Source organism: Schistocerca americana, chromosome 5 (assembly GCF_021461395.2).
Source record: "Schistocerca americana isolate TAMUIC-IGC-003095 chromosome 5, iqSchAmer2.1, whole genome shotgun sequence".
NCBI classification, from domain to species: Eukaryota; Metazoa; Arthropoda; class Insecta; order Orthoptera; family Acrididae; genus Schistocerca; species Schistocerca americana.
Genome location: NC_060123.1, coordinates 177304624 through 177447120, shown reverse-complemented (window position 1 = coordinate 177447120; position 142497 = coordinate 177304624). Strand labels below are relative to the sequence as shown.

Genomic DNA, 142497 nt, shown 5'->3' with positions numbered 1-142497 from the left:
CTGCACCAGACATGGGGGCGCTGGCCTCCACTTGGCAACAAGGAGAGGTGAGCTGGAGTGGGCTCATTCCTGGAGCCTAGAGGTAAGTGGGGCAAGGAGAGAGGGATCCTCAGTCGACCGATGTGACCACTGCTGGGCCAAGTCACTCCCACCATTGTTAAGAGGTTGGGCAGACTGTAGTCCAGTATAGGCCCTGCCAGAAAGTATGCCATCGTGCCATGCCATTGTAGCTGGGCTGTGCCAACACCCAGGGTCAACACGTCTTCTGTGGGCAAGTAGCTGATACAAGCCATTGGGTCGCACCATGGACAAGGCCACCAGCAACTGCTGAGATTTCAGGACTGCCCTTATGCATGCTAGCCTACAGGTAGAGCATGAGGAGTCTTTCAACCCGTCCACCTGCTGTAGGTCATTTTTCATACATGAGGCAAGTGGAAAAACTGAGCATCTACAAGGATGAACACCTGCAGTACACTTCATCTGTCTTGATGTGCCCTTTACTGCTGGACAGCCATGATGATTTAGGTCTGCCCACTTGCTGTGCAGGCATGAAGTAACTTCAGAATGGTGAGGCATCTGGCTCCTGCACTGAGTTTCCTCTGACAGACTGGTGCATGAGAGTCCACACACCCACAATGGCTGCAACACACCCATGTGCTTCCTCATTGGCAGGGTGCATGTGACTACCTGTACAGATTAATTTTTTTCCAAATGTAAGGTTAGTGACACAACTCATTTTGGCAGAAAATATATATTTTGTGTTTTCATTCTTGTAAAACGTATTACATGTACACCATTTTCATTTTTTTGTAATTTCTTTTGTTAATTTTTGACAAAATACCATATGTCATGTGTAATTTCTGCTTTCACACGTCATCGCTCATTTTCCTGTATTTTAGTTAATTTCAATGTCTGATTCATAATTATTTATTTGTGGGAACATATTAATATCTAAATATTGATTTTACTTTAGACCAAGTTTGTTTACAAGTATCACTCTTATAGCATTTTCAAATACATTCAAGTAAATGCCTACATAAGATTACAATATTCACTTCATAACGTCATTACTGCATTTATTTTCGCATTTTTATGGACATCTTATTTATGAGACTCTTATTTATTACCAACATTCAGTTGTTCTAGTACTTACTGATATTTTTTGAAATGTAATTTCATATTAGGGTTCACACCCCTCAGGACAGAATGACTGTATGTGTGTGGGTGTCCCTAATCGACATGCAAATTAGTACCAGAGTGAAACTTTGGTGCATACCACACTCATGAGAGCACCATCAAATATATGCAAGGAAAGACCCTGAATTACTTTGGCCCTGAATTATTTGAGCCAGTTAAACGTCACATAAATTTAGTTAAGAGACTGATTGTTATTTCCCCCCCCAAAATAATCACAGGTAGGAATGCAGGGAATTGTGTAACTCAACAGATAAATCCTGACCTATAGTATTAAAATGAGATTTACTGACTAAAAGACAAACATATGTATGGAATTCAAATACGAGCTGTATGAGAATCATAAGCACCTAGAATTATTGACAAATTTGCGGACAAAAATAGAGGCACTGTCAAAATCCAATAGGGGAACTATCTGACCAACTGATGTGAGGCACCTACGTGTGACTGGAGCCACAATGAGATACAAATTAATTGTAATCACAGCTAACATATCAGTAATCAAACACTTTGCCAATCTATTTGCAATGAAAGGAAATTGATTCTAAGTGCTTTTGTTGTGAAGGCAAGGCTACTATGTTGGCGCTTGAAATCGATTGACGGATTCCCTGTTAACTGCAGCAGCATATATTATCAAAAACAGCCTATCTCTCTGCGTAGACAGTGGCTGCAATTGATGGCCAGGTAAGCTGTGATGAGACTGATGTCATCTGAGGTAGAGGGCTCCAAACTAGACTGTGTATTCTATTTGTCCAAGTTGTTGCACAGGTAAGACACTAACAAACTATTCTCTAACCAAATACAGAAAAATATGTGATGACTGGCTCCTGTGACCCTTTTTTTTTTTGCCGCAACTCTGCCAAAGCTTCTGGTCAATTGCACTAGCGACCAGCCTTTCGCGGCCCAACAACCATTTTTCCACCAATCATAGCTATCAACCAAATATGACAGATCTCTCACTACAGAATTACGTCTCCATAGCCGCCAATGACACCTCTTCCTGCCACCCTTATAAGAGCCAGACCTTTCAAACACAGCCTCCATGACATATCTGCGCAGGAAGCCCTTCAGGCGTGAAACATCAACAGACTACGCCAATTACAGGGCCTACTAGAGGTTCCGTGGTGGCGCATCCTCCCCTCCCCTCCCACACAACCCCATCAGAATGGACTCCACTTCCGTGAATCCCCAGCAGACAATGCCAGAGGCAGTAGCGTCTGTGCACCGTCCTCTCTCTCAAATCACGCTGCTATGGACAACAGCATACAATGATGTCTGAGGTGTCCACTAGCCGTCGATTGCTAAAGCTAGAAGGCAGCTGTGGTCGATGTCTTACACGCCTTCCTACAGCCAGTAACTCGCCCGTGTCAGCCTATTCATCGCTGGCCCGACACAACTATTGTGTGTGCCACCTGCATTTCTGGGAATCCATCAGCTTTTTCCCCTCGCCGACCACACTCAAAGCTGACAACTGAAACCTCCACACTAGTCATAAGGTGGAAGAAGAAATGATTAAAAAAATTATATCGATCACCCATGTAAATTATTTCCCTTGCATGCCAGTACATCGCACATTAAAGGCAGATTGCATGTACAAGTATGCAGAATCAAACATAATAATGGAGAAGGTCTGGCTTGATGGGTGTTGCTGCTATGTGTGGGTGAAGGGGGGCAGAAGGCCTGCCATCTTACAATGAATAGGAATAAAGGACATATGAACACATGACAAACTGTGTATGCAATGTCATAGCCATGGAATAAAGAAAAAAGTGACGTGAAATGTGATGCCATAATACCAACTGAACCGGCTCTCTAACAATAATAACTAATAGTTATGTGCTTTTATTCCACAACAAGGTAACATCTGTATTTACCCCAAATTTGATACTGGTGTGTGAAGGCAGGTTCATGTACACATTGGGAGAACCTGTCCTGCTAAGCAAAACACAGTCGAGGGAGAGGACGACTGCATGACAATGCTTATCAGCAACCCAGTCAAGCAGCTACAAGACTGAGGGTCCTGATATCACTGTCTGACACTGTATTGAAGTTGGACATATCTTGACTGTATGATGATGTGAACAAACCAGCAGCAGATGGTGATAAAGAATTGTTGTATACTCCAACAAAAGCCATTTGTAAAATACACATGTTAGACTTATACTCATTTTGTTTTGTAAATGATCGAAGATCAAATTTGTTCCCAATGAGAAAAACTGAAAATATGACATGAAATATTGATTCAAAGATTTGTCACTCTTTTTGAGAAAACTTTGGTAAACATATCTACGTGAACAACTAATGTAATATAAGAGCTAGGCTCCTACCAAGACTGAACACTAAAGCAGCAAAACTGCTAAAAATGTGTTTCTTCAGAATCACTGATTGCAGTCGCTGTATCAGCTATTTACAAATTCAAAATATGTTACAAAATTTTACATATTTCTGAGTTTTTTATTATTTGAAATATATGAAGCATGAAAATTAAATTGGGATAATCTATTGCTTTGTTTTGGGATTTTTCCTTGGGTTTTTCAGTGACCTAGCCCAAATGGGAGAGCATAAAGTCAATATTAACCCCAAGGAAATGTATAATGATACAGACTATACCCACAGTTGCAATAAACAAAAGATAAACTGCAAATAAAAGCTACCCTTGTGAAGTCACATTGTCGATAAAATATGATGCAAAGACTTATGAATGTACATTTTCGTAATGACACCATTACCTGTGTGTAAACTAACGATATGTGAATGAACACCCTAAAATGTGAACTCTAGTACTGAAATGAACAATAAATCAAAATATAATGGGTAGCATAGTATGAAACGGTAACGGCCTTGTGTAGTGGTTACACTGGTTCCTGTGAGGTCACCAAAGTTAAGCGCTGTCAGGCGTGGTCGGCACTTGGATGGGTGACCATCCAGGCCACCATGTGCTGTTGCCATTTTTTAGGGTGCACTCAGCCTCGTGATGCCAATTGAGGAGCTACTCGACTGAATAGTAGCGGCTTCGGTCAAGAATACCATCATAACGACCAGGAGAGAGATGTGCTGACCCCATGCCCCTCCTATGCACATCCTCCATGGAGGATGACATGGCGATTGGATGGTCCCGGTAGGCCCCTCGTGGCCTGACGACGGAGTGCTCAATGCTCACCATAGTATGAAATACCTGTCACAAACATTGTAAACATATGATCCTAGCATTCCAGGGGGCTTTCTAGTGTCCTTGTGTATAGACACATTAAATAACGTGATATGATAAACAAATCACAGTGAAGAACAGTACATTTGCATATGATTATTATTTTTAATATTTATTATGATAAAAATGACATAAATGCTGTCTATGTGAGAATAATTATAAAAGAATTTTAAGTATGTAAACAAGGAATAAAAAATGTGCCATAGTGTCTGTGAATAGTACATTGTGTAATGAACTCTGAGGTATTCTTGGTAAAATGATAAACGAAATCAGACATTAGGGTACTTCTTTCCTGGCTGTAGCCAAAGGTAGATGATTATTATTTACACTTTTGTATACATGTCTGTATTGTGAGAAATAAGAATATTGTATGTATTAAGTATTAATTCTGTGGTTTTCTATATAATACTAGCACCCTCCATGTCAAATATTTAGGCACTTTCAGATTTTACTTAAGACTGCACCTTCGAGATATAATATTGCTGGCATGCAACAATATACGGCCATTAAACAGCAGATTCAAATTTCTCTAAGTTGTGAGACAGGCATGAGGTTCCACATAAAGTAAATTATGTATTCTGATTTACAGCATATTAATGAATGTGAGTAACATACATTAAAGTCAACTTTCAATTTCTTGGTCAGTATTTTTGTAATAGGTTGTGACCTGTACCTACAAAATGATAGAAATATTTCCACTAAGGGTTTTATCCATTGACCTTACTCAAGGACTTGAAAAACTAAAAACAAGATAGTAAAAATTTAAATTTTAATTCAGGGATTAACAGAAAGAACAAATAAATACTTTTTATCGTTTTTTTCTATTTGTTAGATATATGTTTGTGAATATATATATATATTCATTACTAAAACAAAAGAGATAAATATTTTGTAGTAGAGAGACAGTATAATGACTGTTGCACATTTACATACAACGAAGAATATTCGTAGTTCAAACTGTTCAATGTTTTCTCACACTTTTTGAGTTTTTGCATCTTTTCACGGTACAAAAACACTCTACTATCCTTAAAATCAGTTTACTGTACTAAAACAGGACCACTTTTGTGCTGTCATACACATTGTGATTCGTGATATCAACAAAAAATACTCTAGACATAATTTTTTGTATAATACTTATCCACTGCCTACGCAATTACATAAGCTCGTTAAATTTCCAACAAAAAGACAATGAGAACAACAGTAAGGGGTACGTTAATCCACATTTGGAGAGCATCAGACAGCTTTGTCTTAAATCTTTAAAACAGATTTGACCTGTTGCCTCATCAGAATCGGATGAGCCTCATGTAGCTGAAGCTGTAGAAAAGGCACAAGAAGCTTTCAAGGACTTGAAAAAGGTAGGGAAATTTGTAAAGCGAGAGAAAGTTCTGTTGCTAGGTAGTTCCCATGGTAGAGGTATTGGCCAACTACTGCAGGAAAATCTAGGTCCAGAGCACCAGGTCACAAACTTTTTCAAGCCTAGTGCAGATCTGGGTCAGGTAACAGAGGATGTAGATTCTTTATGCAAGGATTTCACAAAGGAGGATGCCGTGGTTATAGTGGGTGGTCCAGGAAATAGCATTAACAGAGACTCTGAATATTCCATAGAGAGTGACCTGGTGAAGATAGCATCAGCAACGAAACATACGAGTGTGGGATTGTGTTTGTGTTGAGAAGCCATGATCGGCCTTATTTGAACTCTTCCGTAGGGAGAGTGAACTTGGAGTTGGAGTGGCTGCTTAGGACAGGTATAGGTTCCCATATTGGTTTGATTCCTGTGGATGCTATCGATAGGTGGGACTACACTAGGCATGGCCTTCACCTCAATAAGAAAGGGAAGGGAAAACTGTCTGGGTTGATTGCAGAAAAATTAAGGAGGGACACTGTCACAAGTGGCAAAATACCAGTGATCACAGGTGTCAGAGGAATGCCTTTTTTAGGATAGGGAAGGGGGAAAGAAAACGGGTTTTAAGAGAGATTGGCAGACACACTCAGTTTGAGAAAACAGATGAACAGGAGTAAGATTTTAGCATACAGCCTCCATTTAAACAATGTTTAATAGAAAGTAATCAGAAACTGCGAGTTCATCTTCACCAAAGCAGTTATAATCCCATTAGTATGCAGTATCAGTTATCGTTATTACATGAGAACATTCCAGGACTCAGAAATAAAGTTGATGAACTGTTCATTTGTATCGATGAAATGAATTCACCTAACCAAATTGACATAATCTGCCTCTCTGAACATCAAGTGACCACTGGTATTGATATGTTAGACATTTCAGGATTTAAGCTAGCTTCCTACTTCTGCAGAGTAGACATGGATGGAGGAGGAGTTGCCACATTTATTAAAAACTGCCATAAATTCAAGAACATTGACGTTAATTAATTCTGTTTAGAGCAGCATCTAGAAGCGTGTGCAACAGAAGTAGAGTTCCATAACAGATCCTATATCATAGTAACTATTTACTGAGCACCTGCAGGAAATTATAATCTATTCATAAATCACCTAGAAGCTCTTTTGGGTTCTTTAACAGGAAGAAACAAAGAAATTTTGATTGCTGGTGACTTTAATACCGATTTTCTAATGTAATCTTCCAGTAAACATTTACTGTAGTTAGTAATGTTGTCTTTCAGTCTTACTCACACTGTAAACTTTCCAACTAGGATCACTAAATCCTCAAGGACAGCCATTGATAACATTTTTATAGACAAATCAAAGGAACAAAATCATATCATAAAACCTGTTATAAATGGACTATCAGATCATGACATGCAGCTCCTTGTTTTAGATGTAAATTCTAAGCTGATTATCAAGACTGCTAAATCTGAGTACAGGAGAGTAGTCAATCAACCAAAAATTGAGTATTTTAGAAAACTGCTCAAAGATATGAACTGGAAAGATGCCTATAGTGCTCATGACGTGAATGAAAAATATAACACATTCATGAACAATGTCAGTACCATGATAAAAAAAAATTTTCCTCTAAAAGTTACTCAAATTAAACTGAAGTCTATAATAAAACCATGGATTACACAAGAAATAAAGATTTCCTGTAAGACAAGAATAGCTCCAATGCTGATTATTTAGCTAAATACAAGGAACACTGTAAAATATTTAAAAGAGTAGTTCAGACATCTGAACAAATGCACTACGAGAAGAAGATAGCAATGTCAGGGAACAAAATAAAAACAATATGGGATATAGTGAAAGAGGAGACTGGTACAACCAGAAAGGAAGAGGAGCAAATAGCACTAAGGGTAGATGACACATCAGTAACCGATGGGCATAGTATGGCAAATCAATTAAACAAGTACTTTATATCTGTTACTGATAGAATGGGATTGTCAGGATCAATAAATAATGCCCTTGAATATCTGAAACTAGCCTTTACAAATAGCTTCAGGTACATGAACATGTCACTCACTTCACCAAAAGAAATAACTTCCACAATAAAATGTTTAAAAACAAAGCATTCTAGTGGTTACGATGAAATATCAACAAAGTTAATTAAGGCACGTTCTTGTGAGTTTAGTACAATTCTAAGTTACTTGTGTAACCAGTCAATTATAACTGGGACATTTCCTGACTGGCTAAAATAGGCAGATGTTAAGCCTCTATTCAAGAAAGGGGATAAAGAGATACCATCAAACTACAGGCCGATTTCACTTATGCCAGCATTCTAAAAATTTTTAGAAAAAGTAATGTACAGGCAGCTTCTCAACCATCTGACCACAAATAACATATTATCAAGAACACAGATTGGATTTCTGAAGGGTTCTGATATTGAGAAGGCTATTTACACCTACAGTAAAAATGTACTTAATTCATTAAATAAGAAGTTACAAGCAGCAGATATTTTCTGTGATTTGTCAAAGGCATTCGATTGTGTGAACCACAACATCCTTTTAAATAAATTAGAATTCTATGGTGTCACGGGCAGTGCTGCAAAATGGTTCAAGTCATACCTCGCTAACAGGAAACGAAGGATGTCAGTGCAAGGGACTAGTGAATTAAGTCAACTGTTATCATCAGAATGGGAAGAAATTACATGTGGTGTCCCACAAGGATCCATCTTAGGGCCATTGCTTTTTCTTGTGTACACTAATGATCTCTCATCAGTTACACTGCCAGAAGCAGAGTTTGTTTTGTTTGCAGATGACACAAGTATTGCAATAAATAGTATGCTGAGTGTAGTTCTAGAAAGATCTGCTAATAATATTTTTATGGATATTAATAAATGGTTTAAAGCCAACTCACTGACATTAAACTTTGAAAAGACTCACTATATGCAATTCAGAACCTGTAAGAGGTTTCCACCCAGCATATGCATAAAGTATGAAGAAGAGCAGATAGAAGAAGTTGACAGTCTTAAATTCCTGGGATTACAACTTGATAATAAATTCAATTGGGAGGAGCACACCACAGAACTGCAGAAACGCCTTAACAAATCTGTATTTGCAATTCGAGTGTTAACAGACATAGGCGACATAAAAATGAAAAAGCTTGCATACTTTGCCTACTTTCATTCCATAATGTCATGTGGTATAATATTTTGGGGCAACTTTTCAAGTCAAATAATAGTTTTCAGAGTCCAAAAGCGTGTAATACATGTTATTTGTGGAGTAAATTCACAGATGTCCTGTAGAAACCTCTTCAAAGAACTGGGTATACTAACTACTGCCTCTCAGTATATTTACTCCTTAATGAAATTTTCCCTAAATAATATATCTCTTTTTCCAAGAAACAGCTCGGTTCATACATACAATACCAGGAACAAAAATGATCTGCATAAGGACTTAAAAGCACTTACTTTAGTTAAAAAAGGGGTCCAATACTCAGGAACACTCATCTTCAATAATTTGCCAGCTCACATAAAAAATTTAGTTACAAATAAAGATCAGTTTAAAAGGAGCCTGAAAGACTTACTAGTGGCCAACTCCTTCTACTCCATTGACGAATTTTTTAATAGAAACAAATGATGTATTGTATATATTCATACTATTAGTATTGTTATTTCAGCTGTAAAAAAAATTTACATGTTCCACATCCATGAGGGTCTCCTCAGCATGGATCCATAGAACAAAAAACTAATCTAATCAATCTAATCTAAACAATCTGTTACATGGATGCTAGTGATCTCAAATTACAGTATACAAGTTACACTGAATTCACATGTTACAAAACTATGATCTACATTTTTTCTGGTATTTGCATTATTTACAATCAGTCATCATTTCTAGTGCACTAATGTTCCCAGGCCAGTGTATTTACTTTATCTGGAAACATATGATGCTTATCATACTTTGGAGATAAAGAGTAATTACCTTAACCAACAAATTCTGCAGTAGGTTTACTGTTCAGTTCGTCTTTCGTTAACCCAACCTCTTTTTTATTCACCAGTGGAATATAATATTTGTTATTTTCTGGGAAACCCAAACTGTGGAGCATTATATGCACGTCATTTCTGATACACTCAAAGATATTCGGAGGTGTAATGATATGTATGAGGGTATCTGTGTCTGCATAGCACAGTTTTACATGATATGGAGGAAATTTTTTGTTATATATCCATAGTGGAGATCGAAAAGAAGCATCTCGGAAATATACAAAATGTGCATTCCATCTGCAACAGGTTTATCAAAGACCACACTAAGCCTGCACAGTTCAATGGCAATTTGTTAAAATAACTATCCTTTGGAAATGTTGTTTAGCAATTAATACAGCTGCCCCAAATCTGCCTTCCCACCACCTTGCTAGTCTTTTGTCTCACATCTGTTGCCAATTTTGCGTGGTTTTTCCGAACATTCATCAGTTTGAAAAAGTCCTTCTCCTACTCAGTGATTACACTCATGCGATTTTGTGCATAGATATCAATGTATGGTAATCCAGGGAGCTTATCTAAACGATAAAATGCGATGAATCTTTTCAAAAATTAATTTATTCTGTAAATATTGTTTCAAATTTCTAAAGTGAATGACATAGTTTTTCTTATCATTCTACGTTGAAACAGTTCCTTTGGTTTTTATGGTCTGATGATTGCGTCATTTTTACCAGACAAAAGGGCAGATCCGAAAGTAAACCGTGAATATTTTCAGGGTATTTGGGATCTACTTCCAGTATGTACACTATGTTCTAAAATCTGATACGCTTCCCACATCAAAAACTTCCACGCTGTCTGGAGGAAGCTATTCAAAATTGGACATCGGAAGATACTGCAACAGCCCAGCTGTATATGTTATTCAAGTCAAGATAAATGATGCAAGATTCAGCAGTTTTGTCATAATAATCGAGCATGTATTTGTTGCTGGTAATTGCTTGTCTGCAAGAACAATGGGAAATTCGATCTCTAATGCCAAGCTCAACAAACTGAAGTTATTCAATATCGATTATTTTGATTCAGCAAAGGAACAGATGATTTTTCCAAGGAACAGTCAAATCCGAACGGTGACAGTAGCGATTATTCAATATCGATTATTTTGATTCAGCAAAGGAACAGATGATTTTTCCAAGGAACAGTCAAATCCGAACGGTGACAGTAGTGAAGGCAGCGTGATGGTAGCACATGGGTAGGAGATGTGGAAAATAAAGTGAGCTGCAGTAATAATCAAGGGAAAGAAGAGGCCACACCACGACATGTGGACGAGGTGGATGGTCAAACACGCCAGTGAGAACTGATAATCCATTGGGTTCCGCATCTTCACCAGATAGACATGGTGAGACAGGAGATGATAGTTCTGGCATCACAGAATTTCTTTAAAAACGACACTAGAAGACAATATGAGGGGACAAGAAATAAAGGATATGAGAGAAAAAATACGAAACAAAATTAAGGCAGTAAAATGAGAGAAGAAAGAAACTAGGAAACTGGCAGAAGAAACTAAGAAACTAGTTCAGGAGGCAAAGACGGAAGCATATGAAGCCAAGATGGTAGCAATGGAAGCGAAAAATGATTGCAGGGAAACTAGAAAGGGAAGTCGTTAGGAAATAAAGAATATATCCAGAGGAGTTGAAAAAGTGTATCATGAACTGGGGCAGCTTTCAGTGTGCAGTTGAGTCATTCGAAATTTCAGGAGTGGCAAGGAAAGACAGAGAAGCAGATTGGTAAGATGGAGGTAAATACCTAGAACATGTAGTACTAGTTGGAGGTGACTTTAACCTGCCGAGTATACACTAGGATGTCTATGGATTTATTATGGGGAATACAAACAGATAATCACGTGAAATACTTTTGAACACGTTTTCTGAAAATTGTCTTGAGCAGCTAGCTCGGCAGTCCACACGCAATGGAAATATCTTAGACCTTGTACCTACAAATAGGCTGGACCTTATCGACAATGTCAGTATAGAAATGTGGATTAGCGATCATGATGTCATTGTAGCAATTATGGATATGGAAGTTAATAAATCAGTCAAAAAGGCTAGGAGAGTGTTCCTGCTAGATGGAGCAGATAACCAATTATTAGCATCTCACTTAGTGATTCGGCATCACTTTGGATATGGAGGAATTATGGGCGAAGTTCCAGTAGACTGTAAATCGTGGTCTGGAGAGTTATGTGCGTAGTAAGTGGATAAAGGATGGGAAAGACACACCATGGTTTAACAACGAAATTCGGTGGATGCTGAGGAAGCAGAGGCTGTTGCACTCTCTGTTCAAAAGGGGACGCACAAATGGTGGCAAGCGCAGGTTAGTAGAAATTCGTGCGTCTGTTAAAAGGTGTATGGCGAAGCATACAACTACCACCGTCACACCTTAGCAAAAGATCTGGCGCAGAACCCTAGAAAATTCTGGGCTTACATAAAATCCCTAAGCAGGTCTAGAACGTCCATTCAGTCCCTTGTTGACCTGTCTGATGTGGCAAATAAAGACAGCAAAACGAAAGCCGAAGTTTTAAACTTCCCATTCAAGATATCGTTCACAGAGGAGATCATAGAAACGTACTATCACTTGACCATCGGACAGACTCCCGTATGGGTGACATAATAATAAGCATACCTGGTGTAGAGAAACAACTGAAAGATTTGAAAGCAAATAAATCACTAGGTACGAATGGAATCCCAGTTCGATTTAACAAAGAGTACTCTATGGCATTGGCGCCTTACCTAGCTTGCATTTGTCGTGAATCTCTCGCCCAGTACAAACTCCCAAGTGAGTGGAAAAAAGCACAGGTGACTCCAGTATATTAGAAAGGTGAAAGAATGGACCTGCAAAATTACAGACCAATATCCCTAATTTCTGTTTGCTGCAAAATCCTTGAACATATTCTTAGTTCGAATATAATCAACTTTCTTGAGACAGAGGCTTGTGGCCACGAATCGTCATGGTGTTAGAAGGCATCGCTCGTGCAAAACTCAGATTTTCCCTTTTCTCATTTGATACACTAAAAACTGTTGATGAAGGACAACAGGCACTTTCCATATTTCTAGATTTGAGGGAAGGATTTGACGCGGTGCCTTATTGCAGACTGTTAACGAAGGTACGAGCATATGGAATAAGTTCACAGATATCCGAGTGGCTCAAAGACTTTTTAAATAACAGAACCCAGTACGTTGTCCTCGATGGCGAGTGTCAATCAGAGATAATGATATCGTCAGGAGCGGCCCAGGTAAGTGTGATAGGATCACTGTTGTTCTCTATATACATAAGTCATTTGGTGGATAGGGTGGGCAGCAATCTGCAGTTGTTTGGTGATGATGCCATAGTGTACGGTGAGGTATCGAAGTTGAGTGACTGTGGAAAGATACAAGACGACATAGACAAACTTTTTAGTATGTGTGATGACCAGCAGTTAGTCCTTTATATAGAAAAATTTAAGTTAATGAGGATGAGTAGGAACTGCAAACCTGTAATGTTCTGGTACAGTATTCCTACTGTCCTGCTTGATACATCCAAGTCACTTAAATATCTGGGCGTAACGTTGCTAAGCAACATGAGGTGGAACGAGCGTGTGAGAACTGTGGTAGGGAAGACGGGTTATAGGGAGAATTTTAGCAAAGTATGGTTCACCTATAAAGGAGACCACATATAGGACGCTGGTGCGACCTATTCTTGAGTACTGCCCGAGTGTTTAGGATCTGTACCAGGTCGGATTGAAGGAAGACATCGAAGTAATTCAGAGGCGGCTTGCTAGATTTGATACCGGCAAGTTCAAACAACACGCAAGTGTTGCGAAGATGCTTCGGGAACTCACATGGAAATCCCTAGAGGAAAAGCGACGTTCTTTTCGAGAAACACTATTGAGAAAATTTAGAGAATCGGCATTTGAAGCTGACTGCCGAACGATTCTACTGCCGCCAATATACAATGCGCGTAAGTATCACGAAGAAATTAGGACTCATATGGAGGCATATAGAAAGTCGTTTTTCCCTTGCTCTGTCTGCGAGTGGAACAGGAAAGAAAATCACAGGTAGTGGTACAGGGTACCATCTGGCATGCACTCTAAGTGCCTTGCGAAGTATCGATGTAGATGTAAATGTAGCTGAGGAGCACACTGGCAAGGTTGAAGAGCCTATCAATAAATGGTTAGAAGAAGCACAAATCTGTTAGAAATCCAGAATAGGAAGAAAATAGAAGATGAAATTTGGGAAGTTGGAGTGGACTCCGATATTACAAACCTGATGTCAATAGCAGAAACTGAAGAGTTACAGATACTTCTTCCATTCAAGAAGCAACAAGGAAGCATCACTGCATGGCAGGGAAAAAGAAACGAAGAGGCAGACAAGAATTACAGAAATCTGCAACGGGAAATCTGAGTTTTTTTCAGGCTAGGAATCAGGTTGAGTGAAACATACAGTTGTGTGCCACAAAGCAGCAGTGGAAGTGAATGCAGGGGAAGATAAGATGAAGAATGGAAATGACAGTCAGGGCATGGATTAGTGAAGTGGAGGCATTTAATTTTAAGCACATTATCCAATTATGGATTTTTCAAATTTTTAAAGACAATGGAACCACGCTCCACCTGACACTTGGATTTCATAGTTTTATTTGCCGATGCCACTATCTCTTGCCAATGGGCACTGGTATACAAATAAGAGTTAATGAATGGACACCTCGAAGCAACTCTAGCAGATAAGATGAAAGGGATCGCTGCCACTTGCATATCTTACAAGGAGCTCAGAGAGGCTTTGTTGTCCAGTTATAGCTCACAAGAGACACAATAAAGAATGAAATATGAGATGATGATATGCAAAGATTATGCTGGATTCGGTTTCAAAAGCACAGAGAAATTCTAGATGCAATGGTGAAGAAGAATCAACTCCTAGATGTGCAATGCACTCCCAGGGATACTGTTCGATATTGCTGTCAAATTACCAACAGATACTGCCAGGGACTATGCAACAAGCATATAGAAACATTTTGAAACACACTTGGTGAATTGGAGTTTGTGTTCAACGAGCAGAGTAGTAACAAAAGAAGGTGAAACCATTACAGCAACTTCAATGGACCTCCACATCATCACAACGACAGTAGGTGAAACAATAGATACACGTCTTTGGATGGAGGTAATTATTTCCATGCAGTATCAGGAGGAGTCTTTAGATAGAGGTAATTATTTCCATGCTGTGTTAGGAGGAGAAAATTATGCACACATTTATGGAGTGCAGAGAGGAGACTGGAACAACCAGTAGAACAATAATAATGGTCAGTGGTTCCTGCAAAATGGAGCAGCAGGCGACAGAAACAGAGAATGGGCGGAAATTACAGAAATGAGGGCGCCAAATCCACAAACTAACTAGCGCATGAGTAGCCCGTCAGGGTACTGACACATATATTTGACGCTGTAGCGGCCTGCAAGGTAACGTCCAGAGGTCCAGACAGGCGACCTGCTTACACAGTGGTACACTGTCACGGAGCACTGATTCAGTGAAGGTGCAGAGACTACACGCGGCTTGGCTGCAGCACAATGCAGCAGCGGGTATGTCAGCCGGCATAGCGGAAGGCCACAGTGCTACCCAACATCTGATGCTGAACTATTGGTTGTGCTCTGTTTTTGACGAGCAATCCCAAGGGAGTAGTGGCTGGAGTGGTGGTGGCTGCCCAGGCTGGGCAGATAGGAACAGGTCCGTCCTTGATGGCCAGGAGACGCCAGAGTTACAACGATGGCACAGACAGACACAGACTGAGCGTGACTTACCGCCCAGCTGGCTGAACACACTGATGGGCTGGTATGGCCATGGTTAAATGCTACTTACACGCACTGACAATAGCGGAAGGTGAGACGTTTTAGTGTCATTTGGAACCATCTGGAACAGGGCAATGGGTGGTCTCTGGCTTAATCGGCAGTGTGCATCAATAACGTGGAAGTGAGTCAAGCCACACAGGCTTCTCAAAGGCTGGCCCCAGGGCATTGACACATGGAACAGTGTCACAGATGTTTTGCTGCTGCTGAAGGCTGCTAATAAAGCTTAGGTGACGGGCAGCTATGGCTGTGCCCATGGCTTGTGGCCTGATTTTGGCACTTGTGCTCTGACGACACAGGAGCTAATCACTCAGTCCAGTGACCAGCACCTGCTGCCTGGCTGTGACGTCCTGGCAATCCTGGGCTATGACTTTTGTTTCGGGATCTATAGTTTTACCTGTTACAATCTCCTCCCTTCTGTGAAGAAAAATAGCCCTCGAATTTTGGCCGATACTTAGCCACTGGAAATATGTAGTGCATTTTTTTGGCACAAACGTAAGTCATGGATGAAGTCATCGATGAGTCATGGGCTTCCCTGCCCCCACCCCTTTCCCCATGGTCACCCTCACCCCCACCTTCACACCCAACCTCACCCCATCTCCACCCTACTCGCAATCTGCCTCCATCCTCACTCCCACCCCATCCGTCAAAACCCGACTGTCCTAGTAGATAATGGTGGGAATTCAAATTTTAGTGAGAAATTAAAAAATATCCCAATTGTATCATGTGTGTCATTGGGAGTATGGTTGTAAGTAAACGTCGTTCAAAATGTTGGATTGTCTCGCTGGAATACTGGCCCTTGCTCTATGACTTCACAATCTGAGACTTGGAATATGAGCACCTGCCTTATTATGACACCCAAATCCTAGATGTCTACCTGGAATACAAGTTGGTGACTGCAGCATACTGGCTCATCTCTGCCATGCCACAATCCAGCTCATTCCCTTCAGGCCATTTATAACAGTCAGGAATTTCGGCATGCTGTCCCAGACGTTAAATACCGGCACAAGTTCTATAATGTTAGCATCCAAGTTCCAGAATACTGGAATGTTTGTGCAGATCCAGCCCAGGTTTTCCCCAGTTGCTATCCACTCAGAAGTCACTGAGTATTGCTTCTCCTAACACTAAGTTTGGATCTGTAAACAATGGGAGGGATTTAAACAAATACCTTACCAGGGAGCACAGGGGATGTGGGAGGAACACTGGAATTGGGAAGCACCAGAGAGCTGCCCCAGCTATGTCTACTCAGTAGGGAATGTGCTGGCATCGTTACTACTGACAAGCACCAGAGAGTTGCCCCAAGCAAGACCACTCAATAGGGAATGAGAGAGGAAAGCTGGGACAGCTAGTGCAGGTGCTGATAATCTTCAGCCTACAGATATACAGATACATTCTGGATGGAAATTGAAAAATTAAGAGATGCACATATGTCCTCCTGTTAGTGCTGGTAGTGCACAGGCTCTGAAGCAGAAAAAAAATAAATTTGAGAACTATGCTTGTAAATTTCAACACAAAGAACAAAAATATGTGTGGAGCATATGACGTTTGTACCGTAACCAAACACCACAGAGCTGTATTTTTTCCTTTATTGTTCTTTCATCCCCACACCTGGCCTGCATGAGCGGGTGGTGGGCTTTCAGCTGCACAATACTCCACTCCAGCCGAAAGCACTCTTAAAAAAATAAAAAAGATGAGAGAAAAAAGAATATGGGGACTATTTTGTTTTAATTTAAAAAGATTAATGAAAAACAATTTAAAGCATGAGAAATATATACAATTTAAAAAGCACAATTGCAATATAATCTTCTTCCATAAAAAAAAAACACTGGAGCACTGCGCTTTCACTTAACATCTGAAGGACCTGCAATGGGTAAGAGGTATTGTGGGGGGAGAGAATATGTTTCCTAGACCTTGAGGGGTGTGGGTAACGAGATGGGGATCTGTTAGTTGAGGAAACTATGAAGGTGATAATTAGGAGGTGAAGAGGATTGTGGGAATATAAACGATGGGAAGACAGAGTATGAACAAGAGAATGGCGTGTGGGGAGTGTACTGCTTCAAGAGGAAAGGGATAAGGGTGGTTCGAGAGATAAAAGGAAAGAGGAGCCCTGTTGTAGAGTGGGATAGGTGGAGAAGGATTAAAGGCAGCAGGAGATACAAACATTGGGACAGATCTCATTGTCTGGGACACAGAGTTGGTTAAAGTTACATTAAGATAGGATATGGAGTGTGTGTAGGGTAGGGATGGAGGGATCTGTTTGTGAAGCTGCAGCAGCGTATCAGGCTTGGTGATCGATGGCAAAACAAAGAGATTATTGGAATCTAGTTTGCGGTAATACATGAGATGTGGAGGTGTTCGATGTGGGTGAGAACAGGTGCGAATTTGATGAGATCATAGAAATTCTCATGGGGGGATGGTAGATGGATGTTAAAAGTGACGTGGTGTGCATTGCATTGGAGGATTTGGAGGGACTTACATTTGTTTTTGCTGTGGTCATCAGTCCAGAGACTGATTTGATGCAGCTCTCCATGTTACTCTAGCCTGTGCAAGCCTCTTCATCCCCGAATAACTACTGCAATCCTTCAGAATTTGCTTACTGTGTTCATCTCTTAGTCTACCTCTATAATTTTTACCATCCACACTTAGCTCCAATAACAAATTGATGATTCCTTGATGTCTCAGAATGTGTCCTATCAACTGATCCCTTCTTTTAGTCAAGTAGAGACACAAATTTCGTTTTACTCCAGTTCTTTTCAGTACCTCCTCATTAGTTATGTGATTTACCCATCTTATCTTCAACATTCCTCTGTAGCAGCACATTTCAAAAGCTTGTATTCTGCTGTTGTCTAAACTATTTATTACCCATGTTTCACTTCCATACACTGCTACACTCCACACAAATACTTTCAGAAAAGATTTCCTAACCCTTGAATCTATATTCAAAGTTAACAAATTTCTCTTCTTCAGAAATGCTTTTCTTGCCACTTCTAGTTTATATTTTATTTCCTCTCTACTTTGGCCATCATTAGTTATTTTGCTGCTCAAATAGCAAAACTCATCTACTACTTTAAGTGTCTCATTTCCTAATCTAATTCCCCTAGGAGTACCTGATCTATTTGACTAAATTCCATTATCCTTGCTTTGCTTTTATTGATGTTCATCTTATATCCTCCTTACAAGACACTGTGCATTCCGTTCTTCCAAGTCTTTTGCTGTTTCAGAAGAATTACAATGCCATCACCAAACCTCAACGTTTTTATTTCTTCTCCCTGAACTTTAATTCCCATCCAAATCTTTCTTTGCTTTCCTGTACCGCTTGTTCAATGTACCGATTGAATAACATTGGGGTAGGCCACAAAACCTGCTCACTCCCTTCTCATCACTGTTTCCCTTTCGTGCCCCTCGACTCATAACTACCATCTGGTTTCTGTACAAACTGTAAATAGCTTTTCGCTCCCCATATTTTACCCATGCAATCTTCAGAATCTGAAAGAGAATATTCCAGTCAACATTTTCAAAAACTTTCTCTAAATTCTAGAAACGTAGGTTTGTCTTTCCTTAACCATCTTCTAAGAAGGGTTGTAGGGTCAGTATTGCCTCACGTGTTCCCATATTTCTATGGAATCCAAACTGATCTTCCCCGAGGTCGGCTTCTACCAGTTTTTCCATTCGTCTGTAAAGAATTCGTGTTAGTATTTTTCAGCCGTGACTTATTAAACTGATAGTTCGTTAATTTTCACATTTGTCAACACCTGCTTTCTTTGGGATTTGAATTGTTACATTCTTCTTGAAGTCTGATTATATTTCGGCTCTTCATAGACCTTTGGCACTGCAACGGCGAAAGGATTCTGTGATCTTAATCATTTGACTGGAGGTGAAACCAGCCATTCCCACTGGATTTTTAAGACAGACTTCGAATACCATACGCAAAGCGATATCGTTATCACAGAGGCAGAAAACATATCAGATTTACTGTCAGTTCTTGAAAATGGGAAAGGCTGTACAAAATAATCAGTTTTCCACGTAAATTGAGGAAGTTCCGCATCAAAATAGTTAACATCAGTCATCTCCATAGGATTTCTAAATGGTGTCAGGTGACATACATACAGTTAATCACTGAATTTTCATGTCAACTTGAACGAGTGCAAAATAGAATCCAAATGTCACAAATCTACTAGAGAAGTGCAGAGGTACTGTATGTAGTGTTACAGCAACATATGTAGTTCCTGGGGCTCGTAATATAGGAAGAATAGCTACAAATCTGAAATCAACACTGTAAATGCAGCGTCAGATATATTGGAATAGTACCTACTTTGGTCACCGAATACAACATCAATTCTGCCTGACACAACTCGTTTATAGTTTTCCAGAGGATTATAACGTCAATTATTAGCAAATTCACTTCCGATACCGTTTCAAAATTATAGTAGGTTTACATCATTCCTATAAAATGATCGTCAGTAATGTATGTGACGAAACAGCGACTTGTTAAGGGAGTAATATCTCCTGTAGATCGAAAAACGCGACGACTTGGAAACTGAGAACACTGCGCACATTTTCAACGAATAGTTTTCTATAAGATACACAAAACTCCAGCCTGCTCATATGTAGGAGTTGATGCAGCTTTTCACAGTAGAGCATTCCCTGCAATTTGCAGAACACACCTCGTTATGAAAGACTGCAAAAGCCTCACACCTCAGTATACAGAAAAGACAGACATTTACATCAAACGTTTCCAGGAGATTTATTAACGTTTATGATTAATTTTTATGTGTAGGAAAATGTACCATAATAGTTCATACAGATATGTGGGTCGCTTTGGCTCAATCTGTTTAGTACCATACTAGTGGCTGTAGTCATTCAGTAGATTCAAACAGTAGCCCCTTGGCGAATTCGATAATGTATATTCATACTATAGAGTGCAATATGTTCACAACTATCTGTACTAATAGATACATAAGTAAAGATTCTCAGCCAACTGTACCATAATGTCACACACTCTTTTGATGGGTTGCTGTATAATTTTTAAGTAAAATAAAGATTTCCATTGTAGTTACAACATGGCATGATGGACATTTGATGTCAGTGTATACGAAGCTGCAACCAACTTTCCTACAAATAGAACATGATCTAATATCAGGGATACTAGTGCATCTTTAAGTGTCTCATCCCGTAAATAATAAATACTTCGTGTTGTAGACAGAACATCTAATATTTTCAGCACATATCAATCCACCATAGGGTATTTTTTTGGATGTAGGATGTTTGTAGGTGATTAAGTTGTCCACAAGAAGCCAGTAGCGAACTGGAGGGAAACCTGAAGGTAAGTAAATTTAACCACTACACATAAACTGAACTAGAAATTCTATACACATGGCAGGAAACATTAACTACGGTGAAAATACGTAGCAGTAAACAGCTGGAACTAGTATATGTCAGATTCAGATTCAACTGCATATATCTCAAGGGAAGCAATGGATGACCTCAGCTTGACCCCCATGATATGAGACGTATTTGCACTGGTGGAACTCACAGACTGGTAAATAGTGTGGAACAGTGTTGTGGTGGTGAGAGTGGGGATAATAATGATGGAAGCTGTAGTTCAGTATTCATTTTGTTACAGCTGGCGTGTACTGTGATGGAAATTTTGGTACAGTTTGGAGACATTATGAAACAATGTAGGGGAGTTGAAGTGTTATGTAGCCTTCACTGAGCAATTTTCTGCTACCTAAAATTCCGAGTTCTATCTGAAGTATTTCAGATTTATCAGAACACTTCAGAAGGAGTCTCTGCTATGAATTTCTGCCATGTTATTCGTATATGACATTCCAACACAGCAAACTACAGAGCAGGATTCCAACACATACTTGACAACATAATCAGAGAATAGTTTTAAGATATGAGTGTCCACAGATTGAGTCTCTCCATTGCGATCCATACCACAGAGTGCAAGTCATGCAGGTTCATTACAACTGAAGTTACTTGACATAGAGACCTATTCGTTCTCACATTCTCCATATGCGGGTGGAATAGCATAAACCACTCCTCTCTCTCTCTCTCAATTCACATGTCAAGAAAATCTAGAGGTGCACATTCACCCTCCTAATGGTGGCCCGTACCATTCTTGCACGTAACATTTCAACATGAGGAACAATCACGAGTGCCTGTTGCTGGATCACAGTACTTCCTGTGTTTAACACCGACCAGAAGTCAGAAATGCTAACTTTGTATTCCAACAAGCACTTGACCACACAACTGAAGAGCAGTTAAGATATGTCCACCATAGGAAGTCCCTCCATAGCAATCAGTATTTCAGGGTACAAGTTGCCCAGGTTCACCACACTCTAAAGCTTAAAGTTACATGACAGAGAGAAATATTAGTTCCATATGTAAGTGAAATAGCAAAAGGGGTCAACTACCAGTGATATAAGATATTCTTCTCAATCCACTGTATGCAAGTTTTGTAGAGTATACACAGTCGTCTTTCTAAGGTTTGAGATTTAGCAGAAGTAGCATCAAAGTCTGTAACACCTCACACAACATACACCTCTCATTTCTAATAAACTGTAAGGGTATCTGTACAAGAAAATCTGTTATAATAGTACATACAAACGTGTGAGTTACTTTGGCTCAGTTGGTATAGCACTATATTAGCATTTGTAGCAGTAGATTTATTAGATACAAACAGTAGGCCTCATGACCAATTCAGATAGCAGTAGGTTCCCAACTAACTGCAGGGTTCTCAGTCAGCTGTACCATAGCAACCCACACACTCTTTTGATGGGTAGTGGCATAACTTTTTCAACTAACACCGATTTTCGCTGTAGACATGCCTTGGTGCGATGGGAATTAGATATCGATGCAGACAAGATGTTAAACTTTACCCATCCTTCCTATAAACAGAATATGATGAAATGTCAGGTTTGATATAGAATTAATAAGTGATCCCTCACATAAATTATTAGTCTCCATTGGTCCATCATGGACAGGGGACTCATCTGGTTAAATAATTGTCAATGTCAGTGAAACTCACCAACAGCCATGTAAATTAAGATGTTATTTTATTTTATAGGCTACCTGCTTTATGGTAGCTACAGATATGATGAAGTGGATAGAGGGGTTTTTAGTAGCTTTGCACCAACATGGTCTCACTAGGGTGTTATGGTTAGGCTGAGGTGTTGTGCTTATTTCATTGTTGTATACATCCTGACACAGAAAGGATACCTTCATGAAATGTCACTTTATGTAGCCTTTTGTAGAATGGTTACTGTATTTTTACTGGCTCAGTTCTCTACCGATTTTATTATAAGATGTGTGATGTAGTAGTTACATTGTGGTTGTGCACTTCCTTTTCATAGTGATGACTCCATCTAGATGTGATATGTGTTAATAGTGCTGTTTTAACTCCTGTTAAATGGGATAGGGCGACAGCTGAGGAGTTAATGTTAGTTCTTACTGATCTTCCTTCATGTTTTACAGTATCAACGGTGAGTGTTTCCATAGTCTGATGATCATAATTTTCATGGTTCGATTTCAGTAACTGTGGAGCACTTTTGTGTTTCTTTATTGCATAACTGAATGGGTGAAAATCATAATAGTATCCGTAGCCCCATTTATTGTGAGAAAATCGACCTTAAACATTTCAGTGTTTATATAAAGTCACAGGTTATGTAAAATCCAACAAAAGATTTTACAAAGTTTTACGCTTGAGGGACACATATATGATAAGTATCTGAAAGTCCTTCGTGTAAGGCATCATAGTTTAAAATATCCATAAAGTTCACTTGTAGCATTATGGTTTCAAAATGTCTTCATAAAACTTGTATCTCTATGCCTTTAAAGAATAAACTCTTTCCTCTTACTCGCTTTCATTCACTTCATTACTATCACAGTTGTCAGGGTAGCATTCTTCTGGCTGTGCAGTGTACTGTGAAAAGTGTGAAAGATGATGCTGACCTCTGCCACGCCATGAGGACGACCGCAAGGGTGACCGTGACGTCCTGGTTGATTTTCTGGTGAGCTCTCAATCGGTGTTAGACTGTTATAGCAGTTGTGCTACACTGGAGGAATAAACTGTAACAACGACGCCAAGCCATCAATTTTTGCATGCTTTAAACATACTGGTCCATGTCGAAATAGTGAAAGTTGTTCAGGTATTGTTCCAGACCTACATGGACGTGCAAGATTTATTTTCCGAAGTTGTATGTCTCCATTCAATGTCTCCTTGATGAAGAAAGCTTTTGATTCAGCTTTTCTGTATTGCATCCATCTCAGTGTCAACCAGTTAACCTATTGCTTCTCAGTATCTATTTTTCTGTTGATGAGAAGTTCTGCAATTGGTTCTGTAGATAGGAAATCATCTTGATTTATTTCTTTCACATGAAATGTCAACCTGGCATTTTCTACAAGCTTCATCCAATTCTTTGGCACAAATATAAACTGGGTTTGCTTTTTCTTCCTCTCAATGTGAGAAAAATCAGCATCATTTTCAAGGTAACTATGTCCAGGCACGAGGAACTTTTAATCAACAGTTTCAATAGAAGTATGAGGAACAATATCGAACCAAAATCGGGCGATTATTTGATTTCTGTTTTGCCCACCGCAACTGTCACTGTTGGCAATCACATGTTTAATATCAGATGGCATCATTACGAAATATCGTATTCATGATCCATGGAACTAGTATTAATCTAATCTAATCTAATCTAATCTTACATACTCCAGTAAGTAAGAACCAATTCCTGAAGGTCCATATGAGGTGGTATTTTCAGATCACATATACACTAAAGCATGATTTGTTCTACAGTCATGTATTCCAAGATTAAATGTCAAAAGCTTTCTATTGTGTTTGTTAGCATTGGAGTGGGCAATGTTTTTTCAAAGTCGAAAGTAAGTACATGTGTTGAGCCTTCTTTTGACTTCTTAGCGGCTCTTGCTTGCTCAACTTTCCTTAGAGGAAGCTCTTTCTCAAGCTTTAGATTGTTAATTTTACTGGTATCTACCTCTGCTTTGATTAAATTTTATAATGGGTCACAAGTATTGTAGGTGACACTCATTAGCTTATAAAATGATAGATTAAATTCTGAATTGAACACTTTATGGTAAATGCAGGCCTTCACTGGCAAAATGTTTTCTTCCTCACACTTCCTAGTACAAAGCATATACATTTTTGAGACAGATAACTCTGGCGACAGGAATTTCCTGTGAGGATTATGTTTACAAGAATAGTGACATGTATAATGAGGACAGCTTTTTATGTGGTTCCTTGCGGTAGTGAGATGATCTTCTGGTACTTTATTTCCAGGAGCATGTTTACCACATCAATCAACTGGAGATTGGCCTTCCACTCTTGGTTTGTATAATGCAGCTGTGGTAAACTGGCGATTGCTTATAGCTAATGTCTTCAGGAAGAACTCTGTGCACACTCGATTACAATCCAAGAAAATGTTTATGTTTTTGACTTCTTACAGTTTTGTTTTGGATGTCTTGGTTTGGTAGCTGAAACACATTTTACTATGAAGGACGTTTCTTGTTGCCAATAACCAATTTTCCAAAACTCTTCATCGACAGTTCTTCGCCTTTCTTCTGTGAAAGTCTTGCATTCATATCGGCAGATATGTCGAAATGGCTGAATGACTCTTTGTAATGTCTCTTGCAGCGGTCTCTCCGCGATATTTTCAGAAATTTTATAAATTATATAACTCAGTACATATCTCGAAATATCTCTTCTTATCTTACCGATTCCTAAGCTTTAATATACGATTATTATCAATGCAAAGTAGTTTCAAGCCCTATTATTCCTTGGAGCGTCCATTTACTCAATGGAATAGCTTCTCTGCTATCCTTGTTTTCTCTTATGAAAAGAATGAAGGATGTTGGCCGATTAGCCGTGAAAGAAGGAGGATGTATATGTATGTATTGTTGAGCTAGTCGCCATCTTGATGAGATTCTGTATGAGAAGGAATTTAATACATGAACTAAACTAAAGTAAGTGTGTTTGCGTATTATTTAACTGATTATTATTGACAGTGTCTGCTTACTACGTTGTGTTGCATGGGATCAGTGGGGAACATCTGATTTACACTGGACAAACCTGCCGTTTTGTATGCTCAAGATATCCAGTTACTTCAAATAAATAGGCTAACACGGTCTTACCAGCAGATCTCCGATCTTCCCCATGTGATCACTGAAAGCTAATAATTATTACAAATGTTTTCAGGAGATCCACTGACAATTTTCGTCGCACCGAGACTTCGAAATTGCTTCACTGCCTTATGGAATTTAAGTTAAGCTCAATTTAATCAGGATAGAATAGTATTGAACTATGTGAATGTGATAAGCCTGCTTTGTGAATGAAAATTCCCTTAAGATACGCATGTTTTTACTATCCTGATCAGTGAAGCTAAATCAGGCCGGTGTGAGAGAGGTTTTTAAATTTTTTGAATACCACAAAAAAATATTAAATCTTGCATGCATAATTTTTTCTTTTGTAGATGTATATTCTTGTCCCAGGTTTCTTAGGCGTTTTCTTTTATTCACTTTCCATGACTCCTCATTCCATTTTCTCTTTTTTGAAACAATATTGTCTTGAGTTTCTTCATGAGCGGCTTCTACACACAACTTTTCAACTGTGTTATGAATTTTTTTATTGTCAGGCTTTTTTTCTGGCTTGCTATGATGTTCGTTTTCATCGGAAGATAATGCATCTGGATAGAAAAGGAAATATACCATTGAAGCATCGATATAAAGTAAATATCTATATAAATATCAGTTTCATATGTAAAATTTCCAGAATAATCTCGTCGTTTTGGTGAATGCAATTGTGTTAAAGGAATGGTAACGTACCTCAAATATGTTAAGCATTTCAGTGACATATCGGTACAAGTGACAATATTATCGTGACAGTATTTTTCACATGGAACATAATTTTTATTGACAGTAAGGAGAAGTTGTTATGCTAGTTTGATGTGTGCTTATGTACTAAAGACAGTTTGAGACATTTCTAATGGCCACAAAAAGCATTGAAAATTTCAAAACAAAACCTTACACAGTCACTAAAATGCTACACAAAATGCTTGAACTTTGGTTTCCTTGAGCAGGAACGTAGTCTTTGTCTGCGGCTAAATCATCATCTGATAAATCTTCATCAGTCGTTTCTGAACGACAATGAATACCTTGAAAGGTAGAAATACTCATTTCTGATCGAGATTTCGTCAGCAATTGATAGCCTAAATTGCGATTCTTTGGAGAGTCCGCCACGTTGTTGCTTGTAACGTCCTGTCACTGCCTATCGATTGTGATTCGATAAATGTAGCTATACCACGTGCCGACAAATGGTAGACATTAACAGTAGACACCTGGCTCTTTGTGCAACTGAAAAGTATCCCTTGTTTCGTTGCTGAAAGTACACTTAACTCAGTTTTGCAAAAAAATGTAACTTACAATATTATGGTTTTCATCCATTCAATTGGATCAACACACTTGTGTTCAGTTAGAAACATTGGATTTCCTGTATTGAAGTAGTTTTGACTTGAGGTCGAATAGGTTTTTGCATTGCATTTTACAATTATTGGTCAACATATGACGTCTGTTTTAAGAACAGATCAGTTTGTCCCTCACATGATAGTCTTTGTCAGTGGGTGCTCATATCATTAATGCAACAGGACTTTTTTGTTGAAGTGGTTGTCATATGAGAGATCGATTTGACCCACAATAGGACTCCGTGGTTTTATGGTTTTGGTTGTGAATACCTAGCTGGCTGACACAGTTTAGGCTTCCATCATTTGTTTGACAATGCATATTACCTGATACTAGGCTTTAGAGGAGTTTCGCCATGGTATAGTCGATTCTGTGAACGAGACATATAGTTTGTTAGCGACTAATTTTATTCTGCCGTAACTATATGGCCATTTTAATTTAGCTAGCATATCCCATGACGAATTGGGCACGTCAGTGTCTAGTCATATGTCACTTCTGGGACTTATTTTAGTAACTTTCATATTGCTACTCTGGGGTTTTTCTTTCGATGATAGGTGTTACTTTTATTCATCCATGTTTATACACATCTATATTAATTTAAGCCTTCATATGTTTGACCATTATATTTCTGACAATATATATATTTCTTCACCTATAATTTTGCTGCATGAGAATCTTAGTATGAATGTACTTTTTTACCATTACAGTAATCCATTGATTTATTTGGTTAAGGCATACAACATGTCTCCTACATGTGAGATCGTAGATCTTGGTTGTTTCTGCAGCTCTTTGTATCCCACTTTATAGCAGTCTTCCCTTTTGGTAGGCAGCATGTTTTCATTAGTGACCATGTTTTCAGTTTCTTATCTTATGCACTATTTTTATACTTAACACAATGAAGTGTTTTACTGCTTACTTACGGTGGAAATGGTATTATCTATTGTCAGCTACCACTTTTTAGCCAGTTGCATTTCTAGACCCAAACTGACACATTCTCCAGTTCACTTGTGGGAATTCGATATGTCTTGACTGCATCTTATGAGCATAATTTGGACCCTGATAGTTTATCAGCGTGTCAACCTTGTCCTTACTTCTGTACATAGTAGGCAGACAGCTGTGATGTTCTTTCTAGAGACACGTTTTGGTGTTCACGGGGTCTGATGTTGACCTGCCATTAGTTATAAAATTTGTGCGTTTATAGGCTACCACTGTGGGATATAATCTATACATATTCGGATATACACTAACACTTTCTTTCATTGCCTTGGGCTACTCCTTTACTGGCCATGCTTTGAGTACTTCTTAATATGGTTCCTGCTAACAAACTCTTTTTCACCCACAATTGGTACCCTTTTGGAGTGCAACTACGTTACTCACTTTGTGGGCTTTAACTATGATGATATGATGGTCTTTGCACACTCATTTCCTTTTTTTCCATACCCACGTTACCTATAGGCACATAACTTGCTATATCTTATTATTTTAGATGGGTTCATCATCTATAGATAGGTCGTTAGGGTATTGCCTTACACTTCCAGGGAAATACATTATGTGACCAAAAGTATCAAGACACCGCCAAAAATATCCGTTTTTTTATATTAGATGCATTGTACTGCCACCTACTGCCAGGTACTCCATATCAGCGACCTCCGTAGTCATTAGACATTGTGAGAGACCAGAATGGGACTTGGGGCACTCCATGGAACTCATGGACTTCGAGCGTGGTGAGATGATCGGGTGTCACTTGTGTCATACGTCTGTACACTAGACTTCCACACTCCCAAACATCGCTAGGTCCACTTTTTCAGATGCGATAGTGAAGTGGAAACCTGAAGGGACATGTACAGCACAAAAGCGTACAGGTCGACCTCGTCTGTTGACTGACAGAAACCACTGATAGTTTAAGTGGGTCATAATGTGTAATAGGCAGACATCTATCCAGACCAAGACACAGGAATTACAACTGCATCATAATCCACTGCAAGAACTATGGTAGTTATGTGGGAGGTGAGAAAACGTGGATATCATAGTCGAGTGGGTGCTAATAAGCCAACATCACGGTCGTAAATGCCAAAGACACCTCGCTTGGTGTAAACATTGGACGAATGAACAGTGGAAAAACGTTGTCTGGAGTGACGAATCATCTTACCAATGTGGCGATCTGATGTCAGGGTGTGGGTATGGCTAACGCCTGCGGAACATCATCTGCCAGCATGTATAGCGCCAATGGTAAAATTCGGAGGCGGTGGTGTTATGGTGTGGTCGTGTTTTTCATGAAGTCGATACCTCTCTTCAGTGCAGCACTCCGTGAAGAATGGGCTGGTATTCACCAAGAAACCTTCCAGCACCTGACTGAATGTATGCCTGCGACAGTGGAAGCTGCCATCAAGGCTAAGGGTGGGCCAACGCCATATTGAATTCCAGCATTACTGATGGATGGCGCCATGAACTTGTAAGTCATTTTCAGCCATGTGTTTGGATACTTTTGATCACACAGGGTAGTATGACATTGTCGACTGAGAACTTGGAGGACTCCCCATGATTAAGTAGGACTTGAGATCCTTGTTGGTTTGTTTCACTGTGGTAATGCCGACCTGTTAAGTAATGTAAAGGAAACCAAATTATACCTTTTTACTTCGATTTGCTGCATAATCTAGGCCCGCAAGGTATTTGTGAATATTCATAGCATGGTCTTTGCTTCCTATATTTCTCTTAATACGTCGACTGCCGTTGGGTTTTGCATCAATCTTTTTTTTATGTTGTGACAACTACAGTTCAAGTCTTTTATCTTGGCGGCTCGCGCATGCTCGCCCAGACGCGGGAGATTGCTGCATTGCCAAACGACGCACGCGCCAAGAGAAGCAGCGCCATAGTATAGTATAGTTCGCAAACTTACGTTTAGGGGGGAGCGCGCAGTTTATGAAGTAAAGCCACCACGGTGAATTAACCCTTTCGCTGCTACAGAGACGTGCTCCCCGCATTTCGCGCTGTGCGCGATTTTGTCATCACTGCACTGCTCGCCTCTACTGACACATGGTGTTCTGACCGCTTTGACACACGTATCATTCGTTTTCACAAAAACTATTTGGACCAAAAATTTGTTTTTTACACATCTTCTTGACTGATACCTTCCCCCCATAAATTACTTAATTTTGTTTCGATGTTCAACGCAATTATTGTACAGCATTAAATGAAGTAAACCATGGCACGAAATTTTGAAGAGTTTGCAGAGGTAAAAGTCCATAGAGTATACTTTCCGTATGGTCGATTTTCGTTGCCACAATGTTGAGAATGAAATGTGGACAAGATACCTAAATTTCATATAAAATTTACTGTATAACAATATCTCATTTAATTTAAGTACCAGCTAGGTGTCGTATGTAATACTGAGAAATATTCCGTCTTTGTACCAGAATCATTTCGCTTTTTTCTGAAAAGTTGTGATTAAAACAATATTGGCAAAGTACACAAAACTGAATTGTGGACGTAATAAAACACAGAAACTAAAATATATTGTCAGTGAGGCGCAGTGCGCAAACAGTTTCTGTTTGTCACAACGGACAGCAAATACTTGCCAAAACATAGATCAGTTGACGAAAACAAGAATTGCGTCAGACAATCAAGTAGCTCAGAGATGTACGAGCCGAAATTCTGCTCTAAATAATACTTCTAATACGGTCGCAAAGAATATATCTCAATATGAATAGTAAAACAGCGACTGCGGAAGAGAAGATATACAAATAAAACAGATAACATGAATATTCTATGTGTGCCTTTTCATTGTTTTTAATTGCTGAGAAAAGAAATATTGGAGGACAAAATTAGAAAAACCAAAAACTTATTACGATTATAATGAAGAGACAAAGCACTAGAAATTTCAAAAAATTACATTCAAATGAATAATATTCATGAAGTAAGACACTTCGATATTTTTTTTAAATAAAGAAAATATTAAGCACTAAACAAGGTTTGAACTCAGAGCCTTTCGCTTAGAAACCAAACACTGCAACCACTACACTAATGCATCTTGTCCCTCAAAATAAGACCTGAAGGACTCTAACATATCATGCAAAATATCAACAAACACTGTTGCTATGACTATGAATTATTCACGTTTCGACGAAGTACAATAGGAAATACACAATTACCACTGTTCTTTATTGTGAAGAAGCTGTTCGTGAGAATGATACAAACACCTTTCCATGCTATCGACTGAATTAGGAGGCTCATTGCTTGTTTGGTTTAATTAATTAATAGAATATGAAGTAATTGGTATAAAGAATGCTTTTTCCAAACTTTCTATAAAAGAAAGTCTGCTATCAACACATTGCTTTTGTTCAATTACCTTATTTATGACTGAACATTTCTAAAACTGAAGTCACTCGTCCGTCCGTGCTCTGCACTGCAGGCGAGAGCTCTGGCAACGTCGTTCTCTGCTCATTGGCTGACTGTGTTTTGTGATATCAGATGCGCAGAACGAACCTAAACTCGGCCACTGTCATAAATGGTGCGCACTATAATTATATCATCAGTTGTGATAGTACCTTGGCCATAAATATGTATAATATTAGACTTCATAGATAACTGTGTGACTTTCCTTTAAAGGAAGATAGGTCCTCATATATACTAAGAGTTTCCTCATCTTTAAGAATTTTATAAGATATATATATATATATATATATATATATATATAGGGTGGTCCATTGATAGTGACCAGGCCAAATATCTCACGAACTAAGCATCAAACGAAAAAACTACAAAGAACGAAACTCATCTACCTTGAAGGGTGAAACCAGATGGCACTACGGTTGGCCCGCTAGATGGCGCTGCCATAGGTCAAACGGATATCAACTGCGTTTTTTTAATGTAGGAACCCCCATTTTTATTACATATTCGTGTAGTACGTAAAGAAATATGAATGTTTTAGTTGGACCACTGTTTTCACTTTGTGATAGATGGCACTGTAATAGTCACAAACGTATAAGTACATAGTATCACGTAAAATTCCGCCAGTGCGGACAGTTCTTGCTTCGTGATACATTACCCGTGTTAAAATGGACCATTTATCAATTGCGGAAAAGGTCGATATCGTGTTGATGTATGGCTATTGTGATCAAAATGCCCAATGGGCGTGTGATATGTATGCTGCTCGGTATCCTGGACGACATCATCCAAGTGTCCGGACCGTTCGCCGGATAGTTACGTTATTTAAGGAAACAGGAAGTGTTCAGCCACATGCAAAACGTCAACCAAGACCTGCAACAAATGATGATGCCCAAGTAGGCTAATCCGCATATCAGTAGCAGACAAATTGCGCGAGAATACGGGATCTCAAAAACGTCGGTGTTAAGAATGCTACATCAACATCGATTGCACCCGTACCATATTTCTACGCACCAGGAATTGCATTGCGACGACTTTGAACGTCGTGTACAGTTCTGCCACTGGTCGCAAGAGAAATTAGGGGACGATGACGGATTTTTTGCACGCATTCTATTTAGCGATGAAGCGTCATTCACCAACAGCGGTAACGTAAACTGGCATAATATGCACTATTAGGCAACGGAAAATCCATGATGGCTGCAACAAGTGGAACATCAGCGACCTTGGGTGCAGCATTATGGGAGGAAGGATGATTGACCCTCATATTTTATCGATGGCAATCTAAATGGTGCAATGTATGATTTCCTACGTAATGTTCTACTGATGTTACTACAAAATGTTTCACTGCATGACAGAATGGCGATGTACTTCCAACATGATGGATGTCCGGCACATAGCTCATGTGCGTTTGAAGTGGTATTGAATAGCATATTTCATGACAGGTGGATTGGTCGTTGAAGCATGACCCACACATTCACCGGATCTGATGTCCCTGGATTTATTTCTGTGGGGAAAGTTGAAGGATATTTGCTATCATGATCCACCTACAATGCCTGACAACATGCGATAGCACATTGTCAATGCATGTGCGAACATTGCAGAAGGCGAACTACTCACTGTTGAGAGGAATATCGTTACACATATTGCTAAATGCATTGCAGTTCATGGAATCATTTTGAGCATTTATTGAATTAATGTGGTATTTGCAGGTAATCATGCTGTAACAGCATGCGTTCTCAGAAATGATAAGTGCACAAAGGTACATGTATCACATTGGAACAACCGAAATAAAACGTTCAAACGTTCCTATGTACAGTATTTTAATTTAAAAATCTACCTGTTACCAACTGTTCATCTAAAATTGTGAGCCATCTGTTTGTGACTATTACAGCACCATCTATCACAAAGCGAAAAAAGTGGTTCAACCAAAACATTCATAGTTCTTTATGTACTACACGAATATGTAATAAAAAATAGGGGTTCCTATTTAAAAATGCGCAGTTGGTATCTGTTTGATCTATGGCAGCGCCATCTTGCGGGCGAACCATAGCACCATCTGGTTTCCCCTTTCAAGCTATACATGTTTCTGTCTTTGCAGTTTTGTCCTTTGATGCTTATTTCGTGAGATATTTGGTCCGGTCACGATCAATGGACCACCCTGTATACGTGTAACGACAACAGCGAGTAGTTCGCCTTCCGTAATGTTCGTACATGCATTGACAATGCGCTGACGCATGTTGTCATGCATTGTCGGTGGATCACGATAATATCCTTCAACTTTCCCCACAGAAAGAAATCCGGGGACGTCAGATCTGGTGAACGTGCAGGCTGTGGTATGGTGCTTCGACGACCAGTCCATCTGTCATGAAATAAGCTATTCAATACCGCTTCAACTGTATGTGAGCTATGTGCTGGACATCCATCATGTTGGAAGTACATCGCCATTCTGTCATGCAGTGAAACATCTTGTAGTAACATTATTCATTTCTTGGAAATGGTGTGTGTGCTTGCGGTTATTTCGATGCTGTGTCAGAAGACCTCCAATATTACAGTCTCGGACCCGTTGTTTACCCGTCATAACAGGCTTATTCAGCAGAGAGGAAATCCATCTATCAGTACCTGCTGATAAGGTAAGTTCATTATAAAACACTTCTCCATTTATTCAGAGCTGAGTGTAGTTTAGTGAAAATTTTTGTATGTTTACACATGTGTACTAAGCATCAACAAACTTCACTTTTGAAAAAAAAATCTCTTTTACACAGGTTTCTTGACTAATTGAGTCCAACTCCATTAATGACTTATTTCTCATAAAGTGCCTGCTTTCGTATGCTGTTACTCTCTAAACAAATCGTTATTTACATAGTTACAATTTTAATATGTTCATGTATTACATATTATTGAAGATATTCCACTCACACTTACTTCATATTGAGTTTCATTTTGGGAATATTTAACACTCTGCATTGGCTTTGATTATTTTCATAAACAGTCATATCAGTTGAGACGTAACAGTCTAATTGGACCCATTTAAACACGTAAATTTTAACGATAGACAGTAATTGCAGACATAGAGGTGTATCCAAATATGTACTTGTGAAAAAGTTACGAAGAAAATAATTACAGAATCTTAATTACACTAATTTGTAGAAGTCTGTTAATGGGTAGGAACATTTTATATGGAATGAATCTTCTGTAATCAGTAAGTATAACAAGTGTATTGTTAACATTTGATACATAAGCGTTTATACAAGCTTCAATTAATGTATGGACTAGAATTCATTCGTGTTCAATATATAAGAGTCAAGGTAATTATTGGAATGTGTCATTTGTTTTAGGATGAGAGTTTTAATTGTAATGTACTCGGAAAATTATTTTAAACAATACTGAGGATTGTTCGGTATTGTTAAGAAAGTATAACTAGTTACAGCCATGTTAGCAGGGGGATTAGTCTGGTTTTGGTTTTTGAGCAGTAAGCATGTAGCTGCTTAATTTGTATTGTAAGTATGTTACCAATTGTTTTCATTATACAAAGATGCTTTGATTTTGAAATTACTACAAATATCTTCTAGAAATCAAATACAGGTTTAAATATTCATTTAACTTTATAGTTATATTTGCAGTAACTGAAAGAAACCAGAACTATGACTGTGACAGATCGTCTGCAACGATAAGTATATGATATTAAATTAAACTTATGCTTAGTAACGTGTTATGTGGTGGAGGAGCTGGGATACAGTGTAATTCTGTAAACTAATCTTGTATTTTGTTTCAGAGTTAATTTGTTTGTCGAAGTATTCTGGATATTTCTTTTCTGACGGCGGCACAATAAAGAAAATGAGCAACTCTACAAAGAAGTACTTAATAATGTTTATGTAAAACGCAAAGTGGAAAAACTAACTGTGAGTACAAAATTTATTTAATAATTTACTTGTGAAAAATTTCAGCTGCATTATCAGTATGGAAAACAATAGGGAAGTTGACAATAATGGGGAGGTTAATAGAAACATGCAAAATAGCGTAGATATTACTGATAGTTATGTAGTTAATAGGGACTATGAATTCGTAGTGGATAGTGATCACAGTAGCGTATGTTCACCGTTTTGTGGATTTGAATCAAATGTATCTACCTTAGATAGGTTAGTTCAGTTAATGGAAGAAAGATCAATGATGAACAATAAAGATCATTGGATGCACAAAAAAGGTCAATCGAAAAACCGTTTGATGAACAAAAAAGATCAATTGATGAACAGAAAACATTTCTTGATTCAATAGATAAAAAATTAGACAAGCATGGTACCCAAATTCGTTAGACAAAGGAGTGTTTAGAAAGATGCTGGGAAAAGGTAGACGTGAATACCAGACATGTGTCGAATATAGAAGGGAAAATTAGTATCTTAAAACAGGAACACAAAAAATTTGAAGAGAGGTTAGATTCTGGGGATAATTTAGAATAAATGCAAGTGCATAAGTGCAACAATTAAAATAATTTAGTAAAGAGGTCGTAAAGTAATTTTCAGAAACTGGAAATAGCATACAAAATTCCACAAAAATCGCAAATGGCAATTTTGCAGAATTTAAGGAAGATGTAGGTACTTGTTTAGGTCAAATTTCAAACTTCAAATCAAAATTCCAAGAAATCAAAGATTCGGTTGTTACGAAATCTTTCAGTAATTACAATCCATAGTGGAACAATTTCAATGTTAAAACTTTTTCAGGGGAAGGGAATATATATCCAGTTGATTTCGTGTGCCAGATAAAGGATAATTTTGATTATAAAATGAGTGACAATTTGAAAGTATAATTTTTTAAAAGATTTTTAGATGGGGAGGCTTTGTCATGGGCGAAACAAGCAATCAAACCTGAAATGTCGTTTAATTAGGTAGAATGTGCTTTCATGAACAAATTTTGGTCAGAGATCAGACAAGCCAGAATTACGTCAGAATTTTTGAATGGCCCATACTTCAAGCAGGGTAGTGGTCGCATGAAAACCTTTTGTGAACAACACCTACGAACTTTAGTACATCTTAATAAACGACTCGATGAAATGATCCAAATTGATGCATTGAAACGTAGACTGCCAAATAGAGTTCAGTGGAGTCTTGCCTATGGATCTGACAACACTATTGAACAGTTTCTTAGATATGTAGACAAATTGGACTTAGCATGGGAAAGAAATGACAGATTAAATGACAGATGATAGCAGGAATAACAATAACAGAGCTTTCAATGATCATTTTAACACTAGATTCAGAAATGATGACAGAAGAAATGGGGAGAGAAATGATAGGCTGAAACCAGAGAATAGAAATTTTTAACCAGGAAATAGGCAATGGGGACAAAATCAAGGAAACAATAGTAACAATTTCGAAAATAGAAGAAATGGTCTGGTAAACTAAGACCTGCCCCTTTTGGAGCCTGCTGAAATGGGACAAATAGACACAGGGATTATAATCAGGCACAGTGTTGTAAATTCAGAAGGGGAAGAGGAAGAACAAGTAGGATGTACCAAAATTTTGTACCCAGTACACAATCTGAAGTGAATAAAATAATGTTTGTTAGGGCATTTTGAGAAATTTTTTAAACTAAAATCAAAGAATAACAAAAGAGTAGAAAATCTGAATTTTATTTAGAAGAAAACACATTGGCAATTTATTTAACTGCGGTAATGCAGTAGTTGTTGCTGATAGTAATGAGAACAGATCTGATGAGTATGGTTTAGTGAGAATGTTGAGAGACTGTGAAATGAGTGAAAAAGCTGATACTGGTGCTGTACGTGTGGAAGCTGATGTTCATGTGCTTGGCAATGAAAATGAGAATGACAGTATAATTCCAGGTGAAATTCCAGTCGACAATAGACAGAAAAATGAGGATGTCATAGAACAGAGTGGTCACAGTGTTGAGGTTGTTGAAGAAGGGTGTGAAGAGATAAATGAGCTTTGTGTTGAAAATAATATTAAGTGTGATGATAATGTTTCTGACGAGAATGTGTCAGATGATGGAGATAATGATGTTGATGATGATATGTTACTTACAGAATTAGATGGCATGGTATATGTAGGAGTTAGAGTTGATGATTTGATGCTGAATGATTCTGGAAATTCTGATATGTGTTCGAGTAATAATTTAGAAACCAGAAGATCAGTGCCAGATAGATTAATATTGCCAGTTGATGTTAGTGATGTTGTGTCTGAATGTGTTTGTAAAATCGGAAAAGAAGATCTAATTAGTGATAGAGTTCTAAGTGTAGTTAGTGACTATAGTAGCAAATGTCAGTATGGTGATCAAAAGTGTAGTCTGATTACAGGGATGCAAGAGACTAACACTGATGGTTATTGTAAGGAAGGGGAAGAATTTGATATTAATTAGGATAGTGTTGATTATTACAGTGAACTGGTAGTGAAAAAAGTGTCGGAAACTGAATGCCTTAACGCAGAGAACAGGCGAGAGCTTGAAGATTTTTTGTGGGATTATAATGCTATATTTGATGTAAAAACTGGAAGAATAAAAGGGTATCAATGCAGGCTAAAATAGAAAGCTCATGACCCATTTTTCATAAAACTGTATGCTATCCCTATCTGTAAAAGAAAGGGGGAAGAAAGAGAACTTCAAAAAATGGAAAGGTGGAAAATAATAGAAAGAAGTTGTAGTCCTTACAATAACCCATTAGTGGTAGTTTCGAAATGAGATGGGGGTATGCGTTTAGTGCTTGACTCTAGACATCTGAATAAATATTTGGAGAGAGAAACTGACCACTGTGAAAGTATAGATGAACTACTAAACATGTAAAATGTATGACTAGCCAAGAATTAACTTCATGCTTTCATCAGATTGAACTAGAAAGTGATTCTAGAAAGTACACTGCATTCTTGTTTTACGGGAAATGTTTTCAATATTGTGTTATACCATTCGGTTTAAGTGTATCTGTGGCAGAATTTAATAGGGGATTGGAAATTTGTTTTGGGTAAAGAACTCTTGGAAAAGTTAATTATTTATGTGGATGACATTTTGGAATCAAGTAAGACCTAGGAGGAACATACTCAAATTTTAATGGAAATTGGAGAGAAAATGAGGCAGGGGGTATGACTCTGAAATTAGAAAAATGTAAATTTGCAATGAATCAATTAAAATTTCTTGGCCATTGCATTGATGAAAAAGGGATTTTGCTTCATGGAGAAAAGATAGAAACCATCACAAAATTCCAAAAACCTAGAAATAAAAAAAGATTTAAAGTCTTATTTTAGATTAGTAAACTTCTATCAAAAATATGTGAAAACATAGGCACTTACTGCACCATGTTTGAACAAACTGCGAAGAAAAAATGGAGTGTGGGATTGCTCTGATGAATGCCAGTTAGCTTTTGATAGAAGTAAGAAAGAATTGTCAGAAAGTGAAATCCTTCATAGACCTGATTTACCTTTAACATTTTATCTGATGACCAACAGTTGTGATTATGGACTGGGAACACATTTATTCCAAGACAAAGAAATTAACAGGAAAATTGAACATCACTCTATAGCATTTGTAAGCAGAACCTTACAAAAACGTGAGAAACATTGCATGATAACAGAAAAGGAACTTTTGGCACTTGTATGGGATTCAAAAAAATTAAAAATTATTTGTTTTGGCATGAAGTGAAAGTTTATACAGATCATAAAGCGTTAACTTACTTACAAGAGTGTAAATTGTATCATGGGAGAATTATCAGGTTGTCAATGTACTTACAGAAGTTCAAATACACAGTTCATTTTTTAAAGGAAAGAAAAATGTCATCGCTGATGCCCTGTCAAGAATGCCAGTGGGGAATGGGAATGATAATGAAAACAACTGTCAGGAGAAAAAATTAAAATAATTTATTTTAAAGCTGACAGAGAGGAAAGTGAAATTAGGAAACTCTGTAATAAGTTGAGAAGATATCAAAATGATGATCATTGGAAGCTTGTTAAAAGTTATTTAGGGAAGAAAGGTCATGAGAAAGTGCAAATGTATTATCAGGTCTTCAAAGGTATTCTATTTTATAGACACAGCACAGATAGTGATGCCTGGAGAGTTTGCTGGCCAGATTCTCACATAAATACTTTGATAAAATACACACATGAAAGCTTCAGACACTGTGGTATTCAAAAGACACAAGAATGTATATATTTTCATACCATATCTAGGAGAGTTAGGACCATACTTGCCTGGTGTGACAGATGCCAAAGAACAAAAGTTAGTAATAAAACCAATAAGGGACTTTTACAGAATGTGGTACCAAATAAACAGTTGGATTTGGTAGGAATAGATTTGTATGGTGAACTTCCAAGAGTTAAAGGAGGTTTCAACATATTTTTGTTATTGTAGATTTATTTTCTAAGTATGTGAAATTTTATCCTTTAAAGAAAGCAACTAGTAAGAAAATAGCTACTAAATTTGTAAAAGACTACTTCATTAAAGTGGGTATACCAAAAGCAATTTTATCTGACAATGGGAGCCAATTTACTTCGAAATTTTGGAAGGAATTTTTAGAAGAACATAACATCACACCCATCTTAATATCATCCTATTCACCTAACTGCAACCCAACTGAATGGTAAATGGGGGAAATTGGTAGATTATGTAGAACTTACTGTCAGAAATATCACGCAAATTGCTTATGTTATATTAATGAATTTGAAGATGTTATGAATAGCCTACAACATACCACCGTAGGGTACTCTGCTTATGAGATCATGTTTTACCAAAAACCACCTTACCTAATCCAAGAACTTATAGAGTTTCCAGTTTGTAAAAGCATTACAGCAGCTGAAAGAGAGGAGGTAGTTAGAAGAACTATGAAAGATTATTATGAAAAAAGAAAGAAATGGCATGATGAACAAATAAAAAACACAGAATTCAAAGTTGGAGGTCTAGTTCTGACAAAAAGTTACACAAAATCTAAAGCACTAAACAGAAAAATAGAGAAATTTTTTTATATTTATTGTTTTTCCTCAGGAGGTTGCAAGCTCTTTTTGAAATTTGGGGGGGGTAGCGAACCCAAGGCTCTGTGCTGGTGTGACTCTTTCCTTTTCAAGTCACATCCTCTCCTACTTTTCTGTACAAACTGACCCTCTTCCACATTCTGTTTTGGACCAACAGTTAGAGACTGAATGCCAAAAGGAATTGGTGCACATATCTCATACTAAGCCAGCTGCCTTTTCCTGGTTATCTGAATTCATGTACAACCTCTAGGCGAGTTTAATAATGTGTGGTTTAATAATGCAACATATGTATGAATTTTGAGGATAGTTGGCGTGATATTTACTTATTATGTCTGTGCAATTAAAATGAAGCTCTGTTACTTTATATTTTGGCTATAATACTCTCATTGTGCTGATAATGTTATACTCTGATTCTCCTGATAATATTATACTCTCATTGTGCTGATAATGTTATACTTTCATTATGCTTATAACTTGGTAAAAGGTTGACACATGTACGAATTTTGAGGAAATTGAGTGAAATTCAGTGTTGGTGTCTGCATAGTTATAGTGAAATTTTTGTCACTTTGCAACTGGGATGTTATTACAATTAGGTTAGACTGTTGTAGTCTTATATATGTGTTCTCATTTGGCTTGTGCGGTTACTGTACATAGCAATTATGTGAAAGTCACTGGACAGATGTTGATTTACTATCAGGTATGAAAATATTCTATGTCATGATCTTGTTCTTAATATGCATTGGATTTACTGTGTAATTGGCAAAGGAACATTTCTCAGAAAGAAATATATTGTTTTTATATTACTATAATGGCTCCATCTGTGGAGCATGAGGAAGATGGAAAGTTTTCTTGGAGATAGTTATTGGGACAGAAATGTTTCTTATTCCCAAGTTTTGATATTCACACAGTTTTATTTTCATGTTTTTTCTACCGCTTCAGTGAGCATTATGATCAACCATTGGTGGTCTTATTTAACTGTTCTTTTGCCACCTTACTACTATAAGATAGGGATGATGTTTGCTACATGTCTGGTATCTGTTTATGTCTTGCTATCTCCTTGGTATAGATACGAGGTGTTCTTTGTCACAATGTCTACACAAATCTGAAAAATCGATTAGGTTTCTAAGCATTGTAATTTGAGATTTCCATAGACAAGTGTTAGCTTACAATCTGATTTCTAATGAAAACTGGTTAAATTTCCCCATTATCTTATTGAAAATACTCTTATGTAATAAGTAGCATAGGAAAAACCAAAGATGGGGGTTTTGTATTCATGGTATAGTTATTATTCTTGCAGACATCTACTATCAACTGAAATCTAGTTGATTCATTATTACATAACTGATGAGAAAATATATACACATATACAATAACCTTAGAATGGGCGAACTAACCATTTTTCTCCTAATTTTGTTGTGGCCCATTCATATGTAACTAGTGGTACTTTACCCTTTGCCTTAAACTATGTGGGAATTTACCTTACCTATGCCCAATCTTCTGAGCTGTCGGATCTGATGATCATGCATTATATCAAATGTGGTGATGATCAACGAGAAATCTGCCAGCTAGTTGTTGAGCAATATGTGCTCTGGAAGGAACCTACTGATACTCAATTCACTAATGTAAATTGAACTCTACAGCATCATCCGCAAAAAGCCTCAGTGAACTTCCGATGTTATCCACAAGGTCGTTTATATATATTGTGAATAGAAACGGTCCTATGACACTCCCCTGCAGCACACCTGAAATTACTCTTACTTCAGAAGACTTCTCTCCACTGAGAATGACATGCTGCGTTCTGTTATCTAGGAACTCTTCAATCCAATCACACAATTGGTCTGGTACTCCATATGCTCTTGCTTTGTTCATTAAACGACTGTGGGGAAATGTATCAAACGCCTTGCGGAAGTCAAGGAACACAGCATCTACCTGGGAACCCGTGTCTATGGCCCTCTGAGTCTCGTGGACGAATAGCGCGAGCTGGGTTTCACACGACCGTCTTTTTCGAAACCCATGCTGATTCCTATAGAGTAGATTTCTAGTCTCCAGAAAAGTCATCATACTCGAACATAATACGTGTTCCAAAATTCTACAACTGATCGACGTTAGGGATATAGGTCTATAGTTCTGCATATCTGTTCGACATCCCTTCTTGAAAACGGGGATGACCTGTGCCCTTTTCCAATCCTTTGGAACGCTACGCTCTTCTAGAGACCTACGGTACACCACTGCAAGAAGGGGGGCAAGTTGCTTCGCGTACTCTGTGTAAAATCGAACTGGTATCCCATCAGGTCCAGCGGCCTTTCCTCTTTTGAGGAATTTTAATTGTTTCTCTATCCCTCTGTCGTCTATTTCGATATCTACCATTTTGTCATCTGTGCGACAATCTAGAGAAGGAACTACAGTGCAGTCTTCCTCAGTGAAACAGCTTTGGAAAAAGACATTTAGTATTTCGGCCTTTAGTCTGTCATCCTCTATTTCAGTACCATTTTGGTCACAGAGTGTCTGGACATTTTTTTTGATCCACCTACCGCTTTGACAAAAGACCAAAATTACTTAGGATTTCCTGTCAAAGTCAGTACACAGAACTTTACTTTCGAATTCGTTGAACGCCTCTCACATAGCCCTCCTCACACTACATTTCGCTTCATGTAATTTTTGATTGTCTGCAAGGCTTTCGCTATGGTTATATTTGCTGTGAAGTTCCCTTTGCTTCCGTAGCAGTATTCTAACTTGGTTGTTGTACAACAGTGGCTCTTTTCCATCTCTTACGATTTTGATTGGTACATACTCTGCTAATGCATATTGTACGATGGTTTTGAGCTTTGTCCACTGATCCTCAACACTATCCATACTTGAGATAAAACTTTTGTGTTGAGCCGTCAAGTACTCTGAAATCTGCCTGCCGCGGTGGCCGCTACGGTCGCGGGTTCGAACCTTTCCTCGGGCATGGATGTGTGTGATGTCCTTAGGTTAGTTAGGTTTAAGTAGTTCTAAGTTCTAGGGGACTGATGACCTCAGAAGTTAAGTCCCATAGTGCTCAGAGCCATTTGAGCCAACTCTGAAATCTAATTTTTGTCACTTTTGCTAAACAGAAAAATCTTCCTACCTTTTTTAATATTTCTGTTTTCGGATGAAAACGCCGATGCTGTGACCGCTTTATGATCGCTGATTCCCTGTTCTGCGTTAACTGTTTCAAATAGTTCCGGTCTGTTTGTCATCAGAAGGTCTAATATGTTATCGCCACGAGTCGGTTCTCTGTTTAACTGCTCAAGGTAGTTTTCAGATAAAGCACTTTAAAAAATTTCACTAGATTCTTTGTGCCTGCCACCCGTTATGAACGTTTGAGTGTCCCAGTCTATATCTGGCAAGTTAAAATCTCCACTTAGAACTATAACATGGTGGGGAAATCTACTCGAAATATTTTCCAAATTATCCTTCAGGTGCTTAGTCACAACAGCTGCTGAGCCAGGGGGCCTATAGAGACATCCAATTACCATGTCTGAGTCTGCTTTATACCATGACCTTCACCCAAATTATTTCACATTTCGGAGCTCCGTCAATTTACTTCCATACTATTGCACTTTTTATCGCTATAAAACACGCCTCCCCCTTCACTGTCCAGCTTGTCTCTACGGTATACATTCAATCTGAGTTTAGAATTTCATTACTGTTTACATATGGTTTCAGCCAACTTTCCCTCCCTAGTACTATGTGGGCATTCTGACCATTTATTAATGAGAGCACTTCTGGGACCTTTCTATAGACGCTCCTGCAGTTTACTATTACCACATTAATAGTCATTCCCTGTTGCGTTTTCCCTCCTGCTACCTTGTCGCGTCTCAGGAGGCGTCTTGTCGGCCTAGGGAGGGAATTCTCTAACCTTAAAAACCCACATGTGCACTCCACACGTACTCCGCTACCCTTGTGACCGCTTCCTGCGTGTAGTGCACGCCTGACCTATTCAGGGGGACCCTACATTTCTCCACCTGATAGCAGAACCGTCTGAGCTTCTGGTTTAAGCCTTCCACTCGGCTCCAAACCAGAGGACCGCGATCTGTTCTGGGAACGACACTACAAATAGTTAGCTCAGATTCCACCCCGCCAATGAGGCTTTCCGCCTTCACCATCTCCTCCAACCATCTGTATGAACTGATGATGACCTCTGAACCCATATGGCAGGAGTCATTGGTGCAACAATTTGCAGTGCTCTCTATCGCCGCCGGCAGGGCTTCCTCCACATCTCGGATGAGACCCCCCAGCAAGCAGACGGAGTGAACACTGGCCTTCTTCCTCAACCTTTATGCTATATCGCTAAGGGGCTCCATCACCCACCTAACATTGCAGCTCCCAATCACTAATAAACCCCTCCCCCCATGTACCTGTTCTGACCTTGCTGAAGGAGCGCTGTGCTGGATTAGCTGAGCGGTCTGAGGTGCTGCAGTCATGGACTGTGCGGCTAGTTCCGGTGGAGGTTCGAGTCCTCCCTCGGGCATGGGTGTGTGTGTTTGTCCTGAGGGTAATTTAGGTTAATTAGCGTGTAAGCTTAGGGACAGATGACCTTAGCAGTTAAGTCCCATAAGATTTCACACACATTTGGACATTTTTGGCTGAAGGAGCAGCCACATGTCCACTCGCAGGCAGAGTGGGCGATGCCACATGGCCAGCCTCTACATTGACCCTCTGCCTCGTGCAATGCGAACGCTGTTGAACCCGTCACTCCCCTTGTGGAGAGGGTGGCCCAACCACGCCTGGTACCTGCGAAGATGTCTCGACAGCAGGGACCGTGGGTGAAGCATGTAACACCTGGGGTGTACCATGCGACGCACCAGACTCCCCACTCCCGCTAAACCCCGAGACAGCAGCCTGAAGGCGGCTGACCGCGGCCATCAACGAGTTCAGCCGTTCGCGAACAGTGGCCAGCTTCTCCTACATCCGTACACAGCAGTCACACATCCTATTCATCCTAAGAAATCAACAATTTACTGTAGCGCTACGTGGTGTTAACAATATAAAAAAACTAAACAGCCTACTTACATAGCCCCCATATTCCCCACAAAAAAATTTTACAAATTGTTTTGGGCAGTGGCCAATAATGATTTGATAAAATTTTTCGTAATTGCAATAACAAATATATCAAATGCACACACTTATTGATACAATGTTGGTCAAAAGCTAAAATTTCCTCACAGTCCATAAAGACAGTCCTGATCATTCATCACAGTAAAATTGCAGTGTTTTTCTCACAGTCTGAGCAGTAAAAGAAAATGCACATGGAAGTAGTGGATTTCCATGCAGTCTTGAAGAAGTAGTGTTGTCCTTCCGATAGCCGGCCGAAGTGGCCGTGCGGTTAAAGGCGCTGCAGTCTGGAACCGCAAGACCGCTACGGTCGCAGGTTCGAATCCTGCCTCGGGCATGGATGTTTGTGATGTCCTTAGGTTAGTTAGGTTTAACTAGTTCTAAGTTCTAGGGGACTAATGACCTCAGCAGTTGAGTCCCATAGTGCTCAGAGCCATTTGAACCATTTTTTTGTCCTTCCGATAGAAAGACATTGCTGACTCTCGACATGCAGACAGGTAATCAAGTTTTAACTAGACTGCTAATTTACTAAATGCGGCTGATAGCTGACTAAACTGTGGTTACTAGACACTTCTTGTTGGAAACAATTAAAATAAGCACTAACTGTCTCTGGACTGTATTCAAAACAAACACGAAATCTATGGAACAGTATTACTAGTACTCGAAAATTAAAGCTTCCTAGAAGTAAAAACACACGGAAAGAGAAGTTACAAGTAAGAAAAACATAGTTAACACTTACATTTACATAGCTTGCTGCACAGGAGATGTGAAGCCGACTGCAGTTACGACGCACTACAGTTGACTAAAGGGGTCAGTTGAGAAGAGACCATATATGAATGAGAATCCAGAAAATTAAATTTTATATTTCAGACCTGCCCCCTGCTTAATTTTGATAATGTGACATAATTTTTTTTTTGTCATTTTCACACTTGACTTTATGCTGTTTAGCAAATTACTGATGCACAATAAAGTACTTCTCATAATATAAGCATTATAACACTTGGATGATCCGCCCAAAGAGGCATCTCACTCTGTTTATATATCGACATGGGATATGCAATAATTCAATATGATATTTGTGTACCTTATTTCTATATTTTCATGTTTATGTACTAATTTATGTTTGAGCTGCAACAGATATCAGAGGAACACAGTAGCTCTGTTCCTTGCTTTAGTTTTCCCATGTTTATGTATCAGATATATCACAGGTTTCAATATGTTCATGTTTACTTAATTAATTATATTTGATCAAACCCAGATATTAGAGGAACTGCTTGTAAGTCAGCTGGTTGTATCTAGCATTTGTTACATGAATTAACCAACACAGCGTTATATATATGTCATTTACTCCATCTTGCAGAATGCTAATTGTTCACACTTCGTTGATCAGTCAATAGGGAGTGTTGGAGTTAATTTTTGGGGACTGGGAAGGTGAAGCTGTGTCAAGTCCGTTCTGTAGGGAATGCTGAACACACTTCTCCCTCCAGCACCACAGTGAAGTACTGGAACAGCCGGGGTCCTGGGTAGGCGGGCCTCCTGACTTTTGGGTTTGTCATCTTTTCTTCTTCAGCTCCAACACTCCGAATCTTTTATTTCATTTCTTACTTCTCATCCGAGTACCAACCTATCCTTCCCTCTGTCCACATGCATATGTCTCTATTGCTGAGATCCTTCTCATTTACTGTGTCAGCTTTATTAAGTAACTAAAGCCTATTTTATAGGAAGATCTGGGGAACAAGCTAGCATTTCTGTGTTAATTAATGCAAGTATACTCTATCACATAAATATGCATCATGTATGATGCTTTAAGTTTTAAACATTTTGAAACATCCCCTTTAAACAATTATACATGACTGTCCTTAAACTGACACACAATATTTTTAGCGCGACTTTCAATAATCCCTACAAAAGAATGGCCCTGACTAACATTAACCTATACCTTTCACAAATCACTTACCTCACAAAAATCCTCGTTACTCGAACTACTGCAATACAGCGAGTGCCACTACTGCCAGCTAAATAAAAGATTCAAACTGCGGAAGGCACTAACTACTGATAGGCATAGTTAGCAAATGAAAGATTTTAATAGAGAACAAACAATGTATTTACCTTAATAGTGTTGAAAAATCATAATATACATAGCAGTTCATGACATCCAGTCTTACAAATTTCAAAACTCCGCCATTTCTCTCCCCACATCCACCACTGCTGGCGGCTCACCTCCAACTGCCCAATGCTACGTGCTGTTAACATCCAGCTGCCCAACACTACAATGGCGAGTATTACAACAATGCGAACCAGCCACTGACTGCACACAGTACACCCAGTGATTTTCATACAGAGCGCTACGTGGCGTTAACAATACAAAAAACTAAACAGCCTACTTACATAGCCCCCATATTCCCCACAAAAAAATTTTACAAATTGTTTTGGGCAGTGGCCAATAATGATTTGATAAAATTTTTCATAATTGCAATAACAAATATATCAAATGCACACACTTATTGATACAATGTTGGTCAAAAGCTAAAATTTCCTCACAGTCCATAAAGACAGTCCTGATCATTCATCACAGTAAAATTGCAGTGTTTTTCTCACAGTCTGAGCAGTAAAAGAAAATGCACATGGAAGTAGTGGATTTCCATGCAGTCTTGAAGAAGTAGTGTCGTCCTTCCGATAGCCGGCCGAAGTGGCCGTGCGGTTAAAGGCGCTGCAGTCTGGAACCGCAAGACCGCTACGGTCGCAGGTTCGAATCCTGCCTCGGGCATGGATGTTTGTGATGTCCTTAGGTTAGTTAGGTTTAACTAGTTCTAAGTTCTAGGGGACTAATGACCTCAGCAGTTGAGTCCCATAGTGCTCAGAGCCATTTCAACCATTTTTTTGTCCTTCCGATAGAAAGACATTGCTGACTCTCGACATGCAGACAGGTAATGGGCCACAACAGAGGAAACCCACAGCAGAGTCATTCGACGTTTTGAAGAATATTGGTAGGTAGGTCATCACAGAGCAGACCCAGTATAGTCTTGGTAGAGAGTATGGTATTGGTGGGCCACCAAAGGTGCAGACCCACTGCAGTCCTTGTAGAAATAATGGTATTGATGAATCATCAAAGGTGTAGACCCACTGTAGTCCTTGTACAGATGGCCAGCAGCCATCTGCTGTGACTGTGCAGGTGCACAATCACCATCAAAGAATCTTGCTGACAATATAGCAAGTCCATAACCACCACTTGTGCTCTCACAAAGTTTTTGGAATTGTCCTTAGAACCAGCAATGCTGTTACCCAGTCCCTTGCTGAATTATTAACACATGTGCAAACACTAACAGTCCCTATGTCTCACATATTGGCCATATACTATGACCAACAGAAATGTGTGCAGTGAAATGGAACTTACAAGTTAATAATATGATGACCTGGTGTCAATTGCAATTTTATAACATAAGAATACAATTACAAATGTACAAAATACATCATTAAAGAACATAACAATACAGATAACATTTGTAGTACAGGCTTTACAAAAGAATCGAAATAACATATACATCAGTGTTGCAGGAATTATGACATGAGTACATGCATAAAAAAACAGAATAACTTTCGAAACATCAACTTCACACATGAGCATTAAAACAGAACAGCATAAATAATGTCTAAACATCTGTACAAAGAAAATAACGTATTATCAGAAAAATTCTTCAGCATAACTCTTATTAGCTAAACACATTAAGACAGGAAAAACACAAATTCATATAGTGTAATAACACAAAAATACAGGACAGGGTTTGTTTTCAGTGTGACATTTGGACCCCAAAACTTCATTCCATATATCTTTCCTCTTATTTCAACATTTGTTTCCACCAAAAAAATTCTATCCAAGCATGCTTTCTGTATTTATATGTTCACACATTTCAAACCTCATTATTTATTTTCCATTATCTTACCTCATCATTTATTTCCAAGAAAATCCTACCTAAACCTGTTGTCCCTAAACCCTACTTTCTTTTGTTCATATCCTCTTTCAAAACACTTTTTTGGCCAAACCATTTTCTTATAGCTTCTCAATGCATTTCTTCTAATTCATCACAACTCGTTCTCACATATAGCCTACCCCATCTTAAGCTAACTTAAGTCTACTGAGCTCAGATGCTAAACTAAGCAACGAGGCAATGCAGCAGCGCAAAACAATTAATACAAACAACAATGACAAAAAATGGAAATTGGCAAAGCAATCAGCAATAAATATAAATTAGACAAGCAATTGCAATATTAAAACTAATATAAGGCAATGAGCAGCAACGAGAAAAATATATCCGTAGTAAAACTGGCTTAACAGAGTAATATAAAGTGAACTTCAGTAGCACTATGCCTGGCAAACAGCAGCAGCAAATGCAATAACTTATATTTAAACACGACATAGCTCAAGCAGAAAAAATATTACAGTAAAAATGGCCATGTTTAATACCTATATCACATCTTAACACTAGAGTGATGCATCACAAAAACGTACTCTGCAAGAAAGTTACCAAGTCATTAAAAAATTATTTATGCAATTCCTGTGAAGGGAAATGTCTATTTGTGCTCTCTTTTCTAAGAAAGTACATCATAAACGTATTCTTTACTGGATCTGTAGACAGAAAATAGTGATATTAGTACATCTATTAAATTTTATAATAACCAATGCTGCAGTGCAGCTAGAAACTAGATATTAAAGATAATGAGCAAATATGTACAAAAGAAGGCATGAAACATCATTCATTAGCCATATGGCATTTCATAAGGTAGTAAAAAAATTCTCTCAACTAGAAAGACTGTAGTCATAATCAGGTGTATAGACATAAAAATATTTCTCGTCATTTCATTAGGCATTTCAGTAAATATCATAAATTAAGAGCTCCACAGTGTTATCATATGTTTTCAAGTTTGAGCGTGTCGTATTTGCGATGCTTTCTACAAAGGAATGTCAATAGTGAGGATAATGGCCCCTTTTTTTTCTCCACCTGTGCCTCTGAAAGGCACACACTAATGGCTTTTTTCCAGGCGACTGTTGCGCAGCTGGGTGCCCACGACTCATTACGTGAAGGTGGTCACTTAACTTTTTTACCTAAATATTTATGACACCAGTTTGCACTACAGTGACAGTCTCATATAAAATTTCACAGGTCGAGAATTTGCGTTACAAATGTGTAGAAACAAAATCGTTTGAAAATAATAGAGTCCAAATAATTTTCGTCAGCATTGTGATACATTCACGCATTTACACACATTTCATAACTTTAAAGTACGATTCTTGGTTTCCATCATCCTTTTTCACAAGTCAGAGTCCCTAACCACTACTCCTTATTCCTTACCTTATTACACATATACACATTCATCAACATGTCTTCAATATTTCATCATAATAAATACATAGCATAATCAGATTCCTCATATAGCATCATCTCATTGATCATAAACATACCTCAACAGCATAATACACATCGTTGTCGTAAAAATAACATCATAACACCTCAGTCAAATCTCAAAAACGTCGTAGCTTTCTGCAATAATGTCAAAACCTAAAAAAATTCTCTGCTCATTTCAATAGTGTCGTCTACCTCAAACGAGCTTTAAAATCATGCTCCCTTACCAAATACATCATTCAAAGCCCTCATTGTATCACAATGGTTCCGAAAAAATATGAACAGTTCACAAAGTACAAACAAAATACAATTTCATAAGTGTGAAGGTACCCAACTGTGTAATTGCGTAAACATGTGTCACTGATGTAGTAAAAAAAAATGTTTATCTCTCAGTTAAATGATCAGATAGCTGTGTAATTTGTGTGTTAGAGATATGTGGTACCGATGTGTAAAGTTGTATAAGCAAATACCATATTAGCTAGGGCTCCTTGCACTTGCCAAACACATGGTACACAAAGTAAGCGTGTACCCCCCCGAGGATTAATGTAATTATACCCTCAGGTGTTACAGATTACAGTAATGGAATGAAATGTATCACGGAAAACCTTTGTATCATTGTACTTCAAATATCTTTAAAAATAAATGATTTAAGTGCAAGATTAATCACTCAAATACGTGTCCTGTAGCGCTAAATGTGCGTCTTGCTGTAAGATAATCTCTGTGGAAGTGTCGTAGTTATTGTCCTCCGAAAGCTAAGTTCTGCAGAAGCCAATGTACTTACCTCATGATAAACAAAAGTGAAATGCTTTGCGTATAGATATCGTAGTTATTACGTACAGTACCATGATCAAGAAAGTACTACACTGTAACGTATTGTTGTGCTACAAAAAAAAAGGCTGTCTTATTGTAGCTATACCACAAAGTTACTATTAAACATGTTTTACTTTCCAGAAGAATTCAGAAAAACTGTGCAGATATAAAGCAGATATAGCACAAAAGCAACAATGTAAATTGTGTCACACATTGGTAGCATCATGATATAATTGTGTAGCTGTCAAAGAAACCAAATGCTAAGTCATCTTTAATACCACAGAAAGTATTTCAAATAAAGAATGTCTTTTCAAGTAAACCAAAATGTTGCATTAAAATCTCATTAGCAGTGCGTGTTTATGTTCTAAGTATGTGAGCCTTATAGTCGTTACGTGATCGTGCAACTAACAAGCAAGAATGTACAAATACCAACACTGTGTCATCTGTTCACTATAACAATACATTCGTAATTTCTGTTTAAATAAGTTCTCTTGGTTCTTGATTGGATATTTAACTTCAAACATTGTTGCATGGTAACAGTTTCTAAGTCTGACAATGCATACTGGTAATGTAAAGTGAAAAGTTATATGGCAAAGGCAAAGCTAAAAAGCAGATTATCTTTCAATAAACGGTTTTACATGTGAAATGTGGTGTAAACCTTTGCTCTTCCTAGTACTCAGAGTTTTAGCTTCAGTGGAGTTATCATGTGGTATATCATACATCGCTAAAGAATGCTAAAATTTTTCTCAAGGTTAGCGTCTATTTAATTTTTCCCTGAGCCAGCCGGTGGACGTGGCAGCCTGCAGTGCGAGTCATTGTCTGTCTCTTTGTTGTCGTGCGTCGTTATTGGGATTAGGAGACCTAACTTCTACAAATTCACCTTGTCGAGAGTGCCCTGCTCTGTTTGAATCCCGCCAGTTCTGATGGAATTCAGGTCTGTCGTTTTGTCGGTAGTTTACATAGTTTCTTGTTTGTCGGTCATGTGGTGGAGAATTTCTCCCAGAATCGTAACTGCGCGCTGAACTGTTGCGTCTGAAGTTATTCTGTCTCCCTTGATAATAATTGTTGTTGTTCGCATATTGTCTGTTTCTATGGTAATCTCTGTCATATTCATTACTACGGAAATGCGATCTTTCTCTGTAACTATTATTACTCTGCCAGTGGTTGTCATATGGGTGGTGTCTGTTTTGGTCACGATTTGCGTTGTAAGAATAGACTTGTCGTGTCCAGTTATTGTTTCTGTCGTCACGGAATTGTGACGGATGTGACCTGTACTGATTGTTTTCCTGTTTTCGCATCCCGCGACTGTCTGTGTCAATTTCTAATTCTTGTAAGAGTCCCTGAATAGCTTCAATGTCGTCTTTGCAACGTCCTGCCAAAATAATATTTCTTAAATGTTCAGGCAATTTCATTAAGCAAATGCGGATGAGTTCTGAAGGGCAGTATGGGTTTGAAAGATATTGATTCTTATGCAACATGTCTTCAAAATATTTGATAAGACTGGAAAATTCAGATTGTTCAAAGTGTTTCATCATCATGATGCTATGTTTTAATCGGTCTTGTGTAGCTTGAGACCAATATGCTGAGAGGAAGGCATGGTAAAATTCTCCTTCACTGTGACAATCGTGAATGACCGATCGCATTCTCTCAGCTGGTGCATTCTCTAAGTAGCCACACATAAATTCTAATCTGTGCTCTAATGACCAGTTGGTAGGAAAACAATGAGAGAATTGATGGAGCCACGCTTGTGGATGAATGTCGTTGCCAGAATTCTTAAATGTTTTAAATTTACGTGTAGTAATGAACAGCTTATAGTCAAAATCATCATGTCGGCGAGTCGCATATCGGTCATTGTTACGTCGTTTCGGCGGTTCCATTTCAAAATTCGGTGCACCTTGCCAATTTCTTTCAAAATTTCCGAAATGCGCTGTGTTATTATTTTGTGGCTGTTCCGTATTTCTATGTCCCTCTTCCCATATGTCCCTCTGAAATACGTAATTCTTGTATTACCTGTGTCAGCTGATCTTGTACTTCCTGGATTTCTCTTTGGTGCTGCGTATTAATTTGATTCTGATTTTGTTTGAATTTCCTAATTTGTTTGCACTCTTCTGTGTCATTAAAGACTACCGGTTTTGTGTCATTCAGATTATCATCTACCTTCGTAGATAAATTATTTAGCTGATCCGAAAGTTCAACTACTTTCTCTGATAATGAACTAATTTCCTCCATGTGTCTTTCTGAACCAATTTTCAGAGTATCTACTGTGTCCTTTAAGTAAATGCAACTGAGTCAATTTTAGCTTGCAAGGTCTCATCATTTTCATGAACAATAGTTTGCAGTTCTTTTATGGCTGCTTCGTGATTCTGTAATGCATTTTCATGCCGCGAAAAAATAGGTTGGAAATGCTCACAAATTTATGTTTTTACGTCATTACAGACTTTTTGACATTTTGATTCGATTTTATGTAACTCAGTAGTTAAATCTTCACGTGTTTGTTCAAGCGTGGTGTGAAGATTTTGTTCCATTGCGTCTAACTGTTGCTGTGTTTGTCTCTGGTGTTGTTCCATTGTGTCTAACTTTTGAAGATTTTGTTCCATTGTGTCTAACTTTTGAAGCTTCTGCTGTGTTTGTCCCATTTGTTGTATTAATTGTAATAACAATGCACTGGTGTCTGAAACATGTTCCTCAGTGCTTTTCGGCAGTGAATTTGCACCGGCAACATTCACATTTTGACAAGCAGAAAATGTGTCTTGACTTATTTGAGAAAACGGTGAGGACCCAAAACCTGAATCTACAGTATTTTGCGAGATTGTGTCCCGCCATTTCGGATTGCTGAGGCAAGCTGTTGCCGACCGATCGATCGATAATGCTTCCCTGTTCACTAATTGTTTCACTGTCTACGCCATTATTTGCCGCTCGCTCTATTTCCCTATGCACAATTTCCAAATTACTACTTTGAATGTCTGTTAATTCATTACACAGAGGTGCTGATAAACTACACTTGTCGTCACTATTATTTCTCAGTTTACTTTGGAGCCTAGTATTACGTTTTTCACATGCCATTATTGTCACAATATTTCACACGACAACACAGAAAAGCACAATTTGAAGAGCAAAATAAGAAAACACCTTAACATAGCACTGAAAATAATATCTAGTTAATTGCAAGCGCAGTTGCGAAATACTTGGTGCAAATCTACATGCATGCCACAACAACAATGAAAGACTGCAACTACAAAGGAGATTCTCTCTACAATCACGCGCTAGCAATAAACAATAGCTACACTAATTACACAAAGTACAAGAAAAAAATCAGAAGATTCCAGTGAGGTATCCTCGGCTAAGGTTCAAATGGCTCTGAGCGCTATGGAACTCAACTGCTGTGGTCATCAGTCCCCTAGAACTTAGAACTAATTAAACCTATCTAACCTAAGGACATCACACTCATCCATGCCCGAGGCAGGATTCGAACCTGCGACCGTAGCAGCAGCGCGGCTCCGGACTGGAGCGCCTAGAACCGCACGACCACCGCGGCCGGCCCTCGGCTAAGGGTCGACATATGAAACGCCCCCTTACAAAAATTGTACAAGACTGTGCTTAAACTGACACACAATATTTTTAGCGCAAAGCAATCTGACTTTCAATAATCCCTACAAAAGAATGGCCCTGACTAACATTAACCTATACCTTTCACAAATCACTTACCTCACAAAAATCCTCGTTACTCGAACTACTGCAATACAGTGAGCGCCACTACTACCAGCTAAATAAAAGATTCAAACTACGGAAGGCACTAACTACTGATAGGCATAGTTAGCAAATGAAAGATTTTAATAGAGAACAAACAATGTATTTACCTTAATAGTGTTGAAAAATCGTAATATACATCGCAGTTCATGACATCCAGTCTTCAAATTTCAAAACTCCGCCATTTCTCTCCCCACATCCACCACTGCTGGCGGCTCACCTCCAACTGCCCAACGCTACGCGCTGTTAACATCCAGCTGCCCAACACTACAATGGCGAGTATTACAACACTGCCAACCAGCCACTGACTGCACACAGCACAACCAGTGATTTTCATACAGAGCGCTACGTGGCGTTACCAATATAAAAAACCTAAACAGCCTACTTACAATTTACTTATGTATTTTTTCTGCCATGTACCAGCACTCGATGTCACTAGATTGTCATGAGGAAAGACTCACTTATACTAATCTCTGTCACATAAACATGTTTTATATATAATGCTCAAACCAACTTACCAATGTATAAAACCTATTCTCATTTTTGTCATGATGTACCAGTCATTTATGATTCATTAATTGTGTATTCACTCATAAGTGGTGAACACTTACCAATGTATAATGCCTAACCATGTTTTGTCGTGATGTACCAGTAATGTATGATTCATTTATTGTGTAGTCACATCCAAATGGTGAACACTTACCTATGTATAAGGCTCAACCACGTAACTGTTGCTGATGTTTCAGTTATTTATAAAACACAACCAATATAATGTATTAGTCACTTACTTTCAGTTGCACAAATACTTTTGGGGGTTGTTGAGATGTAACAGTGTAATTGGACCCATTTAACCACGTAAATTTTAACCATAAACAATAATTTCTGACATAGAGGTGTATGCAAATATAACGAGTGTATTGTTAACATTTGTTACCTAATCGTTTATCTGTGCTGTAATCAATGTATGCACTAGAATTCACTCACGTGTTTAATATGTAAGAGTCAAGGTAATTATTGAAATGTGTCATTTGTTTTAGAATGAGTTTTAATTCTTCTTCTTCTTCTTCTTCTTCTTCTTCTTCTTGCGTTACGGCCTCTGTAGAATCCACAGGGAGCCCCTTCGTGGACTGCATTTTCTTCTTCTTCTCCCAGAACCTCTTTATTCTTTCTCTTCTCCTCTCCCGCTCTTTTAATTAAAATTTAATCAAAAAATCATTTTAAGCAATACCGAGGATTGTGCAGGATTGTTGAGAAAGAATAAATAGTTACAGCCATGTTGGCTGGGGGTGTCAGTCTGGTTTCGGTTTCTGAGCAGTAAGCATGCAGCTGTTTAATTGGATTGTAAGTATGTTACCAATTGTTTCCATTATGCAAAGATGCTTCGATTTTGAAATTGCTATAAATAACTTCTAGAAATTAAATACAGAATTAAATATTCATTTAAATTTATAGTTAATATTTACAGTAACTGAAAGAAACCAGGACTACGGCTATGACAGATCGCCTGCAACGATGAGTATACGATATCAAATTAATCTTATTGATAGTAACGTTTTACAGTTTAATTTGTAAATAACAGATTCATTTACATTCATATTATAGAATAAACATGCCTAACCTCAGTTACATTAATCATCCTTATGTATATGTACAAATCTGTATGTTTGGTTATGAGAAATCTTTACATAAGAAAGATTATGCATAATTCCTTTCACATTATTCATGGGAGCTTGTTATTTATATATGGAGTAAGCATCGGCATCTACTGCAAACACACTACATTCTGCTTGCCTAAATATGCTTAGCACCATGTCTTGGAATGAGGTAAGGAATCTGACTACAGGCGCTTCGGATTAGTAAGGAAAGGACATATAGCTCATATATCACGGTACAAAAAGACTCTCAATCAGCGTTGTTTGTGGTAGATTCTTGTCATGTTCCTACTACATGAAATAGACATTGTTTACGCCAGACGATGTGCAACTTAAGTATTCATGACATTTGTTTAGCTGCCATAAACGTTGTTGTCATTCGACATGTAGAAAGAGGGAGTTATTTCTTCTCTTCACACATGACGAATAATTTTTGGAAATTTGTGATAAGTTCCCATGGAACCAAACTGATGAGGTCATCTGTCTCTGAGCTTAGAAACTACTTAATCTAACTTAAACTAACGTAAGACTAAGGGCAACACACAGACACACCAACGCCCGAGGGAGAACTCGAACCTCCGATGGGGGGGGGAGCAGCGCAAACCGTGGCAAAGTGTCTCGGACCAAGCTGCTATCCTACACAGCGCAAATAATAATACTGTTTATAATGGACACATACATATACATATATACATATTGTGAAGAGGAAAATGGATGTTGGGAGTTTCTGAAGCAGTGACTGTACCCTGTGTGTAGGTCAGCCCCTTACTTGTTCAGTAGCATCAAACCTATATCATTACGACATCACTTACCAGATTGCTACTGCATATACTTTCAATCGTTCATTCATATCATATATATATATATATATATATATATATATATATATATATATATATATATATATATATATATTACAACTAAATTCTATTTGCCTTGGGTGCAGCCCACTAAACTTATATGGTACCATGCCACTCTCAAAGCTTATCATTTCTTCTTTCACGCCGTGTCGATACACTGGTCACTGAAAAGAAAAAACTTAAAAAACTAACCTAAAACTAAATGTGTAGTAGTTCAGTGGTCACTTTTACGTCGGTGTGCAGCCGTTTTATTCGCCTATTCTGCCCAGTACATCACCAGCTTCACTTGCCCTTACCCTGTAAGGAGAAGTATCTACAAAATTCTATAAAGCGTGAGATATTTATGCTCCTCATCTCTGTATCCTGCTTTCATCTTAGCTGTCACTGTTCATATCCTTAAATGTATCTTACACGTCCTGTAGTTCACTTCTGTAAACACCTATACATATCTGTATGTAGTTGGTTAATATTATTATTTTATGTAGATATTACTCATAGTCTCTTGTACATTTCCTCAGTTCAGCATTATATATATACCAGGTGATCAAAAAATCAGTATAAATTTGAAAACTTCATAAACCACGGAAAAATGTAGATAGAGAGGTAAAAATTGACACACATGCTTGGCATGACATGGGGTTTTATTAGAACCAAAAAAAAAAGAAAGTTCACAAAATGTCCGACAGATGGCGCTGGACAGCAAAACGTCAGTGACCGCGCATGACAATCATGTATAAGAGGAGCTGTAATGAGAGACAGAATCAGATGCGCCAGCAGTCGCAGCATGTTGACGTTACCTGTAAAGGCGCTTTTAGTGAAGCTGTATTATCAGAAAGGGGAATGTGCTAGTTAAGCGTTACGATCCTATCGCCATAGGAAGAGGATTGGAATGGGTAAAGGTCCGTTGACAAATGCAGCTGTGGCGAGAATGATTTCGAAGTTCGAAGCCACAGGTTGTTTAGACGATAGACCCCGTAGTGGCCGACTGAGCACAAGGCATAATGCTGCTGAGACAGTTCAGGAAGAAATGGAGACTGTAGCGGGTTCCTCTATGCACGGGGAAGTCAGCACTCGTGCAGTCGCACGTCGCACCAGCATTCCATACACTACTGTTTGGATGGCACTGAGGCGTACACTCCGATGCTATCCGTACAAAATCCATTGGCATCATGAACTGATACCTCGCGATTTAGTGAAGCGGAGGGCATTTGCAGTGTGGGCGTTTCAAAAGATGGCGGAAGATGACCATTGGTTGACTACCGTGTTGTGGACCGACGAAGCTCATTTCACGCTCCGAGGGTCTGTCAACGCCCACAACTGCAGAATTTGGGCTACCGAAAATCCTATAACTGTCGTGGAAACTCCATTGTACGACGAAAAAGTCACGGTATGCGTTGGATTTATCATATCTACCGTTATCGGGCTTTTTTTCTTCGAGGAAATGGATGATCCTGGTTTTGTAACTGCTACCGTGACGGGTGAGAGGTACGCCGATATGTTACAGAATCGCATCACCCCCAGCCTGGATGATAAACACCTGCTGGAATGTACGATGTTTATGCAGGATGGAGCTCCACCCCATATTGCTAGACGCATGAATAATCTCTTGCACCCATCGTTTGGCGATGATCGTGTGCTCAGCTGCCACTTTCGTCATGCTTGGCCTCCCAGGTCCCCAGACCTCAGTCTATGCGATTATTGGCTTTCGGGTTACCTGATGTTGCAAGTGTATCGTGATCGACCGACATCTCTAGGGATGCTGAAAGACAACATCCGACGCCTATGCCTCGCCATAACTATGGACATGCTTCACAGTGCTGTTCACAATATTATTGCTCGACTACAGCTATTGTTGAGGAATGATGCTGGACATATTGACCATTTCCTGTAAAGAACATCATCTTTGCTTTGTCTTACTTTGTTATGCTAATTATTACTATTCTGATCAGATGAAGCTCCTTTCGTCGGATATTTTGTGAACTTTTGTATTTTTTTTTTTTGTTCTAATAAAATCCCATGTCATTCCAAGGATGTGTGTCAATTTGTAATTCTCTGTCTGCATTATTCGGTGATTTATTCAGTTTTCAAATTTATACTGACTTTTTGACCACTACAGGGTGGTCCATTGGTAGTGACTGGGCCAAATATCTCACGAAATAAGCATAAAAACGAAAAAACTACGAAGAACGAAACTCGTCTAGCTTGAAGGGGGAAACCAGATGGCGCTATGGTTAGCCCTCTAGATGGCGCTGCCATAAATCAAACGGATATCAACAGCTTTTTTTTAAATAGGAACCCCCATTTTTATTACATATTCGTGTAGTACATAAAGAATATGAATGTTTTAGATGGACCACGTTTTTGGCTTTCTGATAGATGGTGCTGTAATAGTCACAAACGTATGAGTACGTGGTATCACGTAACATTCCGCCAGTGCGAACGGTATTTGTTAAAATTGACCGTTTACCAATTGCGGGAAAGGTCGATATCGTGTTGATGTATGGCTAATGTGATCAAAATGCAAAACGGGAATTCGCCGGATAGTTACGTTATTTACGGGAACAGGAAGTTTTCAGCCACATGTGAAACGTCAGCCACGACCTGCAACAGATGATGATGCCCAATTAAGTGTTTTAGCTGCTGTCGCGGCTTATCCGAACATCAGTAACAGACAAACTGCGCGAGAATCGGGAATCTCGAAAACGACGGTATTGAGAATGCTACATCAACATCGATTGCACCCGTACCATATTTCTATGCACCAGGAATTTCATGGCGATGATTTTGAATGTCGTGTACAGTTCTGCCACTGGGCACAAGAGAAATAACGGGACGGTGACAGATTTTTTGCACGCGTTCTATTTAGCGACGAAGCGTCATTCACCAACAGCAGTAAATAAACCGGCATAATATGCACTATTGGGCAACGGAAAATCCACGATGGCAGCGACAAGTGGAACATCAGCGACCTTGGCAGGTTAATGTATGGTGCGGCATTATGGGAGGAAGAATAATTGGTCCCCATTTCATCGATGGCAATCTAAATCGTGCAATGTGTGCTGATTTCCTATGTAATGTTCTACTGATGCTACTGCAAGATGTTTCACTGCATGACAGAATGGCGATGTACTTCCAACATGATGGATGTCCAGCACATAGCTTGCATGCGGTTGAAGTGGTATTGACTAGCATATTTCATGACAGGTGGATTGGTCGTTGAAGCACCATACCATGGCCTGCACGTTCAACTGATCTGACGTCCCTGGGTTTCTTTTTGTGGGGGAGGTTGAAGGATATTTACTATCGTGATCCACTGACAACGCCTGACAACATGTGTCAGTGCATTGTCAATGCATGTGCGAACATTACGGAAGGTGAACTACTCGCTGTTGAGAGGAATGTCGTACAATCAACCGCTTGAATAGCATCGACGTCTCGAAAAGTGACGACTCCGCGAAAATGCTGACCTCTGAAAAAATATCGACCTCTCGAATAATATAAAACACACCAAAACGAGAGACCTCGAGTGGTCCACATTTCTCGAGTGGTCCACCTTTTTCGAGATGACACTTTTCGAAATGTCATCATTTTTCGAGTGAACGATATTATTCCCGTGGACTGTATGTTTCGAGCAGGCGATATTTACCAAGTTGTCGATACTTTTCAAGATTTTGGCGTTCTTCGGGTTGTTGTTGCATATCGGTAGGTCGATATTATTCAGTACATCGAGATTTATCGAGAGGTCGATAGTACTCCTTGCTTCAATATATATCTAAATTTCGATTTTTACAGTATGTTGATATTAGTCGAGTGGTCTGCATACATGAGTGGTCCACGCTTATCTATAGGTCGACGTTTATGAGATACCGAGATTTTTAAAGATGGCAACATCTACAATGATATCGACGTTTTGCGGTAGGTCAATGTTATTCGAGTGGTCGATATTTCTCGAGAGTTCGCCATTCCTATTGAGGTTGATATTTTCTGCGATGTCTGTATTTTATAAGAGGTTGACATTTCTCGAGAGGCGATATTTTTTGAGAGGTTTACTTTTTGAGAGGTCAATGTCTTTAGAGACGTAGATTATTTTTGTTATGTTGATACATCTAGAGAGGTCGATATTTCACGATATGTTGAAATTTCTCGAGTGTTCCACATTTTTCGAGACGTCAATATGCTCGATTCGTCGCCTTTTTCGATACCTCAATAGTATTCGATATGCTGCTGTGGTTTGATTGGTCACAAATTTTCGAGGCGTCTGGAAAGTCATCGGACTCTCGGTAAATATCGACTTCTCGAAGTTCTCGGCATCCTGAATAACCAAAGGGATTTTGTGCTGACATGGTCGAAAATTGCGACTGTCGATATACAATTGACAAAGAAGCTTTTTCGTAACGTTTTATTACAAATTAACACTTTTAGTGTTTTGTCGTAATTATTACTGTTAATCCTGCCTCCTGCCAAATATTAAGCTCCTGGGTGAGTAAGGGGTGTTATTGTAAACCAAATAATGTACTAGTAATATCAGTAACTGTCGATTGCAATGACTGAAAAGCTTCTATTCTGTACAGAACGACAGGACAAAACACCTTAGTACATGACATACATTACCACACCATAGCTTCCCCCAGACCTATTGCAATAGATATCGAACTCGCAAAATATATTGACCTTCTGAAAAATACGTAATTTCGTATATCAGTGCCAGATTGCTGCGCCAAACTGATTGTTCAAAATCTATTGCATTTGTGATCCTTTATATCTGAGAGAGAGAGAGCATCCACTGGTACATTTTGTTTTCCCTCATTTGGCGTGGTGGCGCTTTGTCTGGTCGCTGACAGAAAGTGTACATCAGTGGCTTGTGGTCTATTATTAGTGCAAAATGTTGTCCCTCAAGCATGTGGTGGAACTTCTTGCTGTATACAATTCCCGATCTTAGGTTTCCCAGCTCTTTTGTGATGTGATCTAGGCGCCCCAGTGGTCCCGGTTGCCTATGGTGGACTGGAGGCCGAGCGGTGACCTCTCCAGTTGTCAGGAAGCTAGGAAATGACTGTGGATGCGTCAGAAACGCCTAAGAAATATTATTAATTCATAACACCTTTATTCCTGCTGAGTACAATGTGGACCGCATACACAGGCTGGCTGAGCTTGGTGATATCAACGACCTTCCCTGAGTCCTCACTGACTCGTAGCGATGACTCCAGCTCTGGGCCGATAAGTCCAGCTAGCGCAGCACCGCGTGCCGTGACGTAGTGGGGGAGTGCCCTTACTTCGTCTGCGTGTGGCTGGCGGCGTCCGGCTGGCCGGTCTGCTTGGCGGCGGAAAACAGGAGGCTCTGGGTTGGAGTCCCGGCTCTGTCGGCACGAGAGGCGTTCTCGTAGTGCGGAGTGTACTGTATCCCACCCTGTCTTCTTCCCTGCTCCTCCTGGTGGCTCGTCCGCGGTGGACGGGCGGAACAGGCTGCAGTCCCCCAGCGTCGTCGGCTCACCCGGTTGTGATGGCGGATGCACAGGGCCTAGGCCCCACTCGATCTCGACGACGGCTCACTGACGTGGTCAGCATTGGCGGCGAGCGAGTCTGCCGCGATGTCTGCTAATCCTGGGTTGATGATTGACAGTGGCAGCAAAGAGGACCAGAGATGGTACTGTCCCCTCACGTCTGCTGCTGGATGGGCCGCCCTTACTGCAACATCTCATTAATAAAGATTAACTTGTTAATCACCGAGCTGAGCGCTACGCAGCGACCCAGTGCACATCTAACTGCAAGTCTAACTGTGAGTCTAACTGTGAGTGCCTTGTTGCTATCAAAGCTGTCGTATTTAAAGGAAGCACGAGCGACGTCCTGACGTCATGCTCGTTTGTAATGAACGCATTCGTTCCACTTATACTGCTGATTCATCTGTCGTACTCGCCCCTTAGGTGTTCTTGTGACAGAGTTACGTGTTGTTACGACAGACTTGCGCGAAGTTGTGAAATGCAGCACAGCTGACGCTATACCTCTGTCTTGCACTCTACAGAAGTCTCCATCTAACACAAACCCACATGCTAAGCAATTCTCTCTCGCGTGTTGTGTGTAACCGGGCCATTGCCCCTGCGTGACGACACATTCCGATGTATGTGCAATCCTCTTACTTCTTTGCCAACCTGCTGCCTGTGACTCTCGACATAGCCAACGAAACTTTGACAATATTCCATGTTTCCAACTCTTTACTATTCCACGACACTACAGTGATAACTTCTAGCCGAAAAACGTCAATGGCTTCCAGTGGTCGTCGACTCGTTGTTGCAATATACAAAACTAATTGCAGTGTCAGACGTGTAGACTTTTTTTTTTTTGTATGTGAACTGCCAGGCGACGCTCTCTCATCAGGACAAGAGGCGCATGCTCAACTGTGTTTGCTAACAGAGTAGCCTTTATGATGGTGGTCCTCACTTAGGTAAATGTCAACTCGGCCTCACATGTCATTGCAGTTTATCGTTCGGTTTTGGTGAATCTCACAGCAAATTGTTCAATGGAGTGGTTGAGATGCATCGTGGCGCACAAAACGGCGGTAAAAATTGATGGTGCCGGGAAATCGTCGCAACTCTCGAGCTGTTGAAGACTCTGGAAAGTATGACGGCCATATAGCTTAGGCGTTGATGGTGTAATTCAGGAATTGGACCTCAGCTGCTCTATGTAGGCACATCGACGGGTAGGTAAGTAATCCATGTGAACATAAGCGAGTAAAAGCTTGATGTTAGGAGTTTCGCCCTCGAACTTGACTTCACCAAGACATCATCCATGTAAACATAGCAAAAGTCAAGCTTGTGCGTGGCATTGTCCATGAACCACTGAAATGCACTGTCCAAAAGGCATAGTCCAAAAGCTGCAGTCAGGAACCGAGCGACTGCTACAGTCGCAGGTTCGAATCCTGCCTCGGGCATGGATGTGTGTGATGTCCTTATGTTAGTTAGGTTTAACTAGTTCTAAGTTCTAGGCGACTGATGACCTCAGAAATTAAGTCGGATAGTGCTCAGAGCCATTTGAACCATAGTCCAAAAGGTATTCTGATAAATTAAAAGAGTCTGAACAGGATACAGACATCAGATTTATCTATATCCACTGGAGCAACAGGTATCTGATACGAGGGTTATTCCAAAAGTAAGGTCCGATTCGTCGTAACTATTGAAATTTGGCGCCAATGACAAAACACACATGCGCGCCGACTCCCGGCAAGCCTTGCGCGTCAAACGCCGCCATTCGCTTTGTTACTGTTGCTGAGTGTAGTTCACAGTGTCACTTTACAATGTTTAAGACAATTGATCAGCCCGCCGATTGTGAAGTAAGGGCAGTGATACTGTTTTTGTCTGCAAGAAACAATTCAGCGGCGGAAATCCATCGGCAGATTACTGAAGTGTACGGTCCTAACATAATGAGCGACAGTAAAGTGCGCAAGTGGGTGCGAGCTTTTAATGAAGGACGGGATAATGTGCACGATGAACCACGGTGTGGCCGACCATCAGTGATTTCAGACGATTTGGTCAATGCGGTTGACAAAAAAATTCGTGAAGATCGCCGATTCACTATTACAGACGTAGACATGCATTTTCCGAATGTGAGTAGAACAACTTTGTACAGAATTGTGTCTGAACATTTGAAGTTTCACAAATTGTGTGCCCGTTGGGTTCCCAGGCTGCTTACTGAGCCCCAACGAATGAAAAGAATGGCTTTTGCTCTTGATTTTTTGGAGCGATATCATAAGGAAGGTGACAGTCTTTTAGACAATGTTGTCACAGGGGATGAGACATGGGTTTCTCACATCACTCCAGAGTCTAAACGTCAGTCAATGCAATGGCGTCACACGTCATCGCCAGTCAAGGTCAAGGCAAAGCAGACAATCTCAACACGTAAGGTTATGGCGACTGTGTTCTGGGATAGACGTGGAGTATTGTTAGTCGACTTTATGGACAGAGGAACAACGATTAATAAAGCCGCCTACTGCGCTACCCTGACTAAACTTCGACGTGCAATCCAGAATAAGCGACGTGGTCTTTTGTCGTCTGGAATCTTGTTGTTGCATGACAATGCCAGACCCCACACTGCAAATGAAACGCAAGCTCTGATCAAGAAATTTGGGTGGGAACAGATGGACCATCCTCCTTACAGTCCGGACCTGGCGCCAAGTGATTTCCACCTGTTCCGTTACTTAAAGGAGTTTCTCGGCGGCAAGCGCTTCGACACAGATGATGAAGTGAATGAAGCAGTTAAGGACTGGTTATCGTCACAGGCGGCCGATTTCTATAACATGGGCATTCAAAAGCTTGTTGAACGATGTGACAAATGTTTAAATAAGTATGGAAGTTATGTAGAAAAATAGATAAAGATGTAAGGAATGCAAATAAAACAATTGTTTTGAAAAAACATTTTAGTTTTGATTTTTTTTTTATAACCGGACCTTACTTTTGGAATAACCCTCGTAGAATGTGCATACCAAGTCTAACATGGAGAAGAGGCTTTTTCCATGGATGATGAATGCAAAGTGTTTGATGTGCAGTATCAGATAACAGTCAGGGATAGTCCTGGTGTTGAGCTGTCTATAACCCCCACAAGGGCGCCATCCATTATTCTTCTTCAAGTCGATGTGGACTGGAGTTGCCCAATTACTACTCAACACAGGGCAGATGACTTGTATGAGATTAAAGGGGAACTTCGGCTTTGCTACATTCAGAGTCTCTGGTGTTAAATGACAGGGTCCAAATGTGGTCAGTATACAGGGTTTTTATGTTGACCACCCTAAATAACTGTTTCTCAAGATGCAAATTTCAAAATGTTTCAAACAAATGTTCTTTAGCTGTCAAGGGGGCATCAATTATCATGATTGCCTTCGTTGTAGCTTTGTTTTTTACAAAGATATGAACAGCGGTATGACCTTCTTAAATGGCACCCTGTATTTTTTATTCAGTAATTCATTTCCTCTCCTGAAGATCTATTCAAAAATGTATCACAGTGTACCATTCACTGAAACACAACGTTATTAATTAAATAACCCAACAGAGACTTTGAACCTGGCGTCATAAACTCGTCCAATTACTGGAGTTGTCAGAAAACAAATGAAATCCCAGTAAAAACATAACACAAAATTGACTTTGTCTCACCTGTACCATTGCCCAGGAGTAGAACATTCAAAGGTGCTCAAAGTGGTGACCCTGGACACCGATACATTGGTGCACTCGTTGAATGAAAGAATTATTTACTGCTTCTAGTGTTGCCTGCTGAGGAGAATCACAAGCAAGCACAATATGTTCCTGCATGTCCTCTGGAGTTTGAATATCGCGATAGACAACGTCTTCAATGCAGTCCAGAGGATTTAAATCAGGAGACCTAGCAGGCCAAGTAATAGTTCTTCCTCGACCAATCCATCTGGCAGGATACCTTTGGTTCAGAATATGATGTGCATGCAAGGCATTACGAGCTGGACATTCATTGTGTTGATACCACATAAGCATTCTGGTTCTTAGCGGCACTTCATCCAGAAGAGGAAAAAGCATTCATCTGAGGAAGTTGGCACACACTGTGCCGTTTAGACTACCATTGATGAAATAAGGGCCAATAAGGCATCCCACACCAGACGTTAACTCTCCATTGACACTGATGTTCCACCTGTCTAAGGCATCGTGGGTTGTTGCTGGACCAATAATGCTTGTTCCTTGCATTTACGTGTCCTTTGTTTGAGAAGGAACATTTATTGGTAAATAGAACATTGGAGAAGAAGTTCAGGCTGGCGAGGATTTGCTGCTGAGCCCACTGACAGAACTGCACACGATTCTGGCAATCATTCCCTTGCAATTCTTGATGTAGGTGTACATGGTAAGTATGGAACTGGTGATGTGTGCGAATACGATGTACACTGGTTTTAGGAATGCCAATCTTGTGTTCAAGCTGTCGTGTGCTCACATGTGGATTCATAGCAACGGAAGCGAGAACAGCAACTTCAGGAGCTTCGTCTGTGCGAGTGCTACGACGATTGCGTTGTTGTGGGTTGAAACTTCCCGTTTCGTGAAGCGTCGCAACAGGACGAGAAAGCATCCGTCGGGAAGGTGGGCTCTTGTCAGGATATCGCTCTCTGTACAATTCCGCTGCCTGCATAGCATTTCGCCCACCTTCAACAACAAAACAATAAAGCAAACGTTATGTCGATGCAGTTTGTAGGAAGGATAGCCTTTACTGTATGGCTACTCTACACAATAGGATTTAAAAGGGCTAAACTATTTTACTAAACGTACCTGTACATAAGAAAACAGTGTTGCAATTACTGTTCTGCTAACTTACATTCCCCACAGATGAGTAGCATTTCTACCTCCTCTTCATTGGTATATCTTCTACTCACACAACTCTTCAATTGACAAAGGTTGAAGGAATGACAAGTGTGCATTTTTCTTATGTTTACATTTGTTATCTGTCAACATCAGCACTTGGATATGTTCTATTACCCCAAGTACCTGCACTAAGCACTGGGAGCATCAACATCAATGTTGTGTTATGTAGTGAATAATGTGTTGTTTCATTGAATGGTACACTGTGATACATTTTTGAATAAGCCTTCAGGAGAGGGAATGAATTACCAAACAAAAAATACAGGGTGCCATTTAAAAAAGTCATACTGCTGTTCATATCTTCTTAAAAAACAAAGCCACAACGAAATCAATCATGCTGACTGATGTCCCCCTGACGGCTAAAGAACATCTGCTTGAAACATTTTGTAATTTGCATCTGGACAAATAGTTATTTAGGGTGGTCAAGATAAATGGGACACTTTGTATAATGCAACTTCCAATGCTGAAACATTGCTAGTAGACGTGTAGTTGCTGAGTGGTTTCGGGGAACTGCTTCAGTAGTTCTAAAAATAGAGAATCACCTGCAGTCGTCCACACTGAATATCAACTACACAGTGTTTACATCCATGACTAACTACCGAGCGAGGTGGCGCAGTGGTTAGCACACTGGACTCGCATTCGGGAGGACGACGGTTCAATCCCGTCTCTGGCCATCCTGATTTAGGTTTTCCGTGATTTCCCTAAATCACTTCTGGCAAATGCCAGGATGATTCCTTTGAAAGGGCACGGCCGATTTCCTTCCCCATCCTTCCCTCACCCAAGCTTGCACTCCGTCTCTAATGACATCGTTGTCGACGGGATGTTAAACACTAATATCCTCCTCCTCCATGACTAACTAAGATGGTAGCAGTGTCAAGGAGGCAATGATGACAGGTTGGGTAGGAATTGATAGAATGACAAAAAGTCTGCCCCGAGAATAGCTTGAACTAAATCTGCCACAATAAATTGCCACTCGAACTTTCGACAGAGGCCTCGATTCAGTATCAATCTGGCACACCATATGTCAGAATGATGGAACTACTGGTGGCCAAAAGGCAGCAGCAATCACTATAATTACGATATAGCTGGGCAAATGGATATACTGACATATCAGCACCTGAGTCCACTAAGAATTGGAGCTTTGTGTAATGTTCTGTGATGAATAGTCAATGGCTACCAACTGGGGAGCCAACCGCCATCATCACTGACTGTCAGATGCATTTGCCATACCACTTGGGAGACTGCATTTCCACGCCTATGAACCGAACCATCTGTGGTACCAACAGACTCTCACAGTGGAAGGCAAGTGGCTGCGCTTCTTGATAATTGGTGACGATATGACTGGCGACTGGAACACTATGTCTGCAAGCAGCAGCTTATGCAATAAGATTGGCAAGTTGTGCCTTGCTTCAGGCTGTGGGCAAATAGCTGAAACATGTCTGGATGGGTACATTTCCGCAGTGCGATCTGCTGTTAGTGCGAACATGTCGAGATCACCAGTGTACAACATCAGTATCTTCTGTACATTGGGTGGAAGGTGCGACACCAGATATTCCATAAGCTGTGCTCATCAACGGTGTTACTTGCTTTAGTCCACAGGCGGCACAATAACTACGGAGGAGTGTGATCGCCAAGACCCTCAGTACAGAGTAACTTCTCTAACCAATTCGTCTCAGACTGTTATAGGCGGATGATCAAGACATTCCTTATGGTCCTGTAACGATCAGTGCTTGGCAGCGAAAATATAGCTGGGCTTTGTGTCGTCAGTACAGGAAGCACAGACTGACTCTCTAGTTGCGCAAACCACAAAACCAGTTTCTGTTGCGAGAGTGGTGGTGGCTTAGCCATAACACGGTTGTTAACTGCACTCATAGGCAGGTCAGCATTTGGTGATGATGTTGCATTGCAAAGTTATGGTGGTGATATTTGCCGAAGATACTTGGTATGGTTGATGCAGATGTTTTGCATGTAGCGTGCAACATGGTATTGTATGGGCCATTGGTTAACATCGGATATCACATCGGGGTCACCATAATGTTGTGGGTTTAAACAGATTAAGTTTATTTTCAACATAAAACACCATAACTACATCTTGACATTTTTCAGTCCAAGCAAATTACATATAAACAACAACAGAATAAATTTCCTTTACTTTATGTCTATGGTCACAAATTTTTTGTCTTCAGACCATCGGTTTTGGTCTATAATGACGATATTCAGATTTGTTTTACAAAAACATGTTCTAATATAATGGACTACAGTAGTGCTGTTGACAAGATGACTCTTGCATATGCTGTTATTTATATATATTTGACGATGCTGGTGCTGATTTTGTGTTTAACATTTGACGATGCCACTATGACTACAGTATATTAGGACATGTTTTTATAAAAAGATCTGCAGATTGTCATTATAGACCGAAACCAGTAGCCTGAAGACAAAAGATTTGTGACCATAGATGTAAAGTAAAGGAAATTTACTCTGGCTATAACCGGATCACTGTTTTATTCGCGACCATGTCGCAGCTTGTAGAACAACAGAATACTTCTGAAAAGCAAGTAATAAATGTATGTCAGAGTTTATATGATATGAAGTGTACGCTTTGTGTTTGGCTCACGTTTGTCACTATGTTACATGATTGATCACTTCAGACTATAATCAGAACTCTGAGTGCACCTGTAAACGAAGCAATAAAATGACGCAATCTGGGGTTTATTTACTGAAACACTTTCACCAGAAGCTAATGATTGTCGCAATTGACATGGCCAACGACAGCTTCAAGTTTCTGAAGCCTTGTCAATTCCCCTTATCGTACATCCAGATTACCAAGGTGGTTATAGGTTTTTGTAGATAAAATGATCGTCTAAATGTACACTTCAGCAATTCTTTTTAGAGATTTCATAGGTGACTACATGAGTACCTACAAATATTAAGTAAAATATACTGATATGTGCATTCCTGAGAACGCAAAATTAAAGTTGAAAGGGGAGTAAAGTAGTTTATTTCTGCATTAGTACTCCAAATTCAATGTTTAAAGATATCATAGCTGAATATACATGCAGTGGTAGGTGTAAAGTTCAATTAAAATTGTAACTGAAATTCTTGTTCTGATTATGCAAAATGGAAAAAAAACATGGCCTAAACATTTGTAGTTCTAGGGAAAAATTAAGCAAAAACAAAGAAAAAGGCTTTATGTGATATTGCTAAAAATTTATGTTAGAAAGAATGCTTCTAGGTATGGAAGGTAAACCGATAAATTTCATACAATTTAGCCTTGTGTCTCCCCGAAAACGTCACCTCAGTGGCGAAATTCTTAATATATCTTACAGTGAAATGATTAAAAAGGTTTGTTTTACGTATACTGTGAGCTATTATAGTTGACTCTTCGATTTTACCTAAAACAGGAACAAAGCGATCGGCTGTTTTGCCGTGATGCATACCATGCTCGAAGAACGACAACTGACGTTAATTTTTTTTTTAACTGTCTGATGTGAGTATTCATACACGCAAGTATACCATTCCAAAGTACATACTCAGAACTGTCAATTCAAATGCTTCTCCGGCTGGAGTCTGCACCAATAATTTTCATACAATATTGCTCTGTTCCTCGTAAAAACTGTGACCTCGGTGCCGAAACACCTAATATAAGTAGTATATCTGGAAGTGAGGTGTTACATAGGTCTTATTGAGTGTCTACTCAGAGTTACTACTACTGACACTGCGATCTAATCTGAAACAGGAATAAAACGATCGGCTGTTTTGCCACGATGTACATCTGGCTTGAAGAGTGAGAGCTGGCGATAAAAAAATATTTATCAACTGTCTGATTATCGATGTACGTTCACAAAGGCTTACTATTTCAAAGCACATACTCAGAACTGTCACTTAACGCAGTAACAATATGAGGGTACGTTTAACACAGGGCCTTTTTGGAGAAATCGACTTCGAGGACTCCCGAGCTAGCGATCTGGTATGCCCACTGGCTTCAACTGACGTCTGTGCTCGGCATAGATAACCCCACTTCCCCCGTATTCTAACCTCCTTGATGAGTACTTTCGCTTGCAATACAAATTCTGTGTTGTTATTGTTGATGAATATAACATCTTTGACCGTTGGTAGTCGTCGGGTATCTGTGGTCGCCGTTCTCGTTTGTCAACATCTATGATGTGTATGGTCTCTTCTGCTGGAATTGTCGATGAGAAGATGGCGGATGAAATGCGGTGTGATTGTATTGCTAGCATATGCAGTAGATATTGTTTGTTTATTGTGACGAGTATGCGCTGTTTTAAATAACTGTTAGCATAGAAGCTTTCTTAAGAGTAAGCAGCTCTTATTGTATTCGCTTCGAGGAAATATATAAATTATACGTCGGCATTGCCATCTAGAATTTCCTGGATAGTGAAGCATTGCAAGTTCACGTGAATTCTCAACATGGATGAAGAGTGGGGTACGTAACATTAGCTGTCGCTGTGTCTTTACTTAAGGAAAGAATTTTTTTTGAAAGATTTTATTTAAATTCTAGAAGCCGAGAACTTCGATGTGAAACAGATTAGGCCGACGACAACTGTGAAACTCAATAAGTGGGAAGGCGAGGATGAAGATGAAGATGTGAAGGTGCGTAATTAATTCACAGTGTGGATCTTCTTGTCGTTTTGCGTCCACATTTATATACTTGTACTCGTCCATATGGTAGCGGAGATCTGAATATTTCGTGCGCGCTCAAGAACATGAAATGTGCCAGCTGTGTGGTTGACCCAATTGGCAGCGCCGAATACATCTGCGTTTATTTTTCGGTATAGATTTTTAAGATATGTAATGCTAAATGCCCAGAAGAATTACTGGAGTTTAGTTAACCAACTTCGTGTTGGAGAAAGCCTCCTGACTGTCAGTTTTTGTTTTCTATTCCGTATATAGTTATTAGATGCCTTCATTGTGATGGTGATAATGCAGAGTTTGTTCGTGAACATTATTTGCTATTTTTCACAATTGTATTCCGTGCAGTTGAGTGGGGAACCCAGTATTTTCACATTGAGTTAGTGAGTGTAACCTCGGATAGACCTTTTGTAGGCATGTGCAAATACACTTCTTCTATTCATGTGATTAGGAATTTTAGTTAACGTATTTCATCACAAATTGAGTTTATAAGTGTGTGGGTGTGCAGTCAGCTCATCCTTTGAAAGAATTAATAAAGAGTGGAAGGATTTGTGAATCATATAGTATGTCTTTTGTAGTGAACCTCTTTGCAGTACACTTGAATGTCGTGTTTGTGCCCATTACATTTTGTAGCCTTTTTGTGGTGAGGAGATAGATATATTTTTTCCATTCTATAAACTGGTGCTATTGCATTGCAGACAACCCATTTTTACATCAATTTTGAGTGATATCAGTTTGTCATTTTTTTATTCATCTAGTGTACTATGTTTCCTCAAGTAATGCTGTTAATGTCTCCGTCTAATATGTTTCAGCTTGTTTCTCACAGACAACATTTTCCGTACGCTCAGTGTTTTCATACAACAGGATGACAAGAAGATAGTTTAAATAGTTTGTACCTTTTGGCACATATGTGCTTTTAGGGTTTCTGATTCCTTGTAAGTTCCGATCTGCTGATTTTACATTTTGTATGTTTCTTTTCCAGAATTTGTGAATGAAATATACTTTCCCTAGATATGTTTCTGCCAACTTTGTGCACACAATTGCCACACAGTCTTGTCCTAACTTGCCACAGTAGGGGAATAAAAGCACTTAGAAATGTTCAGAATCCAATCGTATGTAGAAATTAATTTGCGATGTGAGTGTAAAATGACTCGTTCCACATCATTAAGGTCTATTGTGCAAAAGTATCCATGGAACATGAAACCAACCAACCTAATTGGTTTCTGCCTTTTTTTTTGTGGGAAGTCCTCTAAAAAAAAAATACAGCAACAGATGGGCTAAGATTGAGCATGAGAAGCACTGTTTGCATACTAGTGGCAGAAGATAGGAAATCATTAGTCCCACTTTTTCTTGTAACTGCCAGCAGTTGGGTTTGTACTGGTATTTAGGAAGAAATAATGATGACATAGAAATGGGCATGAACTCAGTGAAGCTTACAATAATTTCTTTCATTGTTGACATTTCTCTATGAAAAACAAATGTGTAGCCCTCTTTAATAGACCTGGAACTGATTTTGGGTGATGGTAGATTGCTTGTAACTTGGTGAATTCAGCAATGTGGAGTTGCTGAATGGGGCTGATCTTTATTACCTATCTATTAAGATCTAGCTGTCCGCAGCCCGTGGTCTTGCGGTAGCATTCTCGCTTCCTGTGCATGGGGTCCCGGGTTCGATTCCTGGCAGGGTCAGGGATTTTCTCTGCCTCATGGTGACTGGGTGTTGTGTGTTCTTCATCATCATCATTGACGCACGCAAGTCGCCAAAGTGGCATCAACTAAAAAGAACTTGCAATACGGCTGCCGAACTTCCCCGCATGGGGCCTCCCGGCCAACAATGCCATATGATCATTTCATTTCAAGATCTAGCTCAGCCGAAATAGTGTAACTTCATTTTGAATATCACCCTAATGATGTTAGATTGTCAACTCTGCACTCACGATAAAAAACCTTTGGCTACCTGGCATGAATTAGTTGCACTAAGATTAAACAGGCTCGTGGTCTGTTCTGTAACTTATACATCTCTAATTGTACTCTTGGGCAAATGTTACTACTCCCACAGTTATTCTGTAGAGTAGCAGTTGCTTATTAATCCAGCTGACAATGGGTTTGAGTGGTGTTTCTGTAAGTGACAGAACACACATCTTTCCAAATATGGTTCTAATTGTGGCAAGGGAAGAGATACGTGTATAAAAGTTTAAAAAGGAAGGTGAAGGAATACTTGACAGGCTGCAAACACCGAGGAGGTACATTGCTCCAGAAAACATTTAGTACAGTCTGCACAGTCATTTAGTAAACACACTAAGAGTTTACCAAGTATTGGATGAGATTTGTGATTGGATTTAAGATGTCCTTGTGGATAGAACATAACATATTCTTAGCAGAAGAAAATCAGTGTTTATGGTAATTTTGGGACTGTTACGGGACTGCCACTGTGTTCAATTTATATTAATGATCAAGAGGGCAACATTGGAGGCTTTATGAAGTTGCTCAGACAATGCTGATGTTTGTAATGCCACAGGAATAGTGAAATGTAGGGCGACTTGTAGACGATTGATGTTTGGACAGGGGGCAGCAGTTGACCCTGAGGCAGATAGATCCACTTGTGTTCGATTACACTATTGGCGGCAGATCACTGGGAAGCAGTGACTACCAGAAAATGTGTGGAAATAACCATCTGGAATGACCACGTAAGACAAATAATGGGAAAAGCATATACCAGGCTGAAATTTATTGGCTGAATCATAAGAAAATGGATAAACAGCTATATTAGATACTGGTCTTCGGATTTGACTTGTGCCAAAGGAAATGAGACAAATGTCATAAACATATGGCAACTGTAATGTGCCATCAGTGGCAGTTTTTTCAGATGGGCTTAGGTACAGATCTGGATGGGTGACCATCTGGGCCACCATGAGCTGTTGCAGTTTTTTGGGGTGCACTCAGCCTCGTGTTGCCAACTGAGGAGCTACTCGACCGAATAGTTGCGGCTCCGGTCAAAGAAAACAATCATAATGACTGGGAGAGCGGTGTGCTGACTACACCCTCTCCTATCCGCATCCTCAACGGAGGATGACACAGCAGTCGGATGGTCCCTATGGGCCACTTGTAGTATGAAGACGGAGTGCTTTAGGTACAGATCAATCTCTGACCAGTAACGGGTTTTTTGCCGGCTGACAACCAGACTTGGAAAATGTGCACCATAAGCTATCACAGCAGCCATTAACATAAGGTCATTTGTCAAAGCCGGCGACAATTATTGAATGTTCCTTTGACTTACAAAACACGTGGTTAAATTGCTCTTGAGCATTGTTCATTAGTCTGGAATGCTTACCAAGTTGGAAGTGATAAGAAAGATCCAATGAAGAGGGGTTTGTTTTGCCACAGGATTTGTTCATCTGTGAGATAGCAGTAGATGTTCAATGGACAGCACTAACAGACACAAGAGACAGGGTATGCATCATGGGGATGTTTACTGTTGAAATTTCAAGAGCATATGTCCCAGGAAGATTTAGGTAATATATTACTTTCTCCCCTGTGTGTCTCATGAATGGCCAGAGAAATTACAGCTCATACATAGGTTTATTGTCCATCATCCTTCCACCCAACTATTCACAAATGAAATGGGGAAGGGGAGACAAGGTTGTTGAACCAGAAGTTCCTTCCACAAGAAGCTGTAAGGTGCTTGTTGACTGTAAAAGAAAAGAAAATAGTGTATCAGGGTCTGTGCTGTGAGTGTAGGGATGACCATTAGGTGTATAGTGAGGAATTTCTTCTCAAAGTATCAGATAATGTGCATTTTTGTCAGTTTGTGATCAGTGCAGTAAATACAGTAAGAGTTTACCAAGTATTGGATAAGATTTTTGATTGGATTCAGTGACCATATCATGGTAGAATGTGAACCTTACAGATGTTGCAAATCAAGTTGTGCGTTGTGACCTGTGCCAGTTATTCTTTGAAATTTTGTTGGAAGTGGCTATAAATATTATTCTCACAAAATATCTCTGATGTGTGACAATGTATCACCAAGATGTCATATATCTTCCCTGAGATGAATTTTTGGAATGATCTATAATGTGTGCAATGACTACAGTATCCTCTGTCTAATTTGAGGCTTGAAGGCCCAACAAAAAATTCAGATAATGAGATTTCAGTTCAGTGTCTGACGTTCAAGCTAGAACCATGAAAAAGTTGAACTAAAATTCTAAGTTAAAGAATGGTAGTTCTATTTCAGTAACACAAGTGTTTCTGTACAAGTGGAAGTATAAAGTAACCATTCAAAATAAACTTCAATTTTTGTACTGGTCTAATTTTTTAAATCCATTTTAACATTTCAAATGGAAGGCACACACAAATTTCTATGAACACATTTTTCCATGCTGAAGAATTAGTACATCAGTGCTTGCATTTTCACCACAGATCTCAAAAATGGAGGTATGTCTCTTTTTTAAGGTAAGTTCAACACCCAGGTGAATAGTGAATGGCTCAGGCTTTTTGAAGCACATAACCCCCAGTGGGTATGTTTTTGTCTTCTGTGTTGACTAAGTCATTTCAGTAAACATCCTGCAAGAAGTGTAAACTCATGTTCCTGGGTCTGCTTCCTCTCTCCTTATGGTGCTTTTTCAGGGATCTTTTCTTTTCCACTTTAGAGTGGTGGACAGTGCGGGTGACAGAGTAGACACCTTCCAATACATGCTCCCCCCCCCCCCCCCCTTACACACACACACTCACACTTAGTAGCCCACTTCATTTTTGCAAAGACAGAATACTTCTTTGCGGTAATTTTCCAATGTGCTGTGGTAAGTGATGTATTTGCTTACAAAGCAAAGGTGTGTCAAGAGGAGATGAATGATGAAACAATTCAAACTACCAAGTATTACATAGCTGCTGCAATCGGATATGGAGTTTCTTGTGGCGTGATCTTGAATTATCAAGTGTACCAAAACACCCAAGATTTCTTTGGTTTATTGAGGTTTTTTCAAATGAATTTACAAGTAGTTTGATGTATCATGATTCAGCAAACCACTATGAAGTGCATGACAGAGGATACTGCGCATTGTACCACCCAGTAATTCCACATCAAGTGGACTAGAGGTTCCCACTAAACCATTTCTGAATCTAATAAAATTTTATGGAAGTTTCCACAATGTCTAGGATGAATATGTTCAAAGTTTCAGGTCAAGGTCTCCTTTTTGATTCCATTTCTACAGCCTTTCATAGATTGTCGGGGTTAGCAGCACCGGCGTGTGTGCTGAAGTACCAACTTTGGGTAAATTTTAAGAAACATACTCCTAACTTTCAAGCCAATGCTTTTGTATACTTAAACAATGTTTCGTGCTGAATAAGAATATATTAATGAGGGTCGACAGAAGCGTCCGATTCAACGCGTCGGCTTTGACCCGTGACGTAAGGGTTTGGTTTGAGTGTGGCTGTCTCCAGTTCTGTTTTATCTTATTTTATTTATCTTTCTGATCTGTTCGTTCTATCCCGTGAGATTTTTTTTTTTTTTTTTTAAAGACAAAAAACACTAATCAGCTACTGAAGCATCTTTATCTTCTATGGGTTGCAGGGGTTACGACCCCTGGGGAGGTGGGTGAGTATTCATGCATGGCTGTCTTCACTTACACGTTGTAGCTACGCAAGGCGTCTAAATTTGTTTATATTTAGTTTGCCCCCCACCCAAAACACCCCATTTCCCGTGCTTGTCCCGTTAGTGTCATTAGGCTTCTTGTGGAAAGTGTGTGTGTTTGTTTTTGTTTCCGCCATATTTGTGACGTCATGGGTCAAAGCAGACGGGTGGGATCGGACGCTTCCGTATTTCCTTAATGATTAGATTTTTAAATACATCTGTTGATAGCTACACTTCAGGAATTGCAGAAAATTTGTTGTGTTACTTGGAGAACCTGTCTTTAACCAGCTGTAAATCATATTTTCATGGACAGATTCAGTGAAGAATTGGTAATAAGATAAATGACCATGCTGTCATTTTGTGCTTTTTGTTCAGTAGTGTCTGTTCTTCTCTATCAAAATATAATATGTGCAAAATTGATGAAAATGTTTTGGGTGCCAAATTTAGGATATTTTTGGAGGATGATAACTCAACAGTAAGTTCTCTAGTGTCTCTTTATCTTGCTGTATCTTGAAAGAATACTGTTTGTTTCAGAAACTGTATAGTTTACTTTTATACTTGTGCCTACTTATGGATGAGCAACTTCGCTCAAATGTTATTACTTCTCATTCATAGTCTATACTAGAATGTTATGTTGAGTAAACAGGAAGTAAAATCAGTGAAAGCTGTTTTTATGTCAATAAAAATGCAAGTGTAGTTATGTACAAGTCAAATTAAAGCAATAAGCAGCAGTAAAATAAATGAAAATCCATGTCTACCTTTGATGAAATCCCCGCCCGAAGAAAATAAATTTTCGTAAATCCTTCCTTTAAAGAAATTTTATACAACATTATTTGACACATTGAAAACATGGTTAAAATACCACCTAAACATTTTCTCTCAGTGTTGATCTTATGATCAGTTCTCTCTCTCCCCCCCCCCCCCCCTCTCCCCCCCCTCCCTCCCTCTCATTTTATGAAAGGCTTTTAAAACTTAGATCTGGACCTGACTAAGAAGATACCCAGATAGGTTCATATCATAACACACTGCTGACGACAGAATTTCGGATTCTACAAAATACCTGCTGTAATCCATTTTGGAAACAGTAACATAAATTGGAGAAGGTTTTACAGCCCATAGACATTTCTCATGATAAGTTAAAACTGTTGACTACTAAAGTTTTCAAATTGGCCAGAACCTACATACCATTTGGAGATAAGAATTTGCTCACAAGCAACTCTAGCCGGGGTGAGCAAGAATAAATGTCTATTAATTATACAGCTGTAGTTGATGCTTGTTACGCAGTGAATACTTCAGTAGCAACTATTAGAGATGCATGGACAAATGGACGTTTGGGTATAGCCCTGAGTCGTGCACGGATAGCCATATGGTAAGTGGAAAATATGGATTTGAGTCCCAGTTCAGCACAGATTTTCATTGTCATTATTCTACAGCTGATTGTCCTTATTCACAATTGCGACTTTATTTACTGTGTTTCATAATGGCTGTAGTCGCCTAGGTGCCTGTTACTATGGACATGCATGCCTGTCCGAAGGATCTTTGCACTGCCATATTGTCGTACCAATTTGCCTTTAATGCTTCAACAGAATAGCAGAAGGGAATCCATCGGTTACATAAGGCAAAAAGTTCAAGAAGCAGAACTTTCCATCACCAGGGCTATAGCAGAAGCAGCTGTTGCTGCTGGTGTGAGCTCCACTAATGTTTTGAAGCAAATGATGAAGCAGTGCCAGAAATGTAGGGATACTGACATTTTAATTAATGAACTAAAAACTAAAGTGCATCATTCAGGTAATTCCAACAAAGTTCAAACATTAACCCTGGCTTGTAGCAGCTGAAGTACCAAACAAACAGCAAAAAAATTTAGCGTTTGAGCGAGAATGGTGAAGCAGGCAAGGAAAGTAAAGATGGAGACTGTAGCTTTGCAGTACCTGTAAAACAGGAGGGAAAAACACTCAAGATCTGACATAAAGTCTTTGGGTTCTTTGAAGAGGATTGCTTTTCTCAGCTGTGCTCAGATAAAAATAATTATACAGCATTCAGAATCGATGCTGAAAAAGTTCAAAAGCAGAAATGCTTCCAACTTTGTAACTTGAAAGAGATGTTCATAGCTTATTGTGAGAAACATTGCAGTGAATCGGACTTCCCAGAATCTTGTAAACTCAGGTCAAAGTGACGTATTAGTTAGTGCTGTATGTGTAATGCATCAAAATGCCGAGCTGATGTTGGCTGCAACATCTATCGAAGATGATGACTACAAGGAGCTAATCAAGAAAACTGTGTGCTATTTGGAATCAAAAGACTATATGCTGCATTGCAGTGAACAGTGTCCTGGAAAACCTGAGCTCGAATCTTATGTTGATAGATGTTTTCAAAGAATATATCCAACAGAAATGACAAGGATGTGCTAGAGACACGTCATGCAACTATAGATAAGGAACTTAGTTCAAAAAATTCATGGCCTGACAAGCCACCATTTTGTTTCAAAGCATCAACGACCAAATCTAAAGCACTTGAAAGAAAATCTTGAAGGTATTGAAATGATCATTTTGATGGATCTTACTGAGAATTCTTCATTTGCCATGCTAGGTGCTGTTCAAAAGTTTCATTGGGAGAACAGCCAAGCCTCATTACATCCCTTTTCTGTTTATGTTGGTGGTAAAGAAGTACAGAAAATATCAGTTGTCTGTCTGTATTGGTAGTGACGGTCTTCGTCATGATACCATTGTAGATCTTTTGTTCATAATGAGACTGGTTAAACATTTGAAGGTAATGTTAGGAGCAACTAAATACATTTACTACTTTATTGATGGAGCTGCTACCTGGTACAGGAATTTTAGCAATTTATTTTTATATGAAAAGAACTTTGGTATTTCAGCTTAGTGGAATTGTTTTGGAACCAGTCATGGAAAATCTCCTTGTGATGAAATTGGAGGAACAGCTAAAAGACTGGCAGCTCATGCTAGTTTGAAGAGGTCTTTGGATAGCAAAAAGTTGACATCACGTGGTCATTTCAAGTTCTGCAGTGACAACATTTCAGGCATCATTATTTATTCTTCACAGAAAGAAATTGAGCAGAGTTTGATTGGGAAAGGTGGTTTGCTAAAGAGCACACAGTTGCTTGGAAAAGATAATCACAAATTCAGTTTCATTAGCTTAAAAAAGAGCAGCATAAGAAAAGTTTCAAGTGGTGTCTGTCAATTAATGACTGTAGAAGATGAAGAAATTACAGCTGTTTCAATTACAACTTTACAACCCTGGTGGTATTGTGCTTGTATGTATGACAGTGCGAGGTGGGTGGGAAATGTATGTAAAGTTTCATTAAAACAAAAAGATGCCTTGGTCATCTTTATGCCCGTCATGGTCCTGAATGTTCCTCCCACTGGCCATCTACTAAGGATACTTGCTGGGTTGCAGAGCAACACACATTTAAAATCATAAAAGTACTCTCAAAATCTGGGCAGCAGTACAATTTCTCAGGATATGAACAAGACTGTTGATAATTTAATCAGTCTGTAGTGGGAATGAATTATTCAAGTTGTATAGAGGACTTAAAGTTCTAACTTTGAATTTCATTTGTCTTCTTACTGCTTATTGCTTGAAGTTGGTTTGTACATAACTGACTGTGCTTTTGATGACATAAAATCAGTTTTCACTTATTTTACTTCATGTCTGCTCCGTCGCATTCTAGTATGTACATTGTGTATGACAAGTAATAACTTTGAGCACCTGTAAGCAGGCATAGGACTAAAACCATACAGCATCTGAAACTTAAGAAATAATCTTTTTAGATACAGTAAGATAAAAATACTGAACATATAGCTGAGATATAGTCCCAAAATTTGGCACCCAAAAAGAGTTCATAAATTTTGCACATAGTAACTTTCAACAGAGGAGGACGAAGGCTAATGTACAAAAAGCACAAATTGACAGCATGGCCATGTGTCACTTTGCCAATTCTTGGCTCAATCTGTATGTAAAATTAAGATTTATGTCTGGTTAAAGATAGACTCTCCAAGTAACACAGTTATGTCATTTTTGAAGTAATACAGCTATCACCAGATACGTCTAAAAATCTAATCAGTAATATATTCTTATTCAGCACAAAGAGTTGTTTAAGTATACAAAAGCTGTGATTTGTAAGTTAAGGGTACCTTTTATAAAACTTGCTGAAATTGCTAGTTTAGCACATGTGGAGGTAGTGCAAACTAGAGACCACTTCAGAGAGATTGTAGAAATGGAGTCAAAGGAGGTACCGATCTGAAACTTTGTGCAGATCCCTTCAAGACTTTGTTAAACCTACTCAGTAAATTTCATTGGATTCAGAAATGGTCAAGTGGGAACCATGTCTGAAATTGCTCCACTTGATGCAGAATGACCCCCACAGTATGTGGGTTTCATCCTGTTGCATTTGTGTATGGAATGTGACAAGCTGCTTAAATGTGTCTGTGCCCACTGTAATTAGACTAATCTTCATGGACACTGTGGGAATGGAATAAAGAGGTTGAAGGCTATTCCTAGATTCCTCACTTAGTTATGGTTCTTGCCACTCTGCAAGAGTCTTTCATGAGATTTTACATCTACCTTTATGTCTTTGCTGCTTCAGATCTCTCAGCATTTCTGTGATACTCTCCTGTGGGACAAACAGACCTGTGGCCATCCTTACCATTCTTTGTGTATGTTCGATATCCCTTTTGTTGGTATGACTCCCATGCACTTTAATTATATTTCAGGATGGGTTACGTGAGTGTTTTGTAAGCAATATTTTTTACAGGTGTGATTTATCACCACATAAATTCCATATGCTTGAGCTGTTGGAGTAGCTGTTAAGAAAGCAACAGTTATATGATGACTGAGCCATGCATGTGGATTTTGATAAGATAACCTCTAATGTGATGTAAAAAATAATTTTATGTAACAGAAGAAGAGAGATGTTTTAATGTCCCTTCCATAGATTCTAAGTTATATGAGACTCAAGGAAAAGAAGGTTAATATCAAACTGTTCAAAAATGTTTATACACTGAAGTCAATAAGATAATTGTATGACACTTCATTCAAAGCCAGCATAACTGCAGTGAAGATGTGCAAATGTTCGATTTATGTGATACTGAAGTTATTTTATGTTGTTAATAATATAGACAAGTGGGGGTGGGAGTTGGCCATCAAGAAAAACTTTAGGTTCTGTTAAATTGTGTTTTATTAGTAGCTAATATGTTTTATGGTTGCTGGCAACACTTGGAAGTTGTGTGTCCCTGAGTTACTTTACTAACTATGTATGCAGATATTGTTATTTTAGTATCATTTCCGAGTACTAAGCTTTTGGTATGAAAAAGATAAATCCTGTTAAGGAATAAATATATTGACAGCATTCAGTAGTTTCTAGTTCCAGTTCCTTTAACAGGTCTCTGCAGGCTATCCTTGAATTCAGATCAAAACTAGTGTGACATGCTTTTGTACTCGGAAAACTTAAGCTTGGTTGAATTAGAAAGTCAAAGCTCAAACTCTATGCATCTTTCATGTATGAAAGCTGTCTGTGAGCTGTCTGTGTGCTGTCTGTTGTATAAAGGAGCTTCTAAAATTTTCTTGCAATCAAAGAATTAAACATTTTTAATTCTTGCATCTTGTTTCTATTATCTCTTCGTATGCTCAACCAAATGTCATGACTCAGTAAACACACTACTCCTTTACAAACATGTGAATGGCTATGATGTCACCAAAACAGAGGAAAGTTATACAGCATAGCTGCTGATTTTTTCAATTACTTTAATTTTTGCAAGAAGGATTTTATAATGTCTCTGATAAATTGTACAACGTAGTCGCATATGTCAATAAGATTTGATTTTTTAATAAAAAATTTGAAAATGTAATTGTAAGGGATTATTGTGTAACTCATCTTAAAATAATGCACATGTGTTACTCTTGTAAGTCTGCTTCTTCAATAATACAGGCATTATTGAACACCAGTAAAGTACAAATAACTTGCAGAATGTAATAGATCATGATTCTTCTTGAAACGAAACGAAGTCTTCTGAAGGCCGATACCTCTTAGCCATCAAAGTTCACTAAAAACTCAAATGTTAGTGCTGGGAAACCCTGTACATTTGTCCTAGTGAAAGCACTCGAAGTACGGTCCACACTCGGTGTACACAGATGCTGTCTGTTTCCTCGCAGAAAGAACAACATGCAGTTGGAGCATGGTGACAGTGACACATTGGGGAAATAGAAATTTCCATGTGCAAAGCCAAACATCGATGGCAGGGAATAGCCAAGTATCATAAAAGCTGTAAATAAGTCCACTGGAGAGCATGTTGTACACATCAGTGAGCTGAGACAAATGAGGCAGAGGCGATGCGCAGCAGTCCCTAAACTTGCTGCTGCTGCTGTTTACCCATGTGTCTTTGGCACTGGCAAATGTATCACTCTGCAATACATGTAGATCTCATTGGATGTAAGTGTAATTATATTGATTGATCCATCAATATGTCTGACAGGATTACAAGAGTTTTCTAACAAATATACCTCACTTATTCACCTGCTACAGAGAAATGAACTGTGACAGAACTGATTTAGATTGATAAAACCACTCTCGTCTGAGTTATGCTAAACCTTTCGCTCTGATAATTATAGATAAACTACTTGACCCCAATTATTGTAGTTCAAAATACCTCAGAGTTCCATACAAAACGCATTATAAATGGCAGTCTGTCAGCACACTAACACAATCACAGAACATTGTTTTTATTACAAACATAATCATTAGTGATAAAATACTCTAACAGAAAAGAAAAAAAGGCCTTTTTCGGAAGCCATTATATAAGAAATAATATGTATTGGAAATTATAATAGTTTCATACAGAAATTGCCAGTGAGCTATTCATATTGTGTTCCTCACATGATGCTGCTACATTTGGTTTGGAAGTCCATCATGTCTGTTTCAAGTTTGAACCATAGGTTTCACCTCTTTGCAGTCTCTTAATTTCCATATTTCTCCAGATTACCTACAACAGTTCAACATCACGTTAGAACCAGTACCACTTACACAAACAAATGTTCCAGACCTCGGAGATGTGTGTGGTCTGCAGGCAAGAGTAAATAAATTAAAGAAAAAGTCTTAATATGTGAGAAAACAGAAACATTTGCGATAGTATTATCACGTAAAATGTAATTGTAATGTATCAGCACCTTTTCTCTAATGTGGGCAGTATTAGTTTCACCACCACCTAAATGATATTTTTATGTCAGTTGCGTTCAAATGTTACTTAAGTAACAAGCTAAGCAAGCCGTTCCCCAATTGTATAATTTGGTCAGTCATGGTTTCCATCATTGATTTGTTTCTTGCGCACAAGACATAGATATGTATAATTTGCTGAATCATGTGGTACAGTAAATCAAAACAGTCAGAATTAATCGTTTTCAGTGAAACAAACAGTTGATGTTAAGAAGATGCAGGTCTGGGCTTGACATCCACACTTTAACTTACAGTGAAATCTTACTGTTTTAAGCTGTTAACTGTGAAAATGGTTATGTTCCCTTTTTTATTCAGGAAGTTGTTATACACAGACAACCTTAAACTTATGTATACTACAACATTGTGCATCTTTATTTTTTTAAATGGCGTACATAGTTAACTTCAATATTCTTCCAGTTACGGATTTATTAGGTAAGGACTTTTGAAGTCTCTCATCAATTTGTTACATTGTTAATACTGGTTACAGCAGATCCAACATCAATTAACATCTATAGGCTCGCATAATCTTTATACCACTATTTGTACTTTATGTTACAAAACTTATCTCTGTGTAACATCTTTACAACATAAATAGAACCTGTTACCATGTATGTAAAACTAATATCTATAAACAGGGTGTATACGACCCGGGAGATCCGGTAAAAACTCGGGAATTTTTTCATCTGTGAGAAAATCGGGATAAACCGGGAATTTTTCATTGTTTTAGTTTTCAGTTAAATTTATGTGATTTTGATGGGTAAGAACCAATACTCTAACAAAGGATATTACTGTATCCCGTTTCTGCAGTATAATAGTGCAGCAACAAAACATGAACAGAAGAAAAAAACGAAAATAAAACCTAAGTCGCAAAAGAATACGCCATATACAACAATAAAACACAGTGCTCATACAAGCGTTTGCCAACTGCAAAGTGTGTCAAAGGCTTTGGGAAGACTATGCAATGCTTCCTAACAACAAATTGTCTCCGATGAGCGTGACGTCACAACTGTTTACTTTAGATTTGTTTGAGCAGTTGCGGGCCAGCCCTTGTGCGTGTGCAGTTGTGTCACATATGAGAAGTACCTTTCCCCGCTTCTCGCTTCAGACGTGTGGCTGGGCGCTACTATCTAATATTGCCCCGGTTCGGAAATATCGAAGATCCGGGGCTGATTCACAGAGCAGTCTGAGTTCTAGTGGGGAGTCTCCACATGATCCGTGTTTACGTTTAGTGATTTTGCTGTTTCCTCTTCATTTATTGCTCTCACATTAAATGAAAACAAAACGGATATCTATGACCGTGAGCTATCAAATGAATTAAAATATGTTCTCATAATTACGGAAGGCTAAAATATGTTATTAGTTTCAGGTTTTATCTCCACTTTTCTGACAGTCAGGCATTAATCGCCTTGCAGAACAATGAAGTTATTTTTGTCGGTTTGCTAAAGAAATTTGGCTTTTATTAATCTTTTCCGCTGGGGCAGTCAATTTATTTGAAATGAAGTGTTTAAATCCATACTATGGGCTAGTTTCAACTGTTCGCTGCATTTCAAAAGTGCATGTTTTCATCTTCTAGAACGTATGGCATTATGCCATAATAAAGAACCAAACATGAGATAATACAGTACCGGTACTCAATAAAATTTACGTCCGAATCTGGACATACGAATGTGCACTTTAAGCCGAATTACGCATTGTAGTATGGTTCACGAAATTCCGATGTTCTTGGAGTATCCTCTGATATCTTGTTTCTTTTATGACACAGTGTAAGATCTTTTAATGTTTTACACTTACGAACATATGGGCTTCATGCATCATCGTAGATGCGCAAGCGCGGTGACGCCTGTTTCTGGCACTCTCTGGCAATTACTGGAACGAACCTATTTCTAACAGGTCACGGGAAAATATTTCGAATGGTTGTTTGAAAAGCATTACTTTCAAAGTAAATTTCCTTTTATACAAGATGAATTATGTGCGAGAATGTACGATGAATTTCTTGACTCATTTAAAAATCAAGTCTTTTGAGGACGTACATTCAGAAAAATTTCGAGCTCAGAAGATCATACATTTATGTCTTTATTAAAAATTTTACTGACGCATTTGTGTGTTGTACCTTAAAGTGTAACACGCGCAAAAAAATCAACATTATATGTTAAAGCTTAGCTTCTCTTGCAGCTTACGAATCTCAGAGACCAATATTGTATGTGAAAGTTTTGCTTTTCTTGTAGTAACGCTGTGTATGTTAATTTAAACCATTAACTTTTCCTATTTGTGTGTACGCGCTACTTAACACTGATATTGCTATTGGCTGACTACATCACGTATCCTACGCTAGAAGATCCACTGTCATTCGCTGGCGAGATCATGTGACGAGCTAGGACTGGCTACAAAAGCGCATTGCACTCTTGATTTCAATGCTTCGGAAAGTAACATGCGGCGTTTGGTTGAATTTAAATGTACACTTTCATAATATGCAGCGTACATGTTGCTGCACATCAAAGAACTTTCCAAAACGTGTTTTTTACTATAACCATTCAAAGGATTGATAAGTTTTACAGTTCCGAGGAAAAGTATACTGTCACTTGACAGGGAAAGGGTGTATTTTCACCCAGGAGAAAGTGTAATTTTAACCAGGAAAAATCCGGGAATTTTTTTTTTCTTGTCCGCATATACACCCTGATAAACCACCATCATCATTACATTAAATCTCCGTCTTTACATCTTCTTCATGTCTTCACTATTATTATTTTCATACATCATTATGGAGAGCAAATACTTACAAATCTCATACAGTGTCGATTTTAGCATTACTCTTAATTTAATTATTACTTCATGAATTACTAACAATATCGGCTTATTCAGTTAAGCATCTTTGAAGTTACAAATCAGAGCACACGAGCACACACTGCTGCAGAGAGAAGACACTTTGTGTAAATGTCTTTTTATTCTGAATCTGTATTTATGCTGACAAAACTTCACAACAATAATGTAAGGAGGAAAGGTTGAGGAGGCGGGCAGTTGTTAATAAGCAAACAAGACTCAGAATGTTGATAGCTTTTGAATATATTATTGGCCAAGAGTAAAGTATCATCATTACTAGTTACAGTACATTGGATGAGGAAAATAAAGCAGAAATGTATAATTTCCAGAAATCAGTCAGAAAGCACAACAATAATAAAATGAACAATTCCTTAGGGATGGTCCAGCTATGTCTTCAGCACACATTTGAATTGAATAAACTGACCTTGACATGGGGTAAAATCTGAACAAAATCTAGCTAAACACAAATGCTGTTCCAGTGGAAATATAAACAAGTAGGTTAACAATAATAATTATTATTATAATTATCAGAAATATATAAAACAGTATTTCTGTTTCAATAATGAGTAACTTTATCAGAGTTGAAGCTGTATGTTTTAAATAGTCATTACCATTTGTTAACGCAGAATATTCCATCCAAATTGAAAAGCAAATGGTTATTATGATAGCCAGATATTAGCATAAAAGTAATACAACAGCTGCAGTTCAGAATAACATAATAACTGTATTAATAAAATCAAACCTTAACAACTTTGTATTACATAATTTGTACAATTCAGATATTTTTCATGACATCCTAGAACAGTGAGTATAGCATTTATAGAAAAAAAAGATAAGTGACAGATGATTACATAATCAAACAATGGAAACTCCAGGTAGGAATGTCAACAATGTAGGAAAATTGCTACTCACCAGCTCTCTGAGACTGCAGGTGTGTGTGTGTGTGTGTGTGTGTGTGTGTGTGGGGGGGGGGGGGGGGTGCTGACAAAGGTCTTAATGGCCGAAAAAGCTTTAATTGTGTGAATCTTTTTTGTTGTGCCTGTTGCAACTCGGCATCTCTGCTGTATGGTGGGTGGCAACTTTCCTTCTCTGGTATTGCTACTCACCATATAGCGGAGGTACTGAGTAGCAGATAGGTATAACAAAAAGACATGCATACATGACCGCCAACTCCAGCATCTCCAGCCTGAGATGCTGGAGTTGGTGGGTGTGTGTGCATGAGGTGAACTTGCTTGTGTGTGAATGGTGTATGTTAACCTTTTGCTGAAGAAGGCTGTGGCCAAAAGCTTTCTGTAAGTGTCTTTTAATTGTGCCTGTTTGCAACTTGATGTGTCTTTTTGATGGTAAGTAGCAATCTTATCTTTTCCTACGTAAGATGATTACAAAAGACAGAAATGTTGCAGCACAGAAGATTAAAAAAATGGTGCTATATGGGTTGTGGAATCCTTTGCTCGCTCACCACAGAATTTGCAAAGAGGGAGAGTCCCTCTTGGTGTTGACATCATTACTGATACACAATCACCTGTCCAAATACGAATTCGCTGTGGAAACAATATGCATATAATTGTTTTTATATATTGACTACAGGTCCATTTCTCAATATTTTACGTATGATGGCATGTACATTACAAAATTTCTTTTAGGTGTTCTATTTGTGTTTATATTCACCATATTGGTTTCATAAAGAAGGATACTTGTTCACTGATCAAGCAAAGTTGACCTTCGCAGTTGAATAATTCCACATTACCACACAATTGTACACTGCCAAAATAGTAGTGGTTAGGCGGCTGAAATAGTGGTGAGTACATTGTCATCTTAAAAGTAGTCAGTGAGCTAATATCCACAGCAAGGTGTGGGCTGAAGTCTAGGTCAGGGCCAACAGTAGTTATGGGAGTGCTTACCTACTGCTCATCAGTTGACAATGCATCAGTATGCGTAACCAGTGGGATGATTGAAACTTCCTGATTAAAACTGTATGCCAGACTGAGACTTGAAATTGGTGTCTTTGCCGTCGCGGGCAAGTGCTGTACCATCTGACCCTACCCAAGCACTAGTCATGACCTATATTCACAGCTCCAATTCTGCTAGTACCTCGTCTCCAATCTCCAAACTTCAGACGGTAGAGCACTTGCTGCAAAAGGCAAAGGCCCTGAATTTGAGTATCGGTCCGGCACACAGTTTCAGTCTGCCAGGAAGTTGCATATCAGCGCACACTCTGCAGCAGAGTGAAAATTTCGCTTTGGAGAGGGATGATTCTTAGACATAAACAATGTGAGGCAAGAAGGCAGGCAAGTATTTGTAGCACCGAAATTGAAACCATTGTCTTGTTTGCTATTTTTGGGTGTATTTGTGAGTTTCGAGAGAAATATTTCATGATTATGGCAGTGAGTGATGTGAAGTTGACTGATTTAAGTGATTTAGTTCTGCATGGCGACATCGTCCATTGGTGCGTCTCTCATGGATTAATTGCAGAGACATGAAAATGTATCTCATGTGGTGGTGAAATGGCTACACAATCGATCTACGCCAGCACACTGTGTTAGTAAAGGTTGTTTTAATTAAATCATGGAAGAAGATAGGTGGATCGGTGTTCATTAATAATAGCAACATGTTCGATGTATTAATAAACATTGATCCAGCCACCTTCTCCCATGATTTAATTAAAACAACCTTTACTTACTTACTCAGTGTGCTTGCGTAGATTGATCTGCATAACACAAACAGCTGACACACTTTCGTTTCCATCATACCCCACGGCAAGCGCTGACAACATTCTTGCATGAAACACATAAGTATGCCACTGGCCCTGTGCTTTTCCTTTTGCTCAGGATGTGAGACGGTTGGATAGATCATAGTATCTAAGAAAATGGCATCACACCAACATGTGCTCAATATAGAACTTGCTAATCATTTTCAAGTAGGTAATTAAAATAGACATACAAAGCGTATTTAAATGACAGGGAAGTATGATAGTAGTGCATCTCTCGACATGAATTTTTGAAAAATGGGACATTTGCTCATGGAACATATGAAGAGGAGTTCAATACTTTGTTCCTGTATACGGATACAGAGATACACTGAGACACGAAAGGCTGAAGAAGGAGAAAATAGATGAAAATCAGAATTGTATAGTAGGGTAAAATGCAATAAATGTGTGCCCCCCTGTTGGATGTCTGTAGGCTTGTTTAAAAGTGTCAGAGCATGGAGAAAATGTTTCAAACATTTGTTAATAGGTGGCACATGATCTTTGTGCCGAGCAGTACTTTCTTGCTGGAGTTCCAAATGCCATACATTGATGTCTCTTCCATTTAACCAGAGATGGTTTGAAGAGATAACATGTTTTTGGTGAGTGGGTACAGTTTTTTGACCTGTAACAAGTTTTGCAGCTATAAGGAACCAAAGAAGGGTAAGCAAGGCTTTGATTCTACAAGATGTAAATGAGATTGTTGTCAGCTAAAGCTGTGAACCCACTCCATGCAATTCCAACGCGTAAAACTGCAACTTTGGTGGTAAACTTGCAGCTGAATCAGTGTTGTCAGTGCAGGCATGTAAGACCTCCAAATGCAGTATGACGATTGTCATAATCTTCCATTTGAAACCGATATTAAGAAATTCTTACTCTGATACAAATAAGGGATAATGTCAATGTATTCAAGAGAGGAAAGACTGGCTGGTGTGTGACATATCGTACTTCATCTGAAAGACCTGTTGACAATGTTGCCATTTCTTTGTCAACAACAAGGGAGTAAAGGTGACCTTCGCAAAATCTGATCCTAAGAATAGTGTTCTGTGGGAAACAGAAGTCAGTGGTGACCAATTTTTTCTTGATTTTAATTTTATTCTTCTCTCGTAAAAATTTTTGAAAGAAATGAGAAATGATTTTTGTTGATTACAGTTCTACTAGTTAAAATATTACTGCTGTATTTCTGGATTTACGTTAGAAATGAAACATAGCACCTATAATATTAATCCGCTTGACACAAAAACTTTCTTAATTTATTTAATTTCTGATTTGTCTCATTTTTTACATTGATGATATGGGCATAAGAATTCTGTGGTATCAGAATACCTTTCAATTTTTTGGATACAAATAAAGTTATGCACAAAACAGATACATTGCTTTTTGATTCCCCTGACAAGTGATTTGGTACTTAGCATTTTTTTCATTTCCACTCTTCGTATGTTTACAGGAGGTTATATAAAGTGCTTTACAATGAAATGGCATAACAAGAAATTGGCATAAAAAGATACATAAAGACCTGATGGTGATAATGCGTTGATATAACTTATAGGTTTGGGGTTAAAACAAAGGCTATTGATTATAAATCCAGTGCTTGATTTGTGATGAGATGCACAAGAATACTGTACCATTACCTTTGGCGGAAAAAAAAAATTGAATTGCAGATTTTGAGATGGGGTACATTTAAACTTATGGTACGGCTGAAGCGATATTTTACAAGCATTGGTGTATTCACACATTTAAAATGCTTGGAAAAGTGTTAAGTAATGTTTTAAGATGTGGAAATTTCAAAAACACCCAATGGAAGGGGCAGAACTGGAATCTCATTTTTTTACGAGCTGAGTGCTGTATAAAGCTAATGACATTGGATGAATAAATTGAAAAGGCGTAAAACTGAAGCATTCAGGGTAATGTGTGTTCCAAGATTTCATTAAAAATTAAACTAATATGAAAAGAACTGCAGAATCAGTTACCTTCTTTACTACTATATAAAGACAAGTTGTTGTTTAATGTTGTTACCAAAGACTACTTTACCCTCCAATAAACATTTGGGCAGATGTAACCTGTATTTTTTAAACTACAGTGTATAGGTTTTCTGTTGAAATGAAATGGGATAAAGAAAATGTGCTGTGTTGTGAAAATGTTTGTTTTAGTTTTAATTCTTGAAGTCTGTTTCAACAGAAATGTGGAAACTTCTATTTGTGGTTAGTCAGCTTGTGATTAGCCACTAATATATTTTCTGTGCTGCTCATAAACTGTACATTAATTTACGCAGTTACTGGGAAGTTATTTTAAATGAGTCTTACCCATTAGAACCAAAGTGACCGACCTTGGGACTTTTATTCATTCCATGAATAGAGCTAATGGTTTTAAAGACAAGATATATTATGACAAATTTCATTACAGGTGCAGAGAAGCAGTGGCTTTTTGTGTGCCCAGTTCTTTGAGCAGGCTTCTGCATAATGTTATTGGATGCGCACCACAGATAGTTCATATTATAAACTTTTGTTTATGCTTGATGAGTTATGCCAAAATATTAATCCGTATAACATCATGGAATGGAATTTAGCAAATTTTGTCATTGAGTTATATTGACATTACACAAAGATTTGTGTAGTCACACCAATTGTGTGCTGTGCTCCTTGCAATAGATTTTATCATGAAATCACAGTACCAAGAATTTGTTGAGACAATTGAAAATTTGTGCCAGAATGGTCTTGAATGTTGATTTACTCCCCCCCCCCCTCTCCCCAATAAGTTATGTTAACCAGAACATCTCCAATGAATTGTGAGGGGACAGCACCACTTGGAGAACATAGTTGGTGGAGGATTGTGAATTATCAGACCACATGGAAATTTGCGTTTGAGTTCCTATATTGCACAAATTTTCAGTTATCACAGCATGTTCATTATACTGCAGGTTCAGCATTTCTGAACAGTCTTTGCTCACATAATTTCATGTCATTGCATCTTTATTGATTTCATCGCTATTGACTCCTTCATCTCACGTCAGCAAAATATGATATGTTTCTGTCTGCATGTTCTCATATTTTGTGCACATGCTGTGTAGAAACATCTTGTAGGTTCTGAACTACAAATAGTGAGATTTTGAAAAGTCGAATGGCAAAGAACTGGCTATAAACCAATATTGATGTATGTGGAAGCTTTTTTAACAGTTATTTCAAGAACTATGCTAGATTTGCTATTTATCACAATGTTTGTATCATCTGAGGACAAAGCACCTTTGCCATCTGGCAATGTTGTTAGTGAAAGGTCATTTATCCCATTTATACCCTGGGTTCCCCATTTGAGAGAATGACTTACACCCGTGCACTGAATTTACTGTCTTATCAGAAAGAAATGACTTACACCTGTGCACTGAATTTACTGTCATATCAGAAAGAAATGACTTACATAACCTTTTGACACAGAATAAGCTGATAATCTGTAACTGTAATGAATAAGTGCATTCTTACTACAATATGTTTTTTATATTTATATGGCTAAGAGGTTCTGGTTCTTTCAGTTTCTTCCACTACTGTATTCGATATTCTCTCTTTCAACTGATGCCTCACAGGTGTTAAATTTTTCTCAAGACACAAAATGCTTACCGAATTGCAGCATAGGTTTAGGAAAGACCTAAGCACACCTACTGCTGTTACCAGTTTCTTCCATTAAGTATATAGCAATATGGAACGGGCTATGCACACAGCCGGAATATTCCTTGACCTGAGCAAACCTTTTGACTCAGTAAACCAAGAGCTTCTCTTATAAAAAACTGTGGGCCTTTAGTATTAGTGATGCATCAATGAAACTTCTGTCCACCCCACCTACCTGTTGAATCGGAAACAGCGTACCAAACTTGCACATCCATCAAATTGACAATAAGGTCTTAACTTTTAAATCCACAAGGGAAACAGTGACACAGGGAATCCCTCATTGCTCAATTCTTGGACCTTTCCTCTTTTTAGCATATATTAATGACATTGTACATCCCATTAACTCGCACATTAAATTATGCTGATGACACCTCAGTTTTATTTCATGGTAAAGATTGTGAGGAACTGAAATTTTCAGCAAGTAATGGGATGCTAGAATTAAGTTCATATTTTCATGCACAAGGATTAAAGTTCAATGTAAATAAATCCCAGACACTAATATTTACAACTGGCAGTTCACACCACTTATGCATAAATGAGGAATGCGGCATAGTGCAGAGGAAGCAAACAAGTGTAAACTTCTAGGGATCCATCTGGACTCGAACCTCTGTTGGATTAGAAACACATTAACGCTGTAGAGAGACAGAGAGAGAGAGAGAGAGAGAGAGAGAGTCAGCAATGGGCTGTATCTTCTTAACCAACTGCCCAAAATGGTGCCCACCCACACGCTTGTGGGGTTGCGCTGCAGACATTCACTTTAACAGAGTACTATGGTTACAAAAAAAAGAGGGTTAAGGATTATACATGGACTAGGCTATAAAGACCCTTGCCATGATGTTTTCAGACAACACAAGTACTTCATTATATGCTCTTTGGTCTCTATAAATTAACTACTTTTTTGTCCCACAGAAAACTGAAGTAACTAAATGTAATGATATACATGACCACAAAACTAGGTCCAGAGAGAATTATTACTGACAAAGAACAAGATTAAAAATGACTGACCAGAGCCCATATACTAATGGATTGATATGGTATAATAAACTGCCAGTCCATGAAAAACAATAATAAAAGGCAATTTGAATCAAAACTAAAAGAATTCTTAATTGAAAAGTCTCCCTATTCACATGGCAAATTTTAAATGGTTAGGTTTAAATAAAGTATAAAAAAAATTATTGGCTGTCTTAATATGTGTAAAACATTACTTTTGACAAGCATCAATTTACTGTTTAATTACTACTGGTAAGGCTAAGATCTAAATATATTTTGTATTTGTAACTGTAGTTGATGTTTGCAAAAGCCATCATATTGATGACTCCACACAAAAAATCTAAATAAATAAATATCATTTAATGATCAGTTCTTTGAAATAGTTTGTAAGACTAATGCAGTTCGCTTAAGAGATTGAAACACAATATTGAAAAAAGCAGCAGCTTATGCACTCTAACCACATAATTCCAGTATTAGTGTGCTGAAAAGTGTGTATTTAGGCAGTTCAGTGTTAATTTTTAGATACAGATATTTGAGTGGTTTGTTAATGCTAAATAAGCAACTGCATTTCATTTGAAACTATGCTTTGTGTGGATCCATTAATGTATTACACGAAGTAAACTTCAATGTATGAAAATGCTGTTTTACAAAGTCTTCATAATGTTGTTCATAAAGATGTTTCTAAATGTATATTTCAGAACCCAAAATTCCTTAATTTCATGAAGAAAACTAACTACAGCTTTAACATTCTGAACTATTTTTAACTTAATTTCCAATTAGACACGACTGTAAAGATAAAAGATTGTCATTAGGAAAGCAATGATTCCAGTGGAAAAATTAACTCCTCTCTCTCTCTCTCTCTCTCTCTCTCACACACACACACACACACACACACACACACACACACACAGACAGAGAGAGAGAGAGAGAGAGAGAGAGAGAGAGAGAGAATTGAAGTGACAAAGAACAAGTTTGTTTCAAAGACTAAATTCAGCTGCTAGGAACAAAGCATAATATTCCTCAGTCAGGAAAAATTTTATTTAAGAGTTTTTCTTATAGACTCCACTTAGTTACATTTTATTCATATGTTCTCAATGGTCCTACTGTTCGTTTTTCCTGTTCTAGGATAACTGGGAAGATGAGGAGGAGGAAGAGAAGAAAGATGTTGAAAAACAGGAACCTGTCAAGCCAGTCCAGTCAAAGAAGCCTCAAAAGAACTTACAAGAAAAAATTGCTGAAAAAGAGGTATGTTTCTTTGTTTGAATTTTCCATTGACAGAATATTGTATACCCATTTCATATGATGCACTAAGCTGCACAGAAAAAATTCAAGAATTTGCAGTTTCACCACCTCAAATGTAAATTTCAATTGCTGCTGAAAGGAGTTTCCCCTCATTATTTGTTTCAGTAGTAATGGAAGGTTTGAATGAGGAAAGCAATAAATGTAATCAGTGCTTGAACTACACCCATCAAAAAAAGTTTTGCATCACCCCGGTTCCCAGAACTCCTGAAGATAGACGTTGATTATGGATATTGTATCCCAAACACCATCCCTTTGACTCTTCAGAGATGTCACTAAACCTGACCGAAGATGTAAACAACCATGCATGAGCAGCACCTATTAGAAAGAGGGGATCAGACACCCAATCAGTTCCAGTCATTCCACCAGGAAGGAGGTACACGACTTGTGTTGTCTGTAGTTCAACCCTGCCTACACGGTAAATACCACGGTTCGATCATGTCCACATTGTTATTTTGTGCCAGGAAGGGCTCTCAACAAGGGAAGTATCCATGCGTTTCGGAGTGAACCAAAGCGATGTTCAGACATGGAGGAGATATAGAGAGACAGGAACTGTCGGTGACATGCCTCGCTCAGGCCGCCCAAGGGCTACTACTGCAGTGGATGACCACTGCTTATGGATTATGGCTCGGAGGAACCCTGACAGCAATGCCGCAATGTTGAATAATGCTTTTCGTGCAGCTGCGTGTTACGTCGCAAACTGTGTGCAATAGGCTGCACGACGCACGGCACATGATGCGCAACTTCATTCCTGACTTCCATGGCAAGGTCCGTCTTTGCAACCACGACACCATGCAGTGCGGTACAGATGGGCCCAACAACATGCCAAATGGACCGATCAGGATGGGCATCAAGTTCTCCTCACGGATGAGTGTCACATATGCCTTCAACCAGACAATCATCGGAGACGTGTTGGGAGGCAACCTGGTCAAGCTGAATGCCTTAGACACACTGTCCAGTGAGTGCAGCAAGGTAGAGGTTCCCTGCAGTTTTGGAGTAGCATTATGTGGGGCTGATGTATGCTGCTGATGGTCATGGAAGGTGCTGTAACTGCTGTGTGAAACATGAATGCCATCCTCCAGCCGATAGTGCAATGATATCGGCAGCTTATTTGCGAGGTATTCATCTTCATGGGCAGCACTTCGTGCCCCCGTCATGCACATCTCATGAATGACCTCCTTCAGGATAACAACATCGCTAAACTAGAGTGGCCAGCATGTTCTCCAGACGTGAACCCTATCGAACATGCCAGGGGTGGATTGGAAAGTGCTGTTTATGGACAACGTGACCTACCAACCACTCTGAGGGCTCTACACCGAATCACCATTGATGAGTTGGACAACCTGGACTAACAGTGCCTTGATGAACTTGTGGATAGTATGCCACGACGAATACAGCCATGCATCAGTGCAAGAGGACGTGCTACTGGTATTAGTGGTAGAGGTGTGTACAGCAGTCTGGGCCGCCACTTCTGAAAGTCTCTCTGTATTATGGTACAACAGGCAATGTGTGGTTTTCACGAGCAATAAAAAGGGCGGAAATGATGTTTATGTTGATCTCTATCCAAATTTTCTGTACAGGTTCTGGAACCCTCGGAACAGAGGTGATGCAAAACTTTTTTTTTTGTGTGTGTACTTATAAGTTACAATAATAAAATATTGGGTTGTTGCTTAGTGTCAGATTATTGAGAATTAAGTGGATATGTTGTTGTAGCCATGTATTATTGTGATATTTGGTAGTACAATAATGGAAGACCTTTGCTGGGATTCAATGAAAGAATTAAAACAGTCGCTTAGTGTGTAGTGCAGGTGATGGCCGGTGCCTGTCCTCCAAAAAATGCTTCTGCTGTGTAGTTAGTAGATTCTATATTTTGTACATTTGCTTAAATAGCTAGATCAGGGGCAGTGCTGTTACTTGTATGAGTACTGAAGCAAAGTTGGCAGCACTCACATTGTGGTGTGGTGGAAACATAAGTCATTAGGTGGATTTAAGTAACCAGTGAATATATTCAGATTTCAAATCTGCCATCGGTATAAAGACAGAATTACAGAGGATTAAAAAAAAAAATACACGTGTGGTGCATGTTACTTAGCCAAAATATCGCCAGAGTAATGTGACACATACATAACCTGTGATCCATGACTGTCCTCTAAATAATTGCTTGAAGTGTTCAGTGAATGTACTTGAGCTTCTTACCATAATATGTTTGTTGGTTTTGCCAATTCTCAACCAAACTGGTACTAAGTGTGACCTCAGACTACACTATAAACCAATCTACGGTATACATTCCTAACGAGTAGCAAAAATATATGGGTCAGTCCATATGAAGTGGTCCAGTGATGGTTGCTTGACCTTTTTTAAATATTTAAATTTTTTTTATATGTGATTGCCCTATATTTTAGAAGTTCAAAACAGTTTTTTAAAATAATTTATCTTGCACCTTTACTGGATGGTGGCCATTTTTATTTGTAGGCGCACGACAATTTTTCAGTATGGAGACGTTAGCAAAATTTTGAATATCTCTGCACTGGATTAAGTTACAACATTGCAATTGACATGATTGTTTTTAGAAAACTATCATCTACAGCATTGTCTATTACACAAAATACCCTACATTAAAAAATAACCAGTCAAAATGACCTCCAAAAATAACAAACAAGGAGCGATTTATGAGTGTCTATTTCTTTTCCTATAGTTAGATATCATACACTACTAGCCTCATATAGAGCAAGAATACTTACAAACCTTTCCTTATTTTTTTATGAGTTTTTGAAATTTGAATATTTTCTTTTTTTTTTTTTTGTAAAGTTTGGGGTTAGTTATCTCAGGTGGGACTGTATATAAAAATATGATTTTTGCACATTTTGTACACCTATATGATAGCAACATACTGTAAAAATTTCAACATTGATATCTGACTGAACAAAGATATGAATTTTTGAAAATGAGGAAATAATTCGCATTACTCTACAATTGATCTTATCGCTGTTGCCTATTTAAATTGTTTGTTTCATTGTAATAAAATTTGTGACATACGTTTAGTTAACACTGTCACCCAATATTCATTTAGTTTATTTATTTTCAATAATCCAATATTAAACAATAGGAGCTTTCGGTTTTGTTATATGGTAATAAAAATGCCCATTTAGGTTTATTGTCAATAAAGAAGTACATTATTGCTGGGTGTGGCATTGTAGAAGTACATTATTGCTGGGTGTGGTATTGTTATAGTCAGTCTGTTCTGAAACCTATGTTAGAGTGGATGTACATACTTCATCGAGAGTGTAGAATGTGTTTTGTGCTTTGTCCTGTGTGTAATTTGTATGTTATTTTTAGAGATTAACTGGACTGCAACAAAATGGATGAACAGTGCTCTGTTGGACGGATAGCAAGTGAATTGTGTCACAAAACAGTTTATGGTTAAGTTTCAAAAAACTTGAAAAATGTCAGTGACTTTGATGAAGTTAGACAAACTTTGTTTAAATTTTGAGTAAGTTCTTCTGTAACATCAGTGTGTGAGTATCATGAGAATAAATATATTCTGAAGTACAACCACATTTTTGGAAGAAAGTGCTTTGATCCACTTAAAGTTCATAAAAATCCTGTTCGAGGGAAATAAAACTTGACATTTGTCCTTGTTATGTGAGAGTGAAACAGCTTCCCAAGTGAAACGTGATTCCTGGATATGCTTTTCAGATGGAAGTGGTAGTCAGTATAAGAACAAAAAGAATTTTTCAAATCAGTGCAACCACAAAATAGACTTTGGATTGGAGGCTGAATGGCACTTTTTTGCATCTTGCCATGGTAAAAATGCATGTGATGGAATAGGAGGTACAACAAAACCTGAAATAAATAAAGCCAGCCTACAAAGACCAACCACAAATTCTCACAGTACAGGACATGTATATCTTTTGCAAGGATAATATTAAAGGCATTACCAATTTTCTGATCAAGAAAGAAGAAGTGGTTCTGCATATGAAAACAACACTTCAAACCACATTTGAAAACTCTATAGCAATAAAAGGAACAAGGCATTTCCACAAATTCCTTAAAATTGCAGAAAACTTAGTTTGATGCTATGTAACATCATAAACCGAAAGTTATGAGGATCATTGTGTCAGTAAAATTACATCTCTGTCTTTAACGTTTAATGTCATAGTGGCATGTGTGTATGATTGACAGTGGTGGCTTGCAGAGGTTGAAAGAATAAGTTTGGAAAACAATGATGTTTTGTGCATTTTTACCACCCTGTTGGCCCAAGAACATCATTCAAGAAAGCTACTAGTGACACAGTTTACTTACCACAGCGAATGGGTCGTCTGATTCTGTATCACAGAAGCTGTCTGAAGAAAAAGTGTTCTTAACTTTCACCATCAGGTTTAGGAACAGTTGTATCTCGAAGGATGTTAATTGAAAATAATAATTTTAAGTACGTCAAAATAATATAAATGTTATGAATATAACAGAGGGAAACATTTACCAACTGACATGCCTACACTGTGAAGCCTTCTATGTGGGAATGACCAGCAACAAACTGTCAGTTCACATGAATGGACACAGGCAGACAGTATTTGTTGGTAATGAGGATCACCCTGTGGCTAAATATGCCTTGGTGCACGGCCAGCACATCTTGGCACAGTGTTACACCATCTGGGTTATCTGGATACTTCCCACTGACACCAACCTATCATAACTCCGGAGGTGGGAACTTGCCCTACAATATATTCTTCTCCCCGTTACCCACCAGGCCTCAACCTCCGCTAATTTCAAGTTGCCGCTGCTCGTACCTCACCTGTCATTAAACATCTTCACCTCTGTACTTTGCCTCGACTGACATCTCTGCCCAACCTCTTTGCATTTACATATTTCTACCTGTGTCTGTATATGTGCGGATGGATATGTGTGTGTGTGCGTGTGTATACCTGTCCTTTTTTCCCCCTAAGGTAAGTCTTTCCGCTCCCGGGATTGGAATGACTCCTTACCCTCTCCCTTAAAACCCACATCCTTTTGTCTTTCCCTCTCCTTTCCTCTTTCCTGATGAAGCAACCTTGTGTTGCGAAAGCTTGAAATTTGTGTGTGTGTTTCTGTGTTTTTTATTGCCTCTATCAGTGTACCAATGCTTTCGTTTGGTAAGTTACAGCATCTTTGTTTTTAGGTATAATATAAATGTTATATATATATAAACAAAGAATATAAATGTTATATATAAAAATAAAGATGATGTAACTTACCAAATGAGAAAGCGTTGGTATGTTAACAGAGACAATAAAACACACACACACACACACACACACACACACACACACACACACACACAAATTTCAAGCTTTCACAACCCAAGGTTGCTTCATCAGGAAAGAGGGAAGGATAGGGAAAGATGAAAGGATGTGGGTTTTAAGGGAGAGGGTAAGGAGTGATTCCAGTCCCAGGAGTGGAAAGACTTACCTTAAAGGGAAAAAAGGACAGGTATACAACGCGCGCGCCCACACACACACGCACACACACACACACACACACACACACACACACATCTCCATCCGCTTTAATTTCTGTGATGTTTCCACTTTTGTATAAAATTCAGTACCTTACTTCAATAATAATTGATTATATCCCACCAATATCACACATGAATAGGCAACAGCCATAAGATCAGTTGTAATGTGAATTATCTCCTCAATTTCAAAAATTCATATCTTTGATCAGTCGGATATCAATGTTGAAATTTTTACAGTATGTTGCTATCATATAGGTGTACAAAATGTGCAAAAATCATATTTTTATACTCAGTCCCACCTGAGATGGTAACCCCAAACTTAACAAAATAAGGAAATTTTCAAATTTCAAAAATTCATAAAAAAATTAAGAAAACATTTGTGAGTGTTCTTGCTCTATATGAGGGTAGTAGTGTATGAGAACTAACTATAAGAAAAAAACAGACTCTCATAAATCTCTCCTTGTTTGTTATTTTTGGGCTTAAAAATTGGATTTTTGAAAATTTGGGTGCTAAGCTTTGGAGGTCATTTTTGCTGTTTTTTTTTTTTTTATTATTTAGGGTATTTTGTGTAATAGACAATGTTGTAGAGGACACTTCTCTAAAAGCAATCATCTCAATTGCAATGTTTTAACTTAACCCGTATATTTGCTATGTCTCTAAACTGAAACATTGTCGCGCGCTTACAAACGATATGGCCACCATTAAAGGTGAGTGATAAAATTTTTTTAAAAACTGTTTTGAACTTCTGAATTATAAGGTAATCACATATAAAAAATTAAAACATTTAAAAATGGTCAAGCAACCAACTTAATTTTTATTGGACCACTTCATTTGGACTGACCCTTATATGTTAGCTCTGGTGGTGAAAATTTAAAGACACTACAAAGAACATTGAATGATGTCAGTTACGGTATTGGAAATAGGTTGTTTCTTTTTGTGCCTCTCACAGGTTATCCAAAACTGTCTCCTTTTGGCTAAGGAAAACTAACGTATTGCCAACATACAAGCCATAGAGGAAAAGTGTCCAGGCTGGCTTTGCACCTGTTCTAGACTTACGCACTATTTTCTGTTTCTAGACAATCTTTTAAGAGATACTATAACAAATGTAAGGTAAAGATATTTGCAACATTTTTAGTGCTCTCATTGTTGAATGTTGTTTATGATTCTGTAGTATTGTTTCTGGATTTTCTGAGGATCAGTGACTAGTGACACAGCTGCTCATCCATTGCATGTGTAAACTTAACTCCCCAGAGCAGAAAGCTCTCAGAAAGGGCAGAATATAACAATAATTGTTGAAACTTGTGACACAAAGGCAGTAGTTGCTTTTCCATTAGCTAGTCAGTAGAATGTGCTGCCACATGTATATTAAAAAGTATTAAAACTGTAAAGAACATACTTCTGCGCAATTTGTTGAGGATAGCCAGTTAGAACCCTGGGCAGGGAAAAGAACTTCGATCACATCTGACAGTCCATTAAAATAATGATATTATTAACACAAATTATCTTTAAGTACCTGATCAATGTAATAAAATACTTAAATATGAAAGTATAATAATGCATAACTTGCAGAAAATCATGCTTGAACTCGAGACATAAGATAGGAAGTAGTGTAAACTGGCAAGCTTATTGTTAGTGGGTAAACATTGCACTCTGACAGTGACATTTCCTTGTCCAGAGGAAGTGTAGCAGAAGAGATACTGTAATCTTCTGTAGAGACATGTTTGGATTAGACAGTAATCTCATTATTTTTAAATACTTTCAGAATGTTGGTGATTTAGTGCATGTTATTACTGCTCCAGAATAATTATTACTGTTTGCGGAAGAGCTTTATCTTAGAACATCAACTGAAGTTGTAGACAGATGAATTCACAACATTTTAAGGACTGATGTGAGGGCCGATTGTATAAATGTTGGTGACGGGAGGTCAGTTTTGACATTAATTCAGAAAACTGAACTCTGTTTACAACTATGCTGTATTCTATAATACTAAACTTGGATCCACCAAAGGAGATTCCAGTTTGGTCTAAGTTAGCATGAAATATGCCTGGCAGCACTGCTAAAATTGGCTGTCGACACAATGATTGCAATTTGACTGCAGATATTATTTGTACATCATAGATACACAGCATTCGTATATTACCGTATTTACTCGAATCTAAGCCGCACCTGAAAAATAAGACTCGAAATCAAGGAAAAAAAAATTCCCGAATCTAAGCCGCACCTGAAATTTGAGACTCGAAATTCAAGGGAGAGAAAAGTTTTAGGCCGCACCTCCAAATCGAAACAAAGTTGGTCCATCGTAATATGAGACACAATTTAGGTCGAATGAATGACGATACAGCTACAGTAGTTTGGTTCGAGTCATAAGTTTAGCAGTTAAGCTTTACCAGGTAGCCATTTCTGTGCGTCAGGCCCGTATTTATACGGGTACCCTTCCTTTCTCACGTGCTTCGTCTGGTTTGAATCGATTGCTTATTTTTCTTTGATCTGATAAGTGCTGTTCCTTTTGCTATAGGTGTTTACGTCACTCTAAGCTGAAAATGCGTTATTGTACTGTGTCATGCATTGTTTGTCGCATTCTGATAATGTGCGTTTACGACCTGTCGCCGATCGCAGCATGGCTTCTTTTGTACGTGCTACCGCTGCTGACGATAAAAAAAAGAGGAATTGTCTCATTAGCGAAACAATGGCAAGTGGGTGCTATTTGTTGTTACTTACACTGCTGCTTTCTTTGATACTGATCAACAAGGACCAAATAATAGACTGCGTATGATAGGTGTTCTGAACGAGAGTTAGCTAAAATTTTTCGCCGTTGAAAATCTCTGCAGACGCCTCTTTTGTACATTACATTCTGCACAGAAATTAGTCGTCTTAGATTTAAAAATCTAGTCAATTGCCGTGCTTCATTTTTGACTGTATCACTATTAGGCATAAGAATAATATGAATATAAACATGACATGATATGTATATTCTTCCGCGTTTGCTGTTGTCTCACACTAGTTTTGTAGTTAATTAGGCAGACAGGATTTAAATGAGATAGCAGCAAATACGAAGGAATACATGGCAAAATGTTTATATTCATATTATTCTTATGGTGAAGAGAATACTGCATGTGATTCTCAATTCATAAAAGTTCCTATTAGCAACCATCTCTTCTCACAGGTAGGAAAAAATTCAGAACGTAGAGTTGGCCATATTGACAAACATCCCAAACAGTCTTGCCAGTCGGATTTTCATAGTACATTGAAATGCTGGTACATTCGAAGATGAACAATACGGAATTTGTATTTACTTCATTCGATAATGTATGAAAATGCAGTGGTCGAAACTCGAGGTGGAGGAAAAAAGCTCATCTTCCACCTTTTTTTAAACTTATTTACTGACTCAGAAGTTTTGGCGCCAGTATTTATCTTCATGCCTGCAAAGCATGCCTGTGTAGTGCTACATATATTTGACGGCAGAAGTTAGTTGTGGCGGCACCTACCAACATTTTTCAGAACTTCCGCTTACTTTGCACTCGATTCTAAGCCGCAGGCGGTGTTTTGGATTACAAAAACCGGAAAAAAAGTGCGGCTTAGATTCGAGTAAATACGGTAATTGTATTTGTTATAAAAGATGTCTTATTGTAAAAATGGAGGGAAGTAAACAGAAAAAAGAGGGATCTTCAAATTTCTCCCCATACACACAAGATTTGTTGCTGGAAATCTTATTGGGCCAATATGACAACACAATAGAATGGAAAAAATGATAAAGTCTCTGTGATCAACAAGGAAGTGGTGTAATTGTTTTTATGTAAATATATTGTGAATAGACACCGCACTCTTGCCTTGTGACTACTGTTAGCTTCCCTTTCTCATGATACTGCAAGCTTGTAGACAGATTTCCATCCTGAAGTTATACGCGTTGCTTTGTGTACATTTTAATACACTCTGATTAAGCTTAGCATCTGAGATTGCTTTTATGTTTAACTAAAACCAGCCATGATGATTCCTAAATATCTCTGCACTTTTGCCACCAGGAGACTTGATGGGGATTTGGGTGCAGTCAGTTGCACCTAAGATAATAGGAAAACATACAATTTGACAAAAATCACAATGGGTTTTCATGTCATTTTCTTCTACAGGCATTTTGACGAATGTTTTTAGTGAGGCAATGCAGCCCAATACCTTGTTGACAGCTCTGTAAGCTTTTGCTACATATTTTTCAAATCGCATTGCTATCTGAAAGCTGCCTATAGCATAAAATTATTATGTTAAAAGTAGCATCCACATTAGAGTCAGTAGTAGGTTTCTTTTGATGAGTTTCAACTGATACTCTCTCAATTTCTGCACACTATTTTTCTCCCAGTGAAAATTCAGCTTAAATGATTTATCATTTGATTGCAAGAAGGGGTTCACCCTTTGTCGTCCTCAGTAGACATGCTGGAATACTGAGATATCTTTAAAGGAAACAATATAATTGATATTGTTTAAGGTTCTTGCACAAAGAATACTGCCCTCAAGTGACCTAGAAGGCTCAAAAGACAAAGCATGGTATGGTTTTAAAATTTAGTGTTGTTTCTTTATCAATACAGTAAAGAAAGTAGTACCAAGGGGAAAGAAAATCTGAGAACTGAATGGGTTTGAGCTTGAGATCCTCTGCACTATATGCCAGAGTGCAGCCTCTTGAGCTATCGAATCAATCGCATGAACACTGCCTTGCACATATCACCTTAGTAAATAACTTACATAGACTTGCTTTTAATTTATGCACCCATGCACATGCAGTTGTTATAACTGTTTAAACACATGTTTGGTAGTTAAAAAATTAATGCATATTGTATAGTTACTGCTGGTCAAGGCAAGAGGGCACATTTATACAGGACGTTCAGTCATTATTGGCTGGTGTCCAAATTTAGATAAATATTTTTAATTTTCCTTACTCTGCTGCTTAGTTTCTATAAAATGCCCTTAAGCTAATCACACAAATTAAGAGATGTCTCCAAGAATTGTTATGCGGTCAGTTGTTATCTGCATTCACTGCTTACATAGTAGTTGATAATTTCCTTAACATAATGTTACAAATCGAAGGGGGGGGGGGGATAATAATTCAAGCTTCAGCAGTGTGGGAGTGGCATAGTATCACATATTTACTTGTTTATAGCAACTATTTCATTATTTCAGTACACAAAACAAAAGTGTTGTTTTACAATGTCATGTCATTGTACATTGATAATTACATTTTCCCCCGAGTTTGATCTACAAATTTTTACCTGTCAAAGTTCATCCTACTTCACAGTGATATGATGTGGATTTAACATTTATACAGAACAGATTTCCGAGTTAAGCTTTATCTGAGGTTGTTTTCTTTGTTAACCCAAGGTCAAATGCTGTATACAGTTGGCCCTGAAATAACTGTTGTCCTGAGTCTTCCACCAATGTTCCATACGACTACATAAAGGTAGACCCCATCACAATATGACACAACATTGAGAATGGGATTTCCTCAGTCGGAATGTGATGGGATAGTGTATTTGCATTGATAAATGCCAATAAAACTTACATAGGTAATACTGTGGCTACAGAGCAAGCTACAAAATCATCTGTTTCCCACCATGTAAGTATGACATGAAAGCTATGGTATCAGTGTGTTAAATATCCTGGAGCACTATAGAACAGGTTTCTTGTCTGCAGGCAGCTGCTATTGATTCATTGAGCCCGTTGGTCATAAGCCTGGGAGAGACCCCTACAGTAAGGTACAGAAATTTGAAAAGGAGCACTGGAAGAGTTATCTCATCAAAACATTGTTGTTAAAATTATTATAAGTATTTTTGCTTCTGGCCCAGGGAATCATCTCAGATTACGGTAGTTGGAGGTTGAGGGTGGTGAAATTTTCAGTTTTCTTGCCCTAATGTTGCGCCGTAAGATCACACATCGTTAGTTTTAATTTTATATATTGACAAGTTATGTCTCAATTGTACCAGTATGTTTATTTTTAATGATCATCTGAAAGTTATAAATATGTTATCATTTAGGTGATGGTTCTGCTGCAGGTGTGTTTCTGATTGATAGGTGCTTTAAATGAATAAAAAAAACACTATCGTCATTTCATAGACTGTCAATTTTGCTTCAGTGAAACTTTACTTAGCTTGCATTTGTCTTTGTGAGCGACCCTAAATACCTCTTCTCCCCACACTCCTCTCTTAAATGGCCGAGGAAAATATAAACACAAAATAGTTTATTCTCTGATGTGAGACAAAATAGTTCAAATACAAGTATACGGTCTTACTTTCAACTGTATTTTCAGCGACAACAACGTGAAGAAGCCATGAGAAAAGCACAGGCTAAGGAGGCACTGAATAAACCAATGACACCTGAAGAACTTCAAGCAGAAAAAAAGAGACAACAGAAATTACAAGAAGAAGCTGACTTGCTAGTGGCAATGGAGACATTCGGTAAGCAATCCTACAGCATTACACTTCAATCCCACTTCCATATCATTCTCCCAATGTAGTGTTACTACAGTATATTGAAAACTACTATGAATATGCATTTAATGAACTGATAATATTTTAATCTAAGAAAATAAAGATGTGTAGTTGGTGTACTGCTTTGTTTTATGAATATGTTTATGTTAAAGTGGTGAAGCTGTAGAGCTTGCTATAATGTGCAATAGGGTGCAAATGTTCACAGGTAGCAGTTTGTCATTGGTGAACAGAAAAAATTTTCTGCAGCCAAGATTACTTCGTGTTTATATTTTATTTCGCAATGACCAGTCTTGACAATATCTTGCTGTCATCATTGGACCCTCAATGTACCAAAAGTAAAGAATTGCAAAGAGAATTTATCACAGTGTACAAGCCCATTGTTAGTGATGAGAAGTATGTGAGCATTTGTTTACATACCTGCAGAAAATTCTTATTAACATTCATACATGGCACCCATACATAACACTTTCTATTCAAACACACAAAAAAGAATATTTAAAATATCAGGTGCGTGAACTGGATGCCTAGGAGTGGAGGTGAAGGAACTAGAAAGTGCAATCGTATCCCAACCACATCAGAGGAGAATCTGGATTTATGGTCTGTGAGATCACACTTTGTCACCCACACCGTGGTGTGTGAATTATGGTATGCTAAAATAGCACATTATTTGTGTTATGCCTATTCACACTAGAGCCAGCAGTATTTGCCTTAGGGGTGTACAGAATAAGTTTTTCGATTAGAAAATCAAATTTTGGGAAAATGCATTTTTTAAATATGTAGTCTCCCCTTCAAAATTATGCAGCGCACAGGAAAGTTATCTTTTCTATTGGCTACAGACAGTTGACTATCGATTTTGTCTGATTTGTATTGTTTGCTTTGTGAATAAATCTGTTGCGTGTTGCGAAAGTCAACATATGGTGAAGTCATTAAATTGTCACCCCTTCAGCATACCAAGATGTAGACTGAAGGTATTTAAAAAGCGTGTAAATTGGCCAAGAAGTAAAGGGTACTCAGAAATCGTCTGATTCATCGTCTTCAGCAGTATTCGACATCCGAGTAGCGTTTAATCTCTACGCTGATGGTGATACATTGAGTGATGCTGCTGCCATTACAACTGAAAGTGCTTCAAAACTAGCTGGAATTGAAGAACGATACAAGAAACTAAATGCTGGAACTACAAAATACAAGATAATAGATGTCTAGAGAGCAGTGTGTGCTGCAAACAATGTGCAAAATGTAGTGTTTCACTGAAAACATACATGTAGGACTAGCTTGCGAATTAGAGTTAAGGTGCAATTATTGCAAACATAGTCTTTTTTTTTTTTTTTCAATTTCTTGCATGTTCCTGCAAATGCAAGTAAAGAATACAATGTAAACGCTAGACTGGTTTATTGATTACAGTCTATAGGTAATGCCTGGGCTGCAGGTGCCATGTTATGTGGCGTGCTGAACCTCCATGCTCTACCCTCAAAATTTGATAAACACATCATTACAAGAGATTTTGCTATTGAAGATATAGCACAGGAAAATATGAAATATGCTGTTGAGGAAGCTATTTTTGAAAAAATAATGAAGGGGTTTGCTTGTCCGTAGCTTTTGAAGTGAGCTAGCAGAAGAGAGGCTACACACACAGGTGTGTGCACTGGCAAGATAGTTGATGTGGCAGTACTTTCCCCACAGCTCGTGGTCTCACAGTTGCGTTCTCGCTTTCTGAGCACAGGGTCCCAGGTTTGATTCCCAGCATGGTCAGGGATTTTCACCTGCCTCAAGATGACTGTGATTGTGTTGTCCTCATCATTTCATCATCATTCATGTAGGTGTCTAGATTGGACTGAGCAAGGGTTGGGAATTTCTACAGGTGCTGATAACCGCGCAGTTGAGCGGCCCACAAACCGAACATCATCAGTACTTTCCAAGCATTGCAGATGCAAGGATAGAAGGGAAAGTAAACGTAAAAATCATTACATGACAAATTATTATGGTCCAATTGGTATTATGGAATTTGCTGGAGTAAGAAGTAGTTACACTCAGAAAAATGGCACAACATTCAACACACAAATTTTCTTGGAGTTAGTGACTCAAAAGCATTGAAAGAAATTGAGGAACTTAGTCCCTATGGGAACAGTGTCAGCATTTGCAAACTAGTCCTATTCAGAAAAGGATGAGCTCAAGACTTCGAAGGCTCAAGGCTAGCATGAAGGGCAAGAAATTTGGTGATGGAAAAACTTGAGATGGTAAAACAGGCTGTCAGCCGCTGCTATAAACTATATTCAGAAGTGCTATGGTCTAGCAATTAGGCAGAAATAATGAAAAGTGCTGGCTGGGTTGTGGGTCGCCGCTGCCACAGAAAGAGAGAGAGATTCAAGGAGTGAGAATCCCCAACGTGAACTGTGTCTTCATGAAGAAGGTAGTTGGTGCAAGTACTGTAGATGCAAGGTGATTTTACAATTACCCTCATTGTATTCCTCCTGCTAGTTTGCATAATAGAACCAATATTTTGAGACCTCACAGATATTAGTGAACTAAAGAAATGTCCTCATGACTCGACTCAAAATAAAATAAAAATGAGTGTGTGAACAATGTGTTACGGAAAAGACTACCTATAACTATGTTTTTGGGTATCAACACTCTTCATTTGGGCATTTATGATGCTATTTCATCTGTACTAAAGTACAAAATGTTGCAGAAGGTGGAGCTCTGTGTAGGATTACGAACTGCAGATGCTATGCTTTGTTTAGAGATAGAATGGCTCAGGTCTTCAGGTAATGCAGTAAAAATCTATTCAAAGATGGCTAGACAGCATAGGAGAGTCGTCAAGTGGAAGCTGTTGGACAATTCTGATGACACTAACTATGATGCATCATTGAAGTAAAAACTTTGAAGCTCAGTTCCCATAGCTTCAATTTTTCTTCTGCATATAATGTCCATTTTCTCTGTCTACTTATTGTAGAAAAATGAAATTCTCAGTTGTTGTTCCCTAAGGCCTTCTGATATATCTGAATTAAGAGATCTGTGAAATTATTTTGTATTAAGGGTTTTGTGTTTTATAATACTTGTTAAAATGTATAACTTTTTTAACATTTAGAAAAAATAAAATGTGTGTCTCTTTTTCCCAAATGATTAATTCATAAAAGTAGCCCATACGTTCGTGTTCTGTAAAAGATCGAGAATATAGGCTCAATGACTCATGAGAAAATGTTTGTAACTTTTGGCCAATTTAACATTTTAAGCTTAGGACATCCCATACATATCTATGTAGATATCAAGTACTCTGTCCATTGTTTGTATATTTGGGATCTCATGGTGTACTGATTGTCCAGTATAGTTTTTGTAAGAATGTCAGTAATTCTGTAAGAATTAATTACCCTGACTATAAGACTGTCAAGTATTGACATGGCACATACGCACAACCTGTTGACCATTTATGGAACAGCTTGCTCTACCATAGGCTGCTTGTCCACTCAGTTTCTTCTGTGATGTGCTATGATGATGACCGCACTTTCTATTTTGTTGACCTCTGCTCCTGGGCACATAGTTTTCACAACGGAATTTTTTATATTTTCTCTTTTGTGTTGGACAAGCCAATGTGGTGTCTTTTCCTGTATACGGAAAGTGTTCTCATTGTAATCGTTGTGTGAATGCATGTTAATAAGAATTCTCTGAAGATATGTAGACAAGTGCTTATGTACTTCTTATCACTGATAATTTGTTTATACAAAGCAGTAAATTCTTTTTGTAATGGCTTGACTATCAGTATGTTGTAGATCTGACGATGACAGCAATATACTGCCGAAATTGCTCATTGTGAAATAAAATAAAAAATACCGACCTATCTTGGTTGCAGGAGATTTTTGTATTCACAGTATGAAAGGTGTTAGTAGGTTTACATTTTCTCTCTGAAAACATGACTAGCTGGCTATATACGTAACTGTATTTTTCATGTTATAAGTTTGTGGGCTTTATGCCTTTGCAGTATTATTAATAGTAGTATTCTAATACTGTATTTACTTTCAGGTGTTAAAGAAATTGTATCAACTGGAATAGATGGAATGAATCCAGACAGCAAAGAGGAATTTGACCAATTCAGAGAAGCTCTCTGTAAAAAGATTAATCATTATTCAAAGTCTCCTCATTTTCCTGAATTTGCTGAGGAACTAATTAGGAATATATGTGTGAATTGTAAGTGAAAGACTAAATGATCTTACAATCATTTTCCAGTTTGAAAATGAATTTCATGTTTTTGATAAATTTTGTTTGTGCAGTATAAGTTACTGAACATGTTACCATGTGGCAGCAGGAGAGATCACAAATACAGGTTAAAGAAATGTGCAACCTTTCATAACCTGTGGTTCCATCTTCTGGCAAAAAGTATGGAACGGGAAGGAAGAGGTATGAAGGAAAAGGACTTGCAAGGATTAGGAAATGGGGAGAGTTTGGAAAAGTCACCCAGAATACCAGGTCAGGGGAGACTTACCAGACAGAATGAGAAACGTGTATCTCCTCCTCATCCTGTGTGGTAAGTCTTTTCAGACCCGGGGTTCTGAGTGACTCATCCAAACTCTACTGATTTCCTATACTTCAGTCCTTTACCTTCATCTCTCTTCCACACCTTCCACCATTCTGACAGAAGAGGGAGCCACCGACTTCGAAAGCTTGGACATTACTTTGACCTTTATATGTTTTTTCTCCCTTGATTATATCCATCCAGTTATATTTTCAAAATCTGATTTTTTTTTATATGAACATGTTATCCGTTTATATCATTTATATGTAAGGAATGCAGGATAACCACAAGATTGTAGAGCAAGTTGAATGTGCAGTAGTAGCCTGTTTGTGCCATGATTTCTTTTGGTAACTCGGATTGTTGATGGTAGTAATGTGTATGTTCATATTGTGTTCACAAGGTGTATCATGGGATGATCTTCAAGCAGAAAGTGTACAATTCAGTTCTACTAACAAAATTATGGAGTGAGAGAAGACACCCCCCCCCCCCCCCCATAACAAAAATGGCTTGGTTTTAAGATGTGTTATGAATCATGCAACTGCATAATTTATAAAAAGATTTTTGGCGTGCTTATTCTCAAATTGTTATCCATTGACATGAGATGCAACAGCTGTCCTGGGCCCACATGCAGTTTTCTCAAAGGGAGAATCATTGTCATTCTGTTTCACAGAAGACACACCCTTGTTGTTTCTGCTTCTTGCACTAAGGTGCAGGTTCCAGGCTTGCTGACACTCTGTGGTTACGCCTGGGAGACATGAACAGCTGACAATGGTTTAGCATAACTTCCAGCAAAAAAAAAAAAAAAAAATGAAAGTTCACCTGAATAGCAGGTGAAAAATTTTATTCAGGAATGGTTGTTTCGAAAAGAGAAAATAAAAAAACTACAGTACAGCGATAGATTACAGACATGTAATGTCTCGCGTTTTGCACCCATGTGGTAACATCGTGACATATTCTTTCACAAAAACAGTCCTCCATCTACATGTATTATGTGGCCTACCTGAGCAATGTTGAGATGCTTCAGTATTCCCAAAATAGCTGCTAACTCAGCACAATTTTTCGGCATACCAAGAACCATTTGGAATCAATGCAAATGACTTTGCAATGAAAACAAATTAGTATTAGTATTTATTCAACCATGAATATTTTTACCCTGATGTAGGGTTGTTAGGTTAATAAAAGAAAAATATGTCTCCTTGGTTAATTTAGTTACTTGGACATTAGAGTGTGTTCTGTGGCGTATATAACGAAAATCAACAGGGGTCTAAATACTGGCCAAGGAAGTCTGCATTATATTTAACATATGACCAGTGCTGTAAATACATCATCTGCATTCCAGAAAGCATTCACGAAAAGCCTGCAAAGTGACAGGTGGTACTGTCACAGGACTTGCAACAGTTTGTCTATTTCCTTCTTTCTCGTCCCCTCCCCTCCCGCCTTTCACCTCTGATAGTCACATTGCAGAAAGGCCGTAACTTGTATTTTTTGGAAAGCAGGAGTTTGTAATACTGAGGGTATATGCCACAGGACAACCAGAAAATCTGGGGAAAACCCAGGATTTTTTTCAACCGGGAGAAAGCCAGGAATTTTTCATTTCCTTACTTTTGAGTTAAATTTTTATAATTTTGACTGGTACTCTGATACTCTGACAAAGAATTTTACTTTAGCTTGCTACTGTAGAATAATATTGCAGCAATAAAACACAAACGAGAGAGAAACACCAATGTAATACTTACGAAAAAACACAGTGTACACATGTGTTCACTGACAGCAAAATGCGTCAAAGGCTTTACGACGAAGATTACGCAATACTTCATAACACCTGCTTTCGGTGAGTGTGATGTCACAAAAGTTAACGTTTCTAGCAGGTCGCGGGAAAATATTCCAAATGGTGGTTCGAGAAGCGTTACTTTCAAAGTAAATTTCGTTTTCCACTAGGTGAATTATGTTACATGTGAAAATGTGCGATGAATTTCTTAAGTTGCAGAGCGATTGACTCTCATTCAAAACTTAAGACTTTGAGGACCAGTGGCTTAGAAAAATTTTGGGCCGAGAAAACAAGAAATTTGTGTCATCATTTAAAATTTTACTGGCTTATTTGTGTTTGATATATCTTACAGGGTAATGCTTGCAAAAGAAAGAAAGAAAAACTATTGTATGTGAAAGGTTAGCTGTTCTTTTAGCTATACTACATGTATATTAATTTAAACCATAGACTTTTCCTATTTGTTTATCCGCTCTACTTAACAGTGATGTAGCTATTGGCTGACTACATCAGGTGTCTTATGTTCTGAATATGTGCTTTCATTTGCTGGCAAGATAACGTGACTTGAGCTGTGATTGGCTGACAAAAGCATGTAGCAATCTGTATTTCAGTGCTTCAGAAACTAATGTGCTGTGGAGTCCATATTAATACTTAAGTAACACGAAAATATGCAGTGTACATGTTGCTGCACATCAAAGATCTTCTCAAAACTCATTACTTTTTTTGCTGGGTTTCATTTCTTAAAGTGCTAGGAAGTGGTGCATAAAACCTTTACCACTTAAGGAATTGATAAGTTTTGCAGTTCCAAGGAATATTTTCTCCCAGAAAAAGTGTATTTTCACCCAGGTAAAAGTGTATTTTTCCCAGGAAAATTCTGAGAATTCTTTTTCCTTGTTTGCATATACACATTGTAATAGAACAGAGTTAAAGGTTGGAGTACGAGAGGCTGATAAGGCTTAGGATCTAAGAAAGGTCCCAAGAAAAGTCATCCAGGGCCTCGATTGATGGAGACTTGACAGACAGGATGAGACTATATATGTTGTTGTTGTTGTTGTTGTTGTGGTCTTCAGTCCTGAGACTGGTTTGATGCAGCTCTCCATGCTACTCTATCCTGTGCAAGCTTCTTCATCTCCCAGTACCTACTGCAACCTACATCCTTCAGAATCTGCTTAGTGTATTCATCTCTTGGTCTCCCTCTACGATTTTTATTTATTTATTTATTTATTTATTTATGCATTTATTTTACCTGGCAAAATTAGGGCCTTCAGGCCCTCTCTTACACCTAACCAGGCATACTTAGATTCAACAAATTTCAGTGTCTACAGAAAATTAGGACATGTAACATGTTATACAGTATTAATGTTAAAGGAAAAAAATAGAGATTATAAAAGTAGTACAATGATAATTATAACAATCAAAAAATAATTATAACAATCAAGAATAATAAAAATAATAATAATAATGATAATAATAATAATAATAATAATGACTATGTATATGAAAGTAAACATATTTTTCTTTTATGAGTGTCAGTCCTATTGCTAGTTGGGAATTTTCTCGTTATATTCTTGCAGCTTGTGAGTTATTCTCATCAAGCAGAGACATAAGACGATGGAATGGGGTGAAAGAGATATAGAAGAGGTAGATAGGTTAGAGGAAGAGAAATAGAATGGTAAAATTCGAAGCTATTATGGAGAGGAGAAAGAAAAAGATGAGGGGGGGCACAACAATGGTGGCTATACCGTCCCTAATATGTAAGTCTTAAGTTCCCTCTTGAATGTTGAGTGGTTTTGGATAAGACGCAGATCACAGGGGAGCGCGTTCCATAGTCGTATGGCTGAGATGGAGAATGACACGGAGAAAGATTTTGTGTTATGTAATGGTACAGCCAAGATGCTAGACGTATCCGATCTGGTATTGCGGTTGTGGAATGATGATAGGTGTTTAATGTGAGAAGATAAGTATTGGGGGCACCAGTGGCTAAGAAATCGATGAAGTAAGCACATCGTGTGGAGATGGTGTGCCTTATGTGGGCGTATCCAACCTAGCTGGGAGTATGAAGGACTGATATGATCATACAACCGTATGTTGCATACGTATCCAACACAAGCATTCATCACTAGCTCGAGGCATCTCGAATTTTCATTATTTGTGCCATGTTGAACTACATCACAGTAGTAAAGATTAGGCAAGACTAGTGTTTGGACTAATTTTTGTTTAACATGGGTTGGAAATATTTTTCTAAATTTTTGAATTGCATGTAGGGAGGAGAGCGATTTCCGGCAAGCTGTGACTGTTTGTTCTTCCCAGTTTAGGTGTTCATCCAAGATTATTCCAAGGTCTTTTACTGTTTTTTGGTATGGTAGTTGGGTACCATTGATGAGTATTTGAGGGACTGTTTCGCGAAAGTACCGACTGATTAACTTTGGATGAGATATAAGTATGACCTGGGATTTCTTGGGGTTTAGTTTCAGACCTAGGTTCTGTGCCCATCGAGAAACAGAGCAAAGATCTGCGTTCACACTTGCTACTGCGTCAGCAATGTTCTTGGGGCTTGCACTTATGTACAGTTGGATGTCGTCGGCATATAGATGGTAGTTGCAGGAGTGAATCACTGAAGAAATATCATTAATGTACAGTGAGAAGAGTAATGGACCAGGGACGGAGCCTTGGGGAACTCCAGAGCGCACGTTTTTCCATGATGACTTTTCCGACCCACAAATGACTTGTTGACTTCTGTTTTTGAGGTAGCTGTCGAACCAGTGTATTGCGCTGTTTGAGAAATTCAGCTGCTTCATTTTAATTAGTAATATATCAAAGTCAAACCCTCCACGCTGCCCTCCAATACTAAATTGGTGATCCCTTGATGCCGCAACACATGTCCTACCAACCGATCCCTTCTTCTAGTCAAGTTCTGCCACAAACTTCTCTTCTCCCCAATCCTATTCAATACTTCCTCATTAGTTATGTGATCTACCCATCTAATCTTCAGCATTCTTCTGTAACACCACATTTCAAAAGCTTCTATTCTCTTCTTGTCCAAACTATTTATCGTCCATGTTTCACTTCCATACATGGCTACACTCCATACAAATACTTTCAGAATGACACTTAAATCTATACTCGATGTTAACAAATTTCTCTTCTTCAGAAACTCTTTCCTTGCCATTGCCAGTCTACATTTTATATCCTCTCTACTTCGACCATCATCAGTTATTTTACTCCCTAAATAGCAAAACTCCTTTACTACTTTAAGTGTCTCATTTCCTAATCTAATTCCCTCAGCATCACCTGACTTAATTCGACTACATTCCATTACCCTCGTTTTGCTTTTGTTGATGTTCATCTTATACCCTCCTTTCAAGACACTATCCATTCCATTCAACTGCTCTTCCAAGTCCTTTGCTGTCTCTGAGAGAATTACAATGTCATCGGCGAACATCAAAGTTATTATTTCTTCTCCATGGATTTTAATACCTACTCTGAATTTTTCTTTTGTTTCCTTCACTGCTTGCTCAATATACAGATTGAATAACATCGGGGAGAGACTACAACCCTGTCTCACTCCCTTCCCAACCACTGTTTCCCTTTCATGTCCCTCGATTCTTATAACTGCCATCTGGTTTCTGTACAAATTGTAAATAGCGTTTCACTCCCTGTGTTTTACCTCTGCCACCTTCAGAATTTGAAAGAGATTATTCCAGTCAACATTGTCAAAAGCTTTCTCTAAGTCTACAAATGCTAGAAACGTAGGTTTGCCTTTCCTTAATCTAGCTTCTAAGATAAGTTGTAGGGTCAGTATTGCCTCACGTGTTCCAACATTTCTACGGAATCCAAACTGATCTTCCCCGAGGTCGGCTTCTACTAGTTTTTCCATTTGTCTGTAAAGAATCCATGTTAGTATTTTGCAGCCGTGACTTATTAAACTGATAGTTCGGTAATTTTCACATTTGTCAACACCTGCTTTCTTTGGGATTGAAATTATTATATTCTTCTTGAAGTCTGAGGGTATTTCACCTGTCTCATACATCTTGCTCACCAGATGGTAGAGTTTTGTCAGGACTGGCTCTCCCAAGGCTGTCAGTAGTTCTAATGGAATGTTGTCTACTCCCGGGGCCTTGTTTTGACTCAGGTCTTTCAGTGCTGTGTCGAACTCTTCACGCAGTATTATATCTCCCATTTCATCTTCTTCTGCATCCTCTTCCATTTCCATAATATTGTCCTCAAGTACATCGCCATTGTATAGACCCTCTATATACTCCTTCCACCTTTCTGCTTTCCCTTCTTTGCTTAGAACTGGGTTTCCATCTGAGCTTTTGATATTCATACAAATGGTTCTCCTTTCTCTGAAGCTCTCTTTAATTTTCCTGTAGGCTGTATCTGTCTTACCCCTAGTGAGATAAGCCTCTACATCCTTACATTTGTCCTCTAGCCATTCCTGATTAGCCATTTTGCACTTCCTGTTGGTCTCATTTTTGAGACGTTTGTATTCCTTTTTGCCTTCTTCATTTACTGCATTTTTATATTTTCTCCTTTCATCAATTAAATACAGTATTTCTTCTGTCACCCAAGGATTTCTACTAGCCCTTGTCTTTTTACCTACTTGATCCTCTGCTGCCTTCACTACTTCATCCCTCAAAGCTACCCATTCTTCTTTTACTGTATTTCTTTCCCCCATTCCTGTCAATTGTTCCCTTATGCTCTCCCGGAGACTCTGTACAACCTCTGGTTTAGTCAGTTTATCCAGGTCCCATCTCCTTAAATTCCCATCTTTTTGCAGTTTCTTCAGTTTTAATCTACAGGTCATAACCAATAGATTGTGGTCAGAATCCACATCTGCCCCTGGAAATGTCTTACAATTTAAAACCTGGTTCCTAAATCTCTGTCTTACCATTATATAATCTATCTGAAACCTGTCAGTATCTCCAGGCTTATTCCAGGTATACAACCTTCTTTCATGATTCTTCAACCAAATGTTAATATATATAAGTGTTATATATATGGATTTGTTGGGATCAACGTATATCTGAAGAACTTGAGAACTTAGAAAATGAGATAGAGGGTCTTATGAAAGAGAGAAATGAGTGAGAAGTTACTCTTCACTTATCTGTGACTACTACTATTCACGGCTGCCTTGAAGATACTTGGCATGGGGGCTAGCTCAGACGATACAAACTTAATGTTTCCAATGGGCACTGACAGCTATCCCTCAATGACAACGTATTTTCTTGGAGTGTACAGATAGTAGTCCCCTTCCGTTCACTTCAAAGTTCTCAGGTTTTCAAATTTCCTGTAATACCAACAATCCATTTTACCCTCTCATCCTGTTCACTAAATCTTCCTTGATCTGTGGCCTGGTTGTTATTTACTTGTATTTTGTATGTATCTTAACCCTTACCAGTCTCTCTCTTCCTTTTACTCTCCTCTATTAGGAGAAGGAGCCACTGGTCTCGAAAGCATGAAATTTCCTGTTTCCACCTGTTGCCACTTTAGTTTTAACTAAGCATATTACACAAGGTGTGATCAAAAAGTAATGGGAATTTTTTAATTTCGTGGGCTTAATACATCTGATTGTAAATTTATTTATTTATTTTTTTCTAAATCATGATGGTGCACTTGTATGCTTGCAGTTTCAGCTCTTTTGATTATTTAGTTTGTTTGCAGTTCAAAAGGTTATACATGTTTATGAGTGTTCAGTGAATTTCTACTTTAGAAAAAGATGGAGCCAAGAATTTGCATTAAATTTTGCTTGCAAAGTGGAATACACTGCAACACTGTATTCGAAATGTTGACCGTGGCTTTTGGCTACTATGAGTAAGACAAGAGTTTGCGAGTGGTATTAACGTTTCAAAGAGGGTCCAGAGCACATTGGAGATGACAGCCACCCTGGGTGCTCTAGCACATCAGCTACTGACGACAATGTTGGTGAAATAAAGAAAGTGGTTCTGCAAAATTGCTGAATCGTCATCAGAGGGGTTGCTGGTGATGTGGACATATCCTTACACTCATGCCAAGCAATCTTTAAGGATGTTTTGGGCATGAAACATGTAGTGACCAAGACTGTTTTGAAATTACTGAATTTCAGCCAAAAACAGCATCGCTTGGACATCACTCAGAAATTGCTAAATGAAGTCAACAATCACCCAGAACTTCTTTAGAAGGTTATAACAGGTGACGAAACATAGGTATATGGGTATGATGTCGAAACCAAGGCCCAGTTGTCCCAATGATAACTGGCTGAGGAGCAAAGACTGAAAAAAATTTGACAAGTTAGATCACATGTGAAGGTTCTTCTCACTGTTTTTTAGATTACAGTGGGATATTGCATCATGAGTTCCTGCCTTCTGGTTGTACGGTCAGTACTGTCTGGAAGTTATGTGCCATTTGTGTGAAGCAACCCAAAGAAAATGACCAGAATTATGGCAAAGCCACTAATGGAAATTGCAACACAATAATGCTCTCACTTCAATGTTTATTCATGATTTTTTGGCAAAAAAACAAAACCAGTATGTTGCCTCAGCCTTCATATTTGCCAGACATGACCCCTGTGACTCCTTTTTATTTCCAATGCCGAAGAGAACTATGAAAGGATGTCATTTTGCCACCATTGATGAAATAAAAACAGAATCACTGAAGGAGCTGAACACCATGATGGAAAGTGAGTTGCAGAAGTGCTTACAAGATTGGTAAAAGTGCTGGCACAAGTATTTTGTTTGCGTGGGGGGATTACTTTGAAGGGAACAAAATTGTCATTAGTGAATAAATAGATTCTTTAAGAAATATGAAAATTCCTATTACTCTTTGGTGACATGGTGACACCTCAAAACCTATTACTCCTTGGTGACACCTCACAAATGCTTCAATGGTTACGAAGGCATAGTGTTGATAGTGATATTTCCAAGAGACAGTTGCTAGTCATCTGTAAGTGCTAAACGTTTTTTGATTCATTGACCATGTTTGTAAGTGAATTCCTGTACTTAAAAATTTACTTGTTGCTATGGCTTATGGTGTTTTTCCCCCTAGATGATATTATTTTGATAGGTATAATTGTGTTTACTAATTTTATTTATCTGTCTCATGACTAAATAACGTCTAGAAAATTTGTAATGGAACTTTCTGAGCATTATAGCACATATTATGAGTAATTCAAAATAACGGATCAGAACAAACTGTAAATGAGCCAAAATACGTACTGCAGTTAGAAATATGAATCCCATACCTATTAATACTTTGCATTTTTAAATTGTGGGTGATTTTTGAAGTTGCAAAATTCATTGCCTATTTCCCTCGGAGCATAACTTAACAAGAGAGAGAGAACAGTTGCATGAGAAACCAGAAATAAATTTTACATCTGATAGTTGTTCCAAGTAAACTTGATAATTGTTAGTGTAAGAAATATTGATAGTATTTCAGCTAAAACAGGTTCTGGGCTGGTGTCAATTATTGTTAAAATTTTGTTGGGCATAAATTGTACTGTAAATCATAATGCAAAGTATGTAATTGCATCTTGGCATGAGCTTAGCTTTATTGCTTAATCTTTTGTTTGGATATCACATGAATTTAATATTTTGTTTTTAACAGTGTCCAGCACAGATCTTAAGAAACTGAAAAACACTATAGAAAACATGTTCTTGGAAAAATCAAAGATAGAAAAAGGTGACAAAGCCAAAAAGAAGGGCAAAGGAAAGGCAAAACTCAGAGTTGAGGGTGACAATGTAAGTTTTGCATATGTTTGTACATTCTTTACAGCTTTTTGCTCCAATATGTGTTTTTGTGTTGTAAACATTTTGATAATGTAGCATTAAAAATGCAGAAGCTCTTGCTCTGTATAATATTTTCATTTTGTGAAAATGGTATCAGCTGAAGTTAAATATAAATCCCTGTATCATTAAATCATCACATTCATAATTCTTTCATTTTATAATTGCATACATCCAGTAAATGAGTAATGCAGTTTTTGTCACTGGATAATTTTAATATTTTCAGAGATGTGCAATTTCAGGTTGTTGGATTGATTTAAGTAAAATTAGTGAAATTTTAGCTGTTCTAACTTCCACTCTATTTACAGGAATGCAGGTCAGATGAAAAAAAGCTAATGAAATATTGAAAAAAAGTATGTTTTCTATAGAGCATTAGGTGCGTCAAGTTAGGAAATGGGCAATGGAAGTCCATTCTGCTTCTTTCATTACATCCTATGTTGCACCATGGATAGCCGCTTCATGGATTGCATTATCTACTTTTCCTCCCAGAATCTCTTCATTCTTTCTATTCTCCTCTTCCAACTTGCTTCTGAGAGCTTCTGTATCCTTTCTTCTTTCCTGCTCCACTGGTGGCACTCTGTTCTTTTCCTGTATCTTTATCTATCGTTGATATATGACACCTTGGTTGATGTGTACTTGCTTCTCCAGTTTTCCTTCCCTTCCACCTTGATCCTCAATTCTGATCAGTTCTTCCTTAAACAGGGTGTATACGATCCGGGAAAAATGCGGGGGTTCTTTCATCCAGGAGAAAACCTGGGAATTTTTTTGAATTCCAGGAATTTACCATTGTTTTAGTTTTCAGTTAAATTTTTGTAATTTCGGCTGGTAAGAACTGTTACTCTAACAAAGAATATTGCTGTATCCCGTTACCACAGCATAATACTGCAGCAATAAAACATGAACGAGAGAAATTACGAAAATAAAACTTCAGTTGCAAAGGAAATATGCCACATATAACAACAAAACACAGTGCTCATACAAGTGTCTGCCACCAACAAAATATGTCAAAGGCTGTAGGAAGACTGTGCAGTGCTTCATAATTGCCTCCGATGAGCGTGACGTCACAACTGTTTACATCGCATTTGTTTGAGCAGTTGTGAGCGGGCTCATGAGCATGAGCATTTGTCGCGTATGAGTAGTACCTTCACCTGCTTCTGGATACTGAAGTGTGGCTGGGCCATGTCCTATGTGAACAGCAGAAGCGAGTGACAGCGAGCAACTTCAGGATACACAACACTCCAGCGACAAGCAGCAGCATCGGGCGAAAAGCTTGGGTGTCCTGCGTGCGCGCGACCATGTCGTGCTACAAGATGGCGGCTTAGAGCCAACCAGCTGTTTCTATAAAATGGCCTCCCTATACTGTAGAATACTGCAGCTGGAGAGTAAGGCTACAGAATTAGGTTTACTTAAGAAAATAAAGCGAAAAGGAAAGGTGTGCATGAAATTTACAAAGGGAGCAACCTCCATGGAGAATTTCATAAATATCATCAACTACAAAGATCACCAGACAAATTCTTAGAATACATGTGAATGAGCAGAGGAGCATTCGACTATCTCACCAATAAATTAAATATGAATGTTGTTTTACATGATCAAGAACTTTTAACAGCCAATAAATGCGGAGGAATGACTACTACATGACTAACTACGCTAAATGCAAAGATAAGTACACAGATTGATACCAGCAAATGAAAGCTAGCTGTGGTGTAGGGGTAGCGTTTACAGTTCGTGATTTCGCGGTAGGAAAAGGTCTGGGATTTGATTCCGAGACATTCTTGTATTGTTACTGACTCAGTTACAATTCTGTATACTAAGTTTTATGCATACTGTTTACATTGCATCGATAAGTATATTTTTAAGGGCTTGCCAAAAACCTTGATCTTCCCACCTATTCCAGTATATCACACACATTTAATTCATAATAAATTACAGTGACCCATGAAATTTTACAGATATTTGATGTTGCGAACGTAATTCAACAGCAGTCAGTGTCAAGGCCAAGTGTTTCAATTACTCTAAATAGTCTGTAAAAGTAAAACTTAAAAAAATTTTTTGAAAGGAAAGTCAAACGTTTTGTGTAATGATTTGTCTAAAAGTATAAATAAAAAATATTAGGGAAACGTTTGGTGCACCTCATTTTCTGTTCATGATTTCGAGCATCATTCAGAGGCACGTAGAATGTTTCTCTGATGTACTTATTTCTTTTAACAGAAATCACATCATAAAATATTTGACTGGTATCTTTCATTTCTTAATTTCAAGTTTTATTCAGAAAGCATGATCTTACTGACTCCTTGTTTGCTTTCCTCACGTACTTTGTTCGAAGGAAGCCTTTTTGACATTTAAATACCACACCAATGTGTCTTTTTAAGTACAAAATAGCTAGGTCTTGAACAGATGAAATTTTTGACACTTCATTTACATAGCTTGGCAGCAGATTTTCATGAAATATTTCGTTTTTTCCTCAGCTTATTAATTATATTTTCGTTAATTACCCTGATTATTTTCAAGCAGTTAAATATTTTCATGCCAAACTAGACCTCATGGTCACTTTCATACCCCGTTTACCTGTTTCTTTCCCTTTGTTTGGCTATGTGAAAATTTGGACAAAACCTTATGGTGTAATTTATAGTGTCTTGCTTTTGTTTTGCTCACACGTTTACAAAAACGTATTGAGTGTTAAATCATACGATAAAATAGTCCTTTCTGCGTGCTGTCATTTCCAAAATTCATTGTTTCGATACCTTGAACCTTTTATGAGATACGATGATTTTTACGACCACTTGATTCCTGAAGTGCAGGAAAGGTTCGGACGCACCGCAAGCGACCTGTCTGCGGATATAACAACCAATATCTCAAGAATGAAAAGTGATATCATTCCAGTCTCAATTTAAATACAATTTAGATATACTGGTTACATTTAATGCGCAATAATGTATGTCCTTAAGCGAACAATATGGAAAGTCTACACGATGTGATTTTACCTCTGCAAATTCTTAAAAATTTTCGTCCAGCTACATACTCAATTTCGTGCAGCACAGCAACTACGATGAATAACGAAAATAAATTCAGAAATTCATTGTTTAAAGATATCAAGCTATAGGTTGCGGAAGAACAAAATTTTTTCACCGAATAGTTTTCGTAAAATCGGATGTTAAGTATTTCATAGCTGCCATCGCGTCCACTCCACTGCTTTGCCGAGAAGACACGTGGCTGTCGTGCTTGCTGAAGCGACAAGATTCAAACATGTTTGAATTCAAACGTTACCAGTGGCAGAGGGAGACAGGCAGTGACACAGATGTCGCTCACATAGGACACTTGCGTAATTACACGTGCGGTTGTGTTTTGTCGCCTGAAGCTGTTGCGTGCTGTTGCTCACGTAGGACACGGCCTAAAGCTGTATAAGCAGAAGCAACAAGAAGCCAGATGCTACCCATTATAATTTTACTGGCGCGCCCAAGCTGACAGATTCACGCATGCGCACCAAGCCCAGATATAGAGGCCTTGGAGGAGGGGGGGGGGCAAACCTGGACGTCTGCTCCGGGCGGCATGGGGGGGGGGGGGGACAAATTCATATTCTTGAGGGGAAAAGCCTTGTTTCACAAAGCGTCCAGCATCTAACGCATATTGGTCTATGGATTATTCATATGATTCTGAAACACATCGCTGTTGATTTCTTAGCATTTTTTAACGTATTCCAAGTTGATTTCTGAATGAATCATAAGTTGATTTTGGAATGCATGCATAGTGTATGTGATGTCTCTGCCAGAGGAATCTCAGTTGCATCTAGAAATAAAATTTCTTGCAGACAAAAGGGGACAGAGCTATATGAGCTGAGCGGAATAAAGCCAAACGGGTGAATGCGAATCGCTGTTTGTTATGTGATTGATGCGGTTTGCGAATGGTCAGCTCTTGTTATAATTACTAGCAATGTGGAGTGCACATGGGGGTTTTTTAGGTTAGAGAATTCCCTCCCTAGGCCCGGCAAGACGCCTCCTGAGACGCGGCAAGGTAGGGGTAGGCAAAATGCAACAGGGAATAACAATATTAATGTGCTAATAGTAAACTGCAGGTGCGTTTATAGAAAGGTCCCAGAACTGCTCTCATTAATAAACGGTCACAACGCCCATATAGTAATAGGGACAGAAAGTTGGCTGAAACCAGACGTAAACAGTAATGAAGTCCTAAACTCAGATTGGAATGTATACCATAGAGACAGGCTGGACAGTGAAGGGGGAGGCGTGTTTATAGCGATAAGAAGTGCAATAGTATCGAAGGAAATCGACGGAGATCCGAAATGTGAAATGATTTGGGTGAAGGTCACGGTTAAAGCAGGCTCAGACATGGTAATTGGATGTCTCTAGAGGCCCCCTGGCTCAGCAGCTGTTGTGGCTGAGCACCTGAAGGATAATTTGGAAAATATTTAGAGTAGATTTCCCCACCATGTTATAGCTCTGGGTGGAGATTTTAATTTGCCGGATATAGACTGGGAGACTCAAACGTTCATAAAGGGTGGCAGGGTCAAAGAATCCAGTGAAACTTTTTTAAGTGCTTTATCTGAAAACTACCTTGAGCAGTTAAACAGAGAACAGACTCGTGGCGATAACATATTAGACCTTCTGGTGACAAACAGACCCTACTATTTGAAACAGTTAACGCAGAACAGGGAATCAGCGATCATAAAGTGGTTACGGCATCGATGATTTCAGCCATAAATAGAAATATTAAAAAAGGTAGGAAGATTTTTCTGTTTAGCAAAAGTGACAAAAAGCAGATTACAGAGTACCTGACGGCTCAACACAAAAGTTTTGTCTCAAGTACAGATAGTGTTGACGATCAGTGGACAAAGTTCAAAACCATCGTACAATATGCATTAGATGAGTATGTGCCAAGCAAGATCGTAAGAGATGGAAAAGAGCCACCTGGTACAACAACCGAGTTAGAAAACTGCTGCGGAAGCAAAGGGAACTTCACAGCAAACATAAACATAGCCAAAGCCTTGCAGACAAACAAAAATTACGCGAAGCGAAATGTAGTGTGAGGAGGGCTATGCGAGAGGCGTTCAATGAATTCGAAAGTAAAGTTCTATGTACTGACTTGACAGAAGATCCTAAGAAATTTTGGTCTTATGTCAAAGCGGTAGGTGGATCAAAACAAAATGTCCAGACACTCTGTGACCAAAATGGTATTGAAACAGATGATGACAGACTAAAGGCCGAAATACTAAATGTCTTTTTCCAAAGCTGTTTCACTGAGGAAGACTGCACTGTAGTTCCTTCTCTAGATTGTCGCACAGATGACAAAATGGTAGATATCGAAATAGACGACAGAGGGATAGAGAAACAATTAAAATTCCTCAAAAGAGGAAAGGCCGCTGGACCTGATGGGATACCAGTTCGATTTTACACAGAGTACGCGAAGCAACTTGCCCCCCTTCTTGCAGTGGTGTACCGTAGGTCTCTAGAAGAGCGTAGCGTTCCAAAGGATTGGAAAAGGGCACAGGTCATCCCCGTTTTCAAGAAGGGATGTCGAACAGATATGCAGAACTATAGACCTATATCCCTAACGTCGATCAGTTGTAGAATTTTGAAACACGTATTATGTTCGAGTATGATGACTTTTCTGGAGACTAGAAATCTACTCTATAGGAATCAGCATGGGTTTCGAAAAAGACGGTCGTGTGAAACCCAGCTCGCGCTATTCGTCCACGAGACTCAGAGGGCCATAGACACGGGTTCACAGGTAGATGCCGTGTTTCTTGACTTCTGCAAGGCGTTCGATACAGTTCCCCACAGTCGTTTAATGAACAAAGTAAGAGCATATGGACTTTCAGACCAATTGTGTGATTGGATTGAAGAGTTCCTAGATAACAGAACGCAGCATATCATTCTCAATGGAGAGAAGTCTTCCGAAGTAAGAGTGATTTCAGGTGTGCCGCAGGGGAGTGTCGTAGGACCGTTGCTATTCACAATTTACACAAATGACCTTGTGGATGACATCGGAAGTTCACTGAGGCTTTTTGCAGATGATGCTGTGGTGTATCGAGAGGTTGTAACAATGGAAAATTGTACTGAAATGCAGGAGGATCTGCAGCGAATTGACGCATGGTGCAGGGAATGGCAATTGAATCTCAATGTAGGCAAGTGTAATGTGCTGCAAATACATAGAAAGATAGATCCCTTATCATTTAGCTACAAAATAGCAGGTCAGCAACTGGAAGCAGTTAATTCCATAAATTATCTGGGAGTATGCATTAGGAGTGATTTAAAATGGAATGATCGTATAAAGTTGATCGTCGGTAAAGCAGATGCCAGACTGAGATTCATTGGAAGAATCCTAAGGAAATGCAATCCGAAAACAAAGGAAGTAGGTTACAGTACGCTTGTTCGGTCACTGCTTGAATACTGCTCAGCAGTGTGGGATCCTTACCAGATAGGGTTGATAGAAGAGAGAGAGAGAGAAGATCCAACGGAGAGCAGCGCGCTTCGTTACAGGACCATTTAGTAATCGCGAAAGCATTACGGAGATGATAGATAAACTCCAGTGGAAGACTACAGGAGAGACGCTAAGTAGCTCGGTACGGGCTTCTGTTAAAGTTTTGAGAACATACCTTCACTGAAGCGTCAAGCAGTATATTGCTCCCTCCTACGTATATCTCGCGAAGAGACCATGAGGATAAAATCAGAGAGATTAGAGCCCACACAGAAGCATACCGACAATCCTTCTTTCCATGAACAATACAAGACTGGAATAGAAGGGAGAACCGATAGAGGTACTCAGGGTACCCTCCGCCACACACTGTCGGGTGGCTTGCGGAGTATGGATGTAAATGTAGATGTAGAAAATCCATAGATTTAGACCACCAGAGTGCAAATAAACGACAAACAGGAATAAGAGTTAAGAAAGATTAAATATTATCTACTCGGTGTATCCAAGAAAATGAAATTTTGACTGAAAAGTCCCCAGCTAGCAGCTGCTAAGTTCAATTCTGAGATAATGAGCGGAAAACACGTTGTATGGACACATAATAAAGCCTAACCAGAGAAGGGTTAGTGAAGCTAACCAGAGAATTAGTCTTAACACTGGCAGGAATAGTTACAGAATTAGTGATGACAAGATTGTTCGTTGGAACGAGGAAGGAGAAGAAATGGGGACACCACACAAATTATGGAAGAATATGACGATTACAAATTTGCACAAAAATTTCATACTACTACTTTTCTGTCTCATGCTTGAGAAGCTGGAGCATATAAACGAAATGTGAAACTATTTCCTAACATAAAGCTTTTTGCTGTTAGTAGGCCTAATTGGCATGTGGTATTGATACTTTTAGAATAACATTCTGTCGAGCTATAAAAGTGACCATTTGTGCCAAAACAGTCTTGTTTATTTGGTGTGTGTTAGAACTGCTGCAACATTAGACAGGACTATTTCATTTCATCTAGCAGACAGTGACAAAATAGACATAATCAGATCGAGAAATCACACCAGTCTTGCGTACTATTTGTATTTATTTATTTATTTTAGAGGGGCAGGGCGACTGGAAGCAGGAGAGACACCACAGGACATTTTAATTCCCACTGTTGTGAATTTAGTTTGATGACGTCCATTACAAAATATACACGTTTGAATTCCACAGAGCGAAATACAGTGACATGCAATAGAAGAATGCTGTGTGAGGAGGCATGGTACTGCACTTTGGCACACTGAAGACCAAATGTCGTGTCTTACATTTCCTCAAACATGTGTGTTTTATGCATCAGACTGTTCAGAAAGATATGTGCTACAATATGAACATTTTTTGAAAAGTTGATTTTTTTTTTAATTTTCGGCATTCTATCTCAAATGCTTGGGGCAGGTGTTCGGAAATATCGTAGATGTGAGGCAGATGCGCAGAGCAGTCTGAGTTGTATTGCGGAGGTGGGTAGTCTCCGCGTGACCCCTGCTTACGTTTAGTGATTTTGCCGTTTCCTCTTCACGTCAAATGAAAACAAAACAGATTTCTGTGACCAGGAGCTATCAAGTGAATTAAAATACATTCACGTAATTACGAAGGGCTAGAATGTTGTTAGTTTCATGTCATATTTTGTTTCCACATTTCTGACAGTCGAGCATTAATCGCCTTGCAGAACAATGTAGTTATTATTGTCTGTTTGCTAAAGAGATTTGGCTTTTATTAATCTTTTCTGCTGAGGCAGTTGATTTATTTGAAACGAAGTGTTTAATTCTATGCTACTGACTAGTTTCAACTGTTTGCTGCATTTCATGTGCACGTTTTCATGTTCTAGCACATATGGCGTTATGCCATTATAAAAAACCACACCTGAGATAATACAGTACTGGTAGTCCAAGGAAACTTACACTGAAAAGCTTAATGTCAGGTCGAGGCCTACTTCATTGGGAATCTGGACATGCAAATGTGCACTATAAGCTGAATCACGCATTGTAATATGGTTCACGAAATTATGATGCTCTTGGAGTATCCTCTGATGTCTTGTTTCTTTTATGACACATTGTCTTACACGTACGAACATATGGTCTTACTACGTCATCGTAGCTGCGCAAGAACGGTGACGCCTGTTATCTGGCACTCTGTGGCAACTGCTGAAACTGATTTCTTAAATCACAGAGCGTTTGACTCTCATTTAAAAATCGACTCTTTGAGGAAGAGCTATTTAGAAGAATTTTGAGCCCAGAAGATTACTTTTGTGTGATGTATCTTAAAAGTGTAACACGTGCAAAAGAGATCATCATTATATGTGAAAGCTTAGCTTCTCTTGGAGCTTCTTAATCTATAGGCAGTGGAGAGCAGGTGTGGTAATTATGATGATAAATAAACACTTGCACTGCCGTCACTTACTATGAATACTTTTATTCTCGCAGCGTATACACAATGCGTGTAGAATAGAGCACGTACCACAGAGAACTGATCTGGTAAAGATAAAGTTGTTCTCGCTGCTGTAGGGCAGCAGTATTATGGTGGGGTGAGCCAGTGGTTCTACATCTCCACAAATCTGAGAGACCAATATTATACATGAAAACTTTGCTTTTCTTGTAGCAACACTGTGTCTATTAATTTAAACCATTCTCTTTTCCTATTTGTGTGTTTGCACCACTTAACAGCGATGTTCTTGTTGGCTAACTACATCACGTTTCCTATGCTCTGAATATCCGCTGTCATTGGATGGCGAGATCACGTGACATGAGCTGTGACTGGCTTACAAAAGCCCATTGCAATTTCGATTTCAATGCTTTGGAAAGTAACATGTGGTATTTGGTGGAATTCGCATTTATACTTTCGTAATACGAAAATATGCAGTGTACATGTTGGTACACATCAAAGATATTTCCAAAACGTGTCCTCCCCCCCATTTTTCTCATTTTTCTATACTGCTGAGAAATTCTACGCCAGTGTATAAAACCATAGCCATTCAAAGGATTTCTTTCTTTTACTGTTCCAAGGAAAAGTATACTGCCACTTAACACAGAAAAAGTGTATTTTCAAATGTGAGAAAATTTATTTTTACCTGGAAATCTGGGAATAATCTGGGAATTTTTTGTCCTTGTCTGCTTATACACCCTATTAAATCAACAACCGTCATTCTTGTCTTTCCTCTTGCCCACTGGTTGTTCCCCATATACAGCGATATTCTTTCTGATCCCATGTCCCACATATCTTGGTCTTTTCTATCTGATCTCTTTTGATATTGTCCTCATGCTACTGAACAGTTATCTTCTGCATATGTGTGTCCATCTCTAACCACTCCACTTAGGATTCCTGTGTGATTTGCTAGAAAGTACTGTCTCCTAAATAATTTGTTTTGTTTTATTGTGTTTATGTTCACGTCTTTGAATTTAACCAAACATATAACATGCAATATCTCAAAAACTGTCTTGTGAGTTAGCGGTTTCTTCTGCCTATCCCTTCAAATATCTCTGTTCATGCTGAAGGATGGACTCATCTTCTTCGTATTTTCTATTATTCCCTCATTGCTACTATTTCATATTGTTACATATTTCTCAGCTTTTTAAAATTTGCCAGCTTTTGCATAGTGTCTTCTGATGTTTCCTGATCACCTGTGGTATTCACTGTCATTGTCTTCTTGTCAGTCCCATCGTCTACCTTTCTTAACCCTTTAGCTGCATACACACCATTTGGTTTTCCTACAGTGCTTTGGACATCTGTACACGTCCTCAGACACCGACCTCTCACTACTGTGGATAAGTTAGTTCCGTACCTTGGTGAATGATGAGGTTTCAAGTATGTATCATACAAATATGCGTCATTGTGGGTTGTCCTTTGCAAAACACTTCAATACCTTCAGTCATTCACGAGAAATTATGATTGTTATGACCACATGATTCATGATGCCCAAGGATGTAAATGGCTGCATCGTGCGCAACTGTCCATGGATATAAATTCCAATAACTCAAAATGTAATGAGCAATCGCTTTGTTCTCAGTTTTAAACTGCAATGTATGAGCCAAAATCAATCATTAACAAAGTTTACCAATGCCTTTTTACCTCTGCAAAATCTTAAAAATTTTGTGCAATGTTTTACTTAATTTTAAGCAGCATAGTAAGTGTGGTGAGTAACAGAAAGTAGTCAGTTCTTTGTTGAGTGAAGATATCAGACTGTAAGAAGTGCAAAAATCAAATTTTTTAACCTAATGATTTTTGAAAAATTGGATGATAAGTATTTCATATCAGCTGGGCTGCCCTTGCTTGGTGGTCCGGCTTGGTCCCTTCCCTCCCCACCTTTTTAATGGTTTTATTCTTTTACATCTGTTTACTATCTCATTTGTAGTTCTCATTCTTGATATTTTATCAACTTGTCCGCGTTGCTAGTTTTTGTGTTGTATTGGGGGGGGGGGGGGGGTGAAGAACTCTGGTTGGATACAGAGGATGTCTCTCCATTGCATAACATGTCCTGGGTGCCTCCAGCTGCTTTTTAAGTGGAACAACTCACCCTCTGATCCTTCTTCACTTCCACTTGTGCTTCTATGTCTTGGTTTTATTGATTTTATTCTCAGTTACAATAGGGTCATTAAGGTTTGTCTTTTCTTTGTGAGGAATCTTCCCAGGGCTTGATATATATTGTATGGAGAGACTGATGACCTCGCAGTTTGGTCACTTTATAACCCCACCAGTCCAATCTGTTCAATCACATCTTGAACTATTCCATTTGCTTTGGTGACAGGAGTGTCTTGTTTTTAAGAAAGAAGCATTCGGTATTGTAGCAATTTAACTACAGGTTATGAACTGTTTTCATATTGCAAAGGTTATTTATTTGATGACAAGTTTTATTGACCTTTTCAGTGTTACCTTTTCCAACTAGTACGTATTCTTGAGACACCCCATTTCTAAAATACTGTGTTATACATTCAAAAGTCATTAACAATGCCTAAGGATAGGAAAATTTTTTGTAAACAATAAAGCAAATAACAAAAAGAAATTTATGGTTTTTAGTGATGTAATGCGAAATTGGCAGTTTCCTATATTCGTATGTAAAAATATTGTAAGTGTAAAGGTGACAGATTTCTAATATTGGTAAGTGATAGTGATGTCAAATGAAAATATCATACTTCCAGTGATCCCCTTTCCAGTCACATTCCCAACACTTGCACAACTTATTATACAGCAAAGGAATGTATTTATTTGTTCTGTTTACTTATTTATTTTTTGAGTTGTTTAGTGTGGTTCATCAGCTAAACTACAAATTTTGTAACATGCAAGTTTAAATATGGAAAACTTAAAGTATGGTACTTCAGTTGTGCAAACGAATAAATCATGGTTGTGCAATTTGACATGTTGCCTGATTACATCACAACCTAAAATGGGCCCCCAGTCTTTGTAATAGACCGTCTTGTCACCACAAACCTCATTCATGAAATGGCAATATTGAATAAATATTGAAATAAATAGTCTCACTGTTCTGGTTACCGACATAAACTTGTTTGCATGATGCCACATGCCCTGTGCTCTGATTAGCGGATAGAACCAAACTGAGCAGGCACCGTGTTGATTTACATATTTGTGCAGCTACAGTGCCATATTTTGTGATTTTTTCATATTTATTCTTGTGTACTGCAAAATTGTGCAGCTTAATTGACATACCGTGGTAAAGGTCTCCCCAAACCATGTTATCTTTGGTACAGTTTGTTGCACAAAGATACTGAGAAATCTGCCATTGTTGGATAAAATCATTACTTGCATTCCACGTGAAAAGTAAAGATTGCCATGAGTGTTTGGTGATTAAACCAGCAAGCTTTTGAGAAATATAATGGGATGAATACTTCAGGCAGAGGTGAAGGGATCTTTGAAAACTATAGAGTTGAACCTTGAGCCAAAGGCCGTTAGTCTTCCATTTCCAATTTCAAACTCTGGCTAACTGTTTTCAAGCTGTACAAAGTGTTGACAGATCGGCGATAAAAGTCTTGGAAGAGAAGTTTGAAGTTATGACAATGTGTTCCTTTGGAAATCATTCAACAGTACATAGTGACAAAGCTATTTTAATTTTATTTATTAAATTTAATGTGTTTAATGTAAATCATTTCTTTTCTAATAAATTTTATCTGTTATGTCTATGAATATTATGTAACTGATGAGTATATTTTCGTTTTCAACACAACATTTAAGGAGGGTGTGATACTTACAAAATGAGCCATAAAGTAAAACAATTTTTTCCTGTCCCTGACAATATCCTATCCTCTATCCCTTAGATTGCTGCCCTGCATTTCTTCACCCTTCAATTCTAACTCACCTACTTATGGACAGGGGTCAGTCTGTGATTCTGAACATGAATTTTTCTCATTGGTGTGAGTCATGGATTACCTCTGCCTTCGTCACAGCCTTTTTTTTTTATTTTTTACTTTGGCAGTATTCTATCAGTTACCTCTAATAGTATATGATTGCTGGCCATTGTCTACTGCAACAACAGCATAGTCTCTAATGTGAAGAGCTACATCTATTTCTGCGTCATCATCTCAGAGCGTTCTCCTTTAATATCAGAAAATTGTTATTTTAGTTGTAATGGGGACTTCATTTTTTTGCATCAGTGCATACATGGCCAGTGCATCCTACAAACTACTATTAACTTTGTGATAGACGTGAAGAACAAGTGTCACACTGGTGATCTGAATAAATATTTGCACGATCCAAAGGTTTCAGTTTAATATAATTGCTTAGCTTATAAACTTATTTTCAGCTTAATCTCTCCCCCTCCCTCTCTCTCCCCCCATCCTTCCCTCTCCCCCCCTCCCTCACTCTCCCCCCCTCCCTCACTCTCCCCCCATCCTTCCCTCTCCCTCACTCTCCCCCCTCCCTCACTCTCCCTCCCCCCTCCCTCCCCCTCTTAGCACTCCCTCCCCTCTTACCACTCCCTCCCTCTCTTACCACTCCCTCTCTCCTCTCCTCTCCCCTCCCCCACCCCCTTGCCTTCTCCTCCCTCTCCTATCCCCCTCTCTCCTTTCCCCCCTCCCTCCCCACAAGAGATAATTGAATTGAACTTAACAATTTCTGAATGATTTATAAACTTGTTTTGTCATGGCCATTGTGTAATTTGTATATACACTTTGTTTCAGACAATTGTGAATGAATATTCAGCCTATGCAGATTACGATTATGATGATTTCATATAATGTGAATGTTACTTTGAAGTCATTACCTATGAAGTGACTTTGACAATTGTGGGACAGTAAAGGAATAGGAATCATGAACAAATGTGTTTTCTACAGTTGGTGATACTGATATTGTGGGTGTAGGTTATTCCCTGCATGTTGATATTTATTATTCTAACAGGAGTCGCATTTTTCTGAGCTTTCTTTTTAACCTCTGAATGAAACTTGACAGAATAAACAATTTTGCATGACTAAGAATACAGATGCTGTGCTCTGAAAGCAATGAAAATACAGAAATTATTTGTGATATGTAATTAGTCATTTAGAAACAAAAATTGTTAAATGAATAGAAGATAAGTTTTATTATCAGTTATTTCCAAAAGAACTGTGGACAATGTGATTACAATTTTTTACTTCCGTTACACTTGTTTATTGTGATCGGACGGTGTGACCATCTTTACCCTTGGTAACTTCGGTTTCTCTCATTTAGTTGCTATATGTTGCTACTAAGAGTATGAAATTATATACCATTGTTTTTGTTATTAAATATTTAACAATGATATAATGGGCATTGATACAAAGCCACATCAAAAGCATTATTTTGTAAATGTCATTGTCTCCTAACACTGTCTTCCTTCCACCAGCACCTGACACTGTCAGTTGAATATTGTGAATTATTATTTGTAAATTATTGCATTTGTGCAATAGAATGAACTTCTTGCGAGTGTGTCACATTTTTTAATGTACTGTGTAAGTGTGTGCTTTTTCAAGTTTAGACTTAAGTTTTGAATTAGTAAAGTGTCGTCAATTGAAAGATCTCTTGTACTATAATTTCTTCTAATGTTTTCGCAGCTGCTAGTTACTGAGACTTCTCGTAGACAAAAAAAGTATTGTGAAAGGCCTATTTCATTGCTTAAAGAGCACTCACTCCTTCTTGGGTGAACTTGTTAATTTCCATCTTTGTTTGCCATCTAAAGTTGTGAATGTGTTAAGTTTACAATAAACATATTTTGGTATTGTTTAACAGAACATTATTAAATAACTGAACTTGGTTGCAAAGTGTACATATTTCTTTTGTTCCCAATACTAGTTTAACAACATTAAAACACAGTAGTGGTCCACATTCTGTGCCAGCTGACTTGCAAGCAAGCTACTTTTATTCAGGTATGGTTAATCATCATCCTCTGAAGTTTTACTACTTTGTACTCTCGACTGAGTTGTGTACTGTGCTCTGTGTTAAGGTAATTTATCACCCAGAAAGAAATAGGAAAATACAAATACTATACTTTTTACAGCTGATATGTTCACAACATATAAATCATAGGTTGCTGACAAATACTTTGTGTCAGGAATTCTGTTGATGGGTTTCCCATGGAGGAGTGTGAATATTAGTAATCAGAAATTACCTGAAAATTTTTCTCATGTTATTTAAGTGCAGTTGCAGTATAAATTTGCTGACTACTAGAATCATACACACTAGCTGTAACAAGTAAAAGACGTGGTGATTGAATCAATAAAATATTAATAGTTTGCTGATGGTTTGGAAAACAATAAAAGTATGGAACATTTCTAATTACGAGATCATTACACAAATATTTTATTTAGCATAAGAAAATATTTATGGGTAAATGAATATGTATAAAGTAGAAAATGAAATTATATACATTGATTATTTTATATGTTGACATTTGAATACCTTAGTATTAATAATAAGCTAAATGGCAAAGCATATGTTTAATAATTCTTGTCAACTTTGCCTCTTCTGAATAAGCTCAGCTGTATTAGTTGGACATATGTACCGAGAAGCAGGGGTTGAGGAGGGAGTGGGACAGTGTTGTAGCCTGTCCCCAATATTATTCAGTCTGTGCATTGAACAAGCAGTAAAGGAAACCAAAGAAAAATTTGGAGTAGGAATTAATATTTAGGGAGAAGAAATAAAAACTTTGATGTTTGCCAATTACTTTGTAATTCTTTCGGTGACAGCAAAGGACTTGAAAGGGCAGGTTAATGGAATGGACAGTGTCTTGAAAGGAGGATATATCAACAAAAGCAAAATGAGGATAATGGAAAGTAATCATATTAAATCAGGTGATACTGTGGGAATTAAATTAGGAAACAAGACACGGAAAGTAATGGACAGGTTTTTCTATTTGGCCAGCAAAATAACTGTTGATGGCCGAAGTAGAGAGGATATAAAGTGTAGACTGGCAGTAGCAAGGAAAGTGTCTGAAGGAGAGACAGTTGTCAACATTGAATATAGATTTAAGTGTCAGAAAGTCTTTTCGGGAGGTATTTGTCCGGAGTGTAGCCATGATGGAAGTCAAATAATGACAAACAGTTTAGACAGAAAGAGATTATAAGTTTTTGAAATGTGGTGCTACAGAAGAATTTTAAGATCAGATGAGTAGATCAGGTAATTAATGAGGAAGTACCGAATAGAATTGGCAAGAAAAGGAATTTGTGGCACAACATGACTAGAAGAAGGGTTCAGTTGATAGGACACATTCTGAAACATCAAGTGATCATGAGTTTAGTATTGGAGGGTAGTGTGGGGGCTAAAAATCATAGATGGGGACCAAGAAATGAATACAGAAAGCAGATCCAGGAGGAGGTAGGTTGTAGTAGTTATTTGGAGATGAAAGGCCTTGCACAGGATAGAGTAGCATGGAGAGTTGCATCAAACCAGTCTTTGGACTGAAGGTGACAAAAAGAACAACAACAACATGTACTTTTATGGCACAGATATTCAACTGCCGTCACACTGCAGCAGTTTTCATCATTTCTTGTCATTGCACCTTCATTGATGTCAGCCCCATTGATCAGTTCATTTTATTTAACAATATTATGATCGTAGTAAGAAGGCCACTGTAATGCATTTTACAGGAACTCAACAATGGCTCACAGTTGTGAGGAATAGGCTGAAAAGACAGCTTTTACGCACGCGCGCGCGTGTGTGTGTGTGTGTGTGTGTGTGTGTGTGTTTTTTTTAGTGCATGTACAAGCGCACGTGCAAAGCTTTTGTCCACCTGAGCTAATAGTAAAAAATGTTGACACTTTGTGCCGTTTCCATTTTAATTGTCATAGAAATTAGCCAATGAGGTCGTTGTGCATGCAGATTCAAGTTGCTGCCAGAGACAGTGTTGCCAAACATGTTCTTTATTAGATTTCCCGAAACCGGAAAAGAGCAATACAAAAATTGGACGTGGGGTGGTAGTAAGGATTAAACCCAAGCTCTCGTATGCTATCATCTAAGCTATGAGAACAACTGATACCAATTTGGCAGGCCACTTGAATTTGCATGAACAGTGGCCTCGTTGGCTAATTTACATTACATCCTAATTAATTCTGAAACTACATAGCGTATTCAGTTGTTTTCGTAACCATTATTTCTTAGCATGACCTACTCTGCTACACCGTTATGAGATTATCTGACTATTTTTGACTACCGTGTGTGTGTGTGTGTGTGTGTGTGTGTGTGTGTGTGTGTGTGTGTGTGTGTGTGTGTGTGTGTGTGCGCGCGTGTGCGCGCGCGTGTTCTTACCTACTTATCTTCAGAATACCTGTGTGGAGATTGTGTACTGCAGGTTGATACAGGTCCAGCCCCATTTCTAGTTTCTAGTGTTGAATCTGGGGAACTGCCACTTGCCTTACATTAGCACCTTGTAAGAACAGGGTGTATAGACCCCGAGACAACCAAGAAAACCATAGGATTTCTTTTTTCTTTTTTTTTTTAATTTCAGGAATTTTTCATGTTTTAGTTTTCAGTTAATAAATTTGTGTGATTTGACTGGTAAGAACTGCCACTATAACAAAGAATTTTACTGTATCTCACTACTGCAGCAATAAAAGATAAATGAGAGAAAAAAGTGAAAAGAAAACTTCAGTAGCAAAGGAAATGTGTTATTTACAATAGCTAAACACAGTGCACACACAAGTGTCTGCCAACAACAAAATGTGTCAAACGCTTTAGGACGAAGGCTAAGTAATACTTCATTACAACATATTGCCTCCAATGAGCATGGCATCACAACTATTTACATCAGTTTCATTTGGACAGCTGCTAGTGGGCTTATGCGCATGCTCAGTTGAGTCACGATTGAGCAGTACCTACTCCTACTTCTGGCTGTTAGCTGTGTCAGTAGGAGCAGCAAGCAGTCAGGTGCTACCACAAAAATATTTTCTGGTGCGCCCAAGCTGTCAGATTCGCACATGTGCAGAGCGTTCTGAGTTGTAGTTGGGAGAGGGTAGTGTCCGTATGACCTATGTTCACTTTGTGATTTTACTTTTTCATCTTCATTTACAGTTCTCATGTCAAATGAAAACAACAGATTTCTGTGGTGGGGAGCTATAAAGCGAATTAAAATACATTCACATAATTACGGAAAGCTAAAATATGCCATTAGTTCCAGTTTTCTGATTTTATTTCCACATTTTTGACAGTCAAGCCTTGTAGAACAATCAAGTTATTTTTGTCGGTCTGCTAAATAAATTTGGCTTTTATTAATCTTTTCTGCAGAAGTAGTCAATTTATTTGAAACGGGAGTGTTTCGTTCCACGCTATTGGCCAGTTTCAACGTTTCGCTGAGTTTCAAGTGCACATCTTTATCTTCAGGTACATATGGCATTATGCCATAATAAAGAACGAGACATGAGATAATACAGTATTGAACCCTGGAAACCACACAGAAAAGCTTAATATCAGGTAGGGGCATACTTCATTGTGAAACTGGACATACAAATCTATACTTCAACGTGAATTGAGCATTTTCATATGGTTTACGAAATTTCGATGCTCATGGAGTATCCCCCGATGTCCTGTTTCTTTCATCACATAATGTCAGCTCTCTTAATGCTTTATACATACATATGAACATATGGGCTTCTACATCATCGTAGCTGCACACAACTGTTTCCTGGTGCTCTCCGGCAACTGCTGAAAAGAACCTATTTCTAACAGGTCGCAGGAAAATATCGCAAATGGTAATGCCAACTGGCTGTGTGTAAGTAATGAAGGTAAGCAAATGACTGTACAAGCTGTGCTGAAAATTCAAATACATCACTATCATAAAAGTGAATGTTACACACATCAAGGATTTCACCAGAACAACTTTAGAAGAAGAAATATAAAGACACTTATCACCAAAACTGTAAGTAAAGAAATGGCCAGTCTCCAAGTAATACCTCTGACATTTAGTGAAAATTTCAATGTTATGCCATGTGGTGGCATAAATTGACTACTTCTGCAGAAAAGATTAATAAAAGCCAAATTTATTTAGCAGACCGACAAAAATAACTTGACTGTTCTACAAGGCGATTAATACTTGACTGTCAAAAATGTGGAAATAAAATAAAATCAGAAAACTGGAACTAATGCCATATTTTAGCTTTCCGTAATAATGTTGTTGAAGGCAAGGACAGTAACAGCATGAAGAATCTCACTGTTACCAGAACCTGTGGTTCAAAGTTCACTTATACAGCAAGTGTATATGGAACCAGTCCCTTATTTGTCTGAGGAACTTCTAGCTTCCTACCAATCACCTCTGAACTCAAAGTATCATGGACTGTGATCCAAACTGCTTAAACTG

The 142497-nt window shown here is 38.5% G+C and overlaps 1 protein-coding gene across 1 annotated transcript; it reads left to right on the top strand.

Annotated features, from left to right (window-relative positions):
- Positions 1-72465: 72465 nt before the first annotated feature.
- On the top strand, positions 72466-137976 carry LOC124615615 (eukaryotic translation initiation factor 3 subunit J). Its single transcript, XM_047143620.1, has 7 exons — positions 72466-72743; positions 72819-72910; positions 97129-97248; positions 109083-109230; positions 113278-113442; positions 123114-123247; positions 136877-137976. The coding sequence occupies exons 1-7, from the start codon at positions 72728-72730 to the stop codon at positions 136931-136933; spliced, it is 732 nt and encodes a 243-aa protein (XP_046999576.1). The 5' UTR covers positions 72466-72727; the 3' UTR covers positions 136934-137976.
- The last annotated feature ends 4521 nt before the right edge of the window (positions 137977-142497 follow it).

Excerpts from the sequence above, each read along its gene's own strand:
- LOC124615615 (XM_047143620.1), top strand. Across the intron at positions 109,231-113,277 it reads AGTGGCAATGGAGACATTCG|GTGTTAAAGAAATTGTATCA; the intron begins GTAAGCAATCCT and ends ATTTACTTTCAG. Across the intron at positions 123,248-136,876 it reads TCAGAGTTGAGGGTGACAAT|ACAATTGTGAATGAATATTC; the intron begins GTAAGTTTTGCA and ends ACTTTGTTTCAG.